This window comes from Nyctibius grandis, chromosome 8, assembly GCF_013368605.1.
Source record: "Nyctibius grandis isolate bNycGra1 chromosome 8, bNycGra1.pri, whole genome shotgun sequence".
In the NCBI taxonomy this organism is placed as follows: Eukaryota; Metazoa; Chordata; class Aves; order Nyctibiiformes; family Nyctibiidae; genus Nyctibius; species Nyctibius grandis.
The window spans coordinates 15838265-15982443 of NC_090665.1; positions in this window are offsets into that span (position 1 = coordinate 15838265).

Consider the following 144179-nt stretch of genomic DNA (forward strand, 5'->3'; position numbering starts at 1 on the left):
CTTGTTTTGTTGCATTTTTGCAGTGTTCAAGGAGAGTCCAAGGTGACTCGCTCCGGGCCTAACTCTTGCTCAAAGCCTGGATTGCTCAGACTGCTCAGTGGCATGAAATCATGCCCCCTCTCACTTAACCAAGCCTCCACAGGAGGTGCTGCTGGAAGCGCTGCTGGTGTGGGGCAAACTACCCACTTGCTCAGTGCTCTGCCTGAAGACACAATAAAATCTGTAAGCACCACACTTCAGTTTTACCAGATCCATTTTATTGCCCATGGTAAGTATTTTTTTCTTTTTTCTTTTTTTTTTTTTGAGAAGTTTCAAATAGAAGGAAAATGAATTGAAGTCAGCTGTTGAGAGTAACACAAAAATCAATGCCCACTGCATGATTGCATGTGTTATTCTGGCACTGTTTATCATGCATTACAAAATTTGCAATAAAAATTGTGAGTAGGTAAATGAAAAATTGATACAGCATCTAATATATATCAAAGTTTAGGTTCTTTTCTTCAAGATTATTTTTCTGTAAATGCAGTCAGTGATATTTCTCAGCTCATCAGACAAACTGAACATCTGCTCTTTGAAGTGTAAAGACAACTGCAGGAACTGAGGAATGTTTTGCTGACAACACTTCTCTACAATACATCTTGGACATAATGTTTAAACAACACTAAAATATGGCATACTCTGTGGATCACCATTTGATTTACACAGCATTGTACAGAGGTGTTAGATTTTAAAAGGCTAAAAAAATATAAATAGATGTAACGTATTTAAGATGTAAATAGAATTGCTTTACATGAGCAATTTAGTTTATATACTTTTCTATCTATCCTGTTAGACTGAGGATTTGCTATTCAGTATAAAATAGTGTTCATTTAACACTTCGAGCCCAATCCTGCATCTCCTGAAGGCAAGTTAAAGTTCCTGCTACCTTCAGAGAGATAAGATCGGTTTGAAATTAAGAACTTGCACAACCAGTTACAGCTGATGAAGAAATGTGACAATATATAATTGTTTGCTACTTCTTCACCTTGCACATTTTTTATGACTGAATGTATTTGTTCTTTTTCTTTTTCTTTGACCATAACTAACCACTAGGCTCCCCAAAATGATTGAAAAAATTCTCAAGCTACTTTCAATTTGTTTCCACCAAAATCTTTATAGATCAACTTTTTTTTTCCCAAATCCCCCGTTATGTGTTAAAAGCCAACAAGTGCCAATAAGTGTCTAAGCCAGTAGTATTCACTGCTGTTGCAAACTCCAAAAGTACCATAAAGTATGTCATAAATCAAGTATTCAGTTTTCAATGTAAGATATACATTGAAAATTTTTATTGTTACCATAAATAAGAAATTGGTTTACAATTCCTTGGAAAGAACTCTATTCCAGTTTTATGCACATAAATGGAAGAAAAAATCAGATGAATTAAGGAGGCCTGAATTTGCAGTGTGCAATAGCTGGACTCAGATCTGTTCCTAGCACAGGAGAAGAGAAAAACAAAACAACACAACACTTTGCTAAAAGAACACTGAGGATACCTAGTGTGGGAATACACAATTAATTCAATTTGCCTGAATTTTTAAACTAAGTATAATTTATTCTCTAACTAATGTATACCATTGTCTAAGTATAATAATGCTTATGACAAATCATAATACACCGCAAAAGCCTGGTGAGAAATATCAATAACTTCACTTTGTTCCAAGTCATTCCCATAGCAGGTTTTAAAGTCAGCAGCCTGGGTACCCAGCAGCAGGTACCCAGGAAATGACGACTTATGTGCATTGGCTGAGTAAGGGAAGAGAAACTTCCGCACACAAGGACAGCCACTGCCCTTTCTTTTTTATTGCCAGAACCATAGTTAAAGTGTCTTCAATATTTTCTAACTTTCTACTTTCTAAAGCAAGAAACAATAGCATTTGTGACATACACTGTAGCACAGTCCCCATTCTCTAGGGTGTCTGACTTCATTCACTTTTTGTCAGGCAGTATGAAAAAATTAAGACAAAACCCCAAACCTATAAATAATGTCTGTCACAGAGGCCCATTTTTTTTTCTTCCACAGCCATGGACAGGCATACATACTAGAAAGCTCTGTTACAGGGTTTTTATTATTACTATTATTCTGTGCTCCTTTGGAGTATGTTGGTGTCTTTGGGATTCTTGGACCGTGAGCAGACAGAGAAATCATAATAGAAATGTGCAGCAGAGATCATAAACAAGTATTTGACTTGAAGATAGTTAATTTTATGCACTTAGAAAACAGAACTTCTTCCTGCACTTTAATCTAGCTTTAATCATTTTGATTAATTTGGCATTGATGGGTTTTGAATGTGGATGTTGTTCTCTCTCATGCTATACTTTTCTTCCATTAAAATAGTCCTTTACAGAACATGATGATTATGATAAGTTCTGTCTTTATCACACAGAATCACAGAATGTTAGGGATTGGAAGGGACCTCGAAAGATCATCTAGTCCAATCCCCCTGCTGGGGCAGGATTGCCTAGACCATATCACACAGGAACGCGTCCAGGCGGGTTTTGAATGTCTCCAGAGAAGGAGACTCCACAACCTCTCTGGGCAGCCTGTTCCAGTGTTCGGTCACCCTCACCGTAAAGAAGTTTTTCCTCATATTTAAGTGGAACCTCCTGTGTTCCAGCTTGCACCCATTGCCCCTTGTCCTGTCAAGGGATGTCACTGAGAAGAGCCTGGCTCCATCCTCATGACACTTGCCCTTTACATATTTATAAACATTCATGAGGTCACCCCTCAGTCTCCTCTTCTCCAAGCTAAAGAGACCCAGCTCCCTCAGCCTCTCCTCATAAGGGAGATGTTCCACTCCCTTAATCATCTTCGTGGCTCTGCGCTGGACTCTCTCTAGCAGTTCCCTGTCCTTCTTGAACTGAGGGGCCCAGAACTGGACCCTGTATGCCTGTATGTCTTGTTTTAGCAGTACATCTGAGGCAGTTATTGTCTAAAGTCATAATAATCTAAAAGGACCTTTTCTGTTTCAGGCATCTCAACTAGTTTTCTTTCATTTAGTCATTATGTCTCCCATTCCTAGAGAATGGGAGCTCCTATAAAATTGGCAGCTCCAATGCCAATTTTATACAAAGCTTTATTTTTTCTCTCACTTCTGCTATAACTGAATGTGGTTTTGATGAGAAAGGTATTTCCACTAATATTGCCTATCAGAAAGCTTGATGCACATAATAGAATTACTTGAATTACTATTGCAGGACTTAATAGTTTAAATTTTATATGGCTGAGGACCATTTCCATTTCAGTCTTTCAACCATTTTTTTTGAAGAAACAACAATAATCTCCCTATCTGGATTGGACTAAAGGACAGAGTAAGCTCTATTTCTGCAGAGTATGTAAATATATAGCTTGGACGTTTAGCAGCAAATGAAGCATTCTACAGTGTTAAAACTTACTCAAGTCATTTGACAGACACTTAAGACTGCAGTGGGTTTTCAAACAGGATGTGAATGCTTACTTTAGTCTTCAGCTGAACAAATGTAATATCCCCTTTTGCCTTCTTGACTCCATTTCCTTCTTGGACCTGTGTCCATCCTCTGCCCACCCCCCTCCTCCGATATCTGTAATTAAAATAATTAGATATATACAAAATTTTCTGTCTCTAAGGCTTAGATTGCTATTTCTGAACATGATCTCTATACCAAGGAACGTGATTCCAAACATCTATTTCTATACTGAGGAGAGTGAGAAGAGTTTAGGAACCAAAGAAAGATTCTTCCAGAGGATTAGTTAGTACTTCAGTGGGATATTGGACAAGATGTGCCTTAGATAAAAGAGTCCTTGACGATACCGCAAGTACTTTAGCACCAATAGCACCAAGAACAACGTCATTGCAGAGATTTAGAGAATAATTCTGGGTTTACATGGTTCCAACTTGTTTGCACAGCTTGTTCACTTATGAATCTGTAACTGATGAAGTCTACCTCCACATAAAATTTCCGCAGCTATGAATAGCCCAAGATCTCCTATTGTAAGATTCCCCCAACACATACACACACACTCACCTTACTGTTATGGTGCCTGTTTATTTGTAGCTTGGTTTTCTTTTACAAGACACATTGGAAACCTGTCTCATTGAAAACAACAAAGTACTTAGTCTTTTATCCATATTCTCTCTGTCACTTTTTGTTAGAGAATCCCTTCATTTAAGGATAAAAGGGAACTGCTTGAAACAGCTGAGTTTATAGCACTGTTATGTTGCTTTTGTCTCTTGCCTGTCTCATCCTAGGAACTGAATACATTCATCCTCTGTAAATCTATGGGCAAGTTTGATGGCTTTCTGCTTTCAGAACAACACTGGCATGTCACAAATCCACAGAACTTCTATATTGATACACAAGAAGGAAGAGTCAATAGAGTGCTCAACAGCAGCTGCAATTTACTGAAAATCTTTTACGTTTTAAGCCCTATAGGCAATCCTTCGTGGAAGGGTGGACTTCACGTGGTTTCCTGATAAACAACAGTCTACGTCAATGTCTCTGTACTACAACTGAAATATTTTCTTTTTACTGCTGATGACACCCTGTGGTTCTGATTATTCTCTTGGCTCTCTTGCCATTTGTAAATAGGACAGCAATGGTAATGTGGAAAGTTTCCATTACTTAAATCCAAATGATTAACCAAGGCTAGAACCAGGGCTTTTTTACTTTTAAAAACCAGCTATTAAAAGTGTATTTATTCTCCAAATATGGTTTTATCAATTTTTTTTCCAGTGTGAACTCCCTGATAGGATATATGATGAGGTGGTATTTCAGAGAGGTGAAGCTCACTGATACTGAAATCTTTAAGGATTTAAGGAACATAATCAGTTCCATTTTACACTGATTATGCAATTTGGGAAAAAATTTTATCAATATTGGTTTTATCAAAAAAAGTTTCTATGAATGAAAAAATCTTTAAATATTTTCTATCAAAAATTTTGTAAAATTAAAATAACAAGGAAAAATCATTTGAGAAAGAAAAATTGGTCAATTTAAAATTATATTAATACAGAAAAAAAATCAAGTTTCAGATTTTTTTTTTTAATTTATGATCCATAAGGATTGTTCCTCTAAATTAATTTATTACTCATAGTAAGACATATACAAAAGGAAAAAAAAACCCTCAGGTTGTACACCTTCTGTGCAAATAATGTAAGCTTTTTTGATAATCAAACCCTTTTTCATGTAGAAACTTTAAAAGAACTTTCCAAAATGAAATCGTTTCATGCTTCTTTCTTTGATTTTTATCTGAAAACTGGCCTTGAAAACTAGCAGTAGGTGTTAGCATTTTCGTTTCAGTGCAATGGTCTGCACCTAGAAATTCTGTGATGATAGCATGCAGCTGGAAAGACATCCTTTCATAGAAAATGTAAACCAAGAGTACATTACAATTTTCCAGATGGAAGAATATATCTGAAACCAAAGAAATGTACTCATTGATGCTCAGTATGAATGACATTCTCAAAATCAAGATTAAAGTAATATGGTGCTTATATAACATTGACCGTTTGAGAGGAAAAAAAAGAAACTTCTGAGCAAAGCAATCTTGAGAAAGAGGAGAACAGAGGCAAATGCCTCTGTCTGGGCCTTTCAACAAGATAATGGATTCTTGCTCTGCACAGGTGCTGGACGTGCACAACCCTAGTCCCACAAAAGTAAATGAGGGAAAAATTCTCACTGACTTCAGTGGAATTAAGATTTAATTCAAGGATTTCCTGCCCTGTTAGGTCTTGAATGTGTTAATGTATTGGGACAGAAAACTGTTCTTAAGAAAAGCTAGGATAAAAGAATTGATTGAAAATTCTATTCAGAGAATGCTCTTGTCTTCTTTTTTATCTCCATAGATGCTGAATAAAAAACAGAGGAAAAAATTACAAGACAGAGGGGAATTCTCTTCTCAATATTGAGCTATGTTGTTTGTTAAAAATTTCCAAAACTTTAAACCATGAGGAACACAGGAAGAACGTAGCTAAGATGCACTTCTATAGGCTGAATCAACCCAAATCAAAACGGTTTGTTGAAATCAAGATTTTTTTTTTTGTGCACCAGTGTGACATTAATCTGCCAGTAGCTCGGAAGCCTACAGGCTTGATCTTCGCTTAAGGCATGCTGACAAATTGTGACTTTCTTCAAGTCACATTGGTAGGCTGGGACAGGTATACTTTGGGCAAACATCTTTGCATTTGTGGTAAAATAGGCACGTGAACCAACATGAACCAATAACAGTACAACACAAATAAAGTGGTTTGCTGCTCAGTGTCAAATGGAACAAAGCATTTCATTTCAGAAAAAAAGGACATACATATTTTTCAATGTTTTTCATAGGGGGAAGAAAACATTACATTAACAGCTCAGAGAAAACATTTTTGTGTTACAGCACCAAGGTTTCTTGAATTTTCTATTTCATTGAAGCTATAGGTGTTTGGATTTTCTGACCAATGGAGGAGTGGAAAAACTTTTTGAATAAGAGTATTTCCAATGAAATGGAAATGTTTAATTATCTCTTTCCAAAAAAAAACATTTTACCCATATTATGATATTCTTCCAAGATTTACTTTTTATCCCAGTGAAATATGAGTGGATCACACTGAGAAACTTGATTATTTTTTTTTTCCTGACAGGTAATCTTGGTCAGAAGGGAGGCACGATGCTAACCTAAACACAAATGAAGAAGTTGATGTGATACTCCTGAAGAGCATTGTCCATATCTGATTGGCTTAAATTGCTTTCAGGAAAGCAGCTTTATTTAGTGTTTATATTTTTTTGCAGAGATCTCCTCCTAATCTGAATACGACACTGATCTTGGATGTCTTTCTTAGTTCCTTTGTGGTAGAAACAACACTGATGGAAGCTATCGCCTTTGAATTTGAAATGAGTTTATTTCTGAAGTTGATTATTTTCTTGAAGGAACTATACTTGACTGAAATTTTACTACCCTGTAGAAATGTCATCTTCATAAAACAAATACTGGTCTATGTCCTATTGAGCTATCTAAATCCAAAGTACTAATCCTGATATATAATTAATTGATTATGTCACAGTTGAGAAGATTTTCAGATTATATATAAAGTATACACAATCTTTACAATTACATAAATACAATATATAGATTGACATCTACACATAGTTGAGTGTGCATATAGCTGTAAGTATTACATAAAAGTAAAAAGGGTTCCCTTTCCCAACTACCATCGCGAATAAAGAGACCTTAGACAAACAAAAGGCGCCTAGTATTGTAGCTGAGGAAGCAAAGTAAACTAGCATAGATACACTGGGAGAGAAAAGGCATTTAGCCATTGTACTTCAGATCAATAACTCAGGTAATTATAATTTAAATGAGACCATTATTAAAATATCTCTTACAGCACCTGTATCAGTTCTTAACACTGTACGTATTCTAACACAAACGCAGAATTCACTTTCAACAGAACGTTACCAAAAAAAGTCTCACAGAACCCTTTGTAATGCTTGAAATTTGTCTATATAAAATAGAATCAAGATGCATTTTCTGTTGCTTTATCTAAGCTTAGTTTTATCCATTATTATTGATGTAAGTCATTAAAAATGCATATAATGAATACATTAATAATGACACAACATTTCATCGTTTTATTGCAACAGGCAGTGAAAACACATTTGTCCTTTTTATTTAATTTCTAATGAATACAGAATACTACTCCAATATAGAAAGATTAATAAAGATGTAAAATGATGTCACATACACGAAATCTATATTTTACTATTTAATCACATAGCATAAACTAAGACAGTATATGGATGTTCTTGTATTGTATTATACAGATATTACCAGGGTAGCTAAAAAGATTTAGAAAAATCACAGTATTGCTAATTTGGAGATAACCATTAAAAACTATGGCTTTATTACTACGGTTTAAAAGCCAGACAATACCCAGGATTCATCATATTGATTAGGAAGAGCCTTTTCTCTGCTTTTTTATTAACACAATGATGTTTGCTCAAACAGCACTTGCTTTTGAAGTAAAATACATCAAATTGCTCTCTATGTAGAGGGAGATAATATCTGGCAGTCAGTAAAAGACAGACAAAAAGAACATAGAGAGAGTGTAACACAGCAGAGAGAAAGGACATAGATCAGGTCAAGGAGAAAGAAAAGTAGAAGGAGAAAAGTAAGAAAAAAAAAAGAGCACGAGAGAGAAAACACCAATATAAAACTTATATTTTGAGGACTACCTCCACAGACCAGAGAACTAGAAATATGCTCTTATATTTAAAAGGTCAGATTAGTCTTGTCATTCTAAAAACCCAGAAAGCATAACTAAAAACTGAGTGGCTAGAGACCTGGTTTGCATATTACCTCTACTCTTTGACTGCCATACTCCAAAAAGGTTTTTAAAGAGGGCAACAAGCAGCTCTCTCTGTGTGTGGCAGATAAAGCCTTTTTTTCTTCTTGCATAGCACAGAAAAGCAGCAGCCTGTTTTACAAACATGTCATTTGTGAGAGGTAGAGTTGAACTGCATAATAAGCCCATCAAGATCACTGGAATCCTAATTAAAACCTGAAAACCAAACATGCATTCCTTACACCACTGTAGAAATTGATCCAACCGTTGACAGAAAACATTTTTCCTGAAATATATTTCATGTCTCATGCTGGAATTATGTCAGAAATTGCTTCAACTCTTCTCCCATAATATCATCTGACCCTTTGGCAATGTGCTCAAACAAATCACACCACCCATCAGGTTAGAGGGCATGTAATTACAGGTGTATGGGGTAATCTATTCAGTCCAAATACGCAGGAGCTAGAAACTATGTCTTGTTGCTATTTTAAAAAGTAAAACAAGGCTTGAATATGCCTGAAGCTGTATGCAGGCTCTTCACTGGCCTTTCACAAGGAGGGCAAACGTGCTGCCAGTGTGTTTACTCTGTTTATTATAAAACACTAAGCAGCTTAGGTTGAACTGAACAAGTGAAATCAATATTGCAGACAGCTATGGAGTTTATATTTTGTTCTGGTTTTATGACATATGTGGATATTACAAGTCAAAATTCTTTTTACACACATTCATTCAGTCAATATGTCTGCAAAGAGTGCTGTATCTCATGGCCATCACGAGCCGATCTGGCCAAGTACACTTGGGCATGGCCAAATTTACCCAGCAGTTATTGTAAGGATTGTCCTAGGGACATCTCAGGTCTTCACAGCCTTTTTTTTTTTTTTTTTTTACTGAGAACAAGATTGGAGAGAATCATAAAGCAAATATTATGTAGAATAAACATTTATCAAGTTAAGTTTTTGCAGAACAGCATAAATAATCTATTTAGAAGAGAGCAAAATAAAGGGAAGAAAGGAGAATCACAGAATCACAGAATCAATCAGGTTGGAAGAGACCTCAGGGATCATCGAGTCCAACCGTTGCCCTGGCACCACCCTGTCAACTAGACCATGGCACTAAGTGCCATGCCCAGTCTTTTCTTAAACACATCCAGAGATGGCGACTCCACCACCTCCCTGGGCAGCCCATTCCAATGTCTAATAACCCTTTCTGAAAAGAAATTCTTCCTAATGTCCAACCTGAAGAGAGAGAGAGAAAACAGAGAAAAAGATGGAGATGATACAATAACAGAAGTATTTTCAGGACTTCCAGAATGTTTAATAAGAGCGTGTTGCAATTTACATTGAGACGTGGAAAATTCAATACGGTTTACACCTCCCAGAATTCTGGAGCTGCCAGCTCAGAAGGAATGAAGCATATAAATAATGTATTTCCTGTTATTCTTCATCTGCAGCTGATCTCCTACTGAGCACTGAGAAAGAATTTTAGCTCCCTAGGAGGCAGCTGGTACTGTCTAGCATGTTTGACTGATTTTGTGAGCAGAGAATGAAAGGCATAAAAGGCAAAGTGAGAATCTAAAATTAAAGAAAACTTGGAAGGTTACAAAGCTGTGCAAGAAGGCAGAATTAAGAATAATTTGTTCTAAAGAATTATATTACTTGAAAATGAAAACTCTCGAGTAGATTGGATGTAAATCCAAACGTGAAGTTTTCTCTGCAGATAAATAGGCTCATGTTCTTGGTAGTACATGATACTTTGCATTTCGACAGAAATGCCAGAAAGCTAATGACTGTAAAAGATTCAGATCACTTGAGACTGTGCACCTCAAATGTGGTGCCATTTAGGATTCAGCTACAGTTTCAGAAAACTGAAGTTCAACTGCTCCTCAACACAATCTGCAGGGAATAAAGGTTCTCAAGCATTAGGTATCCTCTCTGCACCATGTACTCAACTCATGGGTTTGTCTGCTCATTCCAAAGAGAGCTAGTCAGACTGGAATTAGTAAACCCCTTTTCTGTCCTCCAGAAAGCAGGCCAGCTGGAGGAAAAAACACTCCTCCAGCTGCTTTCTCATGCCTCTGCAGACCGTCTTTTCCTCTTGCAGGAGAATTCCTTTCTCTAAGAAAAATACACATCTTAAGCCAGAAGTATACAGTAGAAGGGCATACATCTGATTTTTCCTAATTACAAAGACAGGCCACCAACTGACAGTCATGACAGTGTCCAAACGCAAAGAACTGGGCTGAACACATGCCTTTTCTCACGTTTCCTTAATTTGACCCGGTAATATGGCTAGAGGTTAAAGCTGAATTATGACTCTATCAATCATCATTCATAAAATGTAAAATCCAACATGCATACAGATGAACCTCTTGTAAGGACATTTAGAAATGAAGCTCCTTCCTTAAAATAATTCCCTTTCTGACCAGCTCACAACTCCTCCAAGACACCAGGGCAGAAACTTTTTTATCCCTAGCCACAGGTGCAGAGTGTAGACCAACAAGTCTCTGGGTCCTGACTCTCCCTCTGCAAGGGCAGCAGCACACTTTGCAAAATCATCCAGCACATTTGGGAAAGGGCTGCTGTGCCAAGGAACTGAACCGAACCTGTGTCGGTAACTTGGGGTGGGGGAGGCGGTCTCCCTTTACCCTTCCTTTCCTCAGCCTGTTAAGCAGCCTGGCATAGCCTGAGACAAAGATGATAATGGTGACGTTTCTTGGGTCAGATAAGTAAACCCCTTTCAGATATGAGGCTTCAGCAATAGTTTCTTTCGCTGTGATTTAGTAAGATCATAAAGAAATTAACTCATTACATCCCCTCAACTAACAGGTTTCAAACATAAACCCATTGTAATTGTCACTAACAGAAGTTCCAGCAAACCCATACAGCCTCCATGTAACAGCTGATTTGGCAGAAACCCCATAAAACATGTCCCAGCTTGAAAAGTAATTTCAAGAACTCAAGAAAATGAGACAGAAGACTGCTGCTTCTATTCAGCTCTGAATAGAGCTAAAATGTATAAATCGTGGTTCATGAAAGAAATATGGGGAGGAGAATTCCACTGCACCACAGATGATGAATTCTGGGCAGATAACCTTCAAAAGATGCACATATCACTATCACAGGCAGAAAATTCCAATGGAAAGCAATTTCACACTCCTTATAGGCCACTGTAATCAGCCAGAAAATGAATTAGCATAGCCCAGAGGACAAGGTACTATCAAACAGGGTCTTGATCCAGTGAAGCACTTAATCTTATGCTTAATATTAAGCACCTGAGCTGTTCTATTAAGTCACATATATGTGCAAATCAAACTTGGCCTACCACTAAAAATAAGTGAAATAATTGCTAGCAAGTTATCTATTTTGTTGAATTCAGTATTTTGTTCTATTCACAGGTTGTCCAAGACAGTACTCTCATTTTTCAATATATCCTAAATTACTTAGCATTATACCTGCATATTTTTGTCACTAGTGCTTGGGCTGAACCCCATTCACAGTTCATGAAGTTCAAAGTTATTATGAAAATGTTGATCCATCATATATTATTTACAAATAATGAGGCATACCTTCTTTTCAATGACAAGTTGAGTACAGCTTCTAGAATAAGCTTTCTGTTTTGCATACTTTAACAAGTTCAAGATTCTCTAATAGGTATATGACATTTTCTTTTTCTGAAAAAAAAATTTCCCTTAATCATTATACATATTTATGAAAAGTGGCATAAATGCAATCAAAGCATACTACTTTTATTTCATCTGGGCAGCTAGTCAGATGTATTTATTTTTTTTCAAATAATATACACAATGCTGTATATATGCTATTGGTTAATGCACCAAAAATGAAGCTGATTTCAGAGACAAATTATGAAAATAAATGCTCTTTAATCAGCAAGACAGTCCCAAAACAACAGAACAACAAAAAATATTGACAAGTGAACAGGAAATAACATTTAGAAACCTGAGAAGAAACTTTACATCTTCAATGTAGCTAGATAAAATGCCAGAAATTTGAAATATGGATAAGAGGAAAAATAAGATTAGACAATCCCAAGATTGACTTGAGAATCATTGAGCTTTAATCAGTAACTTGTAACATCTGCAGAAGATAAACAACTTTAAGATAAAATAGTGCTATAGTACAGAGAGGTCAACCTTCTTCCATACAGAGTTAGGTTAGGCCATTTTGATTCAATCTAAGGTGATTCAAGCCTTCTGAACAATTTAATTTTGCTGTTCCAAGGGGGAGGGTCTTGAGCAAAGGAAAGGTAAAATGAGAGCAGAAGTGACAGAGGGGAAGGGAAGGCAAATCCAGGAAAGCAGAGCTGCAAAAGGTGGAAAATGAGGAGTGTTCTTGGCATGGATGCACCTGGACAAGAATACCACCTATCACTAATACAGACAATTGCTATATAAAGTTCTAGCAGGACAACTACTGGGAATTACACCTGCAAAATTATGCTATCAAAATATCACCATTTGCATTCAAATTCACTGTATCTGTGGACCTGTCACTTCTAATAACACAGCATTAAATAATTGCATGTTTAGATACATGTATTTATTGTATGTACTAAAATAATAATACCAACATATATTTTTCTTATTTACTTTCTATTACTTCATAATCCCCCTCCAAAACTGGCTTTTTAAATGATCCACAACTAAACGAGGTTTCAGATTGCTGTTGCCTTCTAAATTGAGATTCAGAGCTCACACAGATTGACCTACATTACCTTACCAGAGAAAATACACCAAAAAAGATGTCTTGAATATACAGGGAAAGCCAAATCAGTTACAGCTGTTGCAATCAATTTCCATTTGCAATGGGATTTTAAAGCATTATTTAAGTGACTACAGCACATATCGATCTCAGGGATGGGAACTAAGGGTCTCCTTTAGCAGAGTACCCAGGGAAGTATTTCTCTTCATGCTTGCCAACTTTGTTAAATGTGGACCTACACATAAACTCTAATGGCATTATCATTTCTCACTTCTCCGCATTCTCACACTCCCATAGAAGGCAGTAAGAAAAAAAATATTTTGGATTAATCAAAATTGTATCAAACTGAATACAGCCATTCCCTTACAGATTTACTTTGCATATTACTTGGTCTAACTGAAAAGACTTCTGGACACAAAAAAAATCTTGATCTTTTAATGAATTTTCTATTAATTCCTTTCTTCAAGTGACTCAACATTAAAGCCTTTTAGAACTATGAATATTAGAAAATATGTATATTTTTAAAAAATGAGTGAGGTAAAGAGATGACTTTCTCCCAGTGAAGTTTCACCAGAGACTCTATTAAACTCTAAAGTTACCAAAAAATCTTTTTTTTTTTTTTTTTTTAAGCAAGAGACAATGGCACATTGCTGTATCCAGGCTTGTGTTACTGTTTTAAAAAGTAATAAAAAACTACGTATTTGCATCCTAAGATAAGGATTGTTTCTCCCTCCCGTGACATAAACCTGTAGTCCATTTCACTTTTAACAAGTAAATGATGAAACAATTTTTCATTGCTTGCAATACTGCCACTTCACTCCTTTAGCTTATTATATCTCAGTGCTGCTGTTTGCAGATGATGATTGACCGACAATGTTCAGCTATTTCAGAAAAAAAAAACCTATCTGCTCCATTTTTATACTGTTTTCCTGTCAGAATTTTTTCCTTTGCCTAGTTCAGCACACTTGGCATGCTCCATGGAAACTGAGAAAAGGGAATCTATATCTGAATACTCTGAAGATTTCTCGATTTTTAAGCATCCCTCCTTAAAATGCATTGGGCTAGCTTTCATGACCCATCATTTTGGCAACCAAGGTCAACTGGAAACATTTAGTTGCTTTCTCCAAAACCAGAATACCTTGGCAGCCCACTCCAGAGAATCAATAATGAAGGAATTAGCATTATATTGCCCACAAATAAGAATTTATTTATTGTACTGCACACCACATACTTACAAACCTTATCTAAGAAATCCATATGGAATTCATGAGAAAAGAAAAATCCCAATTTATAGCAAAACAAACCAGAATCTTCATCACCTAATAATTTAAAACAAATTTTATTACAAATGAATGTTTATTTCTTACAGTAGTGCACATGCACTGGTACTGAACCTGAGAAACACCCACTTTCAAGTGTTGACACAAAAAGTCCCCCTCACCCCAAGTCCAGACCATTATCCATTTAAACTGAACATCTGTAGCTGACAACAGAGTGCAATCACTAGAGTCTGTAGGAGAGTATATAGGGTAACTTTTGCTATTTTCTTCAGAAGAACTATATGCAACAGCTGCAGCCTTTTCAGTCTAGGTCAAAATCAAATTCAGGAAAATCATGGGTAGGGCAACCTCTCCTGCCCTTTCCTCAGCATTTTGTGAATAGCCATTCAAGTTATGCTACCAGTATCTACAATATTGTTGCTATTCAAGGATAAAGTGACAATGCTTCAAGGGAAGAGGTAAAAATCCTAAAAGACGTGAGAGTCCAGATGCTCATCCCAATAGTTAGAGCTGGGTCTTGTCAATATTGCACTGCCATTGGTTGCTCTCATCCATTTTTGCTCAGCCAGACACAAAAATCTCCTTCAGTTATAAAAACTCACACATTTTTCTGAATGTCTGCTGTGGGTAGTTTTTCTGAGGAGATACACAAATGGCCATGGTACAGAACATGACCATTGGCTAATTGATAAGAATATATCTACATTGCTAATTAGTGTCTGCAGACTGATCGCACTTTTAATCTAAATTCTTGCTTAAATATATCTAAACCTTAGATCTATTCCTGACAGAATGATTGTGATTTGGAGGCTGACCATGGCAGAGACTCCATATCTTCTCATGAACTTTAATGTCCTGTGACAAAATTGAGCACATTTGCTGACAGAATGGTTTCTGTGAAGGACTCTTGAGATGAACAGATGAGGTTTTACTGGGATGACCTGATTACAGAAGGATGGAGAGAAATTTCTTGGCTAGGATTTTAAAACATACCCAGTATTGAATATGCCTAATCTTCTGTTATTTTACCTATGTATAATGGAAGCTGTGTTAGGCAAGTGATGACCTGTCTTGAAAAAATTGCACCCAAAGTGATCAAGTTTTTAAAGAAAATAAAAGTCAGCAATAAAATTTTCAGTCAAAAGGTCAGAGAAGTGGAGCACTTACAATCACAGCAAGAGGTTAAGCAATAGTCAAAACATGAAAGAGAAATCTAAAGATTCGCAGAGGAGCCTGTGAGACCTCTTTTACCACTGATTTTTGCTGCTAAGGCAATGGGATCAGAGAGGCAGATTTAGAAAACTGGTTACACTCAGTAATCATGGATACCCAAGAAAAAGAAAAGGGATAAGCAAGACACAATTTGCTGAACTCAACTCTGAACATGAAGAGGCACAGAAATCTCCTTTACAGCTCAGAACAGCCAGACAAAGGAATGAGCTTGAAGGGCAGGTGAGGAGGGGCTTGAAACATTTTAGGATTTTACCTGTCCTTACACTGTTAACATTTAAGAGACATACTAGCCACAATGTTTTCATGCTGAATTGCCTTGCAGAAACAAAAGAGAAATGAAAAAGAAATGAATAAGCAGGGCTGTTCAGCTAGATACTGACCAATATTTTTCTCTTTTCCTTTCTACAGTTTCAGTTTCTTCTCAACAGCTGAATGAAATCTAGCCACAAATTCTAGAAATCATTCACATGGCACCCTTCCCTCCAGCACGCTGACCACACCACACAGCTTGTTGTCGGCAAACTTGCTGAGGGCGCGGACAGTCCCACTGTCCATGTCGCCAACAAAAATGTTAAACAGCACCGGTCCCAATACCGACCCCTGAGGAATGTCACTTGTCACTGGTCTCCACTTGGACATCGAGCTGTTGACTGCAACTCTTTTGAGTGTGACGATCCAGCCAATTCCCGATCCACAGAGTGGTCCATCCGTCAACTCCATGTCTCTCCAACGTAGAGAAAAGGATGTTGTGCAAGACAGTGTCGAATGCTTTGCACAAGTCCAGGTAGATGACTTGATTCAATATGTTGAATCACTGTCTATAATTTATAACCTTCACTGAATCAGCACAGAAAAAGGTTATGTGAGCAATTTGAGAATTAATTCCAAAAGATTAAAGAAAGTTGTTTGTGTACAAAAGTGTAAGCAAAATTTTGAACAGAGCTACATTCCTGTGTCATTGCTTCCCAGAGATTTTCAGGCTACTTTATAAATTAGGCTGAACTTCTCCATTCCTTTGTTAAGGAAAGAAAAAAAAAAGAGGGAAAAAACCCAACAACAACAAAAAAAGTAAATGTAGTCTGATATTTTCCCTTGCTGTCAAGTTCTGATAGCACTTGTTGCAGTGGATTTAGCAATCCAGATGTTCAAATAATATATTTCAAGACGTTAAAAGTTATTATTTTTCATGTTTAGCTTGAGGGAGAGGTTACTTTTAATTTTTCATTCTAGGCTGTTTTTTCCTTTACGGTTTAGCATAATTTTATAATTTTTTTTAATGAGTGATTTCCTTTCTTTTCTACAAAATTAAAATTATCAAAATAATTAGCTGATTCTACAAGCCGATTGCTGAAAAGTAAAAATGCTAAGACTCAACAAAACAATGAAATTCTCTAGTAAAATTGCTACTCAAAAAATGTTTACATGAATATGTCTTTGAAAGGAGTAAATACAGTTTTCTTGGATGAATAAGATTTCCAAGTTATATTATTTTTGCGCTCTCGTTTATCCTTCTGGAAAGTTTTCATCATTTCATCGAAAATTACATCCTTTGATAAAATGCTTCAAAAGCTTATAGCAACATTTGCACATTCTATTTAATTCTCTGATTTCTTCAAAGCAATTTCTGTTGAGGTAAACTACATTTCTGCTGAACCACACAGGCTTAATCTTTAAAATCTTTAAGCTTTTTCAATAATGTTATACTTAGAATGACATACTTGAGAAAATATTAGAACAGAGCACCATAATAAATTTCATTCCATATGAAGAAACAGTAAGACGATGTGGATTTGTTTGTGCTTTGCTCCTGAACAGCATTTATGCAAGTATTTAATACTATGTTACGAAACAAAAGTGAGATTGAAAGACCTACTGCTAAGGAAATTGCCATTAAATTTTCCATTTTCTTCACTGAGAAAGTCTTATTAAACAAAAATACATCGTATGTAAGGCAGGTATCTTTATTTCCCCTCTTGTTTGAATATGACTATCCATAGCTGAAAACCCACTCCCACGGTGCACTGAACATAAATGCTTATCACCATGCCTGGAATACGAAACATATCTAGTGACAGAAAAGATAATGTCCACAGAATCTCAAATACTACTGTGCATTACTAACTAAAATGCACTGAAATAGAGTCTAAGGATCTGGATTATGAAACCAAACATTATTTTGCTGGTTGTTGCACAAGGAACAATAAAGCTTGGCAGATTAATCCAGAAGCTTGACAAACAGACTTTTAAAGTGCATGTTCACATTGTGGTGGTCTCCTAAGCATCCTACTTTTAGCGTCATCATAAGGGTACGTCTGATGTACTGTGACAACATAGTAGAGCAGACCTATATTTTGGGAAACAATCCACCATAAAATCCAATTGCTAACAGATTTATTTTTATGCTGCTCTAAGTTATATCAAAGAGCATTTTTCCAATGACAGTGTGTAGCATATGAACTGGGAAGAATATACCTAGCTCTGGATCACTTCTTTCCTTGTCCCTTTGTTGCACCAAGTGCAGGCAAGCTGTTTATTTGAACCCAAAACCCTTTGGACAGTCTGAGCTTAACAAACAGATATGATATATGGCTACTCACACTCCTCCTCATCTGTTGCTATGGTGTTTTGCCTGCTTAGAAGGTGATTGGACAATTTTGCTATGAAAGTCTGCATCAAAGATCAAAAGCTCTCCAGTGGCACAGTGCTGCCTCTGCCATCTGTTTTGCCTGACGTTTGACAGGTCCAGGGAAGAATCGATGAGAAGGCAATACCATGTCATGCTTTTGCCTATTCTTCCTCACTAGCTGACGTTTTGTCCCACCTTTCTTCCACCTGCTACTTGGAAAAATGTGGAGAAAAAATGAACTTCAAAACAGAAAAGAAAAAAACAATCAGCCTCCTTCAGGTAGACTTCAGTCTGTAACTGAAGAAACTCAGTAGCTGCTAAACAGAGACTAAAAGATATCATCATACATGTAACAGCTACAAGCAACCTTTAGAAAGCAATTAAAAAAACCTACCAAAAATTTTAGAGTTCCCCACAATACGCAGTGAGTTGTGCACTGGTACCCTGTTGCTAACACATACTAAATAATGTTAAACAGTCATGCAGAGAAAAATCATTTAGGACAGAAAACAATAGGAAATCTTTCTGAGAGAAAAGTATTGGGGGAAAAAGTGGAAAAGATTCATCAGCAGCTTCTTATAATCAGATTTTCTGAGAGACAGAGTTGCAACATTCTTTTTAAAAGAATTTTTAAAAGGAGTGAATGAATGGCAGCAGACTAAATTAAATGAGAATTTACTGAGTGTGTCAGTCAACTCTAACTTCAGGCATGTGAGTAGTTGTAAAATGTTTGCTTCTTATCCATTACTGTGGAAAGGCAGGAAGAAGGAAGAAGATACTACTCTTCATTAAAAGATGGAAAGCGAGTTGATTAAATTGCAACAAGTTTTGTAACATTCTAGTTTCTGTTTCTTATTAGGTATGACAAAAATCCACAGATTTCATTCCCTGTCTCACAGCTCTTTTAAGATAGTTTTTCTGTTATATTAAAGACACAGTAAGTATGAGCATCTGAATAATATCTCATTTTCCTTTATAAAAGAACACTACAAAGTCATCCAATGCAATTTTGAGGGCCTTCAATAACAACCACTATTGCTGAGTATATTCTAAACCACAACCCTGATGAAAATTTCCTATTTATCATCCCTGACCATTTCAGATTCTCAAATGTTCTCACTGTAGGGACTGAAACGAAGACACAAATATTTTTCTCGCCACAGGCAGTCACAACTTTCCACCTCCCTATGTGGGAGAGTTCTTAGGTTACCAAAGGATATGTCTGCAATCAGAGTATAGAGGCATTTCTTGGGTCCAGATGAACTGTTATTGTAATGCAGCAGCTCCCAGCAATGTTCAAGAGAACAGCTATTATGATGAAGCTAATATAGCTAGTCCTCCAAAGAACAGCCTCATTTCTAAATTATTTACACATGTTAATTTTTTCTCCCCATGCTATCATGCATTTGAATTGTTTTGCTCTCATTTATAGCAGTACACATTATGGCTGAGATTTTCAAAGCCATGAATCCCTTAGGTGGCTTTGAAGATCTAAACCTAATCTTTTAGTTTATGCTCATTCATAGTGGATTTGCAAAGGAAGATGCTCTTTCATTCCAGCAGGCAGCTTATGCAAATTAGTTTTGATTATCAGATGCCCATTCTTCAGTATTGTCATTAATTAGAAGACTAGATACTGTGAAAAATGTCTTTAGTTGTCAATTATAAGGGGCAAAAATGAAGATAGGCTGTTTTTGCTATAAGAAGTTGCAGAAATTACATAGTCAGTACATTTACTGCAAAATATTTCTGGTGGTAAAATGGCTTATTTTATATTATTATTATTATAATAAACATGAACAGGAGATTTGATTAGTATTTTTTGCATTAAAAAGCTGTAGTGCATTTCATGTTAAACCAATGCCGCAAAATGTTTGGTAATGTATATTGAGACATGCAAACAGTGACCCACGCTGTGAAGAGAGCTGTTACACGTTGTTTCTGAGCATTACAACATCAAAATCATAAGACTTCTTTAAAAGAAAGACCCATTCTTGTTTTTTCAGCAGGTCCAGGAATGAATGGATGACAAACCAGCTTGCAGTACAAGTACGGCTGCTCAACACCACCGAAAAAGACCTCCTTAGTCTGGGATTGTCATGGGCAAATGTTTGTTTTCAAAATCAAACTTAGCAATGTCTCCTTGAGCTAGTTTCTAAAAAATGCTATTGGAAACCTCTGTGCAACCCACTGAGTCCCACTTCCAAAACAACATTTTCCAGTCTCCTCCAGGTGCCTTATCCACCTTTCAATTCTTCTATTATTCACCACCTTAAATAAATAGTACTCTCCTATATTTTAACACTCTATCAGATATGGAACTATATGGAAAAAAATGGCTAAATCAGGTCTCCTATATTGCTATTATATAAAAAAACAATTGCCCTATTATTGGTCTTCTAAAGGGATCATTAAAAGGGAGCACTGAATTAGTCTGATATAATCTACATGGAGATCAAATGTATCTTTTTTTTTCCTCTCTCTCTTTACTTTAGATTTAGCCTTCATGTCCATCAAAATACAACTTTTTGTAGTACTGAAGTCATACTAAGGAGATGCAGCATTTCCATTCAACTCTTTGTCGTTTTCATATTGGGCCCATGTTTCTTCTTTCCAGTCATTAAAGTGGCATTGACAGATCCATTAAAAATTATGTCTTGTGGATTAATGATTTCATGTGCCATTATTTTGCAGCAGAGATTACCCAGGCCTCCTGATTTCAGTACAGAATATAAATTAAATTTTGATACCACCACTTTGGATAGAAAAAGTTCTATTATCATTCCCATGTGGGCTCTACTACTAGCCTCAAATACACAATCAGCATCCTTATCAAAAACTGACTGAAGTATTTATGTAATATTTATGTAATATTTGGAACACACCTAAATTCTCCTTAATCCCTAACCTAGTATATCCCTTCCGTTTTCTTTTTTGCTGAGTAACTTTTTGGTGTTTTCCCTAAAAACTTTCACCTGCTTCTTGACATTTGGTTAAATAACAAAAATGGTTATTAATCACATAGCTCATAAATCCCACAATACAAAGAACAGAGCTGCAGAGAATATTTTAAACATGTAAAAAGCTTAATCTTGTAACTTCAATTGCCGTACAATAGATTTGCCAATTCCAGCAAGGAAAGGTGTATTTCTTTGATTTGTCACACACTGTTCATTTACATTAAGAATAGAAGAAAGGAAAACCTCCTTATGGGCTGCAGCTGACAGTTTCAGGTGACAGACTAGCAACATCTCTGTGCTTATGTAGTATTAACTGATATCCCTTGGCTGTTACCTGCTAGCTGGGATCTGAACAAGAACACATTCCTCCCAGGCAAAGTAGCCTGCGAAAGTGCACATCCAGTGCCATATCCCCCCACCGCTGCCTTATTCCTTCTGTTGGCCTAGAGAGACCACAGGCCCTTCATCCTTTCTAAACTATTACTTCTATATCTACTCCAATCTACGGCATGTCTCGGAGAGAATTGTTTCTGAAGTTTTCTGTTTCTACTGCTGACATGCATCATTTAAGCTTGTTCCAGTTAGTGACTGTCTATCCTTCCTCCTCTCTTTGAAGCTTCATATCTTGCTACTTCAGCTCTGAAATGTTCTCACTTCATACTTTTCAGCAGTCAAGATATTCCTATAGTTGATTTTCATTGATAATCCAGAGTATGCATGATATTTTAACTGTGAAGTTTCATCTCGAATACCCCAAAGAGAAAGTCAGAAGCTATCCCAGAATAAAGGAGTGGTATGACAGTGAAAAGATTTGGTACATCATGAAACTTTCAATAGTTCAAGAGATAAAAGGAAAAAAGAAGATGGGGAAACAACTGACTTCAGAAATAAATGTTGACACTATGCCTACGGAAAATATCGATTTAAGAAATCAGATAGTGTTAAGCCTTTTGGGTAATTGGACCCTGTGTTTGCATGCTGTAAATATAAACTTGACTCCAGTCCCAAGAAAACACAATAGAGTTAAAGAAATATGCCAAGCTGATGATACAGTTTTAGTTGCTTATATCGACTGCAAGCGCACACAATCTTGGAAAGTAGGAATCACTACCACTTCACACAAAGTCTCAACATTTATGAAAACGGAAGGGAACAGCTCTTTTGTTAGAGAGCTTTTAGCAGGTGAATACCAAATTCAGTGACAATATAATAACATAAATGAATATTTTATTAAAACATTTAGTAAAGATAAAAACAAGAAAGACAGGCAGTGGTTAAGAGGGAAAAAAGCAGAATGAACAGCAGTAAAATAATCAGGTGATGTAAATATCTTTACAGTTTCACTCTGTTAAAATATCACCACTAAATGAGACAGTATATCTTTATTGTATTGCATTATCCCTGACAGATGGATGTAAGACGACATACAAAAACTAAGCCTAACTCTAAATGACAGTACAAAATCGATAATACAGTCAATACAGCTTCAGGGTACATTACAGTATCTGAGCATATTAGTTAAATGTGAATCTACATATGGAAGTGTGTCAGGGAAACAGGGAGAAAATGAGTGTGACTAGTTTCATGCTGATATACATGCCTGCATAAAGCAGACAAATTGAGAATTAACCTGAATTCCAAACAACCAAGAAGATGAAACCACAGAGAAACCATTTTCTTATGCCAACGTCAGCTAACGCACACATGAGCAATTTGAAGTAACTATGAAAAGACACACCATTACTACTTCAGTTTCCTGAGGCAAGTAATGTAATCTAGAAATGCTTAAACTTTTTCCATTAATCTTGCTGCAGAAAAAGAGAAAAAGTAAACACACTGTTATATAGTGGTTTGTAGTTATAGTTAAATTCAGGAAGATTAAAACATTCACTTGCTTACTCTTTGTCCCTACACTCCTGAGTCACCACTCTCATTTTTGTACCAAGACTCAAATCTTCCCTTTCCCCTCCCTACTGACAGTAAAGGTTTTCCACTTCTTCAGCCACATGAACTGAGTCTCAATCATATAACACTTCTTTACAGACTCCACTGATGTGGCAGTGACTGTAAAAAAAAAACCACATGCATGAATAGGTGTGGATGTGCCTCCAGCTGAACCTCCTCCATCCCTGCGGAGGTGAGCCTCCATCTCTCAGCCATTTGGCTGTTGCCGCTCACTTTCAAGAAAAAGGCAACAGGCCAGCTGGAAGGCTCTCAGGGTTGGGATCTAGCCTACTGGCTGTCAACAGGACGCATACCTTTAGGTTATATTTTGGATGGAGGCATTCTTCAACCCTCCCATTGTAACAGAGATACATGAACATATTCCAGATTTCTTGGAGCAAAGAGCAGGAGCATGGCTCTCTGCACATTACCAATTGAACCTTCAACTGGGAGAGCAAAATCCAGAGTTCTGGTCACCAAGCCAAGTCTAATTTTGTGTTTTACATTAAACTGCCACCGGCTCCTCTTATTCCTGATCTCACAGACTTGAGAAGAACATTGTGCACAAATGTGTCCCCAGAACCACCTGCAGATTGGAAGCTTGAATACCCACTTGCTTCATAATTTGTGTATGAGTATGCATGCGTATCTCGTGGAGTCACAAATACCTTTCACTCAGCTACAAGAGAATCAGAAAAAAACCTTGAGTCAGAATCCACTGAATCCACTGCTTTCAACAGTATTGGTCAGGCCTTGTATTACATTGTCTTTCTTCCTGCCTTAGAGAACAATTATTTATGACCACTTGCCTATTGAACTTCTTAAAATATAACTGAAATACATCACACTCTCCTCCTCACATCCAGTATAAACTTTACTTTAGGCACATTAACAAATCTTTGCCTTTTTGTTTGTGCGGAGCAATAGAATACACATAAAATAGAAATTCATGTTCAAGAATACATAGTTATTCTTGAAGAATAGAGGCATATGGAAAAGTAGTGCATCAGTATTTTAAGCCGGTTTTATAGAGGATCTGATATAACACCCATGAAATCTTTCTGTGGTCTTCAACAAGCATTAGATTAAGTTATTTGGAGTCTGTGTATGCAGACTGCCATAGCTATTGTATCATGAGGAAGAACATCTGAGTGCTAATGCATAACATTAGCATTAAAAAAGAGTGAAAAGCACACATAAGGAGCTCCATAAATTTGTTATAAAGCCCATTACTAAATGTTATTTAGCATTTGCTCCTGAGGCTTAGTGTTACACTAAATTAATAGTGTTACGGTTTCTATTCAATAGCTTCACTTAAAGTATTATATAAAAGATTAAAAACCACACTATAGAAACAATGAGAATCACATTTAATCACGTAAAGAACAAGAATCTGTCTTTAATGTCTGTATTTTGTACCTTAAGACCCTACATTATAGCCCAAAGCATAGTCTGAACATATTGTTATTTCTCAGGTTAGCATCAACATATATGAACAGCTCCACGGATGTCTAAATATAATAATTTGAAAATACTAAACATGTAAATATTAAGATAGGTCTGACAACAGCATAAAAGTCCATGATGTACACTATTCTAACTAGTTAAAGAAAACTTGATTAACCATTGACTTCAGTCATGTGGCACTGTGAGCTTTAGGATCATCCAGGAAATTTTCAAGAAAGGACTCTCCAATGTAAGGGGGAAAAGATTTTATGTATCAATTTTGTGTCCCTTGCTGGTAGTGTTCATGAGCTGTGTGCATGACTAGAGAATTTGCAAAGCTTCTGGAGCATTCGGACGGATAAGGTTAGGAGAAGACAACAGCACCCGGGAATTTGACTCTGAAACATTCAGGCAGTCTCAGTGAAGAGATGTCACTACTCCTGAATTTCAATTCAGTGATGCAGATGCTGCTTTGGGGCAACTTCACAAATACACTTGCCAGAACTGTTAAGAGACTCACAGGAAAGCCCTCTCATTCAGTCTGCCTCCTGCTGTCTTGCTGCACGCTGGGGATATGCCAGCAGACTCTTCTCACTAGAATGCATTCCTTCCAAAGCAGAACCCTGCTGCATTTCCAGCTCCCAAGCTACATTAGCTTAATAAAGAAATGCCCCCTGCTCTCCTCAGTATCAAGGTGCTGGTCTATCAGTCACTGCTCCCTCCAGATTAAAATGTCAATGGTTTGCAAACTTCACCAGAATCACTGCAAGTGTCTTATAAGTAGCTAAAGAGTAAAGTATTTGAGCTAGAAAGAGCTAAAAAGAAGGCTTTGTGATAGAAATACATATTGTAACAAAACAATTAATAGTTTTAAAGATATTTTGTACAGAAATGAAATAAAAATGTCATTATCAACCTATTTGCTCCAAGAGTAATTTAAATAGCTATCTGGGAGCTAGGATTCCTTTGCCAGGCAAGAACATAATCAGGAACACTGCTGTCACTAAATGTGATCACAACTCTGGGACAAATGCATCCTTATACACTTATTTTCTCCCTCTGGTATTTAAATCAAATGCAAACCTTCCCAATGACACTGCCCTTTTGAGGATTTCCTGTGATTTTTAGACTGTATTCTTGTCAAGATCTTAAATTAAGGATTGTGCCACAGAGCTTGGGAAGTACTGACACTCCTATGTCACAAATAAGTAAAATCTGATCAGGCCTACATGGATCAAAGGGACACTTCAGGTACTGTTTAAAATGTAAGCAAAGTATTTACCCCTTCTGAAAAAAAGACTGAAGTGCTGCCACAATTACAAGTACGATTTATGTGCATAAATTTTATTTCAGACTAATACATACACTGACACTGAAAATCACAGCTTACTCTCCTGGACATATATTGGTTGTGATTCCTTGATTCACTGTCTGCTTTTCATGAGCACAGGCATAATGGTAATCAAATTACTCTGAGCTTAACACAAGTTTGGAACAAGCTGCCTCCGGCTGCAGTTTTGGAGGATCCCATGACAGCTACTCTCCATTCTGCCTGTGCCCCTCTCCAACCTCTCCCACTGTCTGTATCCAACACATGGGAACTTTACACTTCATCTTGAAAGTACTTTCAGGTTTTGCCACTTTCAGCTGAGTAAGATCTTTCTTTTGTACCATGCACCATGCCTCATTGCATGACATTTACTTTTTAATATCACTTAAAAAATATTTCAGTCTTTTTAATTCTGATTATACAGATTCATATCCTCGAGGTACAGACACAATGGTGATCCTTAATAAATGTGTGTCATCTTCCACTAGTAGAAGTTACATAAATAGAGTTAAGGTGACTTTGAGCTAAGTTCTGGGTAATACAGAATGCCCAGTTCCTACTGAGTTGAAATCTCATATGATCTGGCCCATTACATACTATAAATTTAATTTTAGTCCAATTTAATTTTCAACTAGTTGCCAGAGTAATGAATCTCTGCAAAGTCATTCAATCAATTCAAATTGTGCTCACCCCCAAGTAGACATCCACATTCACATCTGGGAGAATGAAATCGCTTTTTCTGACTGTTCTGATACTTTCATTTGGCTCATTGATGGGGTTATTCTGGCTATAGTGTCATGCTTTGGCTTACATGCCTTTCTTCTGGAAATTTCATCTGTAGTTCTTTTTCACCTTATTTAGGAAAGAGCTGTTAAAAATGCATGTTATTTAACATTAATAACAATAAAAATGCTGGGAGTACCTGAAGTCATATTTCAATCTCTAAAAAGCCAAAAAGAAGGCAACATTTTGTATGATGAACAGGCTAGCTGATGTCAGGAGATCGGATAGTAAATAAAAATCACTAGTTATCATCACTAACCTTCAGATCTCCTTCTTATTTAGACATATATCTGATTTTAGGGGGAGGGGAAAGTAATTTAAGTCTCCAGAGACCTACATTTAATGAGTTTTTAATCCATTTCTACACTCAATGCCTCAGAGGGTGATTTCATCTTTAAATACATCTAATTGGATGTGTTTTAATTGAGAAAGCCTACAACAAGCATAATAGAGCTACCAGGAATTTAAAGTACAGTTTTATATTTTAATGTGTTTATATTTAATTTAAAGTTCAGTAAACAGGGTTTCACTCTCTGCTGGAGTAAACTGGTGAAACCCAATTAACTTCAAAGGGACTGTTCACAGTGTGTAGCATATGTAAAACTCTTAGATAATTAGAGTCTAAGGACACCTGCAAAGCATCTTTATAATGTCAATGAAAAGAAAATATTTCATACGTCTTCTGCAACACCTCTGAAAAGTTCAACTTGGTAGTGGGAGGGAAGGGAAAATTGCTTTGCTCTTCCTTCATTTGATTGAATTACTAATCTTGAATTCAATTATTAATTTTGAAATAAAACATTAAACTCTGATAAAAATGTATATTTATTTGAGCAGAGAAAATAAACTGCATTTGATCAATTGCATCCCTCCATCCTGCTAATTCTATACGAAAACATTTTAGAAGTACTGGTAGCACTAAATATGCCAAGCAAAACTAAGCTTCTGCAATACAAATTTTACCACCTGAAAATTTTTCTGCATTTAAGGCGTTAATTAAATGGTGCATCAAACCTCCAAAAACGGTATGCACAAGTCCTTTCAATGTCACTCCACATAAAAAAAAGATTTGTACGATGTTGGCCTAAATTAGCACTTGATTAATTACATAAATCAAGTAGACATATTGCTTCCTAACCACAGATTAGAAACTTTCTTTGGAATAATTTGAAAGAACTAAAATGCATTATTGAAAAGTTGTTAGTGTTGGTGGATTTTGCAACTAAATTTTAATGAATGAATATGAAAATATTTTAATTTAAAATGTGCATACTGCAAATATCCATTCAAATCAAAATAATTTGGATTCAAACTAAAAATTACTCCTTAAAAAGATCAATAATTTTTTTACCATTTTGTAATACAGTCTAATACTCAAAATGTCTCAAACTAATTTTTCTGTTAACTCCATTTTTCAGCACTTACATTGGGCTATAATCTTCTTATAGAAATATCATTCTGTACAAAGAAATAGACTCAATATGAGGATCTTAACTGTGTATAAATGTTTACTTCTGAGTGCAGAGGTGTGTGCCTTTCTGCTGCAACAAAACTAGAAGTTACGCCCAAAAATAGGATTACACATCTGCACACCTACCTCCTTTTTCACTGAGAGCATCTCTAAAGAATTTGAATATGTATTTTTTTATACACTCTAGAAATAAATATCTCCTGCCATCAGATTAAAGTAACTACCAATCAGCATAATGTTGGCACTGTAGATTTGGATGAAAAAACAAACAAAAACCAGGAAGCCTTTCCTCCTAAACCATTTGCTAATTTGAGACTTTCCAACATGTCTCTCTCCATTTTCTCTCTTTCATGCAATCTTTCTAACTTTACCCTGTTTTAAATAGAAAAGGATAAGAACCAAGGTAATAGCTGTTCTCCATACATGTAGAAGTATTGTCTTTCAGTGAGGCAATAAGACATCTCAAAAAATAAAAAAAAATAAATTATGATAAATACTAAACCACCATTTCTTGTATATACTAATATTTCCTGAAAATAAAATTAACCTCTCTTGAATTTAAAGCAGTTTGCTAAAAGGAAACAGAACAGCTGCTTTTCTATCAGGGGCATGTAAATCTTTTTATTTAATTCCCTGATTATATTTGCTTTTCTGATGATATGCTTTGATTTCTCATTTGTACACTTAGTTATATAACCAAGTTTGGAATAAACTTCAATTCCGCAACCAATCTTTGCTGATGCCAATAAGCTTTGTAAAATGAGCTTTTATGTAAAACTAAGAAGATTAATTATTGACAAACCAAATAATAACTTTCAGACAAACCAAGGCAGTAGACTACGAATACAGTACAACACAGAAACATGGCAGAGATCCTCGAGCAAGCCTTTATGTTTACACAGCACATGCAGAGATACATCCAAAAGGTAACGTAGATACTTTAGCATGGTTTTGTATATTTTGTGTGGTGTTCTTCTCCAGTATGTACAGAAAAGCTTCGGGAATTGTCCAAACGCTACAGAAAAGGTACTCAAGGAAAACAATAAAAGCCTAATACGAAAATAAGTAAAGCACAAAGATATCACATAGCAACCCTCTGCCAATGCACAGTAATTGGCCAACTTGTCCCAAGGGGAAATTCTTTCCCAAAACTTGCAGTATTAAGATCCATCTGCTGCTCTATCAGTTCAAAGCATCTAACCAAGCTCTATGAGTCTGGCATAAGTGTACAGAAAGTAGTCTAACCACGACAGCTTTGGATATCAGTGCTAACCGGTTTACACCCTGAAGACGAGTGCTAACACTGAGAACAACCACGAAAGCAACTTGAAAGAATATCCCTGTACAATAGAATGAAGTACACAATTAGCAGCAAAAATTATACTGTCTTGTTCAGAAAATAATAGTCTTCCCAATAGAAAATTAGGCTAAGTGGAGCTACATAGATGCTTCTAGACTCTGTGTTACTATAGTTAACACAGGTGGTATTAAATATATACCACAATCTGCAGCACAACATACCTTCAGCTGTCCTAAAGATGCTGTTTCATTAGAAATAGGCAGCTCCAATTACTGCAATTTGGCGTGCTGATTAACACAAAGGAACAGCAGAGGCAACCCTTACTCATTTCCCTGAAGGAGAATTATGCATTGCAAAAATATCTCTGTCAGGCAGGCAGTGCAGTTGTTACACACTAGCTCTGAGTTCACTTTAAACTCCAAAGTAGTGGCAAAAAGGTGAGGTAACTAACACATAAAGGACAAAAGAAGGATCAAAGATCAATCACTGGCAGCAGCTTTGTAAAGAACTTCGTTGAACATAAGATCATAATCTTAATTATTAGGATGAAAATTGCCATGATAAGAAGAAGATCTAAAAAAGTTGCACAGACTGCAAGTAGTAAAATTCAAATGGTGGATTTGGTTGGAATGGATGTGTCCGTCAGCCCGGTGGAAAGAGACCTGGGGGTGCTGATCGACAGCCGGCTAAACATGAGCCAGCAGTGTGCCCAGGTGGCCAAGAAGGCCAATGGCATCCTGGCCTCTATTAGGAATAGTGTAGCCAGCTGGTCTAGGGAAGTGATCGTCCCTCTGTACTCGGCACTGGTGAGGCCGCACCTTGAATACTGTGTCCAGTTCTGCGCCCCGCACTTCAAGAAAGATGTCGAGGTGTTGGAGCGAGTCCAGAGGAGGGCGACCAAGCTGGTGAAGGGCCTGGAGGGTCTGACCTATGAGGAACGGCTGAGGGAGCTGGGGTTGTTTAGCTTGGAGAAGAGGAGGCTCAGAGGTGACCTTATAGCAGCCTACAACCACCTGAAGGGATGTTTTAGTGAAGTGGGAGTCGGCCTCTTCTCCCGGGCAACTAGCGACAGGACAAGAGGACACAGCCTCAAGCTTCGCCAGGGGAGGTTCAGGTTGGACATTAGGAAGAATTTCTTTTCAGAAAGGGTTATTAGACATTGGAATGGGCTGCCCAGGCAGGTGGTGGAGTCACCATCTCTGGATGTGTTTGAGAAAAGACTGGACATGGCACTTAGTGCCATGGTCTAGTTGACAGGGTGGTGTCAGGGCAATGGTTGGACTCGATGATCCCAGAGGTCTCTTCTAATCTGGTTGGTTCTGTGATTCTGTTATTCCCTCTATAAAAATTCCGAAAACCTTGCAGGGAAACAGAAGAATTTAAATAACTTGTCAGTTTTGGGAAGTTAAATAGAGAACAGCTGATTATCTCCAGTTATCCTTTTGCTTCTAAGCACACTTTTATGGCATATTTTATAACATATTTATGACTTTATGACATACTGTAAAAATTGATGTTGAGTCTACAATATGCAACACATGGGAGCAGAATCTATCCATATTCTTAGCGCGCTGTGCAGACACAAGATCCCTAACACGGGCATAAATATTCTAGGCTTGTGCCCAGTGATGCTACATCTTCCTGCTGGAAATATCTAATAAAAGTTTGAGCTATTCAGAGTAAATCTGGCCAAGTGGTTGACACGGAAGCACACCATTGCCATATTTTTAAATAGTGGCAGTTGTGAATATTTTTCATGACACTTTTCTTCTGCTAAGTATCCTTTAATTCTCTGATTGGATTTACTAGATAACGGTGAATGTCACCAAATAAATCACAAGACCAGACTGCATTCTCTGAATTTCTGCCACAAAATTAACTGCCAATAATGAGTAGCAGATACTGCTTTGTAGTAACATAGACAGATGGTCAGTTAATCTTAGGCCTTGGCAAAAACCAAAAGAGAATATTACTAAATATGACAATAAATGAACACATCAAATCCAGTCTGTCTTAGTTTGGATACGAAAATGAAACTCTATTCATGTTATTCTAGTCCAAATATCATGAGTATATAACACCAAATATAATTTCCCAGAGAAGTATTCTCTCAAGACAGAATTAAACTGTTCATATTGCTCCAGTAATTGCCAAGAAGGATTGATAAAAATATTGAAAACAGGGAGACACTTTAAAGGGAGTCCTCTTTTAACATTTAAGTGTTCCCTAAAAATTTACCAACATGCTATAAACTATAAAACTAGACTTAATTTCATTTCCAAGAAGTTTTGAGAGAAAAATGATCTATGATAACAAATATACAATACTTGTAAAAACTGAAAACCAAGTGGTGATTTCATACTTTTGTTTACATGAAATAAGTTTTCAATTCATGGAAATGTTGATTAAAAATATTGAAAAATACCAAAATGGAAAAAATTCATTGCAAATACTCTGAAATTGAAGTGTGACCTTCCAGATTGTTTTTATCTCCCCTCTGCTGTAAAATTGCAGGTACCTATATAAGCATGCAACATGCTACGTCTTATGAGGTTATTACGGGATTAGCCTCTCAGATTTTTAATTTTTTAATTAAAAAGTCTATTTATGATGTTTTTTCGTACTCAAAGTTGATGAAATAATAAAAGCCCATATTGTGAATGCATCAATACAATGTAGAAGCTGCCTTTATCAGAGTATTATTTCTTCCTTCGCATGCCAGGAGTAATGATTCGAAAAGAAAGATTTACTTAAAAAGGCTACATCTGTACTTCAGAAGTTAGGTCCCTATTTGGAGCAGTTACAAATACATACATAAGAATTGATAAAAATAAATACATAAAACAATACAAAAGCTAAGTGCAATACCTACTTCTTCTAGTCCTTCCATTCCCATCCTTTGATAATACCTCTGCTTAGTAATAAGTCCCCAAAAGTAGTTCAGAGTGAAGTTAAACTATATCCTACATAGACATTTTCTTCACTAAGCAAAGTTCATAAAGCCTCATAACAGATTAAATCCTTCTTGGATAACAAGGTTGTGACATGCCTTTAACATCTATCACTCTGCACAGCCAAGGAAAAGGGTTATTCCTTTGTCTCCGTGGAGATTTTAAAACTACCATCACCAACAAATACTTACAATGGTTATGTTCAAAGCCAGAAATATCATGATAAAACTATAATTTCAATACTTTTAACTGTCCTAAATGAGCAAAAATAAAAGAAGGAATATTGATGCAAATGGCATGAACAAAGAAGGAATCTCTTAGAGATAATCAAAGAGAAGGAAATATTTGACAATGTATTTTGCAGAAAGCTTTTCAGGAAAATCAGTCTTACAGAAATTGGGACAGCTGAACACACAGTCAGGTAGACAAATGGAGATAAACACAAAGAAATGAATGACATACACACAAAAAAAAAGCAAAGCAACAAAATTCACAGAAAAACCCCCATAGGAGACCCTGTACAAAGCTGTCAAGGACAAAAAAGCTGTAGTCTACTAATAGCAAAGGAAAATGACAAGAGGAAAAGTTATACATCAGTCAAGCATTTTTGGGACAAAAGGATGTTTTTAAAATGGGAATTACTCCCAAAGCAGAGGGATCATTCCATCTATAAACCAGGAAGAAACCTGACATCAAGAAGAAACCAAAACTTTAAGTTAACAGACAATTCCATATTAACAACTAGAATTTCACATTTGCATATCAATTGTTTTGCTTGGTATCTTCGGAATAAAGATTTGAGGTTGAAAACTCTTGTAAGAAATAAAGAAATGCCCTTGAACACTAATGGAAAAAAAAATATTAATTTCACTGGTTGACTTAAGTGCTAATGAGACCAGAAATAAGGGAAAAACCCTCATATGATTATTGAAATATGCTGGAGAAATTCTATTGCCAGATGGTATAGGTTATTGCTTAGGAAGCTAGACAGAAAAGGGAAAATAAAATCCTTGCCAATACTTTTCAACAGCATATATGAAAAGCTTGGTCAGGATGGTAGAAGAAACCTGCCTTCCACGAGGATTTTGTTAGAAATGCCACTTCTTTCACATTAAGCAACAGAGTGATGTGAAGGAAAAATTAAAGGACAAAGAACAATTATTTTAAAATGTGTACAGAAATTGCATCTTCTTTACACTCACTGGTGATGCAGCTAGATTCTTAATTAGAATTCAATCATCACTGAATTTCCATCTGCTGTTGGGAGAGCTGTATTCCAGTTAGATTCACAGGAGGAAAAAAAAAAACCACCAAAATCCAAAGCCAAGAACACACATTGTTCAAAGTTGGTGGTACAGTACATTCTTCCCAGCTTAAAAGTATAAATTCATGATACATTCCTACTCTCTCAACAGATCATTGGATTTAAACCAGCATCTTATTTGAACCAGCACCAGACCCCTATGGAACCCAAGCAACCACAGCAAGGATTCAGCCCCTGAGTTTGCCGTGGATCATCTTTTGATTGGTGGGAAAAACACCTAACTGCATTTGAAACACCCTCTCCTCTGTTTCTGAACCACATTGGATCTTGATGCTGCATATGCTGCAGAATGCTAAAATGTGGATAAAACTAATTCTTGAAATTTTGATTGCTATGACTGGAAAAGGCCAGGCAAGTGCTAGGAAATCTTCTCACTTCTATCCAGTCTGACCATCCCTTTTTAGAAATAACAGCACAGGGCACAGGTGTTCCAACACTTTAAGCCAGGAAAAGAAAATTAGGTGAGAACTAAGCATGAAGGCAAAAAAAATCAACTCAGTACTTTCATAGGAAGCTAAGCAGAGGTTTCCAGTTTTGAAAAGTTTGTCTAGAATAACAAACAGGAAATCTGTAAAAGGTGAAGGGAGGTGAATACACTGGTTTGTCCTTCCATTTTTCAACATCTTCAGAAAACAGCATGCTGATCAGCCCTGTAATACACAACTACTAGGAATGAAATAAAAACCAGGAAACAAATCTCATCAGTTATTGTCAGGTCATTATTTTATAGACTGTTTTTTTTTTTTTTCCTTTGTTTTAATATGGGAAGCATTATTATATCACTAGGACAGTGTGAAAATTTCCAGCACCTGAGGCTTTGCTGTTAAAAATCAAATTTTTTTTCCAGAAGTTTGCCTGACAATGTCATTCAAAAGACAGAGCTGGCATCATAGCTCTATATGTAACCATAACAGCCAGACTCTCACTGCTTGTGCTTTTCTTGTTTTTTTGTTTCATTTCCACTTCTTTTACTTTGTATTGTACCACGAAAATCAACCAGTTATCCCTATCAGTATGGATATACCACAAGGCTCAAAAAACCCAACCCAAAACAGCAAAAAAAACCCCTTGGAACAAAGGAAACAACAATGTCCAAACCACTTAAGCAGATGTGTCAGATAGGCTTCATCTCACTCAGTTCTCCTAAAGCAAGACAAACATAATTGTAAACAAAGACATTGAAGAGAAAAAAAAAGTCGCCCCATCAACTGGTATGGGTGGGAATGAAAATTTGCCCATTTAAGTGTTACATGTAGAAAGCTTAATCAAAGGGTCAAGGCACATCTTCACAGGGGAGCCTGATCCAGGGCCATCATACTGTAAGTCAAGGGTCCAAATCAACTATAAAAGCATCCAACTCCTCTTGAAATTATAACAATAATAACAGAAGGGAAAATTAGTCTTTTAGAGTAGAAACCTTCTATTCAAAAGCTCCTCTCCCATGTATTCAAAATTATAACCATTGATTTTGTTACAGGCTTGCAAGTTCACCAGTAGAGATGCTGGAACAGAAATTCTGCTTTTTCTGTGTTAGCCCACAGAAGACAGTATTGAACAAATGTCCCTTTGGGTAAAAATAGGTCCAAAAAAATGTCATTATCAGAGACTACGTAAACCTAACCTTCCAGTAAAGAAAGCTGACTGTCAGGCTTCTGGGAACAGCATGGAAGATGCAGAAACACTCCCCAGTTCATTAATATTGACTGAAAAAAAAAAGGAGACCCAAGCCAACGTTGACAACTTCTAATAATTCCAGCCTTTATATATAAATTGTTGTTCTGTGAATAAAACAGATAATTCGAAAATATAGGTGGTTTGCCATCTTCTTGGTTCCCTGCTGTGTTGGAAATGTTTCCCCTTAAGCTAGTTAAAGTATCAGTTAGATTGACAATGTCAGAAGTTCTGACACTGCCTTCCATTGACATCTATTTCATTGTCATACACAGACCATCAAAGCTAAGGCTTTGGTAATCTGCTGCAATACCTAGCAGAAGTTATAAAGACCTAAACCAAAGACTAAAATGTAAGGATGTAACCGAAATAACAAATGAATCCAAAAAGTTATCAAGAAAAGTAAGAGTTTCATGCCAGCACAGAACACAATTTCTCAGCTACCTAGAAAGCAAAATAAATTGCATTAATCTTGTTAAACTTATTGCAATGCTGACACTTCAAAATTGACAGAGTATGCATAGTTGTTATCAAGTTCTACAATTGCTTAATGTATTTATGTTTCATTACAAATAAACCTCATTAGTCAGTATGTATGTCTAATGAGAAATTTGATCCTCTTAAAAAAGCAAATTGAATTTAACTAAAATGCGCTTTGTTTCTGTGACATTCTCACAGTTAGAGAAAAATACCATTACAGAAGTTTGTCCCCTTTGACTAGGGTTTGAATCAGGACTGCAATGGGTAAAGTGATCTCATCTTTGTCTCAGATGATTCTGAACTTGAAACCAGGAGGAAATCAGCTGGCCAAATAAGAAACTCGAGAGCAGAGGAAGGAGAAGTACCTTACAAAGCCTTGATCTAGAAAGAATCAAAGAGCTGGACCAAAGTGTCAATCGACTTCAAATATGGAAGCAGAGCACCCAACTATGAAAAAGTTCTGAATTTGAGCTAATTCTACGGCAATCTGGCTATTCAGAGAATGAACTCCTCAGCAGCCAGTACACTAGAGTGTGACCTGACTTTCTTCCAGCACTGATGGAAGGAGAATGGAGCTTGCCAGAAGAGAGAGAGGAGAGAAGTGGCTTGCGGAGAGTAGCTTTTGTAACAGTACAATAGGAATAGCATTTTGGAGATATGCTGAGGGCAGGGAGAAGGCTGGAACATCTAATTCTCAGCAGTCATTTGGATAACTGTCCAGTCATATTTACCAGGAGCTTTTTGTATTGATTTCTGAGTTTGAGGAAAAACATATGCTGGTAAAGAGAGTACTGGAGGTCAGTTTTCTACTTGAACCAACTCACACAAAAAATTTATAATCTCTCGCCTTTCCTTTCCTACTATCAATGAAAACAGAACACTGACAGGCATTAAGCTGCTGAAATTCTTTTAACTGTGCACACTCTTTCTTAAATTCTTCCCCTTCTGCTACGTAGGATATTTAAAATTCAACCAGCAGCTGCTACAGTAGTGTGTTTATCATACAATGTTGCCATTCTGCCAGATCTGCATATCAAGCAAAAGAGGTGGAGTAGTTTAATCACTTGTTCTGGCATGCACGAGATTAATATTAATTACAGACTTCCAAGCACCATTTAGCTTCCTAGCCTTCCCGGTGCTGACTACTTTGTAGTACTTCTGTGCAAGGAGCTTGTTTTACATGTATTTACAGCACATTAAACCCTGGAAACATGTCTTGTGTGTTCTGAATCACAAGCCAAATGATCTACGGGATGCATAAAACAAAGTTGGAATCTATTTACTGCTAAAATACGCCATTTAATATAGGCTCAGTATAGGCATACCTTATTTAAAGCCTCTGCACAGAACAATGTGCAAGTCTAGAATTAACAAGTAGTTAATTAAAGTGCCAAAGTATATCCACCTAAGAGACAGAAGACTAAGTATCTTAAATTAACACAAGTTTATAAGTACTTCTTCGTCATTACCCTTTCAAAGCCTGAAGACAGAAGGTAATGTCTGGATCTGCAAATTGGGTAGAGTATACCAATCTCTCTTCCAAAATGACTATTCTATCAAGGACAGAGGAAAAAATAATCAAACAAAACCAGTACTTTCAGCTCCTCCAAAACCAGCACACAAATAATGTTCTGTCTGTTTAAACAAATACAGCAATATAATACTGTTTCAGAGTGGATTCATTTCAAAGCAGTGGCATTTCTCTCTTTCATTTTCTAGGGAGTCAGAAACCATAACAATTAGCAGGACAAAAGAAAAATGAAGAGCTATTCTCAGATGCTCAGATCTATAGTCTATTCTATCATCAGCCAACAGCAAAAAAAAAAAAAATGCCCCTCCACCTACATTTGGACTCGTACAGAAACGCTTAGATTCTGATTGCAAAACTGAAATAATCTACATGCCCTAGCAACTGGAAGTGAGTTGCTGTTAGAACATTACAGGAAAATAGTCATATAGAACAAGCTACAGCTTTCAGGTTTAATGGTTTTAATGAACACATACGAGATTTTGTTCTCTATGAAGAAATCAACCAAATAAAGATCTCATCAAGAATAATTTAATCCAGATCAAGAAAAACATTGTGATTCTGTGATCATGGAAAACATTTCTAAAGGGAAATAATATTTAGCCTATACAGAATTAAAGTCAAGTTCAGCCAATACAGAATTAAAATACCCAGTCCCAGATAATGAAGTCAAAGAAGTCATTTTAGGAGAACAGTTTCTAGCATTAGATTAAACAATCCTGAATATGCAGCAATAAATAAAATCAAATGAGAAAATGGTTCATGCCATAAACAAAAGACTAAAGAAGTTGCCCTTCATACAGCTGAAATGTCAGCAGGAAAAAAAAAAAGTAGTAAAAGAAAAAACAATATAATAAATGGGGGCTACACACCAAACCTAACATCTATTAACTGATGATACTGATGAGGTATACAAATCACTTTGTAAGACACTGCAGGATGAGAACTGGTAGCTTGTGTAATCATGGAAAAAATTCTCTATTACAAAGTAAGAAGGCAGAAGTACATACCAGGTATCATCATTTTAGTCTAGAAAAGATAAGCTATATCCCTCCAGCAAAATAGAAGGGGAAAATGAGATCTCTGCCACTGATAAGAAATATAGCAAAAAGTTTTAAGTTGCAGCAAGAAAGGTACAAAACAGACATCAGGAAAAGCCTTCTCAAAGTACAGAGAGGTAAGTAATGGAATATATAGTTCATAAAGTTTGTAGAATTTCTTGCACTGAAGGGTTTTTTTTTGATAGATTCAGCCATTACTGATAGACACTTGTAGGCACATTCGATGATGGACTGGAGTGGGAGTTCATGTCACCTTAAAAATCTCAGGGTTCTATTTCTATCCACTTCCCCAATCATTAACATCAGAATAAATAATTTTACTCTGCAAACTAAACAGATACTTCAAGTCAATAGTATCAAATTTTTAAAGTCTCACTATCTTTATATATATGTAAAAGTATATATAAGTTTGTATATACATATAAAAGTATAAACAAAATTACATGTATATATTTGGAACCTACATGGAAATAAGATGGACCCTAAGCAGTTCTTATTATAGCTAATCCATGTCATCCTTGCTGGTTTCCCATAAGACTCCAGATAACTTTCTAAACTAAAGGATATATGCTGAGATGCAGCACTGCGAAATTTTCTTTTTTTTATTAAATTACAGCATAGGCTTGTCACAGGAAATTCTCTTCTTTACTGTTCATCAATCACCAGTATCAGGAGAATAAAATTTGATGAAATAATACATAACACACCAAAAAAATACTTTCACAGACGCTTGTGTGGATTTTTGCATGCTCCTTTCTTCAACAATACATATAGCAGTGAAAACAAGAAAACTCTTTTCTAGCTCTAACACAATAGAATATGCATTTGGTGAGATGGCATGTTAAAGATGCAGCGTATGACTCATTTAGACTGTTTGAAGGCATAAAAAAATCCATTTGACTAAATTTCTTAATCAATATAAAAGAAATAAGGCAACTGCCAGCAACACCTAGCTCAATAATGTTTAAAATACTCTGTAAAGGACTTCTATCAAGCACACAAACTGCAACTGTTCCATCAGTGTGAGTTATAGCTACAAGGACGGCACTAAATTTTCTAAGGCACATCTTAATTGCTTGCTGTAAAAGGAGCCCCAATCTATCTTAAATGGGTATGCCAGTCTGGCACACCTCCTCACCCAGAACGTCAGCTTTGCAGTCTGTATAATCCCACCCTTACTATGAGTTTCTCATCTCTGCATAGTGTTGCCTTTATAACTTTGGCAAAGTAGAAGGTGGCAGCTACATCAACCTGCCTTCAGAGTCTATCTGTCTCATGGTTGACTGAGGAATCATAGCTACACTTTGAACAGTAGATGAGAATGGAAGGGGATGTTTCTGAAATGTAGGTCTCTCTAATCACTGAAATTGCAGCTTAACATTTGACACAACAAAGGCTTGCAAAGACATTCTTGCCAAGCTAACTTCTTCCCTTCTAGCCAGTGCAAGGAAAACTCAAAAATATTAGGTCTACTTTTTGCCATCTTGTTTCAAATTAATTTTCGTTTATTGCACTTGTCTCTCCCAAAAGACAATCCACAGCGATTATGTATGTGTATCTGCACCTGTCATATAGATTGGCTTTACAAAACAGCTATCCCTTACCCTACAAGCAAAGTCAGATTTCAGTCTTTAGCGTGCAATCATTGATGACTGGTGTTCAAACGATCAAGTTTTAATAAAACAATGTCTCAGATAACCCTTTCTCCTCTAAAACCAGCAGTATAAATATCTGGAAAACTTAGTGGGTGTTCTGACTGCAGCAGAAGATTGTGGGAAGAGAAAGACTGAGAGGGAAATTAGCAAAGATGATTAATATAAGTTTCTGAAAAAAATAAAGCCTAAAGGTTAGCTGCTGCAAGGATAAATTGTCCCTAGAGGGGACAGATTCTAGTTATGGAGAAATGAGCTATCACTTTTGGATAGCTTAATTTATAAAAGAAACAAACTTTTGAGCCTAAAATTATGTATAGAGTGATATTACAAGAAATATGTCCAAGCTGTTAATAATCGTGAAAGAGAACAAGAAGGTATAATGGTCAGTTATCTATCAAGAGATAATGTGGGATGAAGCTTATCTTTTGTTTAAATCAGCAGACTAACTGTCACACACTTGTTATATAAAAAGAATTTCAAAGGTTGGAATATTTATTCTCTTAGAATTGGCAGGATTATCATATTCATTACTGACGGCAGTATGTCATTTGTGGAAGTACAGTGGAATACGCAGTAGAATAATGTCAACGAGACCTGTGAAAATCACCTGAAACGCACATTTTCAAAGGCCGTTAATAAGGTACTCTTCTAGTCAAAGGAATCCTAGGAAAAAAAAAAAAAGAGTAACAAAGCAATGTGCTGTGGAACAGGTGTGATGCTTTCAAGTCTATAAAGTATACCTCAGTGAAAGTTATCCTTTGCTCTTCAACATGAAACAAACCTCTCAGAGGGAGGGACGGAGGAGATGTGGTACACTTAGCAAGGCCAAGAACCTCTCATAGACCAAAACACTGCTGGCCCTATTTTCCTTCACATGGGAAACAAAGACCAAGGTATTAAGACACCTTTTCCAGAGTACTGCACAGCCACAGAAGCAAGCCCTTGGTATTTTCTCCCCAACATGTCCTAAGTGGAGTTGCACTTTGATAGTGAGATGATGTTTTTGTATGTGTATATATCATGTTGTTGCACAGATGCCGAAGGACAGAGTGTTTGTTAAAAGAAAAAATAATAATTCATCAAGGCCTTGAGATGGGATAACACTTACTTGGGGAATTAAGCCTCTCAAGCAGGATGGTCAGGTGCCGTCTGGACAGTGACAGGAGTCACCATTGCAGGGGTCCAGCTGGATCAGGAGAGATTCCCTGAACCTTCCAGCACTTCAGCTATTCTGGCTGTGTACAGTGATATATCTGTCATGGAGCATGAGCTAAGCAGCTTACAAACAACAGTTTCTACTAAACCCCTCCGAGCAGGCAATCAGGGAAGGCTTTTCTTCCCTTCTCCTCTCTTCCCTCCCTCTCACAGAGGCTGAACTCCCATTAGAAATGAGGATAAATTTTCTCTGAGGAACCAGATGATTCCTTTTTTCTCTTCCGCTGACTGGCCGAGGCAGTCCTGCACTTTGGAGGCTGAGATAGGTGAACACAGCCAGAGATGGTGATTCTGGGCCATGCATGTGAAAAATATTTAGAGCTTCTCACAGGAAAGTCACATCAGGGCGCTGGACAGGTACCAAGATAACATGGCCTTTTACAGCCTTGTTCAGGTGCAGCTCGGGACACTAAGGAACTGCCTCTGGCAGACCGGTCAGTGGCAAACTTGAAGTAGGGAACAAAATGATTCCTGAGGTCAGGCCTTGACTTTTCGTGTAGGTTTTGTCAGGGCGAGGGCAGGCTGGCAGCTCCCTGGGGCCAGGAGCAGTGGGGATCCCTAGGGCAGGGCCTGGCAGCCAGGGCCTGTCCCCGCCCCCCAGCCAGGGGCAGGGCAGGCAGGGGGCACCCAGTGCAGCCCCAGCCCTCAGCAACTCCCTGGGACAGGCCGGGATGTCAGCCTGTGGGTGGACCCGGCCGGGCAGGGCTGTGGGGAGCTGGAGGCCGGGACAGATGGCCCTGAGGGCAGGGGCTGAAATGGCGTCCTGGGCCATGGGCAGGGTGCGGGAGGCCCTGGGGGGCTGCACAGGGCCATTACGGCCCACTACAGCCCTCAGGGCCCGGCACCCAGAGCCGTACGCTGCCGGGCAGTACGGGAACTCTGCTCAGCTACTGTTTCTTCTGAAGCTGTCCTGCGAACAAATGGAGGGATTCAGCTCCTTACTCTGTTGCTTTTTCAAGCATTTAATTTCTTAAGATATTAAAAGCAAAATAATGAGTAGCTGACAAGTTATTTTAGCATAATTGCCTAAGGTTACTACTGTTTTGTCTGACAAAATTAAGGAATAGTGTAATCATTGCTGAATGGAGAAAGCAGTCAAATAGCAGAAAACTGGTGGTAGCAAGTTAGTTCATGATAAAAATGTTAAACCGGAATTATTTTTTAATACTCTGTCCCCAATATTCATGATGAATTTCAATGCATAATGTGCCAGTATCTGTTCATATGAAAATCTAAAGATTGAAAACACAATACAGTAACACAGATATCACTGCAAAGGACTTCACTGACCTTTAAGTGATAAAGGCATAGCCTTTTACTTTAATAGACTGTGGTATTATTATAATTCTGTCCTGGTTAACCACAAAAGGTGAGTTATTACATATTTTAACCAGGTCAGCTGTGCTAGGATGAGGATTTTAAAACAACCAGAAAAAACTTCAATGCACTACACAAATCATATTCAGGATTTGACAGGTCTGAACAGCAAAAATAATTATCGAGTCCTTCTAAAGGACTTGCGAATGCAAAGTGTGAATGTAATGATTATATTAGAGTCAAAGAATAGAAAAGATTTGAGGATTATTTTTTTGAGCTCCTTGAAGTATATCTTCTTTTCACTTTGGAGGCAAGATGACTAGATTAAGACGTATCACAGATAAAATACCTTGCCAGGCAGGCAGTCTCCAACCAGTCATCCCTGCATAGCACACTCTCGCACTGTGTTAAGAAGCAGCTGCAAATACACATGCTAAGGGAATCACAATCACAATCTTCAGTGTATTAATATGCTTCGCATGCCACATTAGGAAAGGCAAAAGTTCAGCTCTCAGTCAGATCAAACAAATTCTTGTTATTTACAGTTCCTGGCATTACCACTTGCCACAGCAAACAGCCCTCTTATAAGTAGCCCTCCCAGTGATCAGAAAATTGAAGTAACTTTTAATCTTGAATCCCACCACACCACGGCTTGCATTAATGGTTTGCTTAGCTTAGCCTGCTGTGCTGCATCACAACCCAGCACAGTCTCTGTTACCTCTGCCAAACCCTGCTGCAACAGAACGCTGAGAAACACCCTTGTTAACTGATGCAGGAAGAAAGCAGAGAAAAGAATATGTTCTGATACAGAACAAACCTATACGGCGCATATCTTGTGCTTCTGGAAAGTAAACACCACCATGTTCTCAGACATAAGAGAATCCTTTTAGTGCGAGTGTAATAAAGCTAAGCAATAAAGCATGATTTGACACTTTAATTTACTGAATAACCTAAACTTTCTATGAAATCAACATAACTACTGAATGTACAGGTTACACAGCTAGATAATTTGGAGCATTGTAGCCTGGGGCAAGCAAACTCAGTGCTTTACTATAGTAAAAATTATTCCAATCAGATAAGCAACAGTGTTGACATAGGTGGTAGTTTGAGTAGCTTGGGTACTACTGCAAATTCTGGTTGTGATACAACTAAGTTGTCATCATGACAATCACTGTATCACAGAATGCCTACACACAGCCAAATAATCCACCATTTCCAACAATATTTCCTTCTAGATTAGGAATGATTTCAGTTTTTAAATGTTGGTCATCCATTTGAGCTGCATACCCTTTGGGACAATGGAGTGCCTGAAAGCAGGAGTACCGGAATTGTTCCACCATATTATGAGACAGAAATTGGTGTAAAAGCTTTGTTAAGCATATGGTAAGTCAACTATTTCTGAAGAGTGAAAATGTGAATTTTCCTTTGTTTCTACATTGGCAGGATCTATGTTGGAAACTTCTCTAAATCCTCATGCTCAGACTAGGTAAAGCCATGCTGCAGATATCACTGTCTTTCTCATTCAACCACTCACACCTCAGATGTTTGCTCGGGATATTATCCCATGTTTTATTCCTATAATATCCTTTATTCTTGAATAGATACATGCAATATTTCAACTGTATTTTCCAGTATGGAACAGCGAATTCTGCAGAATTGTGCTGCAAAGACCAGAGCTTGAATCACATCTCTTGTCTTTTTGCTTCCCTCCACATCTCCATCTTTGTCTTCGGACTCTCTTCACATCAGACTTATTGTTTCGTTAAGATCTGAAAAGCCCAGTCTAAATTCCAGTATGCTCTTGAAGTCAGAAGTATATTAATGTTTTCTTATCGTGGCACCTTACCCTTTGAAGGAATTCCTCACCAACATCCATGAAACTGTGTTTGAAAAAATTTTCCTTCACTATGTGGTCACTGTAAGTGATCCGAAAATGAAGTGAAGGTATAATGACAATATTGAAAAACTATCTGTTAGAATGCTTATTATACCAGTATACCAATACCAACATATAGTCTCTTCATCTCCCCACACCTTTCTTATCTGTTGTCTCTCATCTTTTACTTCAAACAAACTCTTAGGGGCAGAACTTCTTGCATATGCTGTAGAGAACCTAGAAAAGGACAACTATAGTCACTAATACTAACTCATAAGCATAATCATCAGATGTTCAGGGAACAGTTTCCTGACATGAACATGCAAAAGGGATCTCCCAGCAATCCCTGCTTCAGCAAAGTAATTAATAGGAATCAAAAAACTCCTAGTTCGTACGAATCACTGACCCACAACTGGAAAGAAAAAAAAGGCTTTGCAATTTATTTTACTTATCATCTTGTCACACAAATTAGATGCAAAACAGTCCTGCACAAAAATTTAAAAATGTACTTATCATGGGACAGGGAGTTTGATCACTGACAAATTTAAACAAACGTTTCAAGGAAAAAAGAAAAAACATACAAAGCTTAATGAAAATACGAGATTAATTTTTTTGCCATTACAGAGGATGGTAATGATTACTGCCATGATGGAAAGATATTTATGACTCTCCGTTTCTTAAAAAATTTCTCTTTGATAATAAAGACTAACTGTCACTGAGTAAGGTTGTGGTACTTTCACTAACAAAGGTGATGTATGACAGGCAACAATTACTACAGTGACAAGACCGAATACATATTTCAAAAAAAGTTCAAACATTTAATGAAATATAAAGTTTTGATAACTGTCTTCTCAAAAATAATGTTAACGCCATTGTATCTACAAAAAATTAAAATGCCTGGAAAGTCCCTGGTTTACTTCATTTGGTACTCAGAAATCCATCAGCACAACATGCCAGCATTATGGAAGATTAATGTACCATATATTAAAGTGAGAGACCACAATATGTTAAAATTTAATTAAATGGTTATGTTTCTAGTAAAACCACACAAAGAATTATTTTTATTTCACAGTCACTGACAGGAAAATGCAGTCAGACATGCCTTTGAAGAAAATCACAAAATAGAGCAACAAACTACATATGTGATCTGTAAATTAGCTTTTTCTCTGTCCAGCACAGAAAAGTTAAATAGGTACATGTGAACTCTCTTCTTTATTCAACATTTTCTATGGGTTACCTTGGAATGGTCCCCACTTACTTCACTGTCTCTTATGTATGACTTCTACAGCGTTTAGGGTTTTAGAGTTCAGGGCTTTAGAGTTCAATTCAGAGATCAGATGTCCTTGGGCAACTAATCCCTAAATACCTTGAATATGAAAAAATAAGTCATTCTGAAGAAATAATTTCATATCCAAAATCATATAGTCTATTCTGCTCTCACACAGAAAATACGGAACGTAGCAAGATTAGATTTGTGGAATTGAAAACAAAGAACCATGGAAAATGTGTTTCTTGTTTTATGTATTTAAGAAATCCACTTGTGTTTGCATACACTACATGCCCTCATCATAGATGAATATTACACAAAAATGAAACTTAAATAGGTTTCTACTCACACTTTGCTGTCAGTCACCTTCCAGACTGGCTTGATCTGCTGCTCATCTCTTTCTTTTACACCTTAAATGTAATATTGAAGGAAATTGTTAATTTCGTAACTCAGAAGTGTCATGCAGCAGAACTGAGATCAAATCAGATTTCTACATCCCCAGTTATCAACCACAGGCATTTTTGAAACATCAAAGCCATAAGAGTTTCAGTATTTAAATAAAATATTATTGCTGTAATCGTTTGGTTACATCTAGTCTTACATATTCCAAAATTTTCTGATTGGAAAGGAGGAAAATTTCCTCATATTCTAATTTTTCATAGGAGAAAGATTAATCCACATTGAAAACCTCAATTACCAATAAATTGAATTTTTCTTAATGCAGATTATCACTATATGTAATGGCCATGACCTCCAGTTATAAAATTAAATTCTTGCAAAAACTGTCATGATGGTGCCTTAAAATGCCTATAATGAATCTTTTTAGTTGTCTCTTAAATAATAAGAATTAAGATGCTTTCATATAAAATAAAATACTTTTCCATATTTCACATGATGAGATTCCCCTTTGAATTTCCATGATTAAATAATGCAATAGTACTTAGCTTATTCAGAGAAAAGTCAACCGCAAAAATTTGATAGCTTTAAGTCAATTTTAGCATCAGATTCTCAGTGTGAACACTGGTGACTCCAAATTAGCCTTCCTGTAATATTCTACAATATTTGCTAATAATTTACAAATATTTCTGCAAGCATTCTAGGCAACATTCTTACTGGTTAGGCTATTCACAGAGTACGGACAAATATGTTTACTTGAAAATGTGAAGGCATTCCCAGGGAATATTTTTCAATGCTTCTCTATTAACCTCTGTCAAACATACTCATTTTAGGAACACAGAAGATGTTCCAATGCCCTGCTATAAATTACCCTTCATTTCTCCCTCTCTTTCAAGCAACGTATTTTAAAAGATTAATAATTTCTTTAACATTGCTTGATATAACTAGAGACCCTTCAGGCTTGATTTCTGACTCTCAACTAGAAGTGCAGCATGATAACATTGAATGCATGACTTAAAGATATATTACTTAAATACACGTTTTATCAGTAAATATTCTTTGTGGAAGCATTAACTTTTTTATGCATGATATTTACAGAATTAAATTCTCTCTTCAAATGCTGATGCCTCTCTTTAAATGAAATATATAGTGCTAAATCCCCAGAAAACGTGAACTGACACTACTTCATTGACTTTAGTAGGTCAATAAGACCAGTACCTAAGTATCGGGTCAGCTGGTCAGTTGTCACTGTTAGTGACAACTAACAATGATTACAGGGACCATATAAAAGGTAAGGAGAATTCCTCCTTCAAATTACTATCTTATCCTAATGATGTTTGGCTCAGCTGAACAAGATTATTTTTTTAAACAAATATTATAGGAAAATGTGCACTTGTGAAATTCCACCATTTGAAAAAACAACATCATTAGTCAAATTACATTCAGAAGTTTTTTAGTTTTGTTTTTCCTCCACAGATTTTAACTTAGGACCATGGAAACAAAAAATTACAAATAAAATAAAATAAATGGACATGATAATATTGAAAAAAACATTGCTACTGTGGCAACATAAGGAAGAAACTACACAGTTTCACTTTTTCCCAATTAACCCATCACTAATATTAACACATTCCTATGTAATATCTGGATTTAGAAAAAAAAAAATCACAAAAAATTTCACTAGTTCTAGGTACCATATTAAAATACTATGGATTTCTGGTGAAAAATCCTTCTAAAGGGAAAAAAACCCACACCACAGAACTTCAATGTTATCAAAATCGTTTTAATTTAGAAACTTATCTCTGCCAAGAGCCTCATCTTTCAGAAATGTACACTAGTATTTCAGTTGCTTTAACCTATTTAATTTGCTTTTTACATAAAAATACAATGTCAGAGAAGCAGAAGAGTCAAGGATTCCCTATTTTTATTTTCAGATTCTACTCAATTTTACAAATGCAGCAATTGGCTGTTATACTCTATTGGGGACCATTCTTTTGTGTTTGCACATCAGGTGCAGGGGAGATAATAAAAGGGATTAAAAATTTTAGTCACAGCAGAGTATGTTGCTTAGCCAAAAATATATTGTGCTGCAGTAATATAAAAAATGTCACAGAACCACCTTTACACAACTACTCAAAAGTCCACTAGCTCCTCTTTGTACTTGTTTTTATAAGGGAAGGTCCTACACCTGAATAGCCTCAATTCAAAATATAAACTCCTATTTCCTGTCAGAATCTTTTTCAGCTTGATTTTTATTTTTAAAGGATAAGAAGCCACACTTTAAAATCCCAGACTGAGGCCTCTCCTGTCCTTTTTCTATTTTTCTCAGGCAAAAGACTGCTTATCTTATTCTGTTGCAGCTGTTAGTCTTTTAATCTGTTTGCATATTCCTCCCTTTTAATTGTAAAAATGTGTCACGTCTTTAGAACATGTTCTAATCTGTATTACTTACTCATTCTAAAGTATGCATTGCAAGTACTTTGCGCTATGCATTTCATTTTTCAGAGTAAATAAAAAATAAAATAAACAGCACTAACAATTACAAAATGGAAATTGTGAAGCTTATCATAATTATCATTCACCAAACTTGCTGAATGTGACATTCAAAAATGAAGTTTCAAATGCCAACTATTTTATAATAAAATACAAATGTAGGTATGTGTCACGGTTTAAAGCTGGGCCGGCTATTAAACCTGTGGCAGATGCTCTCTGTTATCCCCCCCCCCCTCCCCACAAAGGGAAAGGGAAAGGGAAAAGGGAGAGAGACTTCCGGGTTGGAAAGTTAAAACAGTTTTAATAAACTATAATAATGGAAAAGAGTATAATAATAATAATAGAAATAATCAAATATATACATATATATATACAAAACGAAGACTGAGCTCCCCTGAAGTCAGCCACGTCACCACCGGCACTGCAGGGCAGGCTCCGGGAAGGCCCAGGCTGGGCCTAGCGACGGTCGAGAGCTGGATTCAGGGATGCACGGATCGGGATCGGGGGCAGCAGGAAAACAGACAGAGTCCTCCTTGGACACCGGCCATAGCAGAAAGAGAGCGAGACCCTCGTGATCCCCCCGCTTTATACCGAGAATGACGTGTATGGGATGGAATACCCTCGTTGGTCAATTTTTGGTCACCTGCCCTGTCTGCTCCCCCCTGCAGCTGCGACCCTCCCTTCGGCTCTTCACTCATAAGCAGTGAGGAATTCAGCAGTGACCTTGGTTTCTCGAAGACTAAGTACAGCAAGAGCCTCACTGCACAACATCCCTACCGGTGCCTCAGCGATAACTACAAACTTCGAGCATTATCAGTCCGGGAAGCAGACACTGTCTGCAAAACACGCAGTTAGTTTCAGAAAGTGCAGTTACTTAGAGGAGACTTAGCTGAAAGTAAAAATCACTGAAAGGAAAATCGGCCTGGTTTAGGCCAAACCAGGACAGTATGGTTACTGGGAAAACATATACCTCTTGGTTAAATACTGTAAATAAAATTATACTCAAGTAATGTCACACCTATGGGAAAATTCATGCATGTACCATAAATTAGATCACGTTAAACATGTAAAAGCTATTTATAAGATAATCACAGAGCTACAGCTTACTTTTCTGTAGGCATGGTACAAGCTGCCTATAAACTTGCTTTGCTGGCCAATCTAGGAGCAGCTAAAGGTCATCATCAGACAGTAAAGTTCTTTGCCTTGCTTGATATAAGTTATAGCCTTCTGTCACCTGGATGGTCAATGGTGCATGGAAGTCAGTAGCTGAAATACATCATATTGACTTAAAAGAGCTGTGGGTGTAGAACACAGGTGTAAAATTTAAACTACTTTCCATTGGTACTGACCTGATTAGAAAACCAATGGCACAGGACAGTGGTAAAAAGTCTACAGGATAGCAGACTCACGTTTTACATATATCTTATAAATAGCTTTTACATGTTACAAAAGCTTAATAATATCCAAGTTACAGCAATTACGTGGCCTGTCCCTTAACTATGAGGTTGTTCCAAGATATTGTTTTCTTCATAGCATTTAATTTGAATAGAGCAAATTGGTTTTTTTAGAAATAACAAAGACCATGGTGGATCATTTGCACATTTATCTGGTTGACTGCTCTGACATGATGAGTAGTGTGTAATTTCTGATTCAAACATCAGGCAACTCCAGACCTTGTGACTGAGCAAAAATTAGAAGAAATGGTTTCATGTTCAATAGGAACAAGCTAAGCATGAGTCTTCTAGGGAAGACAAGATAAGAAAGACATCCTAGAGAGACCAGAACTACATGTGACTGATATTAAATATAGTCATAAGATTGTCAAAAACTATATTAATGCCACGAACAGAGCACTAGAACGTACCAGGAACACTGTAAGCTTTTGTGTTTCACACACACCCCTGCACTGCTGAAACATATCACAACTAGACTGAAAAAAGACATTGACTAAAGACTGAAAGAGTCCATATACTGTGTAGTGGAAAATTCTACATTTAATGAAGAAATCATAAATGAAACCAGAAATAAAATTAATACCATTAGTATGACATAAAGGTCTACCTTAGATCTCTAAAAATATCACACTAAACATTGTATAACAATCCTAGACACTGACCTACTTGACTGCATGAAAGTTCTTCCTGGCAAGGAGGTTAAGACAACTTCGAAGCAAAAGCCTTTGAATAAATGACCAAAAAAAAGGTAAAAAGTAACAATCTGACAAAAAATAAAAAGAAAAAAACCCAAAAGAAAATCCAGTTTCAAGGAACATACCCTGAAAATTTGAATTCTACAAAATACAAGGAATAATTTCAATGTCAAATTCTTGTCATTACCTACAGAATTGCATATAACTGTCCTGGTCATATTTAGAAAGCTTACACAGCACAAAAAAGTTCAACTTTGTGCAATTTTACTTGACATCCACATGTTGGAAATCTCTCAGGATAAACTTCTATATAGGTTTTTTTTTCTCCCCCGCAGCTGTTCAAAAAGGGAAATGTCATCTGTTGTAACAGCAGGTGATCAAACAATCTTAAAACACTAATACCAGCTTCCCTAATGTTTAGTTACTTACTGCAGATCACTAATGATACTACTTTCATCCTGGTAGCATAAGGGTAGCACAAAAATAGAAAACACCTTGCTCTACGTGAAAGACAATGTTTTGAGCCAGAGAGAAAACACCACATGGAAAATTGTTTTCTTCTGTGTCATCATCAAACAATTTCTAACCAGTATTAAAAGCTTTTTATGATTTAAAGATTATTTTTATAGACATTCATATACATGCAGGCACTTATACATTCTTGACGCAATTGGTAATCAGCTATTTATTTTATTTATTAATCACAGTTCAATTGCTAGTACACGTTGGTTTTTGCAGGCACTAGCACAAAATTTGGCATAAAAATTCTACTTAACATTTACTTTAAGAGTTTTCTGCACCTTGTACAAATGTGTATCTGTAACCCATTCACTAGCTCCATACTACATTTTTTGTCCAGGTTGCATTATTTTAACATCAGAGCATGAAACATTCTTAATACCAGTTCAGCATTTTTCTGAATACTTCCCTCAGTCTCTTTTGTTAAATTAGAGGAGGTTAGCCTGTATTTAACCTTTTATTTCACCATAGGAATTCTCTAAGGAAGAAGAGATAAGTTTTTATGGTCATAACATTAACGTATTCTGTCACAGAACTAATTTCGTCCTTTGTTTTGGTATTTTTCCCCTCGTTTTTTTGTTTTTTTTTCTAACTTTGCCATTGGAAATAAAAAGATGCTTTACATGTTCAATGCCACTAGAGGATATTCAGGTTTAGTATAACATGTGACAATATACTTCTCTGATATTTCAGTTTAGATTTATTGTCTTTTTTTATGTTTCTGTGAATCTAAAGTGTGTTCTAACTCAAAAACAACAACAACAACAAAAAACAAACAAAAAGCTTTTCTACCCTAAAAAATAGCACAACCAGGAAGCATTCAACTCTGTTTATTTAGCATAAAAAAATTCTTAGAAACGTTGTTTTCAATTGAGTGAATTCATTATAGTCTGCAATAGATATTTATAGTTGATCATATTGCATATGGTATCTTGGGATAATTGTACTGAATTTTTATGTGAATACATTTTAGCTGAATGTTACCTCAACCTAATCTTCTGTCACTAAGTGTAAAATGCTGGACAATGTCATTAGTGCAATTAATTAAGCAGCTAATGCATTGTGTAGAGGATATTGAATTATATCACATTGGAATTGAAGTGTCATAACGAGGTCAGTTTGAAATATTTGTATCCATCATTACAACATCATTCAGTGCAACAGAGAGACTGAAACTAAATCATCCAGTGACTATCCAGCCACTAATTTCCTATTTCAGCCTAGTCTGACCTATATACAAATATTCTTTCTCGATTTCCTCCTTGAAAACACATCCTATGTGAATACTTAAAAGCAGACATGGTACAATGGTTATACTGGAAAATGTAGCTACATTTTAACACAGTCTTTACCAAGACAGTCCTACTATATACAACTGAGAAATATAGTCGGGTAGAAACCTTTAGCCAGTACTTCGCACTGGCTTGAAGGCAAGCAGGTTAGTTAGATGTGTTTATCAAAATTACCTGAAGACACGAGATTATTGGTCCATCACATTGAATAAATCTATGATAGTCGAAATGTTTATTCCATACCCTTTCCGGAAATTATTGCAAACTATAAGTCAGAAGTCCCAGAATTTTTAAGCAGTGTGAAGATCAAAGAGGTTAAAGACATGCAAAGAGTTATATATCTCCGTTGACTGGCAGGAATGTAGGTTGTAATCACGAAAGTAAATATTTCTGAATAGCATTCAGGAAACTGATTTAGCAATGACATTTTAAGCTTTTACTCTTTACGTTGTGTTATGAAATTGATTTCTGCTATGTGTCTTACTTTCCAAGATTGCACAAGTAGCAGTGGTGGTTACAAGTTTTCTAGTATAACCTTCTTCCTCCTCAAATGTTTTTCCAGTAGAAGCTGACGTTATTTGTGACAAATGGCCAGTTTCAAGTAACTTTCCATTGTGTTTATTTCTAAGACTTCTAACCATCCCTACTACCCACAATAAACATTGATGACCTGATTTATGGCTATATTTTAAGATTTTCTGTATAAAATTTTCAGATTCAGTTCAGGTCAGGTAAAAAATTCACACAACTCAAAAAAAAAAAAAGAGAATAAAAAAAGGCCCTACCTCACAAACAAATAATTTTACCTTTCTATTATTTTCTATTGTTTAACTAGTCTATCATTTATTTGATGAAAAACAAGGTAGGTATCTACAGCTCCGTGAGTGGCAGAGCAGTGCAACGACAGCTTTGCATTCTTAATTCTGCTGGTACTAAACTGTAGAGAGTAGCATGTTTAACACCTAGGGGTGTCTGGTTTACTGAAAGGGATTGAGGAAGAAGCTGAGTTCAGTCAATTCAAAACTGATTCTTAATTATTTTCTTCCATAAATGGTTTTGTATTTTAACCAGATAGTTGTCTAAACCATAGGGTGGCAACATTCAGATGTTTTTAGAGGTCTTCCAATGAAAAAAAAACAACCTAATGGGATATTTAGTTCTCAGGAACACATGCAATTTCCCAGTTAGCGTGCTTAATGCTCTCTGATGCTGTTTATACAGCAGTCACTCCTAAATTCACTAGCCATGAAATCTGCAACTGATTTAACAAAGGCGGGTAATATTTCTGTAGCCCTGCAGACAAATGTAGCATGTATTGTTACCACCTTACTATGTGCTGACTTCAACAGGTGCAAAGACATAACAATATTTCTTACTTTCCCTAGCTTGTTCTAGAATACTTCCTGATAAAGATTTGTTTTTACTTTTCCTCTCATATTTCAGTAATATGCAAGACTGAAAGAGATTACCTGATGTGCTGAATCTGGATTTCTCCCCTACAAAAATACTAAAATTCTAGAGACCAATATATTAATCAACCTCTTCTGCCTTTAATATGCACATCAGCATACTGTGTATTTATGACAAGCCATTGTTAGAATCAATATTATTAAAAGATTCTTAATTAAAATGTGATCTCATGATTCCTATGGTTGCTATGGCAACTCAAGCTAAATAAAAAACCCTAAATGATACTACACCGGCATTCTTTGTTGTTTTTAATGTAGGTGAATGATTGCATCACAACATTAACAACAAAGCCTACTTTATTAGTACGATTTATTTCTTAAGAATACAGCCGTAGGGGCAACACTACTTATGCTCTCATCAGACGAAACTCAGTAAATCCAGTCACTAATGACAAATACATTCATGCTGTGTGACTGACCTCATGATATTGAATCTGCTTGAGTTCTGATGATGGAAGAGTTTTAAACGAAGGTTTTTAAATTGCCATAGAACTATCCTTGTTCTCATATAAATATTTTAATATTCTGAAGAACCTTCCTTTGTCAAATACTTGTTTTCTAATTAAAAAAGCCACTACTTGTTCAGCACTGCAAAAGTAAGTAAAAAAAAAACCCACTATATTTTCAATATGATTCCAATATTCTACTATCTCCCCCTGCAAATTATTTGAACAGAAGTGAGTATCATGGCAAGCATCTTACATAAAAATTGTGGTAAAGATTAATGGCAATGGCAATCTTTAAAAAATAGACCACATAAATGTTAGATTTATGACATTTGTGTCTTATCACGCCATCCCATTGTGCTTTTGACAGTGTGTGACAGTTTAACAGTCCACTTCTGTGGAAGTGACTTAAAAACAGAGATGAAGCAATACAGATAGCATAGATTTTGACTCCATTCTTTATCCAGTGAAAAATTAAATGGCAGCTTCTGTGAAGAGTAGAGAGATATGCATGATACACAACTTACTGATGGAGAAATGGTGCAGATGAAAATTGCTGTTTGATACTTATGTATCAGAATTAGCAGCTTACAGCAGGACAGATGAACAAGGATGGAGCCGCACCATAACACCCAAAAATACAGCCTGAGCTGTTCATCACATACTATCTTTTCTTATATTCAAAGAAACGTGAATCCCCTCCACAGCTATTATAATTAAAAATACCATTACAGAAATTGTTAAGCATAACATAGATTACATTTTTCTCCTAAGCTCTCACTGATGGTTAGCTGGTTTTTAGCTCTGAAGAATATTATGGGTTGTCCTAACATACACACAGATATAAATAGTGCAGATTACACTGGTACCAACCTCCAAAATATAGAACTCAATATGCATAGGTGAGTTTGAGTTTGCCGGTTGGTTATCAAGGTTATTACTCTTCTGCTTGTGCAAAGTGGATACAACTAAAGTGACCCACAAGAATTAGACAAGTGAAAGATCAAGCATAGAAATATTATAGATTTCTGTCTTTTTTTTAAATGAGGCAATTTAGCTTGTTGCTAAATTTATTAAGGCAAACAGTTCTGTTTACTAAGACAAATAGTTACTTTTTTCATTTCTCTATAGATCTCTCAAATACATAGATATTTTTAAATCTCTTCAATACTAAACAGTCTACAGCAAGGCCATCCAGTGAAACCAGTGAAAAACTCTAAGCAAACCTCCTCCAATGCCTGAGAATGATTGCAACTTGGGTTAATTCTTCCCCAGATTAACATGATTTCATTGCTCATTTCTTCCCACACAATGGTAATATAAATAGGAATTTATAGAATCAAACACAGCAGGGATGCAATTAATATTCTTTACATTATGTTTCCAAATGGAGATGGCAAATTCATGGTGCTGGGCGTAAGCTTGGTATCAGGTCACCAAGAAAACAACAAAGTGACTATTTAATATTTGCACTTATTTACAATCAGAATTTTGGCTTACTCAAACACTTTCAAGATAGGTTTGTGTAGTAAATTAACACTTATTACCATGCACTGGTTATTCAGCATGACATTTGATTAAACATTTACATCATTTGAATATCAAGCAAATTTTTAAATATTTGCTCTGAGCTTCAATTGTGCTGTTTTGCAGCAAGCAAATCTGCAAAAATTTCTTTGAGACAAATGCAAGTGCTGTAGAAATTAGAAGCAAAGAATGAAATTTAATTGCTCCATCTATTTTAAGGGCAAATAGAAACTTTAAGTTGCAGGGGGACTATGATTTTGGAAAATGTATAATAAATTTTGTCAATGTCATGATTTGAAAATTTATTCAAGCTCACACAGAAAGAGTCAGAATGCAGAACTTAGTTAAATACAGCTATATTTCCTCAAGTCAGGAACAAAAATAGTATAGCATCCTGTTTTTGCTGACATTTGTCATCTGCGTGCTGTGATCAGGTGAGCTTAGAAATACCATTTGGGGTTATTCACTTCCTGTTAAACATCACAGGAAACAGTATCATGCGTAGCACCTTTCTACTTTTTATATTTACAGGTCATTTGCTTACTTGTTTCTGGGACAACTAGAGGTTGATAGCAGCTTGCCCTTCATAGGAACTGATCTGGTGCTTACCAACAGGAATGGGATTGCAGGTAGTTTGGGGTGAGGGGGAACCAAAGCTTTTGCGTCCTGTTCAGAACTAAGCAGTATCTTGTGAACAGCATATCAAAGACGTAACAAATCTTAATACCTGAGATTTCAACAGGAAAAGACTACAGTTACTTCAAAAATATACGTCAACTAAAGTCGTCAGTGTATCACAGACTATGTTACTTTTCAATTCATATAAGTAAGGCAATTACCATTTAAAATAGCCCTTATAGGTGTTAAACACACATATTATGGTATGTTTACTCACACTGAATGCTGCTTTACTATACAAACTGACCATTTTCAATGAAAAATTTTCCAAAGCAGGATCAAAATTTATCTCCTAGCAAAGAGTATGATTTAGCAAAAAGTGAGAGCATTTTTCTAAATCTCAGTATATGTATTTTTAGATGCCTGTTAGTATTGATTAAATGAAATTACAAGTTATGTCAAATAAGATTTTCCTGCTATTCCATTCATTTGCAATGCCACCTTCTCTGTATTTGAGTCAGCTACAGTCAATCCAAACTCTATTTAAAACACAAGCAAATGGCTGTTCTCTCAATCTGTTTCTGAATTAAGCTTGGAATATGCACTTCCCATGCTCTGAAAACTCATTCACATGAATATGTCACATTAACACAATACCCAAACTGAGAAGTCATCACCTCTTTCCACTGGCACAAAAGACAAGTACCATGCAGCAGATTTTGTTCAGTTGGAAGTACGCACATCAGCTTTAGATAGCAGATTGAGAGTGTTCAGGAATTAAAATAACCTACTTAAGTTTCATATCTAACTAATTTTAGTTAGATTTTTACATTCCACATTGTTGTATTAGCAATACTTAAGCAGACCAAAATGTAAATACTCTCTGCAAACACATTGTTTCAGTTTCCAAGAATTTTCAAGAGGGTCTTCTGAAAGATGGATCCTTTTCTTCTGCTGTCAGCTGCTGTATTTCATAACATATAAAGCACTGCTTTATGATTAATTATTCCATCCACCAAAAACATGGAAAGGTAACAAAAATCTAGATAAAGGAATTACATACTTATAGGATTCCTGTGTCGCTACGTAATCCATCAAGATCTGACCACTAAGTCAAATCCTTTAACCTCTTCCAGCGCTGCAGGAAAGGAGGCAGCAGACATGGAGACAATGAAATAGACGCTATGCAGCGCTTTCTAGAAGACATTTGCAATGAGTTCTGCGATCCCTTTTTGTTCTACACAGCTCATTACTTGGAATTTCTGAAGAAACTATTCTGCCGTGCTTGTAAAAAGACGACAAAGAATTGAATAGAAGAATTCTATTCTAAAGAAACTGAGCTCTAATGAAAATTATAGACTTGTATCTTAGGGTGCAGGAAAAAAACAATGAAGTTTTATGTCTCATAAAACTGAAGCTGGAGATTATAAGTATGTAATCAAAACAATGGGTAGATTTTCCTTTGTCAGGGAAGAAGAGATAAACAATCAAAAAGATCCACTACTGGAAATTAGACCTACTTCTCCAATGCTGATTTTGGACATCCAACATACATTACTCAAGGAAATACAAACAGAATTCCATTCATCCTCTCCTGAGATAAATGGCAGCTTTGCCAATGAGATCAAGTTCACAGTCAGTAAACAATCAAATATTTTCAGAGAAAAGCCTAAACTGTTCTGCCACAGCCAGCTTCAGTAGGAGTAACTTAAATTGATGTTAATAGTGCTGTAGCTGAGAACTCAGGCAAACTCTAAGACATGAAGCTGTATCCTCTCTGTGTATGAGGATTCCAGTATTTTAGTTCTATCCTATTCAGCTGCTCATATTTTTGCTCTGGATAGTACTCAATTTCTTTAATTCTGTGACTTCTTTTTTGCATAATACATTCAAAGACAGTTGTAATGGGATATGACCTTTTTCTCTTTGACAGAAAAAAAAAGAACTTAGGAAGTTGCCGATATTAGGTAAAACATTTTGTTCCCTATAATTGCGGTAGACAAACTGCTCAACAGGCTTCTCATTCTGAGTATATTTTAAATTCTCTGACAGATGACTTTATCAGTGTCACTATAACAATGTTGTTTGGTCTCATTAAAAAAATAAAAGGGAAGAAAACCAATATTCTCATCATTCTTCCTTTGGTCACTGATCTTCAGAAGCTGTTAATAGGTCTCCAGTCTTACTTTTTCACTCTCTTTCTGATAAATAGGCTACAAGTATTCAAGGAAGAGTCCTATTCATCTAAAGCTAAGTTTGAATATACTTGGACATTGAATCAGCTGGTGCAAAAGAAACTATTTTTTTGTTTTTTTTTTTTTTTAACTCAAGGAATATGCTTCTCACAATAAATTGTGAGTAGCACTTGTTAGTCTGATATGAGAACGCAGTTATGATCAAGCCATGCGAGCAGACAGCTAGGTATTTTGGCATGGTAGAGGGCAGCAGGTGTCCTCTGATACACACTGAATTATGTTTGAGCTGGAGACAAGTGGACCTTCAAAATAAATGCTTAGCTGATTTATCAGACATTACAAAGAAAGCCTTATCATTTTTGCCATGTCTGATATGTAGATAAATAGCTATGTCAGCATTCTAAAGTCACAGAAGTCCTCTTTTAAAACTATTTATTAGGAGTTGTTTCAGAAACATTTTCTAAACCATAGGTCCCATTTCTCAGTGCTGATCTTGAAACATGAACAAGGAACCAACCTAACAAAGTTGCTGAAAATATTATTGAATACATCAAATGAAACCAAATAACAGAATGTAAATATTAAATGAGAGATATACATGAATAATATAGCTGTGTAAAAGTAAAAGAGAAGAATTAATACTCAAGTTTCTCATAAATTTTAAGATGCTGGGAAACACTACTTACGCAGCTGGCATAAAAGCTTGGCCCATTCTCAGATAGCACAGGTTAAGGGAAAGAAGGACTCCTTTCACCTGCGTGTGAAAATCTCTGCACAATCATGAGCTCAGTGCCAGAGAAATAACTGCCTTATGGCAGAGCCCTGCTTCAGCATCTACTCGTTAATAAGAAACTGCATTAGGAATGAGGTAAGTGGATGCTTTTCATTGCATCCATTTTGCATTTTATTGGGGGGGTGGAGGGACAGTAAATATAGAAAAGTTTATTTCCTATACAAATCCCCCCAAAAAGTTAAGAGTGCTATGTGTATTATTAAAACCCTGCTCCCTTGATCATCCCACTATATGCATAATTCACTCTCTAGCCTTAGTGCTTCCTTTGAGTTTAGAGTTCAAACTGAGTTACAATGAGGAATTTCAGTCTGAGGTTTATTTCTCTACAAAGCAGTTTAAATTGTGTTGTTTAATTGAGGGTGTAGAGTAGATGTTATCAAAGTCAGTTAGTAAAGAGCAGAATACAACTGAAGAAAGCCTCCCTGAAGAGAGGGGCAGAGACCCACCATGCCCAAGCCCCATCACCCTGGCCTGTGCCAGTTCAGCCTTCAGGACTAAGGAATGGAATTCCTTCTTTTCCAGTTAATTTCATTTCAGTTTAGAAGATAAGGATAATAAGGACTACTAATGATTAATCAATTGACCTACAAATGCTTCTGTAACTGGTAAACCTCTAAGCAGAATAGTGACCTAATTGCTTTCTATAGACAACAGAATAATAAACTACAAAATGGATGAAACTGAAAAACTGAAACTGCTGGGAAAGAGAAGTCTTTTGCACTCTTATTCACAAGGGCTGAGGAAGCTCTTGTAAACAGAGAATAAAAGCTGTAATACAGTCCAATCTTGCAAAATTGTTTCATTACACTGCAATAGGATTTCCTCTTACAGTTTAGCAAATATTTTCACTCAGTCTAGTGACAAATAATAAGAGCCTTGTTCCTGCTCAAAGAATATTTTATAGTTTTCATCCATCCAATGCTGATGGTATAATTAATTATACGATTATATTTCTGGCTAAGGACTAGGAACCAGGATTCCCTACTCCAAGAGAGCATAACCTCAGAAGGCAGGGCAAAGTCATGCTCTTTTTTTCCGAGATGGACAAAAAGCAGAAAAATGCTTTATTATTTTAAGGTTTGGAAAGTACTATTTTCTCACCAAAACATTCTAAAAAGAATATCCACATGGAAAAGAGGACAACAAAGGAATGACTTTTGTTTCAGCTGCTGAGATGCATGCTGGTGGCGTTTTTTATTCTCTCTGTAAAGGTTTCTGAAGTACACCTTTCACACCAAACAAAATATAGCATAGGAAAACTCACATCCTATGATCTTTACACAAACAAAATTCACTGAACTCGAAGGGAATTAAAAAGAATACAGAAGAAAAGGCACCAAGAGGACATGGGAAAAGGAAAAGAATGGATTTGACAAGCTAATAGTCTTCCCAGAAACCTATACAGCTACTCTTTAACACTCTTTTGTGGTTGGTCTTTTATTTGAATCTCTTTTAGGTAAGAAATAGACTCTTCGGATATTTCAAACTAGATATGCCATATGATTTTCTTTTATAAACTCAGTGGGTCCATTTCTGTAAAGGCTGTCACATGCTCAGTTCACCGTGATAACAATGTTGACAGAAATAGTTCCTTCAACATTTAAGCCTGTTTCAGAAGGAGCAGTAACACTAACAAATGAGTTCTGCAATTCTGTATACAATTCTCAAGCTATTTCAGTCTGTACGTCTATGCAGAGGCAGTGTATCCCTGAAGCACGTTTGCGAACTGTAGGTCAGTGTATTTCACAGGAAGAGAAATAAGCAAAGAATTTGTTCAATGCCACAGGCAGTGGTATTGCAGGCATGGCTAACGGTGCAAAGTTACCTTTTTGTTGCTATTATCTCATGCTTACTGAAATGGTTATGATTCCGCTTCCTTCAATATTAATAGAGAAATTTCATGGCTATCTTGAAACTTCCTAGAAGGGGTATTAATCCAGCTCTGTGCTCCTTATTCCTTTTGCTTCTGGCAACAGACGCTAGTAATCAGAAGACCTTTAAACTAATACTTAAGCAAGGATGTTCAAACAACAGAGGGGCAGAATTCCCCTCTTTGCTTACACCCCACCTTGTCACACCAAGGCCACCAGAATTTATCATTTGCTTTGCAGAAAATTCCTAAAACGAACAAACACTTTTGTGATCATTACTGCACTCTCAGAAGTGAAAAACCAAGAACTTTGGAAAATGCAAACCCGGATTCATATTTCATAGTTCATTGTAATCCAACACAGTTTGCAGAAAAACAATGCAAAAATTATGCTTATTTGTATTCTGGGCTGACCAGGCACCCCTGTTTTTGCCTGTTGCAGTTATTTCCCACTGCAGATAAGAATTAAGGATTCACTGCAACAGAAAGAAAGCATGGGAAGGTGTGTGATCCCATAGTGAAGTGCCTCAGGCATTCACCTGTGGTTGGAAGGGAGGTGCAGACCTTTCTCCAGTGCCCTCAGGAGCAGATGTGAGTCTGCATTCCTTCACAATAAATAAATAAGGCAATGCTAAGAATGTGCAGTATTTCCTCCATAACAGTAAGATTCATAGTCCACAGTTCCCACCTGGTCCCCATGCTTGAATTTTGCTATATTATGTCAATTTATAGATTCTCATTAGTTGCATGTAACCTGAAATTCTTTTAAGGAAAAAAAAAAAAAAAATCAAACCATACAATCATACAGAGCTGCTGAAATTTCTTAGCTGCTAGATGCTTTTAAATATTCTCTTATTTCCATATAACTCTGAAATGGAAGAAAAACAAAATTAATAATTCATTTCAGAATGACACCAGCTAGTTTGTAAAATGCAGATTTCCTTCTGCCTAAACCCAGTGACTCCTGGGGAGTGCTATGCACCACTAATGCTTTTGGATTAACGTCAGTTCTTTACCTCTTCCTGATTCTGTCTTGACTTTTTTTCCCTTTGTCCTGCAACTGTACTTGCCTGTCAAAGTGCTGCACTGCAGTTTTCTAACACCATCTCCTGCTTGTTTGACTTATGCTATTCTCTTCTTTTATACTTTGTAATAAATCTTTGCGAAGAACAGCACTCTAGGCACTCTTGCTATGGCAAAGGAAGCATTTTCTGACCAAGTTTGCCACCTTCTTCATAATCCCATTTATTCAGTTTCTAAGTTATGATCTGGGAAACAGCGAAGGATAAAGGGGCCATTGAGCAAAACACTAGTAAGACAAGTCTTTTCTTAAATAATTCTGGTATTTATGTCAGGTAGCTGAGATCAGTAAAATGAACAAATCCTAAATTATCACAATCTGTATGTGTTGTGGCTTAGCTGGGACAACTGTCCACACTCCACCCCAAATCAGAGAAGATGATTTAAAACAGACACTACTTCCCAGGTGAACCAAAAATTGTAAAAGCAGGAAAAAAACCTCCATTTCCTCATAGGCCAAATCTTCCTAGAAAAGACAGGAGGAATACCTAGGGGAGTGCAGCCACAGTTTGAGACTTAGAAATCTCTGGACATTTCCCCCTTCCATTCCATCACTATGGTGCGAGTTAGGAGAGGACTGACAGCAATAATGAAATAACTTCTGGATTATTTTTGGTTTTAATTTAATTGATATTCTGCAATGTAATTATCCCATCTCTGATATGCACTCTCATAATTCTTCTTTTTGTTTGTTTCTTTTAATACGATTCATTCCAGGGTCACATTGCAGTGCATATGCTGAAAACACCAGGGTGTTTCTAAAATGCAATGCCAGGTGGATGTGCTGGAGCTATTACCCAAGAGCAGCAAAATGCTTTATTCTGGCCAACTACAAATGTACAGAGGCAGGTTATAAAGTTTATAGTTCTACATAATACAGCATTATTCTATGCAGAATGCACCAGTTTCCACATACTGTGGGTGTATCCAACACATGATGCCATTGTGTCACATAGACATTCTCTCGGATCTACTTTATAGATTTTCAGTATTTCTTTACTGATGAAATAAGGCTTGTTAACACCTTAACTTTGCCAAATGTTTTCCTGCATCTTCCTGGGAAGTGTTTAGTGTAATTCTGCAGCTTAAGAGGGAACAGCAGATGAGATAAAACCCTGGGGATAATCTAGCATGGCTTTCCATAGGTTTGGATTACACAGTTAGACACAGTTCATGCTATTTTTATGTTAGTAATATTCCTCATTAAGTAGCGAGCCAGTTTAAGAAATCACTACAAAGGTGTATTTGTTGTATAGCACTCTATTATTTAAACATTTCTGATTATCTGCTATCGGCTACAAAAATGAATAGCTTGCTACAGAGGATTGTACAGGCAGAGTAGAGGATTATATATAAACTTGCAAATAAAAAGAACAGATATTATCGTTTTAAGATACAAAAGAAATATGTCAGTAAAGAGCTGCACCACTCTCATTTGACAGATGTCTGTCTGGGGATCTGGTATTGCACATGTCTTCCTGTGAGTGGAGTCCAAACTTCTTTCTCACCTTCAGGACACTATTTTAAGTAGGCAGCTTAATTCCTGCCTGCACTCACTAGTATTCTGCAGGGTATGTGCACTCTGCAGTTAGTTTAGGAATGCTGAGCCTCGGGCAGAGGGCAAGCATAAAACTATCTTTGGTGTCTTGCCCTTTGAAAGCATTTCTAGATACCTGAAGTAGACAACTGACAGCTTTATCAAAAGTTGGGAATTTGCCGTCATCTAAGCATCAGACTTTTTGAGTCTGTCCCTAAAATGCATGCCCCTTCTGATGGGTAGATAAAAAAATGGCATCACAGAAATTAAGCCAGGCCCTCATTTCTTTTGAAGGTATATTCTTTAATATCTGTCAATATATTAAACGTGTCAAGTGTTAGAGGACATCTTTGAGGAAGCTACTAAGATATACTTTACATTCACTGCTTGCTTTCCTCTCTTATTGAGTTCTTCATCATTGAAAGGAAATATTTTTGCATTCATTGCTTGCTAGAATGGTAGCAAGAATAAATTCCTCAAATTTAACTATGAACTCACTCATGAGCAGAGCAAAGCATGTATCAACCTCAGCTCCCCACTGAGCAGCACAAAGGTAGCTTGGAAGGTCTACACTGTGAAGTGTCAACAGCTCGGTGACTACCCCAGGGCTATCTCCATGAAGATCACCGCATGGGTGGAGTTCATAGCTATAAAATCTCACCCATGCTGATGCTGATAGGGCTTATTAACTTAGACACAGCACCACACCACAGCAAGTATTCAGCTTCTGCACCTAGCTGGCTTAACCTGAAGTCCACAGAGGCTGTCCCTGAATCACCTTCCCATCTAACTGGTGCCAGGTCAATACCCCATTGGGTTTCTTCACATCCACCCAACAGACACTCATGTGAGGAACCTCTGGATTTCCCCAATCCTGCACTGCCTGTCCATCAGGCTGGTTTCTGGTTCTCTTAACATCAAATACAGCATCCAGCAGATGCTGTGAATTATGCCTATAAGTAACGATACCAAGCAGTTTCTCACATCAGCTCATGATCCCTGGAGAACAGTTTGAATCTCAATTGTTATCAAAAGCTCATTTTACTTAAATGTAATAATTTGCAACTGTTTATAAAGAGGAAAGTATATTCGTAACACAAACTTTTAATCACATGTAGATCCATAGTGTCAAAAAAACATGGTAAAGCACCACAGAAATCTTACAGCCATTCACTGTCCAGGTCATCAGAAAAAAAGCAGACTAAGACTCACAGTCATTTACCCCATTCTCTCACTCAGCAAAATTTTTTAGGACGAAGTGCAAGTATTGAAAATGCTTAAGGTTTATCTATCAAGCAATGCCATTGTAAATATTAGAATTTATTGCACTTATTAAATTGTCAAAAGCATCTATTCTGTTGGCATTTAGAATTGGATACAGGCTGAGGCATGAAAAAAAATACCTATGGCAGCACTTATCTAAGTGCCACTTCTCAAAGCCCATGCTGTGTCAACCATCACATTGCTCTCCCACAGGAACAACTTTATTTAATTTTATAAATGAAAGTACTCTCTCTATATATATATATACACACACACAGAGAGCACTTCAGCTAGGAAGATTTAATGTAACTACAAATGAAGGTTAGGGTCAAAATAAAATACAGCTCCATAAATATTTCTTCAATTTTTAAAACTGCTCCAATAACTATTTGCTGGATATTAAGGAGGAAAGGGAGTCTTTTTTTAATGTGACAGTGTCCCAACCATCAGCTTGCCAAAAGGACCTCGACAGGGATTTAGCAGCGAATTGCCCAATTCTGAACAGATGTTAGCCAAGATTCTTTGGAACTTGGAATAACGTTATAAGCTGACAGTGGAAAGTTTAAGACTCTCTAGGAAAGTCTTATATGTAGTTATAAATGACAAGGAAATTGCACTGTACCCTCTCCATACTGAAAAAGCAAGGACATGATAAATGAAAGATAACAAAACATGCATCTGAGTTATTGGTATTGTGCTCATTATATAGTTGATTTCTGCATATAAAAATGGCTAAGAGGTTAATCAGAAGATAGACGTTACATGAATAATGAGAAAGTCTATGACATCTTCAAAAAGAATAAAAGTGGAATGACCTTTTCCTACATCAGGATGGGAACTTAAGCAAATAAAGACTCTACTGCTTTTAGGGATGTTACTCTAGTTGTGCAGTGAGTTGACTGAGATTACAACAATAGTTATTACAATACCATATAACAGCAGTGATTCATCTACTCTCATCTTCCCTGGCAGCTGATATTTCCTAAGTTTGGTAGGAAACTTTTCTACGGGGTATATTTTCTATCCAGGTTTTGTATGGGGCTTGCAACTTTTTCAGAATTTGGTATGTACCAAATACCAAGGGTAAAATATTAGATTACTTTCTGTTCTGATATAGCATTGTAGTAACTGTTCAGCTAGTCAGTTAAACCAGAACAACACTGAGCCAGCAGTGTGCCCAGGTGGCCAAGAAGGCCAACAGCATCCTGGCTTCTATCACAAATGATGTGGCCAGCAGGACTAGGGAAGTGACTGTCCCCCTGTACTCAGCACTGATGAGGCCGCACCTCGAATACTGTGTCAGTTTTGAGCCCCTCATTACAAAAAAAGACATTGAGGTGCTGGAGCAAGCCCAAAAATGGGCAACGAAGCTGGTGAAGGGTCTAGAGTACAAGCCTTATGAGGAGTGGCTGAGGGAACTGAAGTTGTTTAGTCTGGAGAAAAGGAGGCTCAGGGAAGACCTTATCACTCTGTACAACTACTTGAAAGGAGGTTGTAGCGAGGCAGGTGTTGGTCTCTTCTCCCAAGGAAGAAGTGACAGGACGAGAGGAAATGGCCTCTAGTTGTGCCAAGGGAAGTTTAGATTGGATATCAGGAAAAAATCCTTCACCAAAAGGGTTATCAAACATTGGAAGGGGCTGCCCAGCGAAGTGGTGGAGTCACCATCCCTGGAGGTACTTAAAAGACATGTAGATGTGGTGTTTAGGGACGTGGTTTAGTGGTGGACTTGGCAGTGCTGGGTTAATGGCTGGACTCGATCTTAAGGGTCTTTTCCAACCTAAATGATTCGATGATTCTGTAAAGCACTGCTACAGCACTGCTCTGGATTTTTTCCCAAAAAAGTAAGAGCAGAAAGTAGCTGCAGCACACTGAGTGGTACAACTACAAAAAATCCTCACACCCCTGGGTCTGGGTTACACAATAGCATTACATGTCTAAGGAGAATACAGCCTCAAGAAAAAGGCATACTTAAAGCTAGCACAGAAGAACGAGACAGCAAAAAGTACAAAGTTAGAGCAATTCTGGTGACCTGAGCTATCCAAAGGAGCAGAATTTCCCTGGCTCTTGATCCTATACCCAAGAAAAACAAATATAATGTAATCAAGGTTTTATGGAAAACACCTTTCTGTTGTAGCTGACAACTCACCAATAAGGGAAAGAAGGAAATTTATTGCTTGGTCGTTTGTTTTAAAAATAGAACCGCATATAAAAAGAGAGTTTACTACGCAATAACACCCCTGTTCACAGGCTGCCTTGAGACATACACGTTCCCCACTAGCTCCTATTGTTATTCTCTGTTTATGTCAGAGAGGAGTCAAAAGTACTCAGGGCTTCACTCCCTCCCTAATTCCTGCAAATTCATCTCCTTTCTATCTCCCAGGTTCTCCTCCAAAGCCAAGAGTCATTTGACTGTTCCAAATCAGGAACGGTATTTTTAATTTTGCCATAGAACACCAAAGTCGCATTTAGAGTCAACATATGTAAATATAGCAAGGACCCATTTTGAAGCTTATGTAAAACCTAAGTGTCTATTATTTGAAGTTTACATAATGTAACTGTTTCATATATATTTGGAGGGTTTTCTTTAAAAGCTTTTACTCCAGAAATGGGTGATTTTTTGAGATTACAGAGCAGATTGTTTTGCATGTTTCAAGACAAATTAATCTGCATGGTTATGACATGGACACAAGCAGCCCTGTTTGAAATACAAATTCTCATTCTGACTCTCAAGACAGATTATTCCTGATGCTAGCCAGAAAACAAGCCAGGTTGCTCTGTAGTGATCATTGCAGTGCTGACCCAGACGTAGCATTTGGAGCTCTTTTGCACCTTTTCAGTTCATTAGATAGCTGTTGACTACAGAGTCAACAGTGCGGTCCCCAGCCTTGCTCATCCATTGTCCCATACGTACAATAGCAACAGTGGATCCACTACAGTTCATCGGGATCTCCTAGAGTCGCGGATCCACGATGTGTTTCCTATTTTGTATAATTTGTATTGCCATGGCAGCCCACATGGGAATAAAACAAGTGCTTATTCCAAGCTGTGTCTCAGAAATTTTGCATTTAAATGTTGGAAACCAACTTTAAAGATTATAACATAACAACACACCTGTACTATAAGGCATTCAAGGGCCTGGCAATCAGAACAACAATTGACAATAAATACTAATAACAGTCAGAAAGAAAATACGTGTAATGAGCAATCTGTTCTGAAAACTTATGGATGTTACCTAACTTAAAGATATCATCCTTTGATCTCCTTGTCTTCTGTGAACCAGTTCTCTATCAAAAGAAAAAAGCTCATTTATTGCTGAATGTCAAAGGATAGATTAGACAACCAATTACCCAACCTGCATACAGCTATCCAGCAATGTTGCATAATTGAAGCAAACACTTTTTTCTCTCCCCCAAGGATACGTCAAAATTTCAAGGCCAGAAAGACTGGATCAATTGCTGTTCAAGGCTGCTATATAAAATTCAGATTCAAATGGATTCCACACTGCTGGAACCCCTACATACGCTTCCTTTCATCTTTCAGGATAACTAGCACTTTCTGCTTCACAACAATCCAGCCAAGGTCCTAAGCCCAGCACACACTTTATCTCACTAACTTGCATTATGTACCTCGTCCGTTAGGCACTAAGGAGCCACATTAACTGACTAGGTAAATTCTACACAAGCTATTGTGAGGCCTTCCCTAAAAGGGTCGTAAGGACAAGACACCTGCCATTCATATCTTACCACTTATGCTGTTTTACAAATGCAGATGCATATGGCTTGAATCCCTCATTAGTGTGGAGCAGGAATAAAAGCATCAAAAGCAACAAGCTGTCTTTTAAAATCAGGTCTGTGTTTGTAAGATGCTGATGTTCAGCTCAGACTTGGGGTCAGCTTCAAAATTTATAACTGAAAAAAATGTCTGTAGCCTCATACATAGGAAAAATGCAGACAGATCCTAAAAGCTGCAGTGCAATAGATTTTACATTATTCTTTCACTGTAATACAGGTACTGGGACAGTTAATATATTCTAAAATATTATTTATATAGTTCAGTATTGAAATCATCTATTTGGATACAATTAACTTTACTGACATACACTTCTTTTTAAATTTTACTTTCTCTAAAACTTTTTAATATCTTTAGAAACAAAGAACCAAACCTTACATTATTAATAATCTTGGACAGAAAAATTGAAATTGCCAAAATCATACACAAATTTAACTATGAGCAACTTCATAGTTTTAGACGCAAAGCACCTTTGAAAAATTCAGTACATAGCATAGTTGCCTTATTACAAACTCAGAGCCATATACAGAGCCTGATCACTAATATACTTCATGTCCCCAAACTCCTTCCTGGTCAGTCAGGAAATTTTACAGTCATTTCTAGAAGTACCACCTACCAATTAAATACTGATGTACAGGCTTGGCCATTTATTGTAAAATCCTTCTGACTTCAATGGCACAGTTCTGAAATAACTTCAATAATTCATACGAGAACGCACTATATTTTATACTCATTTATTCCTGGCATTTTAAAAGGACAATCTTTATCCTGCTCAATTACAGAAAACATGAAAATACAGACGCACAGAAAAAAATCACCATGGCAGTACAAACTGCCCTACACCCACTGCCACTGCATTCCCACTTCTCATAAAGGGCAGTTAATGTAAATACAAATTATGTGAACGTCTGAACCAAGAAAAATGTGATACTCTTTTGGGAGAAGCCTGTGAAGACAGACAAGGTCTGACGGTCACTAAATTGAGACTTCAGTGAACCAAAGAGGAAGCACATTTCAAATTGGAGAATCTTTCACGGATAATCCTACAAACTTTTCAAATAGTAAGAGGCCCTGTTCTCAACAGCTCAGACAGCACAGAGTGGTTGTTTCTCCTTTTTGCTGCAGTGATTCAAAAAGCTAGAACACATGACTATCCCTTTAAAACGCTATTCCAGAGGCTGTATCTCTTCTCATTGTATTTACATTTTTAGTGGAATTTTAGGCTTTGGATGTCATATGCAGAAATAATATTTAAATAAAAATAAGAAGAAAGGCAAAGTCTAGAAGTGGTAGAAAATGAGACTTTTCTGAGGTATATCTGAAAAATAAATTATTTTAATAAAGTTATAATTTTTTTGTTGGAAATGACCAGAAATACATTTGGAAAAAAATCCACACAACCTGAAATTAACTGGCAACTTGACATCAACCATCTCTAGAATTCTCTAACTTCTGAAAAAGTTAAAGAATTTTACTTCAGAACTTATCTCTTAAGGAGCAAGCAGACCTTTAAGAAATTAATGTTTAGCAGAATATAGATGTTGCAAAATAAACCTTTTGAAAAGAATAATATTGCTATTTCCTCTCTCCAACCACCAGTTCTTCTTCTCTCCAATAAAAATATTTCAAGACCTGTAACACTGAAGCAGACTTCATATAATACCGGATTGAAGGGCTTTTTACACTTTTTTTGTAGGAATAACTACATTCCTGCAGCCAGCATCTCTCTCCTCCTCTTGCCTCCTGAAGGTAAAAACTTTTCTACTATACAGGGACCTTTCACATAAAGTAAAAAAAGATTGTGGATTACTTCTTCTCTGAGCAGATATGTAACAGTATCTCTAACAATGCACCTTTTCCTTTCCTCTCAGAAACAGAGGAAAGTAACGTAATACATAATTTTACAGAGGTCATTATAAGCTTGAACAATTTTGAAAATAACATGTGAGGAGTCACTTCTCCAGCAAACTGAGGCTTACAGAATAATTCTGTTAAATGTGATTGGGAACAAAACTATTGTTGAATATATGCTGTTGATACTATGATAATATCTAGAGCTTGGAAGAAAGTTGGTAGCATGTTTTACTGCCAGTTCTATATTGACACTGTAATTCATTCACACAGTGGTCTGCAAAGGGGTATGTTTTCTCATAAAATGTCTAGACACAGATATTATGTATTGAATATACAGTACTATACTGCCTTGCTCATAGTTCATTTCTCATTATAAGCATATTCCTATCAGCTCAAGAGTGAAATCACTTTACATGCTTTTTCTCCACCAAAGACAATAACAAGGCTCTAAGCATATCCAGTTCTGTCACTTGATTTCTACAGGGTCTTCTTCAGAGCTGTCAATACCATATAAAAGCTGCTTGAAGCCAGTTATGTAAATCATGTTTCAAAAATAAAATAACAACACAGCTACATCCAGCCTTAATAATGTTATAAGACAAGAAATTACATTATGTTCTACTTTGGTCCTTCTTAGCATAGCCAGTTTCTCTCTTCACTAAGTAGTATTATAGTTGAGGAATTACTCAAGTTCCTTTGAAAGTTTTCATTATCTGCAGCAAATAGGATGCTCTGCATCCCAGTCTCTTCTCTATATATGTTCTATTTTAATTTTTTTCTTTCCTTAATCCTGTTATCACAGTAGCCACACCTTTATTGCTTTTGTGCTCAGTAAAGGGATTGTTACCCCATTATTTTAAATATCTAACCTGAAAAGGGAACTTGGACACTCAATGTGCCATTAAACATTGATTTGTCCTGTTTCTTTACGTGACAGCCTACTAATTATTATTTGTTCTTTTACATATTATAACCAAACAGTTACTGAGAAAGCCATCTTTGGTGGCATGACTGATGTCAACAGCATTTCAGGAAAAAGAATTTTGAGCTTTCTATTTTATTAAATATCCACTAACACCACATTTCTCTTCTCTAAAATTTAGCTGCATTTACAGAAGGTGACAATTAAACAAATGCTTAAGTGTTTCAGTAAATCAGAATCATATTGTGTTACAGATGCACACTCATTTTTTCTTCACTTTGTTTCCTAAGCCTTGTACATACACAAGGTCACTGCGCTGAACCTACTCATGCAAGCAAGTCCACTGAAATCAATGGGAGTATTCATTTGCAAAATGAGTACAAGTTTGCACAAAGATGTTCTGATAGAGACAAACTGGATAAGTTTTAAGCTAATTCTGGAATTTCTTCTGAGCTCTGGAGGTCAATGCCCTTACAAAATCACAAACTGAGTTTAAAAAATGCTGAGCACCAACCTAGAAGCTGACTAGAATCAGATTCAGTCATCAATGAAATGTTCTAACAGCATTATCAGCTGCCTTTGTGGTTTGTTTTGTAATTTGCATCCAAAACGCATAGAGTTGAAGCCCTTAAGGCAAAGTTGTTTCATGAAATTATATATACATTGAAAAGAATAAATGCAACATAGGGATTTGGGCAGCAATGGGTTTTTTTGTGGGCAACATGCCAAACAATCAGTTTGCTTCCCATGCCTGCCTGATTTGATAAGAAATAATAAGCTACTGAAGGTACCTGATAGCAAGTGGCACAGATGATAGTATCTAAGGCTTTCTTTCTTAAAAAAAAAAAAAAACCCACAACAAAAACTTATCAAAAATATTATTTGTCATAAAATAGTTTTCTATTAAAAATTGTCAAATATGATCCATCAATAGCTAGCAAATATACCTGATTTGAATCACTGAAGTTTAATTCACCTTTTGTGGTGAGAAATAAAGATGTCTGGAATAGAGAATGGGGTATCCTCAGAAAAAAAAGCATTCTTCTCAGTAAAGACTTAGTGACATAAACTAGAAGCATACTAAATTTTGGAAAACCAATTATTGGTGTCAATATAATTCATAGCATTTAAGTCGTTTGACTAATTATAATTTACTTCCACTAGAATAGCTTCCAACTCTATGGTCTACATCTGTTTCCAGGACCTGATGCAGTGCCAACAGAAGTTTAAGGGAAGGTACAAATTGATTTAGATGAGTTTTGTATCAAGAGTTTATCTTCCATTTCAGCAGAGAACTATAACTACACATGGGATCTTTCACATAGTTCCCTTCATCTAGGAAGTCACTTCTCTAGTATCATGGATATGCATTGAAAGCAATTTACCACAAAACTAACTACATACCTCACTTTTTCCTCCTCTCCACCTATATATTTATAGTTAGCTGTGCTGGTTTTGGCTGGGATAGAGTTAATTTTCTTCACAGTAGCTAGTATGTGGCTGTGTTTTGGATTTGTGCTGAAAACAGTGTTGATAAGACAGGGATGTTTTTGTTACTGCTGAGCAGTGCTTATACAGAGCCAAGGCCTTTTCCGCTTCTCACACCACTCCACCAGCGAGGAGGCTGGGGGTGCACGAGATGTTGGGAGTGGGCACAGCTGGGCCAGCTGACCCCAACTGACCAAAGGGATATTCCACACCATATGACATTGTGCTCAGCATATAAAACCTGGGGAAGAAGAAGAATGAAGGGGGGGACGTTGGGAGTGATAGCGTTTTGTTTTCCCAAGTAACCGTTACATGTGATGGAGCCCTGCTTTCCTGAAGATGGCTGAACACCTGCCTGCCGATGGGACGTAGTGAATGAATTCCTTGTTCTGCTTTGCTTGCGTGGCTTTTGCTTTACCTGTTAAACTGTCTTTATCTCAACCCACGAGTTTTCTCACTTTCACCCTTTCAATTCTCTCCCCCATCCCAGTGTGGGGGAGTGAGCAAGCGGCTGTGTGGGGCTTAGTTGCTGGCTGGGGTTAAACCATGACATTAGTGAAATGGACAATGATGATTAAAAGAAAGTGGATGAAAACATGTGACGTAACTCTTGTTTATACCAAGGCCCCTCACTATTGAGGTGAAGAGGGATATTACACTGAGATCAGATTATACTGGAACAAAGCCATGCACTTCTGCCCTCAAAACCCAAATAAATCGAGTGTTCCAGAACTCCAGGCTCTGGCATCAATCGCTTCTGTTTCAGAACAAATCTCGTTTAAATGTTCTGCTTGATGTCAAAGGTCTGGAACCAACAGACCATAGTTAAATTAATATTTTCATTGATCTGGATGGTACTGCTTCTACTCAATGTTATATCTATAAATACAGAGAGAATTCTGAAATACCTGATTTTCTTTAGTTAGTTATGATTGGCATAGGTTCAGATAAACTCAGAATTAGGCTCAGTGAGTCCATAAAAACTGAAATTTTAGATAAAATTATTTTTGATGGAACTAAGAATGCTAGCTTAACACACCTTCAGATACAGTCTTCCTCCACTGAAATCTATGAATAACATTGCCAAGAGAAGCTTCAGATTTGGTTCTCACACGTACTTGCAGAATTCCACTCATCTGGGAAATTTTACATTAGAAATTACCTTCTACTTGATCAATGGAAAAAACAACACTTGCACAAATAAGTAGCAGAAGTTTTTCTGTTCTCTAATCACATATGCTATGTCTCTGAAATCTTTATTTCTGAATAGCCCTCTCTTTGTTTGCTTCCTCATCTCCCCAGGCACCAGCTGTACAGAGGTGTGAGGACCCTCCTCAGGCCTCACACTTTGCAAGGGCAAAGATTCTGTGCCTGCATTTGTGGTACTCTCTACCCCTCTCAGTATTGTGATTCCAAAGTGGTCCAGCCATGTTGAGATATACTCCACAACGTTTTAGAGAAGTAACTTCTTAATGCAGGCAGTTCATATACAATTTGCATCACTAGTTTATGTTGGTAGATGAAAACAAACGTTACCACATTAAAGGCTTACTAGAAATTCACATTTAGCATTCAGAACTAGTTAGGAAAGTAACTGATTAACAGCCTTGTGATGCAGAAAGTCTTCCTCCAGGGCTGTTCAGCCCAATGCAAATGACTGAGCTGGTCTTTATTTAGTACCTGCTGGAGCCTGGCTGCCCAAAATGATAAGCCAGTTCTAGCCAGATGATGATGTACTGCTCCTGTTGCAGCTGTAAGCATCAGTTACAGAAATGTAACATGCAAAAAATGTAAAATCAAAAGGGCGTCATTGCTCCAGTACTAGCAAGAGAACTGTTGCTGTTATTCCAGCAGACTGCTGCCTTTAAGAGAATTAAGCACTGACAACTTTGTTTGCTCCCTATTTAAGATGACTGAAGTCAGATTATATTACAACCTCCTCCACTTCCAACACCATGTGCAGTATAACTCCCATAAAAAAATAAATCTTGAAAACATAATTGATTATACAGGACAATTCTAGCCTTCATTTTCAGTTAGGAGCTGAGGTGGCAGACCGGGCAATGCTGATGAATACTAAACAGCCTATGACTGACTTTACAGAACTATCATGCCAGTCCTATAACATACTGAAGTACATAAAACGTAGAAAATACAAAATCCATTTTAAATTATATGGAGATGAGCACTGTATACTGGGAGAAAAGAATTAACCAATTAATGTATATTATTTCAAGATTCAACCGTCCCCTAAAAGCTAGTTTCCTTTTCATTTTTTATCTTACTTTCAACAGCATTACTCTAAGAAAAAAAAACTCAAAACTATTAATCAGGTTTTAGACATACTTTCCTAGTAGAGAATTGTTTTATGTCCAGCTAAGCCTTCTTAAAATCTCATTATCAACTGTGAAATATTTCTCCAACAAATGTCTTTTGAGTGCTACCTACATGGAAATATCAAAAATTTTACTTGTTCACAGATAAGATCTCGCTACTGTAAATTTAGGCTTGCAATACATTTAGGAGTCTACACGGAAAAGCTTGAGGTCAGCAGCTGCCCAGATTACCTGACCAGAAGCAAGCTACTTATAATAACTTTAGGATAGTTCAGTGAGGTGGATTCTACTCATCTTGCAATGAAATGCTGAAATACCTGATGGGATAAATGCAGCTAACACACTAGTATCAATTTAATATTTCCATTTGATGCTAAATTTCCTTATTTTGATTTTTTTCCGCCCAAGTAGAAGAATAGGCTGAAACTTTCTACAGAAATGAAAATTCCAAGCAACTTTTTTCAGGGAATACAAATGACCTTGTCAATATGCTTTATTTTGACAAGTTGAAAACACATCCTTTTTTTTTTTTTTCCCCCTCCATTTATACAATGGAATGTTTAAACTGACAATGAAAAATAGTTGTCTGTTTCAGCAGTACTTCGTGAAAAAAATACCGAAATAAATATGATCCCTCAAAACAATTCCATTTCATCCAGTTAGCACTCTGATGGAAAACATTTCTCTCTAGTTGGAAAAGCTCTTCAGGGAATACTTTATGTCAAGTATAGTCAGAAATAACAAGAACCAGCTGAAACAGTGAGAAGTTCTTTTAAAACTACCAAATATCCTCACCTGAACCCTTGACTGAAGTATCTAGGGCCAAATATACCCTTAAGGAGACTGTTCTTCCCTATGGAAATGTTTAAGCATATTTGTGAAATGAAGAAAATGTTATTTAGGGAAAAGAAAAAGTAGACTGCAGGAATGGATACAGCCCTTTCTAACCGAGCGCAGTCACAGTTGCAAGGAGCGATGTAGAATCCCCCTCCCCAAACTAACAGAAGGTGTCAGAAGGCACTAAACCCCTCCAAGTATCCTCTGGTGAATCTAGGCCTGAAAAGTTTGGAAAAACCTGTTGACAATACAACTATCTTAACAAGTAAAATATCTCCAACACAGTAACCTAGATTATTATGTCAATGAACTTCAGTTACTGAGAAGACCTTATAGAAGGCAAATACTTTTTTACTACATCACTTTTCTATCCCCTAATTCCAGCTCCCATTCTCACATCAATGCCTAGAGAGGATGGCATGTGTTACTCTCTGCTGATTTCCACCAAACTGATAAAATTGTCAAATTTTCAGTGAATAGCTGAGCTGCAAAAAAAACCAAGGAATTGTTTCCTTAAAGAAATATTATGTGCTTTTTTTTTTTTTTCCCCCCTAGAATTTCATTTTCTTAGAATTACTGCTCTGGAGAAGAATGTAAAATATACTGGTTTTAATCCAACTGTGACTAAAATAAAACTTAGAGTCAAAAAGTTTTCTCTTTTTTATTTAGGGTCAGCTCAAGTTTAAAACTCCATTCCTTAAATCCGTCAGAGGTTTCACTTTCATCTATAGAGTATACAAAGATGGAGCTCCTAGGAATTTCTTCATGGTGCTCCTGGTGGTCTCTGCATTTAGCCCAGCAAAGGAACAGTGGGGCATGACTCTTTTTTGTAGTCAAGTAATATGCAGAAATGGCAGCTGAGTTTAAACTACTGGGCATCTACCCAATTTTCTGGACAGGCTTACACTGCTCATGAGAAAATCCAGTCTTAATCAGTTATGTACTGGCTTTAGTAGACATTTAAAAACTGGTGTGACACTGTTTGACCTAAGCTAGCAGAGTAGAGCCAACAGCATTCTTTAAGCCTGTGTTATCAAGGATGCTCTCCCTACTACAGACCCTTCAGTTGCATGGTATCACACAAGTTGCTCCTCATATCCTCCTTTACATGTCTCATTTGCACTACTTAAAGCACGATCCATTTTTACTATCTTTCTCATTTTTTCTCTGCAGCACATTGCAAAAAAAGTGAGAAAGAAAATATTTTGGTGAAAATCCTTACTAACTCTATGGATAGCAAAAGTCTGTGCATAAACTTACAACAGTTTTACTGCAGTAATGTCAACTTCTGTCTTCTCCACCCACTGGTAAAGTCTGCATAAGAATTCTAGTTGTGGCTCTCTCAATGATAAGAGTCACATCAAAAGAAGGTGTTTCCATCCACTTTCTTCTATAGCTCAGCTCAGTTTTTCTAGTTAAAGAATTTCTTATTATTACTATCTAGAAGAAATAACATTTCATCCATATTTTGAACATAGTTAAACATTATGTTCACAAAGTGAATGTTAGTATGATCAATTACTTCCATGAAGTTTCCCAGACTTTGATCAACTTTTAAAAAGATACAATGATTTCCAGCAATCCAGAACAAAATATTTTTAGGAAAAGTGAGGGTAATCATAAAAAGACAAGGAAATAATGCATTTCAGTTTTAAACTATTATTTCAATTTAAGACAGTCTCTGCATGTAAGGAAGCAGGGCAGAACAAAACTGAATACTAATATTGCAAAAATGGATCAGTCCATTGTAATGAACAGAATATCTATACTATTTTATTATTTCCCCTGAAATCATCTGTGTTCAGGTAAACCTTCATGAACTTAGATTGAGTCAACAAGGTACTTAAAACTACCATGAAGTGCGATGTGAAATCACCAGAGGCTTTCCTCCATTGGCTGATAAAATCAAAGAGAGATTGCTGACCTCTATATCTAGAATAGGATTCAAGAACTACCTCAAAACAGCAAATTAAACACATTCTATGTCCCTTAATTTTTGTTTTTATGTTTGGGTTAAATGCACACAAATTTAGAAAAAGGTAGTTTATTCACAATATTGTCAGCATAATAAGCATTCTCTCCACTATCATAACATTCTTCCTGGCATTGGTGATGGCTCTATGGGAAAAACTCCCTCGTTTTTTTCAATTGGTTTTAATGCTCCACAAAAAAAATAAATATAGTGATGATGGGATGTATATAATAGGCTGAGATACAGAAATCTGATTTCCTTCTCTAGAGCTTTACACAGTCTATGTTGCACAAATCACTTACTTTCAAAAGAGAGCAGGAGAAAATGAACAGATGGAGAATAAGACCATTGGATATTTGAAATGACTGATTAAGCTGAGTTTTCAGTTTTCAGCTGAGCTGAAAATTTTGTGCTTGTATATCCTGTGTATACGAAATTAGCTTTAAAAGAAAAATGCCGTCCTTCCCCATTCACATCAAAATGATTCTCTATTGAGCTAAGTCTGATATATTTTACTCTGAGACATGAAGTACTTCCTTAAAGACAGTGGAAATAAAGCTTTTATTTTATGACAGGGAAGGTTAAATTGAAGCACTCTTTTTTGTATTTGACATTTACAAATAGCAGAAGTCATAGAGTAATAAAATAATAATGAAATTATAAATAGGTTACTCTTCATTTGAATTGCAAAGATGTGCTTTTATGCTTTCCTCAGACATGTTGGTGTATAATGACCTACTGAAAACAACTCCTTAGTGACAGCTAAAATGAAAAGTTCATGGGGCAATATATTGTCCAACAAAAGTTTCACCTTACAGCCTATGTAAATTTACAGTAATGTGTGTAACTTCAGTTTTACAGTGTCTTTTATGCCGATATCTCACCCTGCTTAACCAGTGTTAATTAATCCATCTCCATGACCCCTGAGGGATTAAACAACTTAGCCAAATTTAAAGAGAATAGTGGCACGGTGAGCAATAAACTAAAAATACTGAAGCTTCAAACCTAACTGCTTAAATAGTGGGGAAAAATATTGTGCATAAAAGACAAGGAAAACCATTTCTTTAAATGTATTCAATATTTAGCTCCTACTCCTGTTTATTTCAGTATATGCCAAAACACATTTCCTCATAGCTGGGCCTGATGAATTGCTTTGTCAAATTTCAGAAGTGGCAGAGAATCATCTACCCACGGTGGTCATTCTTCTCGCAGATGTGAGATGCGTTCTTACACAGCATTTAACATTCCATACACAGAATATGGAATAGATTTTCTATTTTGGCCAAATAAGAGCTGGGAAAAAATTGGAGAGTACTGTCTCAGATTACAGAGAAATTGTCCTATTACAAAAAAGCACCTCATGTGATTTTCACTTAACTAGTTCTCACAAAAAAATCATCAAACTTCCATACATTGCAAGTCAGATTAATCGACCTGCAGGCAAATAAGGACTCAAATTAAAGCTTGATTTTGAAAGCCTATTGTTCCCTGTTTTTAGTAATATCCTAATGAGTAGCATATTGAAAATAATTTTGAACTTTGCTATGAAGAATATGATTACTGAAGTATCATGATTTGCATCATTTAAACACTATAGAAAACCTTTTCTAAAAACATAGAATACCTGTATTTGAAGTGAAAACATGGCTAAGTAATATGAAATAAATCAATCAATCATGTAATTTATATCAGAAGAATTTGTAGTTTCTTCGTTTTAAGACAACAGAATATATTCAAATATTGGATTTTTTTTTACACAAGAAAAACAGGAACGATGACCATATGGTCAAAGCTCTGGGATAGCATGCTGGATATAGTGCCTTCAATTTTGAAATAATGACTTAGTCTTCTTTTGTGACCTGTACAAATTCACAACTCACATGATGCCAGTGTCAAAAGAGTAAAGCAATTAAAAATGTGTTTATTTTGTTACCATTTGCTTAACTGTCTTTCAAATCAGCATCCATTTCTGTAACTTGTCCGTGCCATCAGAGACTTATACCAAGTCCTTTCCAAAACTATTTCTTTATCTCATTTCTCTAGCTGGGATATTTGAATGGTGTTTTTCATCTGCTATATAGTACAAAGAAAGAAACAGAGCAATGGTGATAGCTCAGTGATTTCAGTGTGTAACCATGTCCTAATCACAGCTAATGTCCTGAATCAGAGCTCTCCATGCTTCAGTTCCCTACATGTGAAGTGGGAGAAACAAATATTCCTTCTCCCAGATGGAAAGTGTCTTATCTGTTTAGACTATGAGCTCTGCAGAGGAGGGGGGTGTCTCTTAAACTAAGTCACTTAGTGCATTGCAGATTTTTTTGCCAATATACTTTGTACTTCCCAATCATTCCTGATTCTCCTTCCAATACATAAAATCTACCAGCAAGTACTGACTTTCCTGTGAGGAGGTTTGGCTGGTCCATCCACCTGGTGGCAGTCACGCTTCTTCATAATCCTGAGTTAATTAAAATACCTTTTTAAAAAAAACTAATAATAAAAAAAGTGCCTCCACTACGGCTCTGTTTTGGTCTAAGATTGCTGGAATTTTTATGTTTACTACTAGTACAATGAAAGATGTATCTACCTTATTATTCCCTGGGGGCAGAAAGCTTCCTCAACGCTGAAATGAACGTGTCTTTTTCATAAGAGGTGCCTACAAAGCACTCATTCCATCTATAGGTCTGCTCCGTAAATCCCTACTATAGTCCTGTTCCCTTAATCCTACATGGATATTGCAACTGCACTGAAAAATCTATGTCCTATTTTTATGCTGTTTGGCATGTATGCCAAATATTTTCATCTGCTATGTTGCATTTACAAGATGTTAAAACTCTGTCACTTGAGTAGATGAATAGCTTCTGAAAAAGTTAAGAGCTTTCAATTTATATGTACAAGCTTTCCTCACCAATAAACAAACAAATGGTACTTTGCCTCTTGCATCAGATACATTATCACTATAGATTTGACCTTCAAAACTGCTTCACAATAAGATGTCCATTGAGAGAATACAAGTGGTCAGGAAGGTTTGAGATCTATTGGCTAAATTTTATTGTCCTTTTTTGAACATTTTCAGCTGTTATTTTCCTCTTAAACCATTTAAGTTCTCCAAGTTTACAGATCCCGGTCCCTGAATTTCTTTCTAACATCCTCCTGTACACACTGGCCACAGCCTTCAGCACTTCCAAGATTTCTGAAGGTGGCTCTGGCACATTTTCTTTCATCACAGATGAAAGTCAACACTTTTCCATCCTTTCAGATTTCAATGTCATATTTCCTCCCTACTCAGATATTCCTCCAGATTTTCTAATTACTTGCTCCATGCAGTAAATGTCAGAACTGCAGACTGCAGCCCTGAGGACAGAATGGCCCAAATATGGGACATTCACTGACAAACCCGAGGTCAATGGCTAACATAAAATCATTATATACGTGCACACCATGGCTATCTAAGCAGGACAAAATCTGACACATGGAAAGACAAAGAGTTATGTCCTGTTCAGTTGCAAACACAGATGCAGAGAGTTACAACAGAGTGGTATAGCTACAGCAACTGGCTGAGCTCCGATTCTCAAACTTTCTGTTTCAGCTTAGAGCAGAAATGCATACAAATAAGGACAGACAGCTTTTCCTTCACTAAAGCCAAGGTGAACCTGTTATACATTGTCTTTCAGTGAAGAACTTGGACTATTTCTAAAACCTCTTCAACTGAGTTTCCCTATTTTGTATTGAACATTTCCTGTTACAGACTACACAGACCCTATTAGCTCAAACTCCTTCAAATTACACATCCTCGTGTAGGTTAGAGAAGGGGCTGGAAAGAAACAATTCAGCAAATACTCCAGCAGAGCATGACACCTCAGTAATTAGACCACAGTCATATCTCAGATCAGCTCCTGTCCTGGCAAGCAGACTGTCAGCAGCATTGCCAGGCTCTCTCTCAAGAAGTAACTTCGCAGTGACTCATCACTTCTCGCTGTCTAAGAAAACTATGCATATTGTTATGAACATACAGGTGCTTAGTTGGGTGACAAGAAGACAGATAGTAAAAAGATTCTTTTTCTTTCTAATGGAAAATTTCACGCTGCAGAGGGCTGTAGGTCTCTTATTTCTCCCTTTCTTTTTCCTTAAACAATAAAATGACAACCCTTCTGGCCTCACAAGCCTGCAAGTGCACACACTTTGATAGAGTTCGATTATGAGTGGATAAAATTGATATGTACAATATGAATGTGTCTAGTCCATAGCAGAGATCTCACTGGGGAAATAAGTGCTATGTTTAAGAGCTTACATTTACAGCTTCTTTTTAATAAGTAAGAATGAAAACAGAAGAAGGAATAGAACCATAATGAATAAATTAAAGTTAAATAAATGCCAAACCAAATCTTGATCATCTGCTTTTTCATCCACCTTTCCCATTGCAACATCCTCTCCTGGCTGATAAACATTAAGGCTGTAGAAACGTGTTGTTGTGCACTGCAGCATTTGTAAGGTACACTTCACATTTACAACCTAAGAGTCATTATGGTATTCATTGTCATTTTATTATTATTATTGTTCTTTACCTGTGAGTCTACCCTTTCTTCAGCCACTGGAAAGCTGTAAAACCTATTCTCGACTCATATGCAACACTAACCCAGATTTGTGGCTCCTTTCTACCACTCGCACCTTCATTAAACTATCCAGTTCAGGGTTTTTAATCTTTTTCGTGAAACAAACAAACAAACAAGACTGATTTAGTCCTGGCATAAGAAATCGCTTGCTTTCTTTAAATAAAAATCTACCTCTGCTCACTGAAATGAAATATTTCAAGCTTTGACTATACTGAAAAAGGGTATTGATTTTTCTAGTTTTTTCTATTGTGAGAGCTCTTGTAAGCAACAGAAACCATTACATCATCCTGGTATAGTAGTCAGGATCTGTTGTGGAAGATTTCCAGGCTGCTGGCTGGTTTTATAAACTGGTTGCTTTTAGAAGCACTCAGATTTCTTTTAGCTAGTTACATCTCCAATAGCAACTTTATTCAATAGCGGAATACAGGTATTACACATCTGGTATCCATAAGCTGGATGGTATTATCCATCTGGTATCTGCCCTTTTTTGTCACTGCACAGAACTCAAGACTGAAAGGCTGCAGGCAGGACTAAGTGAGTAGAGTTGGGATTACACACCTTATCCCACACAAAGACAAGAATCAGGAAAGACATTAAATTGTATATTCATTACAGAAACAGAATTTTTTGAACTGTGCAAAGGCTCTTAATCCTCACGCTTGGTGGTTATTCCCTAGTCATATTCAGGAGTAACTTTCAGATTTATTCAGATTCTCTGGGCCTCCAAAAATGTGAATTCTTTTCTCTAGTTCCATGTCTCTCACAGCCTAGATACTTACTTTTTAGTAAATTTTCAGAGAGGCAGAAACTCTAGAACAGAAATAGGAGAGAACTAAGAGCTCTGACCTACTGAATATTTTTGTGGAGTCAGTAAAAGATATCCCCATCTATCTGCAACCTTACTTAATCTTTACGTTTGTTAGTGCACATGTGAATATAAAATGTGGCATTTTAACTAGTGAGGTCTGACATGAGGATACAACCTGCCCTAATTCAGACCAAAAATTTATTTTTCTATTTGGTTATTTATCTATGTGATTATCCTGAATTTGACTTTCTGCATTCTGTTTGTCAGCTTTGTTTGTCAATTCTGTTGATTAGGTGAGACAAAATTCAAAGAATAGGAAAAAAATAATCTGACTCATTCTGAAAACAGAAATATACTTATTATAGTAAAACAATGATGAAAAAAAGGAGTTCAAAATTATTTTCCAAAAACTGCTATAATTAAATAAAATTTGAGGTTGGAAAACTGGGATTACTAATGTGGCTGCAGGGTGCATTCTCTGCTACCTTCTTATGCCTAGTTCCCAGCGAAGTCACAAGGCGATTTTGGAGAAGAATGAGGTATAATGCACTTATGCTTCTATGGCTTTGAATTACAATTAATCCTGCACAAGTTTATGTTTTTTCATTTGTAAAGCAAAAAAAATTTTGTTCTTCTGTGGCTCATATATATTACTTTTAGCCAATATGGAGGAAAATGAAAGGCTGTGACCATTCCTCTCTCCTCCACCACACAATTAACGATATTGTGACAATACTCAGAAAATGTCTCATCTGAAGGCTATATTTTATCCAAGCATCTGAACATGACATTGCAATTAGTATTGGAAAACTGAATGCTACTTTCCCTGAAACTTCAGACGATAGTGCTTGGAGCACAACTTTTTTAGGAGCAAGGAAGTATTCCATGCAAAATCAATCTTTGATCTAATCAAAATGGTATCTACAAAGCAAGAAGGATAATCTGAGACTAACTAAATTCCAAATGAAAACAATTACATGTTAATTTGTATTCCCTATAGGATATGGTCACTTCTTACCACTCTGTTACAGTCATATGAGAGACACATTTGTACCGCTAACCTCATCCACACCACAACCCGCGTCCAAAGGATAATTCAAGTACAATGCGCACGCACACAGCACAGCACTATGCAAACAACTTTGGCACTTTGACCACCATCTGGCCCAATCTGGCCTTAACAGATATTAATTCTAGGTCATCCAATTCCTTTACTGTTCTCTTTTGACAGATTTCCAGCATCAGTGCAGGTCCAACATGAAAAACTACACTTCAGATTGTAGAATTTGCAAGAATGAGCCTTTTATAAGAAAAGTAATTTTTTTTTTTTTCTTCCACAGTAATTACAGCATAAAAGTCACTAAGATCTAATAACCTTCTCTATTGAAGTACTGTGATGGACATACACCTCCCATTGTGCTTTTCATCATGGCTATCTGTACCCACAGGCAGAAGAAATCTCACAAACCTGAGGTCCAGAAAAGGGAAGAGATTTTTGAATGCAACACTGATTTGAAGGACAGAGGAGATCTAGATAAACAGAAGTCTCTGAAAGATTATTTCTAAAAATGGGATGAAAGAAAGAGGCGTTCAAAGTGAATTTTCAGAAATATCTTTTTCAAGTTCTCTGCAACTCCCCTCCCAGCAGAATTGCACAGTACTCTGCAATTGCAGCGTCCTGCTTCCCAGAAACTCCTGCATAGGGAAACGAGACACTGCAATTGCAGGGTACTGTGCAATTCTACCAGTATAGAGGAAAGCAGGTGCAGATTCAGGCCATTCAGTGACTAAAAGCAGATGGCTAGTTTTCAACACACACCAACAACTGCATTAAGTGCTCTCTTACTTGCTTATATTTTTTCATATGCTCTTCGCCATCGAGATATCCTTGGGAAAATAGACTTTACTAGAGCAAAGGCACTTGCATGCCTATTCAGATAGAGAGTAACTCAGCCTAGTGATCAAATAGCATAGAAAGTGCAAATCATCATGATTTTGATATTGATAATTTTATCAGTAATCTAGAATGCTAGACATAATCATAAAACATAATAAATTGTATTAAAATTGTTCTTATGAAATGGCAACCTATGTTTCACCTAATCCATTACCAGTGTGCCTACACTGAAGACTTTTGTGGAACTGCCAAGACTGACCAGTGCAAACCAAGACACTTTACAGATTGAATTTAAACTTCCCTGTGTGTAATGGCCTGTTGTGTATCACCTCAAAACTGGTCAGCCTTTTCATTGAAGTATTTTCCTCCCATGGTGTCCCTCAAGTTTTGAAATCAAATATTTCACCCTATAATACAAATATTTCAGTTACTTAATTCTATAAGAAGAACAGAAAGATATTCACCTAGTATACTTCAAACTAACAAGAATTAATCACATTTTTTCCACAGCAGCACTATAGTAAAGTAGTATATTCTTCAGATTACACGAACATTTCATCTTATTTTTTCCTTTAATACTAGCAATTGAAGCTCAAATTCCCTAAGACTTGAAAGCAAGGGCAAAAAGATCACGAACAAGACAAATACTTGCTTTACGATTTGCATAAACACTCCAATACAACAAACAGGCTACTAAAACAGGAAGGAATTCAGGAAATACAAATTAGAAGAGGTTCCTGACTTCCTGAAGGAACAATAAAGAAAAAATCTTACTTGCTCAGTAATCAAGACAGTGAACAAACCTGGAGAAGCAGTCCTCAGTACTTTGTAATCCCAAGGAGAAATTCACAGTTAATAGTCTATAAGCAATATGATGGTGAAAACAGCACATTTAAGCTTGGGTTTTCTTCAAGTTGACCTATTTGATCATACCGACCAATTAAAAATTTTATTGGCCAAGAAATTTTTAAGCTAATGAAATATTTAAATACAGTGAATACTCTTCTGTTTCACTGATATTTCATTTGTATAATTAAGATATTATTTTTCATTATTTTAAAACAATGGATAAATGAAGGTAAACATAAATTTTATAGGCTATTAAAATTTTGTCTCTATATTATTTGAATGTGTAATTTAGTAATCAGGAAAAAGACCACTCGTTATAATATGACACGAAACAGACATAACCTGTTTCAAATCCTCTTAGAAGTACAAAAATCTGGCTTTAACTGGGGATGAGAAAGAAAACACAACCATTTAAAAAGGACAGAAACATTACCAAATTAAGTCAACCTCAGCAAACTGCACACGGTGGAGCCCAAAGGGTTTTGGTGTTTTACAGGTTGAAGTGTTATTGTATGGTTTATTGTATGTAGAGAGAAAAAATATGTAAGGGATAAAAAGGATAAAAAGCTTGTAGCACAAATTCTGGATTCCTGTACTATCTCCAGGGGTCCTTAATCCACCAAAAGAATTTTTCCATTTGAACTGCTAATCCAGCAAAATACGGGGGGAAGAAGAGAGAAGGGTGTCACATCCTCAGTATGAAATATTTTTCATTCACTTTGCTGTGTTGAAAACGTGGCCTGCTTTCTGATGTTTGTTCTTACGGTGCATGAAAGTAGCTTCTGTACTTGGATTTCACACTGGCAAATTAGAGATTGCTGTTGACATTTCCTTTCATTTCCCTGATCTTCATTTAGATGAGCTTGTATTTTTTAAATCTTTCAAGATAAATATACATGTCAATATATCATAATTAAAGGGCTTCTTTGACATGTGTCTTATTAGTTTGCTTCATCTAAAATAATAATGGTAACTGTTGAAATACATGCATCCAATACACAAGTAACTCATTTGGCTGAACTGAGTCATTTCAGAGTCTATTACTATTCTCTTTTAAATGTTAATTTTATCCAAAGCAATATCAGCTTCATCACTAGACTTCAAAGATTACTCTAAATTTGGCATCTTTTTTGTAGGCAGTATTCCAACATTTAGAACTACCATGTCCAGACTCTGCATCAGCAGCAGGTAATGGGCCTTGCTGAAAGCTCTGGACCTGACATAACAATTCAGATATTTTAAAAGATTATTATCTTTCTAAAAATGAAAATAATTTATCATTTTCTTTTGATTTAACAAAGTAGTTGCAAAGGAGAAGTTTCAGGGTTTTTTGGTTTTAGTTACCTTTGGTACCTCTAGTAGCTAGCTTTCAGATGCTATTAATCTTTTTGATGACTTGTAATTACACGGTTAGTCTGTACCATCACAAATTCCTTATAAAATGTATTGGCTTTGCACATGCTTGCATCTCCTTCAGCAATCTTTAAAGTTTACAGGCTTACAATTTCATAGACTTAACTCAATAACCCAACAAGGTATTTTGAAAAGACCCCCACATTTGCATACCCCTGTTCACTAACCTCCATTCTTATTTTAAAGCTCAGCAGTGCAATTTATATACTAGGAGTAACAGCAGCAACAGAAAATTTGAAGTCTGTTGATATTTTCTTGTGGCATCCAGACAGTTTTGTGTGTTATTTCAACAAGTCTCACGAGATAAACAATCAGGCTGAGGCAATATTTCAATTCAAAGTCTTCAAAGGAATAGAAGGACCTAAAGAAAGAAACCTCAGAAGTCTGATAAATAACATTTTTCACCAAGATGTTAAAAGTATGGTTTTGGGACTATGAGAGCAGACTTGCTTAAAATGAAGTGCAAAATACAATAAGAAAGGAGGCAGGGAAGGAATTGAACAAAGAATTCTGCTCTGTTATTAACTATATCCTTGACAACACCAAAGTACACAGCTTCATTCTGCCTGTATAAATTACTCCTGAATTTGCGTTGGACATTTTTTTTTGAGACAAATTATTGGGTAACATTTAAGTTACTGAAGTGTTCTCACAGTCCATAACTAGCTGCCTGCTTTTCCCTGCTACTGAAAAGGTTTCTGTATGATCAGATAAAGTGGAACAGCCTCCTTTAAATTGCTATCCAGTAAATGCTGTTAATGAACTTTTTGATGCGAATGAGAACCCACTGCCAATACAGCGTTTTGGCTGTTGATGATGGAAGGTATCCTTTATAGAGATGATCAATTTCTCTATACGCTGTGAGAAATGTATCTTTAGATAACCTTCCTTATTTGAAAGAAGATGGGCAAAGAACAACTTAGCTAACAATACCAAGTTAATGTTATTGGACTTCTATATTCAGCTGCAAGGAAGATAAATCTAGTTCTGAATAAGACAAGGATGTAAATGTCAGAAATAAAATTAAAACATTTACGTATGTATAAAAGATTTACTAGCTGCTGCTAGACAAATCTTCAGTTCTGTTACTCTTATTCAAATTCCACCAAATATCCAGTTTTACTGGTATCTGAAATGTGTGTTTTCATTAAAGCATGTCCGTTGCTAAACAGAACTACAAACATGTCCATTGATTGCAAGATGAGTTAGTGCTAGACAGGTATTGCTGCTTATTCTTTTTTACGCTCATGTTACTGAGTACACCATTCAACAGGTGTAACTCACTCTGTAGAGAGGGCAAGATCGTAACTTGGAAGACATAAAAGTTTATGGTATTTTATCAAAGCACAAAGAAAACCTAATTGTGTTTAAATGAGATTTGGCAAAACAACCTATAATTTTTCCCTCAAATTATTTTTTCTTTGAACTATTAGTAGACATTCTTAAAGTGTTAACTTCTACATTGATGCTGATTCACAAAACATAACAATGCAAGTTTTCCATGTAGAAATAGATGCACCAAACCCCATAACAATTTATTTATATATTCTTTTACATATCTCAGAAACTGAAGGTCACAGAATGCAGTAAAAACTTTTGTAATAGAATCCCAAACACACACAGTCCCACCAGGAGCCAAAAATAATTTTGAATGGGAAACTATTTTCCCATGCTGAAAAACATTGTTACATATTAAAAAAATCTCCCCGCTCTGTGTTAGCATGAAACCAAGACACTTCCAAATTCTACACAGGAAAAGATCTGCTCTGGGCTTAAAACACAAAATGTCTGATGCCTGAAATGAAATCCCTATGCCGCCATCACCCAATATTTGAAACAAGACTGTAAACTGCCATGCTTTTGGTTTTCCAGGTATGAATAAGTCCCATTGGAGTTGCTTTGTTGCATATAGACAGATAAGAAAAGGAGTCTGTGCTGAATTAACATTCACCACATCTCCTGTGAATGCTAGCTACAGAGTCAAGCTTTGTGCTGGATGAGAATCTAATTCACCCAACGGGAAAGCACAACTGACCATATTCACGAGCCTGATGGCTGACAAGTTAACATAAGATGCGTACTGAAAAATTTTGCAGCATCAGACACCACTTCTCAACACAAGTTAAGATGGCAAACTGAACATCTGATTTAAATTCACTATCTGATGCCATGTTAAAAGGTATCAGCACTGTAAAAAAAGTCAGCACCATCTCTTGTGTACCTACCACTGTGGAAAATACTGAAAGAACTTCCCAACAAAATTCCCATTAGGCTTTGCCTAAGTAACAGCAAGTGTGTCACATTCATAATACGATTTGGAACAGGAGAATAAACAAACAAGGAATTTAAATTTTAGGGATGCATTTGAATCCATCACCTGCTTATACGATATCGTTTCTTAAATCAGTATAAATGCAATCCCCTGTGTGGACAGATGTTGTTGATTTAACTTGGATTCAGTAAACTGATCCGTTTAGCCAAAACTCTCACAAACATTAGAGTTTAATTAGTCTATCCTTCATTGTTTTAGAAAAAAACACTTTTGAAAAGAATTTGAATGTATAGCTATACATAAGAATATAACTGGGTTCTACTCCTAAACTATTACATTTCATGTCCATAAAGTTGATACCAAAAAAATTCCATTCCACATATCACTTTTAAAATAAGAATTTAAATAATACCTTATTAAGGAATAAATTTGAACCAGAAAATCACATTGAAAAATATGAGCAAAACCAAACCTACAGCACTGAGAAACACTGAATCCAAATTTCAACTCTCCATTTCATCTGTAGTAATACTGCAGGGAAGCAGAATAAAATTTGTGAATCAATAAACATTATTCAGTATTTGAATAAATATGGAAATCATACCACCAGATCTTAAAACAACAAAGGTAAAATAAAAGTAATATAATGAAATTATATTTTCTTTCTTAAATGTAGTTGAGAAAAAATTATTTTGCCATGAGATGGGTGATTCCTTATATTTTAATAAAAAAGATACTTTCCCCCCTTTTCCACCATAAATATCACAACATAAGCATAATGTACAAGTCTTAATTTCAACACACTTCACCTGACTTCTAGGAACAAGAAAAAATAAATCACACTATGTTTCCTCCTCATTAAGAAAGGATCTACATACCTGGAATTTTTCTGAGAATCAGTCCAGGGATTTAGATTTGACGGTTATACAATAGCCATTATGTCTTTCACTGAATAAGACCACACCAGAAATCAAGATATCTGACCACTCATTTCTTCAGAACACATACAGCCGTGAATAGGTACAACTACATTAAAAGACAACCAACTAACCAAACCCAATATAGCTATATAAGAAAAACTTAGTTGGAAAGTTTGCCCTCATTTGAAGGAAAAGCTTTTTAGGTTAATTGTCATTCAAGTATAAGCACCTCTTGTTATGTTCCCACAGATTCTGAATGAGGAAAATGCTAGACTGCATTTACAATGAAGTTTAATCTATCCCAAAATCTTCATACCTGAGCAGTCAAATGCAAAAGCTTCTGGCTTGAACTGTCAGTAACCAAAAGACCTGGTCAGTTAAAGGATTATCACACAAACCTCAAAATTTCATCTGAGCACCAGCCTTTGGAAAAGGACATATTTCTCCCTGCTGGGGTTGTGTGTAAAAAAGCAGCATCTACCTAAAGAGCAGCTGAAAACTCGCTTCGTGCTGTGACATGACAACATGCTGATTCTTACAGAACTGATTATAAACATACTAGAAAATATACTGTTCTCTTTAAAGTCTCCATAGCTGTGCTACCATCCAGTATGTGCTACCAACCAGTATCACCAGCGTGTGGCTTTAAAAGCCAGCTAGCTCATTTGAACTCTGTTGTGGCCCTTCTGTTTTCTTTTGGGTGGCTTTCAAAAGCTCCTTTTTCCTCTAGGCAAGTGCTTAGCATTTGCTAATGAGACTAATGCAGAAAATGTTTTTGCTTGTTTCTGATATAGGCAGTAACTAAGCGAATCCCACCAGGTAAGGAAAGCTCATGGATGATGGACCAGTGAAACACAGGGATTTATACAACTATTTCATATATATTGTGCATATGGAATATTTCAGGTTGGCTTATCGTGAACTTTGGAATATATTCCAAAGCATAACTATGATCTCAACATAAAACCTGCAAAGATTTTCCCTTCTGCTCATTTACGCTGATCCACTGTAATATGCTCAATGGCAAGAGCAGGCTAAAGGAAGTTCTGTGTCTCTGACTGCTCCTTCCTGATCCTTCTGAATCAGGCCACTATGCCTCTCAAGATCTTAAAAAACAAAAATAAACAAGCAGGTTGATTCTCTCAGAAGCTATCAGAGAAAAATATTTCTCCAATATTTTGATGTACATTTCAATCTAAGCATGTAGATATTTCAATAAAACTCCAAATCATCTGAATCTTTTTGTTCCCAAAAGTAGAGCTCAAAATCATGAGAAAACAGAAGCAGTAACAGATGTTGGCATTTTAGCTTTAGGCCCTGGCCAAATCTACATAAATAGGAATGTACAAATAGGAATGGTAGAAGACTTAACTGTCTCTGGTGCTAGCACGGCTCAGAGAGCACTAGGCAGCAGCCAGAGCTCTTGAAGCCAAATCCTTTGAGGGCAAAGGTCTGTGTTGCTGCTGTTGTGTCCACCAAGCCTCCGCAACAAACGGGAAAAAGGCTGAAGACTGATTTGGTGAGACATGGCCTCAGGCCTTCATGTTCTGGGCCAGTATTAAGTCTCAGCACATTGTGGAAGTCACTGAAATTTAATTATAAGGGGTATCAAAAGTCCAGCCTACATTTTAAGAGCTCAGGTAATAATGCCAAACCCCAGAGAAGCCAAATTAGACAGAAAATCCTCTTAGGTCAATGAAATCATCCAAAATTAAATCTTGAACTTAGACTAGACTTTAACAGAGATGTTAATTCATTTAATCTGCAGCTTAGTCAAGTTACATAAAAAATAATTTTCACAACTAACAGATTTTTTTCCCTTTAAAGAAATTTTATACACCTCATTTAAAATGAAACTGGTATGACAGGCCTTTGTAGAATGAATTAATATCACATCTTGAAGGAAAGGTGAAATGAGGCAGCATTTTAAACCAGGAATAAAAAAATATGAGTATATCAGATACCCAGTATTTGAGATGCTGTTCTATGGGTCACATAAGCACATATATGAAAATAAAAATTCCCAACATGCATATAAAAAGCAAGTTTCATAGTCAAGAGGTGAACAACATCAACCTATTTTTGGCAAGCATATTTAAGAGAATTTGAGCAAGATGCATGTACTTCTATTGCACTGCTATAAGCACTTATGTTATCTAGATCATGGGATATTCCAAGAGGTCTTTCAGTTCTCAAAACTGTTAGAAAACTATTCCTGCGTTAATTATCCGTTCATAAATATTCAACTCATTTAGGTCATGAGCTGCTCAAAGTCTTCCCTTTACTTCTGAGATCTTTGTTAGTATACGCATATTCTGAGAGCTTTTCCCCGTTAAGGCACTACAAGGCCTCCACTGACTCTTCCCATGGCCACACTGTTGAGTTAGTGTAGAAAACCTGTTCTGCAGACAGAGCACTGAACTGGGTTGTTTGCAGCTGACTTGAAACCACATCTTTTACAACAGTCTCTGCACGAGTCAAAGTACTTCACTCATACATGCTTTGCTTTATGGTAAAGTCACACCTTTTAATTACACACGCCATATACAGCAACTATGCAGGATTAGCAGGAATGCTGCCATAGACATGATCCTCTAAGGATATATGATTTAAGTAAGGCAAAGTTTTGAGGCAGAGGTTATATCTTCATTAGGCTAATAGACACCATGCAGGGGAAAACACACCTTTTAGGCACGAAAACTTTTCTGAAACAATCAATCATCTTCTAAGCTAAACATAAGCTGTAAACTATGAGGCTAAATTTACCAGTTGTGCTACCTGAGAAAAAAGCCAGTTGATATCTGGGAGAACATTAGCAGGGGGAATTGCATAATACCAGTATTAGCTGAGATATAAAACACTAAATAACAAGATCTCCAACAAACCAACATGTTGAATGGGCAGCTTTTCTGAATGGAAAATAACAACAGTGTTAGGAGGAAATTCTGATGCTTTCATTGATTTCTGGCTCAAGCTCACAGCACAAAAATACAGCATCCTTCCACAGCCTGGAACCATATTTAAGCAAGCCTGATACAGAGACATTATTATTCTCCCTCTTCTATCCAATAGCTGAAAGTGCACACCCATGAGAACAGAGACATGGGGCCCAAACTCTCATGCAATGGGCCTTAGGTACCTCTGTGTTCAGCACAGTTAGGATGCACACAGTCCTGGCTCCACCTAAAAAATACTTTTGGTGAAGCATCAGAATTGAGGGTTTCAAGACCAACAAGCAGCTGAACATGATTTCTGAAGGTGCAAGTTTGGGATCTAGGTGATAATGGATTTCTTGTTATCATTTTACTACCGTGTTCTCTTTCCCTCTTCACATTAAAGCACAGATATTGTAGATTCTTAAAACTTCATGGTAAAGGAGCATCCTGAAACTTCATCCCACAGGCTGTCTTTCAACAAAACTTTGTGCTGAAATGAACTCTTCACAATTCCAAGGTTACAAATCCTACTTACTGAAAGTCAGGTATCACTTTTTTTCCCCTCATAAAGAACGAAAAATTCACTTCAGATGAGGTAGAACAAGGCAGTTATTCAGAGCTTCCCCACAAATTTCTTTCTAGGATATCATACACAGTACTAGCTTCTTACAACGTACCAGAAATGGAGTTAAGAAACAGCATAAAATTGGCACATATGATTTTATAGTACACAAACATAAAAACTGAATTATGATTAATTCAAACTGCTTATATTTCTTTTTTAGCTGTTTTCTTTCACACACAAATATTTTGAAGCTATACCTAAGTATACTTAAACAATATGTTACTGTGTGTTTGGGGCTGTTGGAGAGAGTTATGCTTGCTTTTCCAAAGACCCTGGAGGTCTTCCATGTTCAACTCATCTCTAATTTTCTGCTTTTGTAGGTCTGTGGAGGCATCACCAGAGGGAAATACTAATGGAAATTAGAAATTGAGCAGACTCTGTTAAAAACAAAATTAAAGACCTCTGAGAAATTACAGACTTCAAATTTGATTTTTTAAAAGCGACAGCCTGGTGAAACTCAGAGAAAGATAAACACATTATGTTCAACTTCTGGGTATCTGCCTTAGAGTGACAAGAAAATATCCTTATTTCAAGAAAATGCACTTTAGAAAAAAAGGAATAAGAAACTGAATTTAAGGATGGCTGGAAGTAAAAGAGTTTCAAAGGCTTTGACATCAAACAGTTTATCAGCATCTGCTTTCTAATTGCATCTGTCTAGATTTCTAATCTAGCAGAAATAGAGAGATTCTAAATTTCTTAGGAGAACAGTCAGGCCTTAATGAAAAATGCACACGTGAAAATTAAGCTCTTGCGTAGGAGAAAAGAGGGGGGCAGGGAGATGTTAAACTTGCAAGATGATTGAAAAAAATTTTCCTACAAAGTGTGTGCTTTCCAAGTGCAAAAGCACAAAGGAAACAACTTGTGTTATGAATCAGTTAATAAAAAAAGCAGGTCTGGTCCTAAACAGCTTTCAGTCCAAGTTTAAGAGAAACCAAATGAAAAAGGCAAAGGCAAAGACAAAACCAGGTTAGTGACAAGAAGCAACCTTAGCACACTTCTGCATTTAACACTGTCAAAATTAGGTTGATCAGGACAGTAAAAACATGTGGGTTAACAGTAGTATCTGAAAGGAGTTAATGAGTTATTTTGACATATGAATACTCCAAGAGTCTGAGGAAACATGGCAAGAGGAAAAACACACGTATTTGAGAGTTTTAACAAGGAATGAAGGCTAAAACCCTGGGCTAACTGGAAATGAGAGTTGATATTTCAAAAGCAACTAAGAGTGCAGGTGGCTACACTGTGGAAAAGCAGCTTGTTTGGGAGGAAATATTTCCACAGAGAGAGACTAATAGGGACTGGCTGGAACAAACCAGGAGAAAGATCTTTGTAGCTGAAAGGGGCACTGAAAGTGAATACAAGCAAAGCATTTAGTATTTGTCACATCCAAGGGACAGATGCAGTAGATACATTTTAGTTATAACACATGGAAAGAAAAGATAGAGTGTTGGAGAAGCCACGTGTGTAGGGTCTGGATACTGCAAGTCAGAGAAGATGAAGAACGATATGCATAATATGGCCTAAAAGGCCAAGACAAGGCAGTGTTTTCTTAACAAGTGATACAGAAAATAATGAAAATGAAAACCTGAGGGTAAAGAATAACAACTCTGGTTCGTTATACTGAATGCAAACTGATTGCGTTTGGACAAATGGAGACAAACACATAAAAGAGTGGGTCTGCCAACAACTCGGGTAAGGACAGTAGCTGACCTTGTGCTCTGAGATAACTGTACCAGAAACGATACGTAGAAGAAAAGCAATCAGAAAACCAGTCAAATCTGCCTGAAGCTTTGTAACTAGTTCTTCTCTTTAGAAGTTTTGGTGATAATGAAAGGCAGGAGCTGACTTCACTGTTTCCAAACAACAATGGTAATGGGCATGTTGTATGAGCTTAGTGGTAGGAGATGATGAATTTGGGGTACTCACACGGGCCACAATGTTTTACTGCACATCAGCTTCCTTGCATTGTGGGTGGCAAAAAAAAAAAAAAAAAAAAAAAAAGATATCTTCAGAAGATTGATAAGGGAGGGAAAGTCAGGGGCACAAGAGAGATCGGAGACAAATTAAGTGAAGGTCACTGGGGTATTGATGAGGATAAAATCAGACACAGGGGAGACAAGAAACTTCTATAATCCAGTGCCAAGAGATAAAAAGGCAGAGTTGTGAGGGGGAAAGGGAAGGCAAGCCAAGGGCTGGGGTAAGTCAGATCATTCATACTCAGTTTTCTCAGAAAGAGCACATTAAAAAGAGAGAAATGAAAAAAGAGTGTGATTGGAATTCAAAGGCCATGAGAAGGAATTGTCTAATCTGCTTGAAAGAAAAGTGAGCTGTAAGACAAAGACAGAGGACTACTCTGTTTTCTACAATAAAGGTTGGTGGGTTCGATCTGGTAAGTCAGATTTTGTTTCGATTCTCTGGTGGTAGTTTCTAATCTCAAGTAATTATCATTGCTTTGCAGTATTCTTTGCATGTCCCCTGGCTGAAAAGATATAACAGTGAACAGGAAAAAATTTTAATGGATTCATCAATTCAAACATTCATAATTTAGACAGGAGGTTTTAATTTGTTTTTCTTTACAAAAAAAATAACTTTTCTAGCTGTATTTTATTTAGACTTGCACAAGCTATTTAATATATATTAAACATAAATTTAAGTTAAATATGCATCATACCAAGACATCACACCACTACAGAGCTAATGCATAAACAATACCTTCACCACTTCCCTGTACCTCCCGCTTGGCTCAGTAGCAACTCACAAATTACCCTATTTTAAAAAAAAATATATCTTTTTAAGAGAAAAATGAAGCAGGAAGAGATTAAATACAGTGCAATGCTCATCACATAACACCAAGATATTTTCAAGCAATTAGCACTAGCAACTAAAACACACTAAAAACAGTTACTCTAAGAAAGGTTCAGCCATTCTACCAAATATCCTAGGCCTCCTTCCTCCCTGTCTTATGGGTGGTTGCTTCCAAGTCCAAAGCTGACTAATGCACTTAAAGTTGTTTACTTCCATCTATTTATCAAACTGCTCAGCTTGGATTGCACAGAAAAAGTACCACCTATGTCAGAAGGTCCTCAATCTCTAACATGATGCCACATCAAATTCTTTTGGAACACTTATTGCCCTAGATGACACCTAGTGCCCTCTTACACACCTACCCAGTAGTGTCATTTTCTGTCTCAACGGGGAAAGCAATTCTCAATATTGTAGGTCGTACCATAACTAGGGACTCCCTTTACCCACCCCAAAAGAAGGCCAGGCCAAAACTGCCCATGTGCACCACTCCTCAGGGCAGCCCCAACCAAGGCTGCTGAAGGACTGTTCCTCAGCCAGCTGCACTGACTGCCTGTGCAAAACTCTGAAACAAACGTGCAAAACCTACCTCACGCAAAGAAAACAAGCAAGAGGCGGTGATATGGTGAACTATAGCAAAATAGTCCAGAGAGACAAGGGGCGTTTCAGAGTATTCTGCTGAAGAAGAAAATACGAACTAGAAAATAGTTTAAATAAAACCTGCTTTAGAGAGGATACATCCACAGGTAAGGAGTTCTTCCAATTCTTTTTAACTGTTCCATTTCTGAACATATATCAAAATATTTATTTGTTTCGCTAAGGGAAATAACCACTTTGACCAATTGATTGAATGGGATTATTTTAGGAGTCTGCTTATCCTATTAGAAAATAATTGCGTTACAGTGCATATAGCATTGATGCACGTTACCACAAGTTTGTATAACAAGCGGTTATTCAATCATTTCTACTTTATATTAACTTATTTTACCCATTTACATCTATGGATCCTTTGGAATTTTTGATTCCTCAATTAAGATTAATTTTCTAATTTGAGCAAGAAATAAGTCTTTTGCATTACAGTAGAATTTTTCACTTAACCTTGGACGAATTTATATTTTCCTCCACAACATACAGCTCACGTATCAAATTCAATTATTTTGCTGTTTATTAAATTGCATTTTAAGCTGTATTTGTCAAAATTACTCTGCTGTTACACTACCTTCTTCTTTACTAAAGCTAGGCAAAAATAGTGCTTGAATATTTATATCAAAAGTCTAAACACCAATAAATCACAATGGAAAAGCACAGGAATACCTCTGAAAAATATATCCGCAATTCTGTATCTGTTAGCATCAGTTACAGAAAACAGGGGAACAAAGTCCTGTTAGAGTGTGTGTTCTTTATGAAACCTAGGAGTCTAACCTGACAAGCAAGTGAAGAATCTAGAAAACCTTTATCATCTTGATTCGTTGTTTTTTTAAAATCACTAACTACATTTCTTTCATGCTTTTCTTTTGAATAGAAAACTCAAAACCCACACTAAATGGAATGGCCATTAAAACTTTCAGGGTGGGTTTCTTTTTTGTTGTAGGTTTCTTTTTCTTTTTTACCTAGGACAATTTCAATGACATCAGTAAAATTATGGAGGTTTGTTTATACAGGTAGGACTTAAAAATCACAGATTAACATCTGCTGGAAGGGGCCTTAGGACGTCTCCAGTTATACCAGTAGCGTGGGATTTCACCTTAAATGCCTATGAGATAAAGAGAAATTCCATCAAAAACACAGAATACAGGTTTTGTCCACTTAAAATCTCTTAAAGCATAATCAAGTTGCTCTAATTAGGGCTAAGAACAATTTGACTCGTTACAAATATCAAAGTAACTAAAACTCATCTTCTCATACGATAGGACACGAACATACGGATGGTACAAAGTGAGTAGAACACATCAGTAGTGACACTGGAAAAACAAACATCTCAAGACAGAACTGGATAGAATATTTTTATGGTCTCTATAAAAAGCCATGTAGCTTTTCACATAGGGAGCAAAATAGCCTGGGGTGGGGCAAATCTAGGAGTTTCACTTCATAAATCATTCAGCATTTGAATCCAGATCTTTAAATCATTCTTCCAACCCAAATCATTCTATGATTCCATGAAAACCAAAGTAGTTAAATTCAAAACAATTGCACAAATCCCACTCAAGTGTTATAGACTGCAGGGTTACCCACTAGATCAAAAGTGGTATTTAAAACAGTCCTTAGGAGGAAGTAGTCAGCTTACACTTTCATGAAAAATGATGGAAAATCACACACAGGTCCTTTCTGCAGTGGAGTGGATACCAGGTGGGTGTGCATATTTGTGTATTCTGGGGAAATGGCCCTTGTTCAACTAAATTTAGTACCTCCCTCCTGTGAGCTACTTGTTATAAATGAAAACACAATCCCTGGAGGCAGTCTCACAATTTCACTTTGTGTCAAACTTTAAAATCTTTATATAATTCATATTAAAGACTGAGCACTGATATTCCTTATTTATAGTCCCTGATGGCTGTTTGATCATTGATTTTCTCCCTCTAGGAGACTGAACTAATAGAACCTTACTGATGTATAGGGCATGATGTGTAATTGCCAAGAAATACACTACCATGAACAGCTTTTCAAATTATCGCCACTGGTGGTTTTAACTATTATTGGAACTCTGGCTTCTCAAATGTACCTGTACATGAGAAAAGGAAAGCTCTGCTTTGTACCAATCATCTTGGATTCTCTCTCTTCCAGTTTTCAACTTGTAGGATTAATATTTCAGACACAGATTCTCTCCAATGGGATTCACTTGATTTACACTACTTAAACATCTTTCAGGATGTGTAACTGTCAGAACAAGTACAAAATCAGAATTTAAATTTTGCAGTAGTTAAAAGTTCTGGAAGAAAAGAGTGTATTTAATGTTACTGTCAAGGGCCAAGGGATGTCAGAATCAACCCACATTACCTCTAATCCTGCTTTTTGCATTTCTGTCAGACATTGTCTATGGCACAGACAGATATCTGCAATACTCTTCATATGTACATTTGAACCGCACATGCTATATCATACTGAATTCTCCTAAATCCTCTTTTGGTCTAAAGGACCCCAGTCCACTGCTAACAGCAAGAAGGTTCACTATAGGGTTCTCTCTGTAGAGAGACTACACTGGCCAGTAGAGCAGAGTGCCCTGCCACACAGTGCACTTTGGGATTCAACTGGAAAGTAATCAGGAAATCTAGTGCAAAATTTGCTAAAAAGAAATTCTTTGCTGAGAAAGTTTCCCTAGAGCACAAAGTTATCCATACTCTTCATTTGTTGCTGGAGCAGCAGTGCACACGTGTGTTGCATACCCCTCCTCACACCTTGGAGTCCTCCTGATCCCTCCACTGGCAGCCAATGTCTGGAGAGAGAATTTTCCTCCAGAAGCCAGAAACAAATGACTGACCTCTTAGAGACAGCTACAGGGCTTGACAAAGTGACAACACCTCACATCCTTATTTTTTATTGCATTAGCTGACTGGAAGGATCTTATCTCAAGCATTTAAACAGGCACAAAAGGTCAAAGACAGACAAATGTCAAAAATAAAACGTGCTAAAGTGGTGCCAGCAATATATCAGTGAGGAACTTGATGGAAGCTCCTGGATTAAGTGAATTATTTTTTTAAATTGTCTGAATATTATTTCTTAGGAAACAATTTTCTGATTCACTCATAGTGCATTTGATATTTTTTAAACATCTATATCAGGTGAAGAGATATCACTTTCATCGTGTTTTAAGTAAATATTTTTGTTTTAAGAACTACTTGGGAAAAAAAAAAGACTGCAGATATTTACTGAATCCAACTTGAATCTCACCACAGAAGGCGAATATTTTCATCTTTCCTGTTCAATACCTCACAAGAAAGAAAAATTAACCATTAATTTTTCAGTGCTTGTCTGTATGAACAGAATTTAAAAGAAATGTTTCATTGCCACACAAAAAACCTGATTAAGTATCACGTTGAATATAAAGAAAATGAACATTTTATATCTTGAGGGAGGTAAAGGCAATGAAAGCGCTACAGATGAAGGAATTCAGAAATTTTGTTTGTGCATTATTTATTGCAACGCCACAAAAAAAAAGGCTTTGTTTTCTTGCAGATATTTTCTACTGCTTTATTTTGTTATTCTGTACTTTCATTTTTTTTTTGCACAAATTATTTTCCAGCTGTGACACCATGAATGTGAAAACACTAATAAAAAGCAATTGTATCAGAACAAAACCTATGCAACAGCACTGACTCCTGAAACATTCAAAAATGCAAGAAATAATACTTTCTTTTCAAGAAGAAAAAAGATTCAAAATAAAGAATTCATAGATACCGGTTACGTTCCTGTTTTCACTTTTTTCTGTTCCTTTTCTTTCTGCAATAAAAATGTTTCATAGTTTTAACTCTGTTCTAGACTTGTATCTTTTTTTTTTTTTTTAAAACTCTCCAATATGGTTGTACTTACACCATCACGAAAGTGAAATTTCTGTATTTAACATATCTATTTAAAGGGGTGTAAAAATAAAGTTTTCATTAGGAAAGAAAACTCAGATCACAGTTGAACCTCTTGCATGTGATAGGAAGGGGTTAGGGGGTTTTTTGAACTAATTTGGAAGGATTCTTGCATCTGGGCTTTTCAGTTCCTTTCAGTACAAACTGAGCATTCTCAGCTGTCCAAATCCCAAAACATTTCCTGGAAAACTGCAAACAAACAAGGTTACTTAGCTGGTTCTGGCAAGGCCAAATGTCCTAAGGACCCATGGTTAGACACAGATGTGCAATGAAATGAAGCTTCCCTTCATTAATCATCTTATTTTGTGTATCTCCAATGGATTACAGGCTATGAGAATAACTTTCTAGCAATGAATAGAATAGGACACCTAATTAGTATAAAAAAAAATTAAGGACTAAATGGATGATGTAATTTGAAAGGCATATGACTGAGAAATACAGCGATCTTCAGAAGACTCCTTGTCCCATTTAGTCATGTATAAATGTACTCCTGTAAAAAACTTTGAGGTAGTCTATTCTGCTGGTGGAGGGAAAGTTATTTTGTTTCATCGTTTATTTATACTTTTAGATGAGAAGCTAGAATTATTTTCCTGGAAGCATCTGCAGAGGAAACAAACTTGATAACATAACTGTTCTTGCCATCTGTACGTACTTTGCACATTGTCATATAGAGTCACTTTGATAGGAAAACAAACACAAAATTGCCGTGTTCTGTGTGTTATGTTAAATGCTCTGCTTCTCAGTACAGTTCAGTAGTGCCCTCATCTATAGTGAAGGAAAGATGTTGATCTAACTTTGACAGAAGTGTTTGCAAGAGGTAGGGAGGATTATCTGTGAAGCTTAACAGTAGCAGCAGTTTAGGACATATTTAGGCCTTCTCACTTGCACGAGGCAAACTTTAGGAGTGCAGTGAGCCATCTGCTTCTGCACAGAACAGCCTTTAAAAAGTAATCTTCCCATCAAACAGTGCTTGACTCATCCTCAGAAGCTTTTTTGATCGGAAACCAGTTTATACCACCTGAGGGTATTGTCTTCTATGGCTGTCAGAGAAGCACATTCACTCTTTTCTCACAGGTTCCTATGCAACCACATAGGCAGTATGATCCTTGGGTAGTTTGTTACCTTTTGCCATCTTTGCCCGAAATCTGCATCTTCCCTTTCCACTACAAGCAGTCTAAGGGCTAGCTGACCTTGATTCTGACCCTACAGAGAGATCAAAATCATAAATGCAAGTACATGTTTGAGTCTCAACAGTCATATCTATTTTACAAGACTCTGGAACAGGCTGAGTGCATTCCACAGCCAAATCCTTTCTATAACAGTGAAAGCTCTACAGCACAAGACTTCTTTTTTCCCCTCCCTCTCTCCACATTCACAAGCAGGCACTGACACCACACTAAGGTCTCCTTGGAGAGAAAACTCAGGCTGGGCAGCAGCCCAAGGTCATTTCCAGCAGGGTTTCAATCTGAACAGAGTACAGCACTCAAGGGCAGAACCACCTGTCCTGCAGTTCAGGTATAAGTACCGCTATCAAGGACAGAAGGTCCCAGAACACCCATACTGTGTCACCGCTTTTGTGATACAGAAATCCTATGTTAAAAAAAAATACCTCCACCAGCGACAACAACAAAACACCTAAAGCTTTACAGAAACAAAACATTTTTTGAGAAAAAAAAATAAACATCGTCTCCCAAAAGAAAGGATATGTCTTATTGCTCCCTGCTATGGTTGTACAATTGTCAATCAAGTCAGATTAAACTTTATAACATAATAGCTACATGGTATAATTGTTTGATAACAGGCTGGGAATCTTCTGAAGTAAAACGCAAAAAACCCTTCACACCATCATAAAATAGACATTAGAGGAGAAATTATGCAACTGAGACTGTTCTTACTCAACTGCACAGTTTTTGTCATTTCTTTCTGTCTTGAGGTTAAGTAAGCAAGCATGTCAGGTATTGTATACAGCACTTAAAATGAACAGCCTGTGCATGACATGTATGCTGAAGAAAAAATAAATTACGAATACATTTGAATAATGAGTCACTTCCACTCCACATCCCCTTCACTCCAGAAAGAACTGGCTTCTTTAATAATATACGTGCCTAGTGGTTAATTGAACATACTGTCCAGCAGCTTGCTTAAAGAAAAAGTATCTCAGTAAGTATATCAAGATGATAAAGAAGATATAATAAGAAATCCTATGATATGAAAATGCAACCACATAGTCCTTTCAAAATGTACAAGAAAACTTCTAAAAGACATTTGGAAGCTTTGGTTCACGCAGAAAAATTGCTGGTGTCTGTATTAACATCATTTTAAGCCAGGGGTATTCCCAATCATGGCATTACTCTGCAAACAGCACTGCTTTAGTTATGGCCAAGTAAGATGGAGGGGGAAACATAAAAGTCTTTGGAAGGGACATATCGGATAATTGTTCCGTTGGGATTGCACCCAGTGGATGCAAAACAGTAGAAATGGGAACAACAGGAAGAGATAATGCTTGTCCCCCTGTGCCTAATACAGAAATTTGGGAGAGTTTACATAATAAACTTCCTTGTAGTCCTACGCACACTAGCCAGCCTCCTTTCCTCTGCTGCAGAGGCCATCAAAAGGTATGAAGGCAGCAGCAGACATGAGAATCTGGGACCTCTTTACAGAGTTAACAAAATTGCTTCTTTGAATACCGGCCATGCTTGTGGGCTTTCTCTTTTTCCCCATGTGTGCAGAGAGAGGAAAGAAGTTGCTTGCACCAATAGCTGGGCTCCAGCATAAGAGAGAGTACAGGGAGGCTGTTTAGGCTAAGGAAGGTCAAATCAAAGACTCAGCAGCCTGCTCATACAGAGACAGAGGTGGTTCACGGTGCCTGGCCACTCGGAGGAGACTAACTTCATTTGAAAGTTCAGCTCACCTATATTGAAAGACTGAAAGGGTAGGTAAAGGCTGACAATTAGGTAATGAGAAAATGGCCCTTGTACCAAGTATATCGGCAGAGTGCTTCTGCCTTTGTGAATGGAAAAGGAAAGTGAAACTATTATTGACCATTTGGTTTTAAAATATCAGCAGAATATTCAGTAAAGGAGCAAGGTCTATGGGACGGACAAAATTAAGTAATCCAACTACTTGGTCTTGCAGCATGAGTTAGAAATTGTTGGTTTTGAAGACAGACACAAAGAATGTCAAATTTTGCAACAGAATCATGGCATTTCTACAAACTGGAAGCATAGTCTCACAAGGTGAAATACTTGTGAAGAAAATGCTGTACAGACACCCCCGGGAAAGATGGGGAAATGGACAGTTCCAGAACACAAAGCCGGTGCCCTAAGGCTTATGCTAGACAGCGCAAATTCATAGATCTTTGCGGTTGAAAATATAGAATCCACAGATAACATTCTACCATTTTAATCTGCAAGACAATAAGGTGAAGTATCAGCATTTATGTGCGAGCAGGAAGGTAAAACTTCAAACAGAATCTGTTTAAGAGCAGAATTATCAGGCTTCTTAAAATCTCAAGCTATCGAAATACAGAGGTGACACCTTCTTGGGGATTTTTATACTGAAAGTGACTCATGTTCTAAAGAGTACATGACAGCCCTCTGTGCACTGAAATAAACAACTCAGAAGTACCAGAAAATGTATTATATGCAGGCCAGGGCCCAAAAGAAAAAAATAATTCACTTTTGGACACTGCAGTTCACCTCAATGTCAGCAACAAGAAAAAGTATTGCTATGTTTTTAGTTTACTATCAATCCAACACTACACAAGGATCAGCATCCTGTACCTACAGAACATAACAGAAAATAAATACTTTACATTTAATAGGGAAATAGCTTTCAATGCAGTAAATTACTGCTGGAATATTAGCTTATTACTTCCACCTACCACATGAGCTGAGGGACAGGTACTCTACTGCATGGTGTAATCAGGGATAAGACTTCTTAGAGGAAAAAAATAGCCTTGCATTTCCATCTCTAGCCTGTCTCTTGTATCTGAAATAACTCATGTTTTGATTCACTTAGTCAGGTGATCTAATGGAAAACAACACACCTTGACTGTGTTTGGCGTGGGACGTTGAACGCGGGTCAGGAAGGAGAAATTAATCCTTCAAAAGTTCAGTTGCAATGAAACTGTCACAAATTGTGCACCTCTTATCTATTAAACGTGTCACTATTAACATCAAAACAACTCAAAGCTACGCTCAAACACAGTGAAAATGTAACATTCCTTAAATTAAAATTCATGCTTTGATGAATATAATACGTTCATCATACAGAAGTGTTTTATACACGTAAATGCATTTTTGCTTGGAAAATTAACTTACTGCACTTTTTTAGTATGAGATATGGATATCATCTTCATATGTCATACAGCTTATTACTGAATGCCAGCTGCTTTTGCCTCTAGATGTCTGCCCTCACCAGAAGAGAGTTCAAACCACATTCATACCACAAATCAGACACTAGTTGTATTGCTTCTCAAATATAATTTAAACATCTCACTAAACAAAGATGAATTCACCAAAATACTGTTAGAGCCTTGATGTGCAGTTTTAATTTCAAAGTGAGGGTATAAGAGATACCCGGTGACAACAGGAATGGTTACAAAGAACATCCTCAGTTATAGCTACAAGTATGTCTTGGGGTGATGGAAAAAACTGCTTATGAGCACTAATTCCACTGAACGCTCTTTGCCATGATGCCTCTTAACCACCAAAGCAGTGACAGATTTTTCCTGTTTTGGCAATAATTGACCTGAGGAGTACAGTGTTACGACGATGCTGAAATAGCTGTAAAAGCAGTGTTAACATGGTTATGCCTTCTGTTGTGATGCTTATGACACATGGAACAAGAGGAAATACAAATAGCCTCCTGAAATCAATCTGAAGCACTGCTGTAGCTGTCATCCTCATGAAGCATAGAAATGAGAGCACCGCTGGTAGTGTTGTGGAGCTGTGAGTGGGGAATCCATATATAAAACTTTAAAACGGCAAAACCTTAGCCTTGATGATAAAGACTAAAGGAAAATTATGAACCCACAAGACTGCAATAAAAAAGTTATGTATTTAATTCTTTTGTGTAAAAAAAAAAAAAAAAATAAAAGGCCCTGTGTATTTCTGAAAGTACTACTTATTTTACCAGGTTGAATCACAGCTCAGATTTATCACTGTCATTAACCTCATTGTTAATTACCACTGGGTGTTCCTTACAGCCCTTTTAATGTAATATAAAAGAAAATGATCTATCAACTTCAAAGGCTTATGAATCTGGATCTTAACACACAGATGATAGAAGCAGCCCTCGGGGGTTACAGCTAGCTGTTGAGTAAACTGTAAGGGAATCAAAGACGTCTGTATTGCAACAAAGAGAAGCACAGTCTGCGATCACCTAATGGCTGTGGTCATCGCCAGCATCCAGGACCTGATTCACACCCTGGGCTGCCCAGGTAGGAGCAACCTGTGGGCCACAGGAGAAAGCAAGTTTTTAATGGCAATAGACATATTGCACAAATGCCCTGGTGTGTGAGATTCTTGGTATACCCATGTCCTAAAAATCCCACCCAACTGTAATCTTACTCTTCATCAGCCTGGATCTGCTGCTAAACAGCACCTCTTGCACCAGTCCCTACCTCCTTGAAAGCACCCTTACTGGCTCCCTGAAGAGCTTCAGACACCAGCAACACACAAAAGTCCTGCAAACAAGGCTTTGGCATCTCTATGGATGCAGCTGGACACGAGGAGAACTGATGCTCACAGAAAACCACCATTCCCCTAAATGCCATGGGACCTCATGCTCTTCAGTCTTTCAACAGTATGTGGGCTTTGCTAGGGTGGGGAGAGAGCTGTAACAGATAGCAGAAGGCCACTGCATACAGCAGATGCACACAGACAGTTTTAAGGTTCTCATAACCCTCTCTGCTAAAATTCCTGATAATGCCCAATATCATATTCTCTTTAAGTTCCCCAGTTTTGGAAGCTGCTACTCAAAGCAGATGTAGATACTTGCTGATGATGGCAGGCAACTAGGGGGGAAAAAACAACTGAAGTAACGCCAGGACAAACTATTTGCTTAGAGGTTCTGTGACAATCATATTGTTGAAGTCTTGCTTATATCACTGTTTTCCTGATAAATGCAGCTATGCCAGGTGCCCTGTAGCTAAAACTATCATTTGAAAAAGGTCCCCCACCCATTTTATAAGTCCACTTAGTCACATGGAAGAAAAAAAAAAAAAGTGAGAATGACCTTACTTGGGGGACTGGGGGAGGAAATCAATATTTTAAGAGAGGATCAAAAAGGATTAATATTTTAATTAGTCTCCTTAGCTCTGTCTAATGATAAGCTGGTTTCCGAATGATTGGATGATTCTGCTCTCCTATTCCCTGTATGCTCAGATCTGTTTTCTAATGTACTCAATTTTATTTTCAGTTTTATTCTGGGGCTATACATCTATCAGTTCGATAAGCTATATCTCTTCTAAATCTGTTTTTCCCTTTATCCAAAAAGAGTTGGGAGACAAAAGCCAAGAATTATTTTAAGTACGCAGACCTGCCGAATTCTGACATTTTGAAGAGGATAAGTACAAGGCAAGAAAAAAAATCCAACTTTTAAGGTAGACGTTAAGTCTCCCCTTAATCGAAAATTGTTTTCCAAACTGTAACTCTTATTGCAAACTGTGAAGTAAAACCTCCTGCCCATCAAAATGGGCAGAAAATTTGTTTTGCCATACTCAGGATGAAATGTTCACCAGATCAGAGTGGCAGAGATGGGATTTGGGCTCTGACCTCCTGAGGTTTTCCAAAGAAAGCAGCCTTGGGCCTGCCATATGGTTTTCACCAGGGAGGTGCACCAAGGAAATGCAGTCTTTTGGAAGAAATAGAGATGCAATTTTCCAGTTATAATTAAACAGCCCATGGAACTTCTAATGAAACTGTACTCATTAGTGATGCAGCCAACCAAGGCAATTAAACTCTTTTACTATTCTGGTAGCTGTAAGACTGATTATGGTGTTCTGTTTTCTTCAGGTTTTTATAATTTTGTCTTTAACAATTATAGCAACTGCAGTAACCCAACCCAGAAGAAAAAGAGTTTTGTTGTTAGCTAATCAACTCTAGTTCGTATTGCATGGAGCTTTTAATTATGCAAGATATTTTATGTCTTCACAAGGACATAACACTAAAAAAGAAAAGATAAAAGAAATAAATTATTTCTGGAACATAAACTGACAGACTCTAGGTGGCAAAAAGGGATAGGAATAAAAATGAGGAATATTTTGAAATTGGTTTTTAGAAAGATAATTTTTGATCTTGCAAATAAATGAAAAGAAGAAAAGAGTGTCTAACGCTGATTTAACTTCTTTTTGGCAGTAGACTAAAAAAAAGTCTGCTTATTTTCTTTTATGAAGAATAAAGGTGTAACAGTGCATGCTAAACAGAAAAAGAACCCAATAATTTTATTAAGGTAAAATCGTTACTATTATTTGCAATATGACAGTGCACAGAGCCTGTAACGATGTCCAGTCAGGTTCTGCCCTAGCAGACAGTAACAAGCCTTCATCAAGCATTTATAGTCTGAGGACGGAGGGAGGGAATCCATTGTCATCACTTTACAGAATAACAGCCAACATTCAAAGATATTAAAACTAATACTCTCAAAGATAAGTAGGCACTTAATTCCCATTGACTAAATTAAAATTTTTAGCTTAAGACTACATATGGTACATCTCCGACATGACTTGTCAAGCCTTGAGAGGAAAAGAATTAAGATCTTCTCACTACGTGTTTCTCTTTTCCATCTATCATTCCAGAGCTAGAAGAATTCAGAGATGGAAATACTCTTTTACACAAAGTATCTTTAAAACATAATATTTTTAAAAAAGAATCTGTTATAAAATGTGTGTGGTTATTATTTCATTGGACGCTTTGCTATATTCAGCCCTTTTAGACAGAAAAACGACAAAAAAAACCCAGAATATGAAACTTCAACAAAATATTGTTAGTTGGTTGTTAACAGTGTAACTTCTTGTCAAATAGCAAGATATGTGAAGATTGCATTTTTAAGAGATACATTAAAGAAAAAAGTGTGACAATTAGGAGTTTGCCAAGTAAAAATTGTTATGTTTGTTCTCATGACATTATCATGCATCTCGGTTTACACAATACATTAGTATTTAATATACCCTGTGCAAGACAGAAGTGAATTTTAAATTCAGATGAAAAGGAGAATGAGGAGTATATGGTACCAAGACAAAGAAAAAACTGAAAATACCCAGGAATACATATCGAACTAGGATAATTATAAATCTTATCTTCAGATGTAGCATTGTTTGTTCTCTTCTTGAGGCTTCTGTGCACACAGATGCACAGATAGCTGGATGCCTCATTACATATCTTGTCATCAAACTGAAGATGCTCACAGCAATTAAATAAGCAAGGCACCAGCTATGGGCAGAAAACAAAAGCTCAGCAGCTGAGTCTTGCATTCACATGATTAAGCAACCTGGAACATTCAAAGGCTTATGCAAAACACAAATAATTATCTTTAAGAGAAACCGTATCCTTTTGAGATGCCTTTTCTCTCTCCTATCAAATGAAAAGATTATTTGAGGACTCATCAGACCATCATTCCTTTATCCTATTCACACAGGAGATGAGATAAAGACCAAAAAGATGGAGAGCAAAACTTGACAAATTTTGCAAGCTCTTAGATGAACTATTTAAACAATATTTCTGACATTATCTACCCAGCTGGCAGGGGATCTCAGTGAATTTGTTCACATGCTAGGTCACTGAAGCACCCCCGGAGATGCAAGGGCACACCTGAGACAACAAAATCTGAGCATTTTCTGAATCAGAGAGAGGAAAAAAACCCCAGGTTTTGGCTGACTGAAGATGCATTTCTGGTGTATCACCACCATCCTGAGGTACTTCCTGCAGCGCTGCACCAGAGGATGGCAGTACGGCTGTGTCAGTGCGGGTGGCCAGGATTCATCCCTGCTCCTCCAGCCCTGCGCTACTGCAGCTGTGCAGCATCCTCCATCCAACCTGCTCTCTCCTCCCCTCTTGCACCATGCTCCAGCACAGGTCCGCATCAAGCTCCCAGCACTGGCATATCTTAAAATCCCTAGACTGTGACAGTGGACTGCCGTTAAAGGTCTTTCCTCAGCTGTAAAATAGGATATTACCACTCTCCCCTATAGGACTTGGCCATGCTGACGCCACTATGATAGGACAAGGTATGAGAATATGGTATTTACAAACATTGGGGCAAGTTAAAACTGCGTGGCCTGCTTCTCTCTTGGCATTAACAAATAAGATTTTAGGGTTTTTTTCTGCCACTGTATTAATACTCTTCGTTAGTTTTAACAAAGAATTCACATTCTTTGTTAGTTAAACATAAGTTTAGTGCTCACTTTACATCTCTGAAAATAACAGGAGTATTTGGAGATTTTTTTAAAAAATAAAATTCTTTTTTGAGAGGAAAAGAATCTTTTGTTATAAAGGTAAAAAAACAAGCTTCAGTAATTTTACCACACTTCTGCAATATTCATTTTTTTTTGTTCTAAAATTTAAAATTATAATGTATTCTTCAGTATTTTCATCGGCAGAACTACACAGAACAGACAGGTTTCCTGAAACCAACAGAGGCTCCATTTCAAGTGTTTTGCTGAACATGTTGGTTATAGCTTTATGTAAATTAATCAACAGGACAGATATTCTTTTTAGGTTTGTACACGTGCATTTTGAATGAATTGCTTTTTAGAGGTAACAACAGAAAGCGTATCATGTGAGATATAAGGCCTTTTTGAATAGCTTATACGTATCAGAACTGAAGTGTTTGCTAATCTAGATACAGACAAGTTTGTTCATGCAAAAACATTTGCATTTTAAATACATTTTTTTTAAAGGGTCCTCACAATATGTGAATATTTCATATGCGAAGAGTGTGAATAGTGAGCATTTAAAGCAGTAAGCATGGTACTAATGTGCCTGAATCTAAACTGAATGTACAGGGATGATTCAAACAACCAGCCCTGCTATTGTGTGGTAGATTAATTCCTCTGGAACTCCTGGTCCCTACCAACCACCACACATCCCTTATGAAATATATATAAACCTGCCACCCCTAAATTTATACTTTATAATCTAAATAACGCTCAGAATAGGGCTCAAATAGTAATCCCCAAGAAAATACAGAGCTGTGCACTTGTCTAAATAAGATAAGCCTGAAATTCCTTGGGGTAATTAAAAACCAGTGTGCTACCAGTGAATACACATGACAAGCAAGAAAATCCAGACCACAAAGCGCACCCTTAACAAAGACTCAACAAAATGATAATGGCATCTAAACTGCCTTTTTTCCCTAGCTTAGAAAGGAGGTATTACTGAGGGAGAGGGTAGGTAAAAATACTATTGTCATTTTTTTGCTGTGGATAAATAAAACACTTCTGTTCCTGGTCTATAAATCCATTTAAGAAGCTAAAAAAGAAAAACAAAACCGAACAAATAAACAATAGCAACAACCATGCAGGAATAAGTATAGATTAGGAGGAATAATAATAAACCCCAGCTGGTCTGTGAGAAATTAAAAGCCAGAAAGGAGCAGAGCATGGCACACCCGCACAGGGACCTGCAGCCTGCGATTGCAGGTGGTGCCTGGGGAAGCACCAAATTCACAACCCAGAGGAAAGAAGTTGCTGAAAAACACTTTTGGACTCTTCCCAGATCAAGGCTGGTTTGGAAGCTATTCTTTTTTAGGAAGCTTTTGAGGGCTTAGTCCCAGCTAGAGGTACCATGGCAGGGCAGTCTGTGTGGTACAGAGCCGCTCGGCATCCTCATACCAATGGCCAGACTCACTCCTTGCAGCTTCTTGCCCACCTTCCCCCATCAAGGTCTGCCTGAATCTAAAACTGTATGATATTACCTACAGCCACCTATCTCTGACCTACCACAAACACCACGCTGAGGAATTTTGCTGGATATCACTGTAACATTGTCACAAAAGAAAAATCTCAGAAAATACGTCTGTGGTATAAGTAAAAAACTCATTTTTTATTCTACTGTGAGTCCCTGACTCACTTCTTGAAGTTGAATTCTTTTCATGTTTTAGTGTAAAAACAAACAGAGCAGATATGCAACACATCATCTTTTATTATATCTGTTTCATAGAATCATAGAATGGCTTGGGTTGGAAGGGGGCTTAAAGATCATCTAGTTCCAACCCCCCTGCCATGGGCAGGGACACCTTCCACTAGACCAGGTTGCTCAAAGCCCCATCCAAGTTGGCCTTGACAGGGTAGTCTGAAAAGGCAGAGCAATCGCATGTGAAACTTACACCAGTAGTTCTCTACACTGCTACTTTTATTTTGCAAAAATAAGCAGGAAGAGAATTTATATCACATTATCTAGACATTTTAGATAAGTCTTCCTTATTGTGAAAGGTAAGAGATCAACTCACTGTTCCTTAAGATCGGTAGAGAGCTACAATAAAAAGAGGAGAAAGGGTAGGTGGAAACATAATTAAGTTCTCAGAGAGTTCTGATTGACAAAAATTACATTAGAAAAATTTCTTCATGCAATATTAAGCTGCTATTGTATACTGACTTGGCAGCTGCAGTAGACTGAATTATTTCCTATTGGCCAGGGTTTTATTACAGAAATTACTTATTACTAAGGTGTTAACTCAAACAGATCCAGCAATGAACTGCAGTCTGTCATCTGATACCATGTTTTTACAAGCCTTGGGATTATGAACTTTGAATAATAGCTTGATGCCATGGAATAGTGTGCCTGGATTTGCTACTGCTGTTTGGCTTTTCATTTACTACATGCAGTGGTACTGAATTTGTTTTCTAATCATAAAAATCAAGATGACATCTTGAAGCCAAAGAAAGTTTCATTCTTTTCTTCCTATCTGATGCTAATAATACAACTTAGTAACTAAAATCTGGTTTTTACTAGCCTGTAAGTATTAGCATAATGATTAACTAATTGCTTTGATCAAACCTCAAAAACTGTAAAAGACATGACAAAAGAATGGATCATAATGTCCAAGTCTGCGTAGATATTGAAGAAGTTTAGCATGGACTTTGTTGTAGATAAAAGAATATTCTAATGACAGCTTCAACTTCGGCATCTGAAACCAGACAAATGTACACGCAGACCATGACACAACATGGGCTCCAGGAAGGCAACTACCGCAGCAGCAACAGAGATCAATTATTTCCTGAAAGAGCTTCATCAGCAAACGTCTCTGTCCCTTCTGGAGTGCTCAGCCCCCTTTGCCACCTAGTCACTCCTGACATGGAGCCACTGCGCTGCAGAACACTCCTTACACAAATGGTTGCAAAACCAATAGATAAATACAAACAGCGCTGCGAACTCCTGAGTTAAGAACATGCATTGAGTTTTACAGGACAACATGAGGCGTCTAGCATAGGAAGCGATTATACAGAAACCAACTAATATCAATAAAAAGCCTTTGGTTCTCAGTGCTGTGGAAACGTAAGTGATCTTCCTGAGCAAACAGACTGCTATGGACAACAGTTACAACAGCTCTTACAGAAGTGGGTCCCACTTGTTGTCAGGAATATTACAGCCTCATAGAAATTACATTTGCACCAGTTAGTGATACTGAAAATAGTCTGAATTTAAATTATGGATTTGTCTGTAATCTAAAAGTAGTTTAATCTCCAATTTTAAAGACTACAGTAATAAGAATTTATGGTAAATTATCAGTAGTTTATTTCCATTGACATAACTGATGTAAAGTTACCTTATTGTAGAGCTATCCATACATAAATGCTTTATTTTAGCTTAATACCTAGATGCTTTAGAGAGATTTGAGTCAGTTAATAATTTGAGCCAGCATATGAGAGGAGTTTTACTCTACAATTACCAAGCAACTTAAAGCTATTTCTTTTCTTATTATAGCCTGAAATTTCCTACCTATCATTTCTTTTCCTGTTGCCCTAAATTCTGATAATTTTAATTTCTCTTCAGTTTTAATTAAGCCACCCTAAGGCTTATAAACTCTGAAAGTTTTTACATTTCATTTTTTTTTAATAATTAAAACTGCTTCAATTTGTTTCAAAGGCCTGATGTTTAAACAGTGAACATTTTCATAAACCCTCAGCTCTGCTTGTGATAAGGAATATATTTGTGGAATGAACTGTTCATTGCACCACTCTTTCAATTGCCTCGATCAAAGTCAATTAATGTGTGTTCACAGCTTGAAAAGTGCTGCAATGCAAAGCATACTTGTATTAATATAACTCTGTTAACCTTTCTGTGGACCTGATCTGGGATCTTCACACTTAGTGACTGCCAAGTTAAAATAGACAGCGTCTCTAACCACACATCATATCAGTAAATATCGCATAAGAGGACTTGGAAATCTTATAAAACTGTTTTAGGAAAAAGTTTCAGATGGTAAATGGAAGCTTCCAGCCTTAAAAAGGGAAGTAAGAAAAGTGACTTGTTACCTCTGATTCTCAGAAAATAAACTTTTACTCTATCTTCATACTCCTGACAAAAGTTTTGTTTGCCATTCACAGCAAAATGATTGTTTTAGAAAATACATTATTCACCTCTTACTATTTTCCTTCACACTGACATACCCTAAACAGGCACCAAACGTTGAGAAAAGAGAAGTACAAAAGGAAAACAAGGAATATAAAAAAAAATTATAAATTACGAGGTCCATTGTCTCTACATTAACAAGAAGCTATTCCAGAATCTGACCAGCAGCTCTCAAACGCTTACTTTTTGAACAGAGTATAAGAAGTCTATACATAACCCTGAAATCTTTGCGTTGGAGTTGCTACACCACATAAATGTGGCCAGACTCTTTTCAGATGCAACCAGGTAAATCTATATGGGTTCACTGTCGTCTGCCAGTTTTAACACCGGGATCTACATACCTTTCCATTTTGTGTGTAGCCATACTAGAATAAAAGTCTTATAAAAATACCTTGCAGGACAAATTGACATTTCCTCAGTATTTCAGGAATTCTGTATAAAAGTAGCAGCTTCTTCCACAGGAAATCTCACTGGTCTCAAATGCACTGTAATATTGACAACAGCTTTCAAGTAGGAGATGTAATCTTGACACACTCTCTTTACCTGGCTTCCTCTGTTCACGTACATCTATTAATTCCAAAGCGTTGGCAAACCCAAATGCCAAGTAGACTACAAGAGATGGCAAACACAAAAGTAGGCAGAAATGACCTTGCCCTAAAGTCCAACCCGAAATAAGGTGGCAAGTTTTTAGCTTGGTGGCTGAAACAAGTAAGTATTTGTATCAGTTTGGTCTATCTTAAAGGAAATGTTTTAAGGAAGTTTAATTCAATATAATTTTGGTTGAAATGAAATATTTTGACTCTGCCAGTACAAAAGGAGATTCAGGCACCGCAAATCCAACCAGGCCGAGTCTGGAACAGGTTACTTGGTATTCTAGGTCCCATTCCCTCATCTGCCAAATAATTTTCATTTGCTAATTTCATACTTTGAGCTAACATGTGGTGAAGATGACCACAACCTCAACAGGACATGGGTTGTGCCAGTCCTGAATCAGGCCTCAGATACTCTTAGTTAAGGTCCGTACACTGTTTGTGACCAGCATCTACGTCACTTTGCACACCAGTGGCCCCCCAGTATCGCTTTTGGTTTTAATTTGCAGGCAACAGCATTTCTGAAACATTTTTCCAAAGGTTTTGTAAATAATAAAAAAAAACAGGATTCTTAGTACTCCCATCTTTTGACAAAATTAGAAATACTTTAACAACTTTTCCATATGCCCAATTTAAAAACTCATACAAAAGCAACGAAACAAATAATAGATAAGAAATATACAGAAAAAGGACCTGACATGTTCTGGAAGGAATTTAGGATTTCTGTTTCTCTTACTACACATTGACAAAGTTTCCTCCACAACTGATTAATTCAATGAGGTCACCTTATGAAATAAAATACATTACAAAGTTGAGGATCACAAGAACCAAGCGAAAAGTTTTGCTGACCGAAAGTGTCTCACAACAGAGCAAGCTTTCAGTGACCAGGTGATTAATCCTGCACCTGGCCACCTTTAGGAAATACCAAAAGAACAACTTCATCTGGAAAAGCTTCTACACCAAAAAAGCAAGCCTCTTTCTGTCCTGCACACCTAAGAGCAGAAAGGGATATGACACAGCCTTAAATAGTAAAGATATAACTCTCCCCTAAGTAATGCTTTTGCCAAGAGATGATGAAGCGTAGCAACTGCACAGAATCTACCCTCGACTTTGCCTTGTTCCTTGCACTCAGTCTCAACATTTACTCCTCTGTGCTAGCCTGTAGGCATATAACCTGCCCTGGCATCTCACTGTAGATGACCAAGATGTTCAGACAAAAAGACAAAGCAAGACCATTTCCTTCTCTTCCCTTTAGCACCCCAGCACATTCCCAGTAACAGCTTTCTATAAAGAAAAAAGTAAAATGAGGAAAAGCATGTATCTTAGTGACATGAGTGATTTACAGACCCAAGGAGGGATAAAATGATTCATGACTAAAGTCAGTGTTTTTATTAGAAATGATGATTCCCAGTCACAGTGCTTTTTAGTTATGAGCATAATTAATGTTAGCTTGTGAAAGCTGCCAATGACACTCATCACCAGTGCATGTGCTTATAATATATGTGTGGATTTGAATGCATGATGAAATTTTTCTGTCTTTTGGGATTGAAAACAGCAGTTTGTGAATAATGCAAGACTGAAAACTAAAAATAACAAAGAAACTGCTATTTGCCCAGTGAACAGTAGAGACAAGAGTGTAGAATACAAAGTAAAGTAACCAAAACAAGCCCAGACTTCCTTAAAAAAACCAGAATTGTGTACTTAGAAAATATCTGCAAATGAGAAATTCAAAACTACTTTACTGACAGCTTTGGAAGCAGCAAATTCTTTGTTTACCCACTCATCAAAACAGAGAGAGGCAACACTGGAAGGCTTCACTGCAGAGCTTCATCTGAAACACTGGCCTCAAGAGAGCACCTCTACTGCTGGGAAAGAAGTCGGTCTGTGGAGCGCAATTACCTTCTTTTCCGAGTTCAGTGTGACATGCATTTGGACTTTTGGTGGTAGGGATCTAAACAGCTGTCAGTTAGCTGAACCCATCTTACGCCCAGCCTTCAACACTGTATATATAAATCTGGTTATGTATGTTATCCTGTTTATCATCAGGTGGTAAACAATGTTTGTAATTTCAGAGGATGTATGTGCATGCATAATTTGAAGACTAAAGGGTTGCGTACTCAATTACCAGTTGCAACAGATAAATATTTATACTGAAAACATTACCCAATTTATGCTATGTTACTGCAGTAGTAGTACGCTGTTTTAATTACTTCGTGAATTACATTGCTATATTCTAGAACAAGCATTTTCCTTTTGCCTTCCTCTCAAAAAACATTTCAACATGCAAAGTAGCCTTTTCCTGGCTCCTTTAGTTTCCTCAGAATTTCTTTTTAGCATTACAAATACCACACAAAAAAAAGCAAGCAATACTAATACTCCAAGAAGAGAAATGCTGTCAATGGTTAATGTTTCCAAGTAGTATTTCTTTTCATTCTACATAGCCCATTGCCTTTTGGATTTATCAAACTATTTACTTATGGGAATGTCTTTACTCAGTGCCTTGTGGATCAGCAATTACACATTAAAGAACAAGGTCATAAAATATTGATAAAATCATTAACTACACTTTTCTCCATTTACCATGTCTAAAAACACATGCTTCCACAATCTTAACTTGGTTCCCAAGGAAATAAATTATTTCAAGAATACCATTTAATTGCTAGAACACTTCAAAAAATGAAAGAGAATGAAAAAGAGTACCTTTCCCCAATTTCAACTTTCTGCTCATGTATTTGCCTCACCAGTATGCTCTGGTGATCTGAATTAAATGTCCCAGACCCAGAGTTTTGTAGGTGTGCTGTACTCCTAAAATAACACAGACTACAACTGGAGTTGCAGCTCCTCAGAACTCTCAGTAATTAGGCTCTTTACCAGATTAGAAAGCACTGTGTTGAATTTTTCTTTCGATGTTCTCAAATGTCATCCCTCTAGTCATCATAACAGACTAACAATTGAGAGGATGTTGCCACGAGGCCAGAGATGAAATACTAATTTGGTTCTTTACACACAGGTCATAATTTGTTTTCAGAAAGTTACTCCAGTATCTTTTATTTCTAGGCAAAATGGTTTCTCCTTTTCCTAGGGACCAATCTAAATCTCCAATATGCATGTAACATCACCACATATATAAGAAAGAGGAAGGCAAAAGCAGGATGCAATTCCCTTTCTCCCTGTGCAAAACTGGGGTACTAGTTATTGCTGGCAGAAGATCCCTTTGTTCTGGGTGCCAAGAGCTGCAGTGTGTGCTGGCATGGGGATCGGGGCAGACGTGGGATCTGGGATGGAGATCTGGGCCATTTCCCAGAGAAATGAAGGATAAAATTCTTTTTCTCACACAGAGGAAGTGTTACACAAGAAGAGAAGCCAGCGAATTTGGGAGCAGAGCTGGCTGCAGGCTCTGTTGATACTGGTTTTGACATCATTATGGGAGACCAATTTTCCATACGTACAAGAAGTCTTCCCTGAGGCCAGCACTTAACTAAAAAAAAAAAAGTTTTTATCCTGCAGCTCCAATATCCAGATAAAAACAATACTGTTAACTAATTTGACAAAATTTGGAGTAAAATCCAAGAGAAGGCATAGCAAATGTATAGTGCAAAGAAGTGTCTTTCCCTCCTATCAGCAGTGCCAGCGCAGAAGTGCGGCCACAGGACCACAGACCCTCTCCCAGCACAGACATCCGCAGAGCCCCCGAGCCAGCACAGACAGAAAGCATCGGGCATCCAGACAATTCAAAGGAGTTACCCCACGCAGCCTGGTGAAAGCTTGCAAGAGTTGTCTGTGCAAGCATTATCTTCTCTTCCTGGACAATTTATTACTTAGGGTGTTTTTCTAACCTCATTTTAAATCTGGTTGGAGACTATCAGCATAATTGACGCGCAGATACTTTGTTCCCACTGTTGTACTGAAGTTTTCTCAGTTGGTTTTCAGAGCTCCTACCGAGTTGTTAATGAGCTGTCAATTATTTGTGCAAATTGGGAGGCAGGCATTGAAAATTAGCTGCACTCAAAAAGAAACATATTCCCTCAGGTCTTGTGACATGTAGCACTACTTTTAAGGATTCTCTTTACTTATCAATCTTCATCAATATCAGTGCAAAAGCTACTGTATACAAGATAGCTGACCATTTAAAATGGGTCCATTGTAGTGTAAAAAAAAAAAAAAAAAAAGCCAGCAAAATACTTCATTAAATACAGAGAACTAATTCAGCAGCTACATTCATAGCAATGCTTTGAAGAGGAAGAATGAAAAAAGTCATCCTTCTGCTGGAGAAAGCACTGTACCCTGATCACAATTCACATCGCTACTAACGATAACCTGTTTGCTGAGTTTGGTTTTCATAAACAATACTCATTTTATCTTTTTAAGAATAAAAGGAGCTTCCTATTTCAGCCTCTTGTTCTTGACCCTATATGTAGAGTGTCAGATTTCTCAGTTGGTGCTCAGCCACACAAACAGCTGCTTGGTCTGATGGAACGAATTGTTGGTGGCAAAGGTAAAAAGGAGGATGGCAGGGGAACCTGAGAATCTGCTCAAGGAGCTGGAAGAGAAACTTGCTTCGTCAGTGTTGGAAACACCGTGGAGTTCTCCTCTCTCTGTCCCTGCCACTTTACCCTCTGCCACTCTTTTCCACCCTGCAGTTATGTGAATACTAATTGTGCGTAGCTACATTCTGAGAGCCTGGAAACCTCTGATGTAACAAATGGGAACAATAATAATTTTCTAACCATCTTTTTTCATCTTGATCACTAGTTGCACTTACAAGACAAAATTAGTAATTTTAATCACAGTGACAGAACCTTTAAGTCATCCTCTCCAAGAAAAAAAAATGAAGATGTTTTAAGTTTTAATTATGCAAAGGGTTACTCTTAAGAGGATACAGCAGGATATTTCATATGCTTACGTTTAATCACATGCATAAGTCATTACAGACTCAGAGACTGGTATTTTTGCTTGGAGTCCCAACATTTTCCCATTAAGGGAGGACTGCTTCCCTTTGGCAGTCTTCTGGACTCATGTTCTGAGAAACCCAGATTCACACTGAGCAGACATGAGTAACCGAAAAGCTGCATTGATCTACAGTGAAATGTTAGGGCTTTTCTAGCAAGAGGGAAAATTAGGTGAGTTTCACCAGGTGCTCGCTCCACCAGAGGGTACACATCAATGGTGGAATAGAGGCTGGGGTGAAAAAGGTTAGAAATCCCCGAGCATTACAAAAATCAGAAATGCTGGGGGGTTTTCCCCCATTCTCCTTCAGTGATCAGTACTGACTGAAAAAGCTCCTATTTTTTAATGCAAATTTTGTAAAAACTTCTAAAAATTATTGATGAGATTTTGCTAATCTTTTAATGATAAAAACAAGGACCATTCACAATATAGGTAGTGAATATGATCACCCCCATGGCCACAGAGAGCAGGGAAGGTTTTATCTTTATTCTGATTGCACAGAAAATAAAAGGGCTGAGTCTGCTCCACTGAAGTTGAGAGATAGGCAAGAGATTATATAGCATCACTTTATCTACTCATCTTTTCATCGAGCTACACACATGTGCTACAGGGTAATGGATAAGCAGCACCCAACACGATCTGTTTGACTGGAGCACAGACCCTCACTCCAGATGCCAGGCTGAATTTCAGTCAGCTACGTCGTGAACAGAAGTTGTTGCCACGAGCTGTTCAGGCTTTACATCAGTCTCATTACAGTGCCCTGTTATGAAAGCTCCAGCTCTCCTGCTACTAATTTGTATCCTTGCTAAGCAGAGCAGAGGCCAAGGCTCAGGTAGGAGGATTAGCTGCACACCCGTCCCTGCCTTGCGAGGTGCTCCAGGTTAGTGTTGGAGGAGAAGCCTAACAGTCTGAACAGCCGCTACACATCTCATCTAGTCTAAAACCCAAAGAATTTCCGTCTCCACTTCTAGCTCTCTTTCCATTACCTTTCACAAATGAGTTCACTTAAGGAGGAGACACAACATGAATACTGTCTTTTTATTTCAGGAAGATTTGTTTCACTGACATCTGCTGAAATCATCTGTTTAGGAACACAGGTGCTCCAAAGGCATGATTAAAGCTTTCAGGATGCTGGAGTGGGGCCAACTGCAACTCTGTAACCCTATGGTCTGCTATAAAAATTCAAGTAGAAAAACACCCAACCCAACAAAACCCCGTAAAACTAAGAAGTGTAAGGAGTGATGGATCTTCTACTGAGTTAGAAGTACAATGGCCTTAATTCATATTAGCAGTGAAACATAAGATTGTCACAGGACCAGTAATGTGCACAATGGATCAACTATATTTCATTATTGCTATTAAATGATTACTATGTTTTCTATATCACAGTCAGACACAGAGGTCTCGGGTGACATAACTGGAGGCAAAGTAGCTTGCCTATGGCAAACAGATGATAAAGAAAATTAAAATTAGGTCTCCTGAGTCTCAGATCAGATCCTTATAATCACTTTTTTTTTTTTTTTCTGATATCATCTGTAGTGCTTAAGAAGCCACTTTCACTGGGAAAAACATTACAACAAATGAAGGTAAGGTATTATAAATTGATTTCAGGGATTTTAGCATTTTCCTAGATTTGGTAAATTTTCCTGAAATTGAACTTAGATATCCAGGGGGAAAATGGCACTTTCCCTTTGTGTTATAGAAACACCATCTGGCAATGGAACATTTACTTAAAAGAAACAATAGACACTAACAGCACTGTCTCAGCAATCTGCACATTTAAACAGACTAACCATCCACTAAGTTTCCTGTCTAATAAAAAGAAAAAAAATGAAGTTATACATTCCCACAAGTTTTAAATTCAAATTTGAAATGAAAATACATCAGGAAATTTGCCTGTAAAAAGAATGCCATGCATCTGATGGAAACATGAAAAATAAACCCCCATGAACTTTTTTGCAATCTGAAAATTAGCAGCGATGAAAAAATTGCTGCATTGTTAGCTGCATTTTAAATTAATTTCCTGGTTATATTTACCATGATAAAATGATCGTAGATGCTCACTTAAGCAGACTTAAGACACAGAACTATTCTCTAAAATATTTGCTGCTTTTTCCTTTAAAAAAGCCTAAAATCAAATAACCCACCACTCCTATTTTTCCTCATTCAGCAAAACGTCCATCAGAAACCTGTGCCATACAGACCACAGACTAAATATATTATAGGAACTGAGGTGTCAGGAGTATATGCAGCATCCTCCAAAACACTTGGAATAGAATTAAATGCTCAATTCCTAATATTAATAGTAATCTAAATATTCAGCTTTAGCACTTACATAGCACTATTTCTGAAAGCAACGAAGATGATGGTATCTCAGGATGTATTAACACGGAAAAGTATTTTTCTGATGCCAAGATAGATCAGGTCTGAATAGAGATATGCTCTGTTGCACAGCCATAATGTTGACAGGGATGGGCTGAAATTAAAGCAGTATAAAAACACAGCTATTAAAGTCAAAACATTTAAAACAAAGGCAAACAAATGTTCTCCTTGCATTTAGGAGTAAAGTCTTGGCCTTTCTGAAGCCAGGATTTCCTCCAAGATATTAACGAATGCATCTGCATATTAATTCTCTACTAGCAAGAATCAAAATATGGAAATCAAGAGTAAAAATATACAAGTGTAACTCATAGCAGTTGGCACCTTTCCATCAACTTGACTGGATGCCAGCGAGACAAATTCCACTGTCAGTTATCATAGTGTAAGAGGAAGAAAAATTCTGCTAAATATTATTCCAAGCATACAGCAGTGTATAACCAGGAATGGGGCCCAAAATACTATTTCCTCAAACATGCCTCATTATGAAAAGGTTTCTTTTCTACTACATGAATGCTTCAGTTCACCGAGGTATTTCTAGGTGAATTACACCTCACGCACAGAACTGAGCTTGATGACTTCCTGTGGAAAGAGAATTCAGAGCGAATTTCAGTAGGAAGTTGATTAAATTCCCAGTGTGCCTTTAATGCTATTTAAGAAAAACACACACACACACTGGCTAATGGCATGACCTCTAAAAGGAAGTGCATGCCTACAGTGCTACAATGGGCAAATCAAATAGGCAGTGAAAAAGACAAATACCATGAAGATATATTTTTTTAAATGTTAAGTATTATGAGCCTTCTTTTGTACCACAAATAAACTTTATTATGCTACCACACTGCAATCAACTATGTCTGCTTTTATTCAATGTGTAATGGACAGAATTAAACAAAGCAGCTGGCACAGTAGATTTGACCTTTGAAAACCGAACTCTGCATTTTTCCTCCAACAGTTTATATTATTTTATTTCTGTAGCTCTTGGAAAGAAGCAAACTCAGGACCCAGCCACTTGTACAGTTCTCACAGAGAGCTCACTGGCACGATCCAGTGTCACTCTGCTTTCATTTAAGGAAGCCTCTGTTCTGCTTTAGCCCCTCCCATGGACCAAGATTTAATCTGGCCACCCTTAGGGTGGCATCTCAACCTGTGTGTGTTTCCACTTCACACACACACACACAGCGGCAAAGTGTCAGAAGCCACATACAGGACACGTCTTTGTGGAAGCGCACTAAAAAAAAAAAAAACAACAGTACAAAGCCATAAATTCCTATCTAAAATTAAACAGAGATTCCTGCTACATTGAATTCAACATAATCTCATTAGATTAATACTAAAGATTCAACATATATTTACATAAAAAACATTCCCTGCCTGTTATATTTGTTTGACTTTCAATAAAATAATTATTCATAATTACATCAAAATGTATATCCCATGGTCCCTCTGATAAGGCTTGAAGATCGAGAAGGACGTGTGTTCCCCATAGGTGTGGTATAGTGTTTTATTTTTAAATCTCATTACGCCCGTTAGAGTTGTGAAAAAAACTCTGACTGCCAGTTCTCCCAGTGCTAAGGGATGCTCAGTTATACCGATGCCAGCACCCCTCTGTATCCTCCACAAAGATACAGAGAGGGAACCGCACAGAGTCAGCTGAAGGCTCTTGATCAGTACAGGCTAAAGCATGGGGCTGGGACTGCATTGCTCCAGCCAAACTATGGGAACGAACAATGCAACCCAATCCTGGTTTAATTAGCCACAAAGCAGCCCTAGAGCTTTGGCTTCTGTGGCGCGCAGGGAAGAGCAAGAGACACAATGGCCGTACAGAGAAAACCTCCCTCAGCTACGGCCATCTCCCTCCTACCCTCAGGTCCCCTTCAACAGCAGCACAGAAGCCCTTTGAATCAGAACGGGATCCCTTATTCTTCACTGCAAAAAATGCTGGCTCTTGTGTGTGTCATGAAAGCAGCTGCCTAAACTGAGAATTTCCTTCATGTGCCAACTAGCAGGTGAACCTCATGCCCAAGCAAAGATAGTGTCTACACCAGAGCAGTATTTTAAAATATGTGGAAACAATATTCTTAATATTGCCTTTATCATTTATGACAGGAAGATCTTTAATATATGGGTAAATTTCCATTTGGAGAAATCAATAGTCTTAAATAATAACTAAGATTTCAGGTCTTTCAGTCACAATGCAAAATAACCTACCATTAACTTTACAAATGAGAACCAAGTTAAAAGGCTTCTAGCAAATTACCAGTGAATCACCAGAATTTGCTTCAGGCAGAGATATTATTCCTAAATTGTTGTCAGTGATATATAGCTTTAGCATTTTTTATCGCTAATTTGCACCGGTTTCTCATACTCTTCTTCTAATGGATCGTTACAGGAGCCAGATAATTTGTACTGCTGCCAATAACTGTCTCAAGGTAAGGCTGTTTAGGTAGACCAAGAAGAATGCACAACAAGAGAGATCCTTCGAAGAGAATTCCAAATTATATCATTGTTATGAAAAAATAGGAATCACTTAACAGAATAGAAAATTATGTCCTTAAGTACCTGCTCCCAAAATCAAGGCCATCACAAATAAAATACCACCTCAATAATATACTGTTAAGGGCTGCCTTTCTTGCTTTTAAAAATTCTATTCACTTTGTTGTCTGTCATAAAAAAACATACTGGGTCAAGGTGTATTTGGAAGTATTGCAAAGAGTGACATAGGCATCCAGAAGAATTAAATTTTAATACTATGGAAAATAAAACAAAGAATTACATATACACTGAGGTTTCTCATGCTGCTCCAAACTGTGATCGTATATAACCCAACATAAACCTTAAATCTTCATAAAGCCGATCAGTTATATAAAGGCTAGCGATAACAATAATTTATGGATCAATAAAAAATGATTTAAACAAAAACTAATAAAAGCTCAAGCTAAGAAATGTTTGTCATAAGTGGTACTCAATCTTTAATATGACTTGTTCTTTCTTTCATATTTTTCTTTGACTACACTGGTTTTTGTCCTTCCAACAAACCTTCTCAATCTATTCTTGGAGGACAACCGAGTAGCATTCAAGAATGTCAGTGTTAATACAGCCTATTCAACTGAAGCAAAGGACATTGGAGAGGATCCTCCACGAACCAAGCTCAGACCCAAAACCAGCACGTGAGCAGACAGTCTACAATACCTTCCATGAATGCGCTCCTATAAGTAACGTGCATGTTACGTGAACGGAGCCCAAACCATTTCTTTGCTGAGCTCCCATGTCCATATATGCAAGTACTGAAAGCTTCTTGCCCCATCCTTGAGGTTTGTTTTCACATCTTCCTGCTGAATTCAGCTAGATTTTGTACACGGGTAGTGTGATCTCTTTACACAAGACAGACAGTTCATGTTCTAATGCCTGTTCCTATAAACTGTTGGTAACCGTTTTGTCTGCACCTTTAATATCTTTTCATTTTTTAAGTTCACAAGTTTGGAGAAATTCTCTAAACAGATGCACAAGTATTTTGACCCTACCTAGTGACCAGTGAGCAGCAGTAGCATCATCTACATTAAACATTAACTTGCAGTATTAATTGTGCATTTAATACACAGTCTGACTGTCACCTCGCCTGTCCTCTGACTGGTTTTGGGCATCTGAAGACACTTAGCCAACATCAAATGCAAGTGACTGAATTGAAGTCACAGTCAGGCTGCATGAATCTGGCCCTTTCTATACATACGTACAAGCCAGCATGCTGAAATGCAACTGCCAACGATTCAAAACTTTTTCCTGAAAGATGACACCTTTACCATGTATTTTTGAGCTCACTGGCTAGTGGTTCAGGCAGATTTAAACACATTCACTTTTCTGGTGTCTGGCATGTTTCTGCAGAGCATGGTGACGATACACTACCTCGTCCTGCAGTGATATGGTTGGGGAAGACATCCCATGCGAGAAACAGGCCCCACAGACAGTCCCACTTCAGTGCTACTGTCTTTCAGGGTATAGAGCTGTACTGGCTGGTGACACAAATAGCAAAAACAGGAGGAAAACAGACCTCTCTCGGGGATGGTTGACTTGTGACTTGAGAGCAATGATTCTTATCTCCTTTCTGTAAATGAGGTTTGGAAATACCAGGAATGTCAGACTCCAGTTTTCTCTGCCCAGTCAGACATGAGAAAAGGAGCTGAACACCCCCAAAGCAGAATATAACAAGGCAGAGAGGTGTGTTCTCCAGGATCCTGCTCAACTTAACTACATTAATTTAATAACAGTTCTGTTGATGATACCTTTATTTTATACAACTCAGCCTATTAGCCCAGTGGATATATTGTGTTGCTAAGTACTAGTTTTCCTTACTATGTAGGATTTCCATAAACACTGAGTTCTCACAGTACTCCTGGTTGTGATTTCTTTCTCTAATTCTGTTTCTAGGGGAAAACTCCCCTTTCCACTGAACTGCAGAGTTCTGCTGAATATTTCACTCTCAGTCCCTGTGCAAAACCAACACAAATAGCTATTCCACATGACAAACTGGTACAGAATAACACAGTCAAGACCTCAGCCCGATTAGATGAAGAGCAGGGAGCTTGCTCTGTTACTTTTAATGTGAAGGGAAAAAAAAAGAGTGAAAGAGCATTTGAAACACAGCTTTGGACCTTACCAACTATTACAGTTTGCTCTTGGAAACAATGATCTGTGTTTGAGAGGGACCTCCTCTGAGCCCACTACATTCATCTAGATAGAAACAAAATCAGCCTCTTCACGAAGTAGCATCTCTTGAAGAGATATGATTAATGAGTTTAACTTAAAAACATGTTACCACTAGCTTTCCACGTAAGTTAAATCAAGACATGGCAGGTAGGGCAAAAAATAATTAACAAAAAGGCTGATACACAACAAAAAAGTGTAGGATATTTGAGCAAAAAAGGGAAGGGGTTTGGTCTGAAACTATCTTTGTGGATATGACCAGCTTATTCTCAGGTATTTTCAAAAGTGTCACCCTTTGCTGTCAATCCTAACTATTTTGTTCGATATACTGTGTTACCATATAGCATTTCTCTGAATTTATATCAAATAAGCCCATCCACTACTCACTTTCACAGCGCTGCAGGCATCAGCTCCACAGCAAGAGCCAAACTTAGATGAATTATTTGATAAGCATGCAGGCATTGCAATGCTTTCCTCTTTGTTTGCAAAGAAAAGACAATATGACTTTTTTCTTCCTTTACTATTCTTAAATTCCTTTTTATTTTTAATTATGCCAAAGTTACTTATTTTCCCTCAACTAATATTCTTTATAATGGTAGCAGAAGCCCTAGCTTGAGAACATAGACACATTTTCACTTTTTGAGAAAAATTAACAAACTTGAGACACTACTTTTGAGAATACTAGAATATGAATATAAATCCTCAGTATTATTAAAACTTACTTCTAAAAAATTTATATATAATTTAAATTATTAGACAAACATTCAAAGGCATCAGTATGAATTTATCTATAGATATATAGCTGCAAATAATAATCATTTGGATTTTTTTTCTATCTTGATTCAATTTGCCAGCAATTCAATATACAAAAGATGCATTCCTTAAAATCCAAGAACAGTTTCACACTAAGAAATTCTCTTTAGTCTGCATTTAACTACGGAAAATTGTGTTGCATCCATTTTTATGTCCTAAAAAAACTAAGCTATAAAAATAAAGAGACAGAAGAATCAATACTCCACTCAAGTGATACATAAATCTGAGTATCGCCAAATACTGGAAGTCTATATTTATAAATTACTTACCTCAATAGCAAACTATAAGGTGTAAATAGCTCTACCGGAGGGTTCAGAAGAACTTTGTGAGGAAAAATTTTAAAAGGTGGAAGTGGACTAGGGAACAAAAATAACAACTAAACAATTCAGCTCATTGCTTTAGTTAACAAGCCTCCTCTTAGGGAAGAATTTTTATCATGATCCATTTTGTAATAAAAGCATAAAATATATGAAACTTCAGCTCTAGCTAGTAAATGATGAAGACTATTCAAGTTTTACTGTGTGCTGTTCTGACATAATTAACTTCAAAATTCGCCCATTGGCCTGTATTTGCTTTTTCTTAACTACTGGATTTTATTCTAACTACTTTCAACTGTCTCAGGCAAAACTAATGGCAACAATATGGAGCTGAAGTTGCAGCCACCTTACCTGCACTAATACATGCAAATGTTGTCATCTCAGAGGCTTCTAATTAGCACCTGAATAACCCCTCAGATTCCAAGCATCTAATTGGTTAGGGTTTACCAAATGCTAAAGCAATCAGCTGCTGAGGTTATTTTCATTTGAGCTGCAGGTATGTCAAACACAGCCTTTGGATACCATCAGCGAAATTGCAGAGGTGGGGAAGAAAAAAAAAAAAAAAAAAATCAGCATCTAGTCTGGAGCTCAGACTCCATTTCTAGCGTAGGCATGTCTTTCCCTTGTGGCTACTCTGGAGATAATTACTTGCTGTTAAGAATTCAATATATTGATGGGGGGACTATTTATAAAAGCTTCAACCAAAGGAAGATGTGTTGCTAAAAGCAGTGCAAACTGGCTGCCATCATCTCAAACATATTCTGACTTGATTTATGAAACCATGCAAATGAGTCATAGTCTTGGCACGGCTTCTTTCTCCAGCTATACACATTCTAGAAATTGCCCATCCACAGTTATATTAAGAAACACTGCAAAGTGATAGTGTTGATCCTTCTCTTTCTTACACATTCCCTCTACCCTGTTCACGTGAACTCCTGATGCCCAGCACCTCGTATTTCCTTCTTCACTACCTCAACAATTGACCATAAGAGGGACCTTCTTCCACATGCCCTGTTCGCTAGAGACAAGTCTTACCAAAGGTTAAGGAAGAACAGGAAGGAGGAAGGAGGAGGAGAGATTCACAGTAAAAGCACAAGCAAATCATAAACGGTGTCTGGCTTTTTGTGACAAAGTACTGCAGAACAAAGTTGAGAAACAACTGGCCTTTGAATTTAGGCATGTCCCAAAAGTGTACAGAGAAAAAAAATATCTTAGCAATATAAGGGCCTAAGTGCCCTCTGAGGAGCTAACCTTGAAAGAAACATCTACACTGGTAATTAATACATACCAACAAGCTAATTGATTAACTGCCAACACACCAGAAATTTCAGGTTGACTGCAGCCAGAGAAGGAAAATCTGGCAGTGAAAACTGCAGAAAGCTAAAATGTGCTAACAGAACTGCATCACCAACATCACAGCCAGCACTGCAGGCACTCTGCAAGACCCACACCTAAAGAGCTGGCTGGGCAGCTGAGGAATAGGCACACATGTGATGACTGTTTAAATCAAGGAAAAAAAAGGAGTTATGAGTTAGGGAAAAGTTAAGAAGGAAAAAAAAAAAAAAAAAAGATTGATTTTTCTTTTTGCCATTCAGCATCCAGAAAATCAAGCAAGGCCAAAAAAATAAATTATTTTACCAGTGTCTGGAAAAAAAGTTAGAAGTGAAAGAAGCTCAAATTCAACCCACTATTCCAGATTACTCAGAAAGTGCAACTTTTAACTTTGACAATCCCTTACTCCATTTACAGCCCTGAGGCCAAGGTAACTATCTATTCCCGTGTAGGGGCAGGAACACTCTCAGACCAACTTCTGCAGTGAAAGGAAAGCATGGTTGTTCACTCCACGATGGCATTGACAGCCAATTCACTGAAGTTTATTAAGCACTTTGGCTTCTTTAAATAGAAAGTACTCTATTCTGGATCATTATCTAATCTCTGGCAATATGATACAGACACTCAATAGCAAGCTTAGTTTCACTGAAGCGTTACCTTTTTCTGCCTTCACTAGCTGCTCTTCAATTGGTGTCAAGTTAACCCATGACTGACTAAGTCCACTCCTGCCCTTTTCATAATCTGCAAGAACATTTTAAAAGTAGTTTTAAAATTGCAGCTTTTTTCTTTTATTCTATTTAATTTCTTGGACTTGATTCCACTTTCCACATGAAATGTATATCAGCAAGTTATGTGAAGCACCTCTTGTTATATACTACTTTTTCATTGCTGTATTTTGGAAAAAATGACATTAAAGTTTCCATCTAAGTGCACTGCATTTCATCATACTAGTATACAAGTCGTACTATCTTACTTTTAAATTTAAATTTAATTAATTAATAGAAAATGTCAATATGGCACATATCCCTTCTTTCTACTGCTGAATGGAGAACAGCTTAGAGAAATGTCATTAGAGTAACTCAGACTGAGTTCTTAGTAGGCGTTTTACGCCATCACCACCACCTTTTTTTTAAAAAAATGTACCACTTGCTTTCTTCTATAATGCTAAAGAAGGAACAAAGAAAAAATATTTCACCTAGTCCTATTGAATTCCCAGATATGGATAAGGTTATAATTTGCTTAAAATGTAATAACTGGAGATTTTTAGACAAATATTCAGCTGTATCTTGGGCATAACTGAATAAATTGGTGTCTGAGTAGGATTTGATGTCTGGAGGATCCAGAACTATTACATGTGTTGCATGTTGAAGAGGGACATTAATTTTGTAAAGGCTCAGAAAAACGTGGATAAACTTTAATGACCAAACTACAGGTAATGGATGTACTTTCTCTAAATGCATCCAGTGATTCTTACTTCATTAACCAGAGACAACATTCAGAAGAACATCAAAATACCAGTAAGAACAGAAAGAATCATCTTCCTGCATGCAGAATCAAAATTACTTTCACCAAGCAACACAGCAGATATACAAGGCCAAGTAATGCTCCCTCATAGAAGACTCAACAGACTGCCGATGTTTTTAACTTAACTTGCCAGCATGCCCTGAACTTGAACTTCAAGCAACAGTGTTCAAAAGCTGATAAAGGAAAAACAACCTAAAACATCAAACCGGGAGTTAGTATGCGAATTAACAATTGTAGTGTTTTTAAAATGTAAGATTTCACCCTGTGGGAACCCGCTTGAGTTGTCTAGACTGGCTGCATTGAGCAGGAAATGTTAATGAAATACCTCTGTCCTAATATAGCAGGGGTATAAGATGTACATCAGTTAAATATCTGCAAAATTAGTTGACATGGTTAGCTTAGCAATAGATAAATTAGATGAGTATAAAAGTGATAGGTCATAGGATGAGGTCCAAGTATGCACCCTTGAACATCAGTCGTCCAACATTTTTTTTCTCACAAGCAATATATTTAATATAGTATCACCGTCTCAGTTTTAAAAATGTAGAAGTTCTACTCGCGAAAGTTGTATTAGGTGAAGAGTCTGGTAGTTACGCACCATAATTAAACAGGAAGGAAACCCAGCCTCGCTGAAATCAGGATCTTTTTTCATTGGCTTCGGTGAGGTACTTGCTCACCAATGAAGGAACCAAGCAAAGAACCATTTCAAATAAGATGAAAAATTGCCTTTTGCTAGTAACAATTTAAGTCACAGTGATGCTTGAACGTGGTAAACTTCCAGTATTACCTACTTAAAATATTAAGAATCTTTGTCATTAGTTCTCTTCTACCTTTTGTTGATAAAAGATGGTTCCTATCAGAATTTTGCATGTAAAGTTTCCTTTATTTGCATGTATATTCTCACACATAAATTTACCAATATATTTTAAAGGCAATTCAAAAAACTGACACTGTGATACCAATGAAAATTCCTTACTTATATTTTTGTAGAATATTCTTAATTCATCCACGTGATTTAATCACCTTGCTTAATTTCATTCACAACACCACACAGACTTCTGTGATGAGTTGTAGTATTTTACACTATTCCCCTTGCTTATATCATCAATAACTTTTCTGTTTTCTGCTTCAAAACCATATATGGAAGGTTATTAATAAAATGCTACATTTGATTTCTAAGATAGGCTTGTTGTATTAGTTGTAGGGTTTGTTACTTCGTTTTTTACTAAAACTACATGGTACTGAATGCTCAAAGCATATGGATCCCTTCTGTAAAATACAGCCTTAGAATTAATCATGGGCTTAGTTTTGTATTTTTTTAAGGTAGTATGCAAATATGTTTTCCTGGACTTAAAAAAAGGTTTTAAAAATGTATATTGTAAGTGTGCCCAAAGAAAGTATACTTCAATGCTGAACACATTAAGTAACAAGCACATGCTTGCTTTTTGCTAAGTTGGAATGAGAATGAGAAATCCCAAACTGTGAATATAAATCAGTCAACTTCACTATATACATAGAATCTACACAATCTTTTTTTTTGCTCTCCTGCTTTCCTTACACTGTGCTGTAATAGATTTTTGCAAGTAAAAACATTCATATATTAAAATGAAGATTCAGCTGAAATGGTTCCTCTCAATAGAGTGGTATTTTCAGCCACTACAAACCTTACCAATGGGAATCAGAATCTGCTCTTGTAGGAAAAACATTTTCCTTGACAATATTAAAGCTTACAAATGTTGCCATGTAATGAAAAATGTAAACTACAATTGGTGTCTGCACTAGAAGATGAAATATTTTTCTTTGTTTCCTTTAAGAACTTTGAAATATGGAGTTTTTCTTGTTATTAATCCACACATGATCCAGCTTCTGTTATTGTTCTAATGCTAAAACCCTCTATGACCGACGAAAAGATGACTAAATAGTCTTTGATCACAAGCAAATACCAGCATTTCAGATGTCATCTATGAGTCACTCAACATCACCTCTATCGATGAGATACAAGGTGACAGATTTTTACTTTTTTTTTTTTTTTTTTTTAAGCCAATGGGTGCAACAGCTGCTATGTTTGTACCTATTGCAAGCATCCCATTTTGGTTTTGAAATATTTCCTCTCTACACTATCTTTGTTTTTACAGCACAAATTACAAGCTCAAAATAGTTTACCATACTAGAAAGTTGAAGAAAAGTTCAGAAATTACCTCCGTAAGAAGGGCAAAGGAGAGTGGTATTCAATAGCAATGCTTAGTGCTGATTTTATGTCTCCAACATAAAAATTGAGTTAGGAAAGGAAAATAAAATTCTGGAAAGGCACATCTTTTAGATTTTGCTTCTACCCAATCCACAAGAAATAGAGCTTTACCTGCCAAGGAATCTAGAGCACATCAGAATAATTGTTAAATTAAATTTTTCATCTTTTCAGATGCAACAACATGCAAACCCCAAGACCTTTCCTGGAGAGGTTATTTTACAAGTGTTACTAGGAACTCTGTTTATTTCCCCACCACTACTCCTAAATCATGCCCACCAGTGCTTCATTATTGCTATTTGTAGAACAACAGAAGGTAGAGAGTGATTTTACATCAGCAATTTGCTTACTTTCTTGATATAAAAAGCTAAGTCTAGGAAAATCAGTGCAATTCCAATAAAAAGCAGGGGGGAAAAAACAAACAAACAAACAAACAGAAAGAGCTGCCTTGGTATGCCCACTGCACCTGTGACATGACAGCAGTACTCTAATGACAGTCCAGGAAAAAATCACAAATCCTTTATATGTAAAGTCTCTGTGGCATATCCATTCTGATCTGGCAGCAGACAGGATTGTGATAATAGCTTTGTGCTCCACTATGGTCTGGACATCTCAGAAAAATGAGGCTTCCACTATGCACATGGGGAACCATTCTTCAAAACCACAGAAGGCCACGTCCCCATCATGAAAGAAATCTAACTCAATAACCAAGGAGTAGATAGGATACAAGTAACAGTAACAAGTTACTGGAACAGATATATCATTTCCACTGAGTCAATTTACTTAACAGTGCCACTGAATTAATAGTTGTTGATGTTTCCAAATCATGTGGGAATTTCAGATGAAGGAAGTGAAATATTTGAATGATTTTACTGAAAATGGGATTGGAGAAGGAAGAGGGGAGTAGTACAGTGCGAGTCACTCACAGGTTGCTTAGCACTGGTCTGAAGAATGAGTGGGAAAATTGCATCTACAGAAGAATAATTCAGAGAGTAGGAGTGAACAGCTGGACACTGTGGATTACATTAGCCATAGGCTGTAAACTCTACTTAACGTACACTTCAAGTACCATCGGTTCCAAATGCATGACAAGTGAAAATTACTATCCATCACTCAAAGATTAATGTTTTTCTTCTTATGAGAGCTTTCATTTTCCAAACACATGGGAATCTTTGCAGCTACTACAAAGCCTATTACAGCTAACATGTAAAACCTTACATCCACAACTTATACTCTTGTGCAATGTAAATAAGTGCCACTATCCCAGAAGTTCCTTGACTGAAAAACAATCCTGCTGTAAATATCCTTGATACCAGCTAATTATATATTCCCTGCTACAGCTTTTAAGTCAGTATAGAATAGATCATACTTCATAGCAGCAAAGATGATGTCCCTTGGGACTAACTTTCCATTGAAAAGAGCTTTAATTTATTTATAGCTACACTTTATACTGCAAATGACACTGGGAACCCAGATAAGCTGTTTGGAAGAATTGCTCTCCCTTTCTATTAAATTAGCTGCTATAGTTAACTGATTAAAATCTAATTGCAAAAATAAAAGGCTCAAACAAGTTTGCCTTATAACAAGGAATTGAAATGCATTCTGTGCTAGGAGCTAGTGAGGAAATAATGACTACAGCAAAGATTTCTTTTACAGTTTCTGAATGCTCTTTATGCCAAAAGAAATAAAGCTTTACAAAGAGTAAGAGATCTTTCCAATAAAGCTTTTTGTGTATTGAAAGATATATGGGCTATTCCTGAAATGTTTTGAGCAGGCAGTCAGTGTAGGGCTGAAGAAGTGCAAAATGGCTTTGTCTGCTCAGTCCTGGGGTTGCTTTGCAGAGCTTATGCTTTAGAATAAAGTGGGTTCAAAAGCTTAGAAAATAATCTGTTCTGTACAGAAGTATAATTTTGAATATTTTTAAAGCAACTACCCCTATCTGCAATAGCAGCAATTGCAAGGCAAGATTAGTTCAGGATCTTCAGAGAAAACGTCTCTGTATTGTCTTAAGAAAACTTTCAAATACAAAGAAAACTTTACCATTCGCTGAACCTACGACCTAAAGTCTGAATCTTGGAGAAAAACTAGGTTTAAATTAAAAGTCTATTACAGACATTTTATGTGTTTCCTTTGGTGACTTGTGTATTAAGTGACAGACACTGGGTTCAGTAACATTGTCTCTATTTTTTACTCAGTAACCAGAGAAAGTATTTTTAAATGTTTGCACTAGTACTCACTCTGTTTCTGGCATGAATTTTTCATTTTCCTTTCATTGGATAATCAGTATTTGAACACTCTTTACAGAGCTGGGACTGCCCTGCTGTGTAACCTCAGACAGCTTCCATATGAAACTGCAAATCTAACAACAAAATGCATATCTGAAATGGAAAATAAAAAATGAAACTCATTGGCTGCAACAAATCTAGGCAAAACTTAAAACAGCACTATAAACACCTTGGTTTTCCAAGAATAACCTGTGCCTTTTGAGACTCCAAGTCCATATTTCAACATCATGCTTCTAAGTCAGCAGCTCACTGTTGCTCTTCCAAGCTCATATTGTTAAGCCTCTCAAAGACTCATCAGCCAACTGGAAGAATCACCATCATGGACATTAATGTTGATATCAAGCTAATACTTTTCACAAAGTCTTCTTTTTATTGATGGCAAAAGGTTTCCCCAAAACCACACTGAACAGGAGACTCAGATGATCAGCTAACTAATCAGATAGGAATTATATGTTTATCTCCATCTCTGATCACTCAGGTGACAAGCAGAGAGCTGGGGCAGTCACTCATGGTCTTTGCTTCAACATTTGTCTGCAACATTTATGAAGCCAAGTGTCTTCTCAATCTGTTACTAAACTTGCATCAAAAGAAAATGCAAGTGAGGGCTGCAAAGTTATGTTTATTTACTCAGCTGTTTAACTCCCACACCCAGTGGTAAGGACAGGGGTTTGTTTTGTTCTTTAACTATAAACATCTTCCCTATACACAACACATAAATGCCTCATCTAAAGGCTGGCATTAACAGCACATTATTTACTAATTAGTTCAGCAGTTTATTACACTGAAGTTTAAATGTACTAATCATGTTTATTTTGTAATCATGTTACATTAATGCTAATTAGTGATGTATTTATCGCTTCATGGATTACATTTAAATTTAAATGCTCCAGTCAAAAGTTTGACATTAAATTGCACCTACCTACTTAAGTAGTCTCTCATGTATTGGCTAATTTTAAATACCTTTAGACTAATACAAGTATTTCTTTGTATTGTAAGGATGCATATTTTTAAAACATCATATATAACTTCCTAACTGTTATTCTGCAGATGTGATATTTGTTTCATAATTACAAGCATATAGGCATGAACCAAACATCTTCTAAATAGTTTTTTTTTTTCTTTTGCTAATAGAACTTAGAGAAGCAATTTTAGAAGAACATTTTAGTCCAGACCAGGATGTACCAAATCACTACAAACTTCCAAGGAAAATTTCAATAAAGTTAGACCTAATTCCCAAGGGATTACACCTGAGATTTAATTATTAACCATTAATCAGCTGTCCTTGTTATTGTAAGGCAAGGAACATAGCCTGTACCACAAGACAACAACAAATAAAGAACCCCACATAGCAAGGAAACTACCAGGCACAGCCTAGTTCTTACTGAGCTGCACAAGTTTGCAGCCAGGTTTTTACACGTCTATAGTTCTGAGGGAGATTTAGGAAGTTTTAAGAAACCACAAGTGGAACAATAGAGAGAAAATGACAGTAAAAGCAAACATTCTTCAGTGGAATGTTTGCCAGTTATGTCATATCAGTGTATGACAACTTGACTATATATAGAAAAAAAACTCTAAAATACTTTGCATTTCCAACTTTCCAAATATTAATACATTTTGTTGTTATCAACTCCCATAAACTCCTATTCAGGCGGGAACAACCTCATGATCACAGCTTACAGGCATGACAGAAACAAACGAAGATTAAGAAGCAAAGATTCATCATCTTCATGAGGCTGCTTACAGTTCAGACACACCCTTCCCCTGCCAGATATGAACATTCAGTTGCGTTAAATTCCCAAAGACTGAGGCAGAGTACCTCTCTCCAAAGATACACGAGATGTTTACAGGGAAAATGGAAATCTTAGAACTTCAAAGTCTGGATGATTTATTTCATGACCCGTCTGTACTTTGCTTAGATACCAGTTTGAGTCACAAGGTTTGCCTTTTGTTTCTTTAATAACCGGCAAAGCTTTGAAGTCATATACCCAATTTCAAGGATTTTTTGTTTTGCGTTGTTATAGATTATCATCTTCACTTACAGAATTATCAGGAAGCGTTTTCCAAATGTGATCTGACATTAACGTCCATTTCAAACTTTTTGGTTTTTTAGAAAACAATAAAGTAAAGCTGAAGTGAAATTCTCCTTCCCCTCATAACTTGTTCCAGTACTGTATTCAAAAAGAAAAACCCCTGCTGCTTGCATTACAAAAAAAAAAAAAAAAAAAAGTCATCTTGCTTTACATTTGCTGTTTTATCTTTTCACTTGGTTCTTCCAACCTCATTTAGTCTCAAGTGAGCCTTTTAAAAGGCTCTAAGTTTTAGACTAGAGTTAAAAGACACTAAGTTTTTCTTGACACTGATGAAAAACTTTGCATATATATAATGCCTAAAATGGTCCATTCAAGGTAACTTATTTGCCAGTGGCAGTTTGGAACAGAGCTCAGATACTCAGAATCCCATATTCCACTGTTCTCATCTAGAAACAACTCCCAAAAGACTGAGCTCACATTAAAGGAACCTGATGTCAACAGGTCTGAAGATTTGCACAGTTATATTCTGTCACTAGTGGCTATTCAAAATACAGTTTTGTAATCATTGTTATAAAATGCCATATTAATTAACAAAACATTACGGATACTGTGACCTGTAGCCCGCACCCCTCCTAACAAACTAGTGTTCAGAAATGTAGCGTATTTATAGCAGAAGCCACTGGGACTAAATCTAGAATGCCTGTGCCAGTACATTTACTGAAGGAAGTGAGTAAACAAGAAAGGGAAATTATGAGAATTCGGAGATAGAACTGAGAAGGGAAAATGCCAAATTGTAAAGTAAACAAATAAACAAAAAATAAAAACTTAATTATAAAAAAGAATGGCTCAGAGGCAGCCATGTGGCAGAGGACTCATTGAATCACAGCAGCAGTTCCAGTGATCAGAAGACAAACAGTAAATACACCAATGTTTATTATTCTCAACTTCTGTGTTGCCCTGACAGTGATACAAGTTCGGAGTTGAATAGCCAGTGGAATATCAAGGCTTATGGTAATGCCCATTATTGTACAGAAAGACACTGAGTGGAAGGGTAAGAAATTTGTACTTTTAAATATATTTTGGGATTTCTTATTACTACATGCAGAAGTAGCTTGTTAAAAGCAGTGCTATTTCAAACACCAGTTTCCCAGAAGAAACATAGGAACATTGTGGGACACGCTGACCAAGTGTCATGTGACCAAGCGTACATGCCAAGTGTCCTCACCCTACTCAGCCCACCCCAACCAGCTGCAGAGTGCCATTACAACAGAGCTTGTGGTTAGCTTGCCCTGCTTTGAAACATGCCCCCCATCCTTAAAAAGAACTTCCCACACCCTTGACATGGATCAGGCATTAAGACAATCAGCGAAATTCTTTCCTTCAAACCTCTGTGTTGGCAGAGCCTGATACCCAGAGGCAATTCTCAAGTAAGTGAGCCAGGGGGATGCAGAGGCACTGACGGGTGGTATCTGAAAGGAAAGAGGCAGGACTCAGCGCAGGCAAGGGATCTGATCTAATTTGAGGAACTGACAGCACCAAACAGCAGAAAGGAAATAATTAAGTCAGGTGCATGCTCTGATCTTGTGAGCTACTCTTTCTTACTGCTTTTCTGGAAAGTGCGTCAGAACTAATTAATGTCATCTGTGACAAGACAGCCCTTCTTAATGAACCGCTTTTTTTTTTGCCCTGCAAGTAAACTATGCTCCTTACATTCTGAATGCAGTATCACATACAGATCCTCTCACTTTTGCCAGAAATATTGCTGCAAGTTTTGTGTGTTTTTGCAACGTCTATTTTTTCCATCCAAAATTATTTAAGCTACTGACTGAATAATGTAGGGCTTTTTTTGACAATTGATTAAAAAAGAATTAACCATCTCTTTTCTTTAGACCTTTTTTCTGTATGTAACATTCTAATATTTTCTCATTTTAAACAAAAGCAAAAGCCATTTCTGTTCAAATAGGTATTTTCTTTCTTTTGCAAGTATTAATACAGAATTCAGTATTTATAAGAAATTACTAAATCTTAAATAAATCTTCTTTGGAACATCAAAGCTATTTTTAATTTTCTTTCATAGCTAGCCTTTTTTAGAACTTAATGAACATACTTTTTTTTTTTTAAACAAAAAAGTAGGTCAGGTTTTCAATTTCACAGAGAAAGGGGTAGCAGTACATTTTTACCTGCTAATTTACTAAATCCTACATGAGTAATAATATATGAAGAGGTCAATCCCCACCAGTACTGTATTTTAATTATATATGGTTATCTCCCAAATTAAATTTTGCCTGCCAGCTGATTACCACAATTTAAGTTCTTCAAATGATCACAATTATTTTGAACATACTGTCTTTCACATGGCTCTCATTCCATGTCAATATTCTTACAAATTACTCCAAGGACCAAAAAAAAAAACAAAAAAAAAACAGAAAAAAAACAACAACAAAAAACACTACTAAATAAAACACAAAAATGCTTCATGATTCAGTAAACCATGAATAAAGATGAGTTTTGCTCAATAGAGCTGAGAATACACTGTACTAAAGAAACTAAAATCTTGCTAGAATATGGTCTAGTTAGTTTCTTCACTATGTGAAAGACTTTATGGATCTCATTTGTACCTAACAGCAGAGCAAATTCCTCATCAGCTGAGTACAGCACAGTGTCCAAGCACCAGTGGCCACATGGACTTGGCCATCCGCTGTGTGATGAGCAGGTGCCCAGGTGGCAAACAAAGGCCGAGGATGACGATACAGGCACCACTGGTCACAGACCTCTGATAGGGAGTGTATGGTGCGCGACCGTGCAACCTGGGACACACACCCTAAAGCTCTCCTGGAGGAGGAGGATGCACACATGGAGGTATCGGCATAAACACCAGGGAGACCACAGGGCCTCCTCTGCTCCCCGGATTCACCACTCGATACATCACTGCTTTTAGCCCATGTTCTGGCTTTCTGCACATCTCCTCTTCCAACAGCAGCTCTCACATAATCTGCATGAGGTAGGTGGTCATACACAAATTTCAACTCTCAGATTGTACGACTCATGTACTGAGTCAGTTCTTATTCACTCCTTTATTATACTACCGATAGTTTAATTTCTTTGTTTTGTCAGCTTTTCATTTAATAGCCACGGACTACATAGAAATACCATGAAATCACAGGGTAGTGTGTGGCATAACTAAACGGAACATATGCACTAAAAATACTTCTTTTCACCTACCACTTGTTTGTTTGTATTCAGTCCTCTTTATCTGAATTTCTTTCAGCATCATAAAGCTGCAACAACACTGATGACTGAGGTCAGTTTAATTTCAGACTTGCAATTTTTACATACAAATAACTGGAGTGAAAGCGCACAGAGGAGTGTCCACTGTTAATTTTCTACATGTGTAGGACAAACCCCTCATTGCTTAAATGAAACAAGGCATTTAGACGTGTGAAGTCAATAGTTAAAATCAGCTATGAGATTAGATGCTTTGCTATGTTATATTTATCATGAAGCCCACAGGCATCATGGCAACATAACTAGTATGAATCTGAAGCAGGTGGAAAAGAAAATTAGATCTGATTTTTGAGGTAATGACATGTGGGACATTGGCAGCATTTACCTACTTTCTAAAATAGGGAGGCTCTTCTGAGCCAAGTTGCATAAATATGATTAAAATTAAACCCAAAGAAAACCTACAAAAATGTAAGGTTTTTCTTATAATTTCATTAACAACTAATATTTAAAGCAAACTGTTATCCAGTGCTCTGATTTGAGCTCATAAGCAGAACCTTTGGACTAGCTTTTAACTGACGATGGTTCCTGGCTGCACAGGGTGTTGGGCTGTTTGTATTTCAGTCGGAATCATTATGTACAAGATTTGCTATTGTAGTCTGCCTCTGTATCCCAGATGGACTCTCTGAAATATTGGTCCACCTCCTAATTCCACCTCCCTACAAGATGTTTTAGAAGGAGATTTGTAGACTATATCAAGCAACGTCTCCAGACAGTTACCCAGTGCTGTTTGAAGACTCAGAAGTTGCAGCCCACCCAGCCACAGAACTGCAGTCAGAGAATGCCAGAGGATAAATGGGGCTCTGCAGGCAAAGAGGTGATTTAGGAAGTCTGTTGAAAACCTTCAGCTGAAATTTATGTGGTTTTAGAGAACACAGTTTGAAGCTCACAAAAACTGTGGTCCCAAAACCTCAGGCCAGAAGAAAGTACCTGTTGGCTCACTGCAAGTGTTTTGCTCAGCTGGAGCTCTGGCAAGGGCTTACTTTCTTTGCACTCTGAACGTCTCAGAGAAAACAAACTGAGTCTGGGATGAAACTTAAGACTGGTATCTAGCCTCTGTATTAAGCACATAATACTGCACAAGTCTGTTGCACTACTACAGGGCTCACTCATCTATCTTCAGATAGGCCCAGCATATACTGTACAAAAAATTTACCTTAAAGAAAACCTATATTTCCCTGTCCAAAGAGAATCTAAAGATTCTCAATAGCTATCAACTCTGAAACACCAAAAATATAGGCTTTTTTACAACCTGACAAGCTCATATGTGAACTACAGCACATCATTCCACACCAGCTACATCCCAGTAGCCCAAGTCAGCTCACTCACTGTCAGACAGAGTGAATCTTGAAGATCTCTCCTGCTTTACGTTCATTTTCAGCTGTCAAAACAAAGGCTATCACTATTGCTGTCAGAATTAGCATCTGAGTTTGCAGAAGCATTTTCCACTTTCACTGCTGATACCAGTCTAAGTTCTTCCAAGGCAAGACAAGCACCAGTAAAGACAAGTAGCTCTTTGATAGAACAGGAAAATTGCACATGAAGAAAAGCCATAATTCTTGGTAACAAAACATACTGGGGAAAAAAATAAGCACATTAGAAAGGAAAATGAAACCCAAACCTGACTCATGCTCTCTATGAAAAATGCTGTGTCATTAGTTTTTAATAAAAAATATTTTGTGGTCAAACAGAAGTTGTGTGAGATATTCCCTCCTAATGCACTGTTAATAATTGCCTCAATATACTAAGCCAATGTAGGAGCCTGTTTTTTCAATGACTGAGAAGAGAAACAGGCCAGAAGATGGGAGGTTGTATTAAACTCTCTTACTCAACAGCTCTT